The sequence below is a fragment of the Camarhynchus parvulus genome, chromosome 12 (assembly GCF_901933205.1).
Source record: "Camarhynchus parvulus chromosome 12, STF_HiC, whole genome shotgun sequence".
Taxonomy (NCBI): Eukaryota; Metazoa; Chordata; class Aves; order Passeriformes; family Thraupidae; genus Camarhynchus; species Camarhynchus parvulus.
The window spans coordinates 10,043,596-10,186,667 of record NC_044582.1 but is presented as its reverse complement, the minus strand read 5'-3'; the positions used below and the strand labels follow the sequence as shown (position 1 = coordinate 10,186,667).

The 143,072-nt window shown below is 46.8% G+C and overlaps 2 protein-coding genes across 5 annotated transcripts; one reads left to right on the top strand and one right to left on the bottom strand.

The window, feature by feature from the left end:
* The first annotated feature begins 43,892 nt into the window (after positions 1–43,892).
* On the top strand, positions 43,893–71,288 carry SLC41A3 (solute carrier family 41 member 3). Of its 4 annotated transcripts, none has more exons than XM_030956678.1 (11): positions 43,893–44,029; positions 45,762–46,078; positions 56,402–56,509; positions 57,322–57,393; positions 58,187–58,331; positions 60,710–60,856; positions 63,441–63,585; positions 65,079–65,158; positions 66,800–66,934; positions 67,772–67,920; positions 70,428–71,288. In XM_030956678.1, exons 2-11 carry the CDS (start codon positions 45,788–45,790, stop codon positions 70,611–70,613), a joined length of 1,458 nt encoding a protein of 485 aa, XP_030812538.1. In that variant the 5' UTR covers positions 43,893–44,029; positions 45,762–45,787; the 3' UTR covers positions 70,614–71,288. The 4 variants fall into 4 exon arrangements, with proteins under 4 accessions (XP_030812538.1, XP_030812537.1, XP_030812540.1 ...); XM_030956677.1 differs by lacking the exon at positions 43,893–44,029 and adding an exon at positions 44,665–44,724; XM_030956680.1 differs by lacking the exons at positions 43,893–44,029; positions 45,762–46,078 and adding an exon at positions 47,776–47,905.
* Positions 71,289–78,426: 7,138 nt separating this feature from the next.
* Positions 78,427–106,631, bottom strand: CHST13 (carbohydrate sulfotransferase 13). The gene is made up of 3 exons (XM_030956755.1): positions 106,510–106,631; positions 83,200–83,276; positions 78,427–79,954 (listed from the first exon to the last, which is right to left on the bottom strand). Exons 1-3 carry the CDS (start codon positions 106,601–106,603, stop codon positions 79,109–79,111), a joined length of 1,017 nt encoding a protein of 338 aa, XP_030812615.1. The 5' UTR covers positions 106,604–106,631; the 3' UTR covers positions 78,427–79,108.
* Between the last annotated feature and the right edge of the window lie 36,441 nt (positions 106,632–143,072).

Genomic DNA, 143,072 nt, shown 5'->3' with positions numbered 1-143,072 from the left:
TTAAGTAGATCATCCTAATTTTAAAAGTCATAAAAATAACTATGCTGAGAACATGCCAAAGGGCCTCCAGCTTAATACCCCATCTCTAGTGGTGTCCAAGTGCATACTCAGGGAAGATCAGGAACAGGACAAACACACATGATATTCTGCCCAAGGCAGTCTTTTAACACACAACTATTTTCCCTGAGACATGAGCCTTCTGTGGATAGTCTAATTACTAATCCTGAATGGATCTTTCCCAAGTAAATTATTTCCATTGAGCCTCTGGAAACTTCTTGCATTGCCAGGGAATCGCACAGATCAGTTACCTGTTGTGTCAGCAAACACACCCCCTGAATTGTCTGTCTTCCTCAGAGAGAACAGACATCTGTTATGGCAGGTCAGGGTGGTATTTTGGGAGGTGTTGTTAGGAAAACAGTCTGAAACTCACTGATTGCACTTTCACAGATGAAGGAAAGAGTGGATGTAGCTCCACACTCAAGAGCACTCTCAGTTCAGAGGGCTTACACCAGTGGGACATTGCAGCATGCATGGAAATTGAGTCTGTTACACATAATGGATGATGTGTGAAATGAAAGGAATTGGAGGGGATGGGTTCTGGCAATACAAAAAGTTTGCATTAGGTTTTTAATTGCTTTCCTTGTGTTATCCAACTCTTTTTCCATTTCGATTCACAAGACTCCTTAAAAATGAAATCATAATTTTCTGCTTGTCCTAGCCAATATCATATGTGTTCAATGGCACTGAAGGCTGGACCCAAACCTACTGGTAGATAATTAGATGCTAATAAGAAAGTGACTTTTACCAACCTTGGCAGCTTCAATTTTATAATTGCTGGTTGGAGAAGCTGACACAGCAGAGCTCAGAAAACAATAAACCATGTGTCCTCCTAGCAGGAAGGAGTGTTCTTATTTTTACAGTGCATCTAAATTGCCAGTTTTAATACCCTACAAAGCTTAGGAGGAAAAGTGAGACGTGCATAAGTGAGGGTGGAAAGAAACTAAAGCCAGGAGAAGATGATGTCTGAGAGAGACAGAGGTGAGGTATGCAAAGACTTACGCTGTGAAATTAAACACAGGTAGATTTAAGTGAGAAATTTTGAAAAGCTTTTAACTCTGTGATCATTTAAAAATCAGAATTGTTTACCAAGGAGGTCACTGAGGACTTGTCAGAGAAGTGTTCAGGTAAAAAAGATTAAACACTGAAGCCTGCTTGAAGCAGACAATGAAAGGTGTAAAAAACCACCTCTGCTCACCTGCACCCTCTTGGCATGCTGTTGTTAAGAAGCTGCTTTCTGCAAGTAAAAGAGAGCATGGAATATCTAAAGAAGATTACACAAAGCTCTTTTAAGCTACCTGAGTAATTCCCTGACACCTTATCCTGCTAAGGGCCCCTTCAAAGAGAGGACTAGAATCTATTTGTAGAATTGGTGTGCTTTCAGTGTTGGGTGATGATCCCATATGGGAAGGGGCATGTTGTTATTCTTGATGGTTGTGCTCTCATCTGTAGAAGGTGTCTTTCATCTCCAGGGACTCAGAGGTTAACCCTTCTCTAAGGGTTCTAGGTTAATGATGGACATTTTTGAAATACTGGGCTGGATTTTTGCTGGTGTGAATCGCCAGTGCTCAACAAAGTCAGGAGGGTTTCCTGCAGATTGACAGCAGATTTGACACTTGTCCCCAGCAACTGCCTCGGGGCTCAGTTCTGAGCTTGACAGATTGAGTGGTGACTCTTGGGCCCCTCTGTGACAAAGTATTTTAAATTCTCCCAATCCATCATTCTCCCTAGAGCTAGACAAAAGCGAAAGGCTGACTTTCAGCCAGGAGGCTGACTGAAGCTACAGCACTTGTAAGCCAGAAACGAAAAAAAGTGAAGAACAATCAAATCAGGCTTCTGGTTAATGTAGAGAAAGATTAAATGTGAAAACTGAAAACTTGTGTAATAAAATGTGTTTGAGCACTGAAGTTTTTTCATCTGAACAGTGAAGTATTTTCCCAGCACACAGCTGTCCATATCCCCAGGAAGATGTGAAAATCAGAAGGGCTGAAGTCAACAGTTACCATATGCTTTATGTAAATAGAACAGAGGAGAATTGGGCCTTTTCAGTTAAAGTATTTCTCTGGCCGAAATCATGAGAGTTGCCAGGACTTGGTGCCAAATTCAGTAAGCCTCTCTAAGAATGTGATGACTGTACTCTTCAACCACTTGCACTCCTGTAAATCAGCAATATCTGATTAAAAGACAATTAAATTACTGAAGTACCAGCTCAATTAAAATAAGATAACTAAAATATTTTTTCAGTATTCATGAGTATCATTTCTGCAAAGAAAATTTTGAAATAGGTGATGAAGAGGAGTAGGACACTTGCAGACAAGAAAAAGCTCTGATTGCAGTCCCTTTATTATTGTTATTATTAATTGCATCTTATCTAGCCTGCATGAAATTTTAATTTATTAACACCAGTCAATCTTCAATTACATTTTTATTATTAGAATGCATTTCAAAACTGTCCTGTATGTAATTGTGTGTTTGGTTTGAATCAGCAGTTTACAGTTTGTACAGAAGTAACATTTGCAATACCAGGTCCTAGAGGAATTTTTCAAGAAAACAAGGTTATTTTCACTTGAGCAGTCAAAAAAAAAATCAAAAAAATTACAAACATCTGTATTTTCTCAAGGGAGACATAGATTATTGCTTACAATGGTGTGGGCCGGAATGTGCCTCTTTCAGCTGGATGAATCCATGTGCCTTTGCCAAGAGAGTTTTACATTTCCCATTTTTCCTCAGCTGCTGTATCCAGCCTTGGCACTGTATCTACTTATTATATTTATTTCTTGGATGTGCTGGTTCCAGCTTTGTCATTTACCACATTTCTGTATTTGTCTCCCTTCTTCCCTGTCTGACATCACTCAAGTGAGATCAGGGTGGGAAAAAACCCACAACTTGGAGAGTCAAGTCAGGTATAATGGTAAAAATAAGAGCTTACGTAGTGAGAAAAATTATAGACACTTGGCTAGCTCTGATCTGGATTGTTCTCCAGGAGTTTTGCCATTGTTTTCAGTGAGATCAGGACTGGGCACTTGGCTGCAGTGAGAAGTGGACCTGAGCCATGTGATTTTTCATCCAAACTTTTCCAAAACTCAGGAGTGTTTAAATCTGGCGTCCCCTCGAATGGAACATGCAATTCTCGTTTGTACGTGCACATGAGTTGATTTTGAACATCCCATGTAGGCAGAGCCCTTGCTTTAACACTCCTCAGCAGAAGAATTGTGATCATCTTTAGATTTTGAACAAGATGCACAATGCTGCCACCTCCTTGTGTCTTCCTTTTCCAGCTGTGCCTGTCCCATGCAAGGCCCAGAGACAGTGTGGTGTTTTTATAAAGCTGTAAATATCCAGCTGTTATATTAAAAAGATGGTGCTTAATATATTTTCAGGAAGATAATTCCCTGCTTGAGCTAATTACTTGAAGCTGCTCCTGTATAGCTTCGTATTCAAAGGAAAGAGTGAAGACCCAAGGCTGTTCTGTTAGTTGCTTCAGATTCAGAGCAATGCTCTCTAATGCAACAGTTATTCTTGATCTTGGCCCTTTCATAATAGTGATTTGATTTATTCAAATCACTGTGAAAAATCTGCAAGGCTGGCAAATTGCATTTCCTTATTCCCTGGTTAATTTTCTTTAATTTTTTTAATAGAGAAAATGAAAAGAAAACAAGCCTGAGAATTGATCTATGGTGTATGCCACAGCCTCGTTGGGCTGGCAACATGAATCAGGCACACACGCCTCAGATATAAATCACTCTGCACCACGGGGATATTAAGGTTCTTGGTACAAATGTACGTGTTGGGAAATTGTTCTGCAAATGCTACATGTACGTGTGCAGTAGCTAATTTGCAAATCTGAAAAACTTGGCTTGTTTACATCGTCTCTGAAGTAACCCAGGGTGCCTGGGCTGTGTTGGGAAATAAACTGCTCTGCCAAATGAAGCTTTTAAGAAAATAAATTTTAAAAAATGTCTGTTGTAGCACAAAATGTCCCAACCTGATAAACTGTTTATTTAATTTGCAGTTTATTTTTAGCACTCATGAATTATTGAGACATCTTTTTCTCTCTCAGGGTGGAGCAGGGGATTCTCTGTGTGGGCAAGAGGGGCTGAGCCCTGGCACCCGTTCAGTGCCCAGTGCAGGGCACTGGGGAGCGTTTCCATGTGCTGAGTGTGCAGAACAGAGATTTTCCTCAGTCTCTACAGGCTCTTAAGCTCAAAGAAACTGAGCTTCCAGCTCGAGTTCTAGCGACAAATCACTTAAGCTCCAATGATCTTGCTTTGATCCCTCATATGTTGGTCAAACTGAATGTTTTACCAGTCTTTTCACTGAAGATTTCTGCAGAAATGTCTGCTTGTGTGGGGGTCAAATCTGCTTCCAGCCTAAAGCCCTGATTGCTAACCTTTATTTGGATGTGATTGTGTTTTTTCTCCCCACAAAACTAGGATTAAATCAAACAGTTTCATTAGAGAAAAGAATAGGAGGAGGATGATTTTGCAGGGCTTTCCATGCTGAGGTACCTGTAACCAGTGGCTCATAAATTATGGTGCCTGTGGGCCAGGTAAAATCCTGGTTTGTAACTTCTGAGGGAGCTGCTAAGGCCAAAGGCAGTCTCTGGGTAGACTTTCTGGGATATGAATTTATGTTTATTTGATAAATTGAACAGTTGAACATCCTATCTGCAAAGAAGAATGGCATATCTAATAATTACAGGGGGACATGACTAGAAAAGGACTCCAAATTCAAGGATGCAAAGAATGAATCAGTGGTTAATTAAAATGCAGTATTTGGATGATTTAAGGAAGCAATAGTTTAAAAATGCTCTTGTCTGGTCATTTCTATCTGCTTGTTTACCTGGAAAACAAATAAGTACCACGTGGTAATGAGAGATGATTGCTTACATGGTACCCTCATGCTCAGCTAACGTGCCTGTGGGTTGCACTGCTCAGCTCTTCCCAAATCACAGGGAAGACAGAGGGTTTAAATTAATGTCTTGAATTTAACCTCTCGTGTGGTTGCAGGCAAGGGCAAGGAAGCCAAACTGGGATGTGAGTATCAAAGGTGTCATGTGGTTTTTAAACACAGTCCAAAGCCATATTTTCTGTTTTATGGGTAAGTGAGGACTCTGTTGGTGGCCTGAAGTTTCTAGAAGTTGGTAAGTTCAGCCAACAAATAATATTCTACATGGAAATAACCCTCTTATGTGGTCATACATGTTTGTAAGTTGATCAGAGCTGTACTTGATATGACTTAAAATTCAAGCCTAACATGTCTGTAGGCTGAAGTAGTGTGTAATGTGATATTGGGAGGGAAAAAAGGGAGGTTTGAGAGAGGTTACACTTCAGTGAGATTTAAAATACTTCATCAAGTGATTTTGGCTGATTTAGGCACCAAAGCTTTTGAATACACTTCAGCATGCTTTAATCTTGAGTGATGCACATAGCCTGTAGTGTTTGCATGATAAAATATTGTGAGCAGTTGAAATAGTTCCCCATTTGGATGTGCAGTCATAAAGACTTATTCTGTTTGATGATGGAAGTTTAATAATAACCAAGCATGAATGACAAGCAATTATGTTTCTGCTGTATTATTTGCACAGAGGGACTCTCATAAAATTACTATTCAGTACCTGTCATTTGCAAAGAGAGAGCATGAAGCAAACTTGTAATAATCAAAGGACAATAAATATCCTGATTTCAGCAGGAATGTGGCAAATTCTGGCAGGCAGTGTTGTTTCTAGAATGGTCATGTCATAAGAGAGCAGTGTCCTTTCTCTGAGTTAGTACTGCCTTGTTCTATCAATCTACTTAAATGCCTACTTGCTAAAAAATCAAAGCAATTTTGTTCTTGCCCGTGAATATCAGGGAATCACATAGACATGGCATCGAAATTGTGGTTATTCAAAATGTTAATAATTCCCCAGTGGGGGTCTGTGCGATGAGTTGAACTTTAAACCAAAAGAAAATGTGGAAGGTGGGGAAGAAACGTGCTGCTTTTGAGTGAAGCAGGGAGAGGAATGGAACTGCACAGGGGCTGCTGGTTCAAGGTTTCCTTACACCCTTGCCCACAGAGCAGTCCCACAGTTCCTGCACAACCCAGCTCTTGTCCCTGCACAGCCATGGTGACTCCAAGCTGTTAATTACGTCTCTCACACCCAGTAAAGCCCAGCTGAGCTCCCATCCATCCCCAGCCCTGCAGATCTGGCCTCGTGTCCTTCGTGCTCCCCACACCACCTCACCCTGGTTGCACAAGGCAGCCGGCGAGCCAAGAGAAACCTCTGGCTGGAGCAGAGCTTGGAGGGAGCCAGGTTTGGCTGTATCATCCCTCCCAGGGGCTGCAGGAAGGGCCAGGCTTGGGGCTCAGGGGGCTGCTGGTTTCCTGGAGCTGAGAGGGACTCAGCCCTGTCCCCAAATCCTGCCCTGGCAGCCTCTGCAGCACGGGGCCTCGTGCTCTGAGCAGGATCTGTCACCTGGGACCCCTCTGGAGGGGACTGGGGGGGTGAGAGGGGAGGACTGAGGGGTTTGGACGCGTGTGATGTGTTCACCAGCCTGGGGCTGATCTGTCTCTCTGTTTGGCTGGTTTGTGTCTCCAGGTTTTCCATCACGCTCCAAGGCACCGTGACAAGTGTTTGTTTATTGCTCTAGGGCCTATTCCCGACCAGCAAAGCATAACACACAATATCTAAACAAAGAGAGTAATGTGGGCTAATTGATTCCTGATTCGGGGAAACAAAAGATAAAATCCTAAGTAAACTAAATTTCCCTAAAGCTAAATAAATAACACTTCCCACCTACTTCCTCCCCTCTTGTGCTCCTCCCCGTGTACAATAAAATGGCCACTCATGAAACACACAGCTGAATTAAAAACATACTGGGCTCAGCTGGGGTTTGGAGGAACATCAAGAGATGATCTCCAGGTTGTGCTGAGGAGGATTTTGCTGGACACTGTGGTAGCACAATGTCTGAATGGGAGTGCTCCAGTGACACAGGCCAGCTTGGCCACCCTCCCCTGGGAGATGGGGCTTGGCTTGTCCAGGTTCTGAGCTGTGGCATTTGGGCTGGTGTGTTCCCAGAGGAGAGCTCAGCTCCTGGGACCCAGCTCTGCCTGGTTTCTCTGAGGCTTCTGCTCTCAGTGGCTGGAGAGCCTGATTCAGTGCACAGTTCAGACTGTATAAATCTGTGTAATAAATCCTATACTGACTTTACTATCAGAAGGGCTTCTGGATTGAAGTTTTCTTAAATGCCTCAGTGGACATCTTCCCTTCTTCAGGATCACTCATTGCTGTTGTAGGAGCCCAGGACAGGGGATGCCATAAATTACAGACATTATACAATATGCGCTGTGTGTCAGACCTCTGTCCATACTCCATAAAGGAATGCCTATGACTCTAAACTCTTCTTCCAGCAGCTACTGGCACCAGGGCTTCCAAGAGAGGATTTTGCCTGGTACTACCCCTGGAGTAGAAAGATGGCTGCTCACATCACGTTTCATGTCTTCAGTGTGGGGTGGAGTACATGCCTCTTCCCTCTGCTCTGCTCCACAGTTCCCCTTAACTCTGTGCTTGAGCATGGATTTGTATCCCCAAAATATTTCTCCATCTCCTTCAGAGAGTCCCATTGGGTAATCTTTATTGGTGACTGTAAACTGACTGTGAAAACCTGGGCCTCCTGGGCTCTTTCCATTTCATTCTCTATGGAGCAAATCCTGAAGGCCTTTCTTCCAGTTCCTGTAAGTCCCATAACTGGGATTTATCTTTCCCAGATTTGCTAATATCACTGTTGCTGGAGGGTGTTCATGAGCTGAGCACAAGGTATTGGTGCTGGTCCAGGGATGGCTGGGTGATATTACATGGGCTGTTTTATACTGGGCTCAGAAAAGATAATTTGTTTTTTAAAACTTGGGTTCAGTGGGAATATCACCTGTCAGCATTTGGCACTGTGAATTGCCGTGTCAGTTTGTTGGCAGAAGCTACGAATGGGACTAAAAGTGCCCCTGATTTACACCACTCAAAGCTGATACTGTTTTTTGTTAGCATCACAGGGTACACAGGAACAGCTAAAAAACTATTCTGGAAAAAAGTTGAAGTTAGACATTTTCTTCCTACTCATGGGAGCTGAAAACTCAAACTTACTGTAAACAGCCTTGGAAAACATTTTATGTTTCCAGAGTTCTGAATCCAAACATTTACATGAGGCAGTGACACAGTTTGAGAGTAACACACTTTTATTTTTGTTAGTATATTTCTTGCAGTAGGTGTACAAGTATTTTAAATACACTTCTTGCTTTTTGGGATAAACATCTCTCTTCTCAGAGCAGATTTCGGTCAGAGGTGGGGAAAGGGAAATGTGTACTTCCTTAAATAAATACCTATATGTGGTTTTAGTGTTCCTGAGCATTTCATTTTTCAAGCAGAAGCTTTCCTTTTTTTTTTTAATAGCCATCATTTAGTGCTATGGAAAAATGTACAAGGTTGTTTTGGCTGGAGGGAGCAAAGCAGTGGGTTAAATTTTAGCACATTGAGTAGCACAGAGATCTCTCTCCTGTGAAAGACAGGATTGTATTATGTAACAGCCAGGCTGCCAAATACTTGTGCTGGCAGTGGTCAGCCTTCTATGCACCATTGACATCAAAACCCAATGAGGTTTGATCCAAAGGAGGGATTTGAAAGGACGTCTTGTTTTCCTTCAATCTTTACAAACTCAACTTGTTTAAGAAGAGGGTGAAAAAAAATAGATACAGAGTCTTGCTTGATAAATGAGGAAAAGCAGTGTTTTTTCTCCAAAGTTTTCGATGTTTATTGGTTTAACAGCTATTGCTCAGAACAAGTGGTTTCTATTTACGTTGTTTATCATATCAGCTAACCTGGGGTGATGGATGGAGGGGGCTGGAGGTTGGGCCTGTATGTGTTTGCTCCACAGGGGCTCTCTGACAGCTCACCTTAGGGTCTAATATTTACACAGAGTCATCCTGAGCATTCAATAAACAGGACTGAACAAATGTCCTGCTCCCTATAATGTTCCTGCTAAATAAAATGTATCAGCAAGGACAATAAACAGCGTGCAGGGGTGCTGAGCTTGCTGAAAGCTGCCACTGAGCTAGAAGAAATATACCATGGTATTGTCCCAGTAGGAATAATCTTTTGCCAAAAAACAATTCTTACTAGCTTACCTAAAAATGTAAGGGTGGGCTACTGGATGAGAGCACAGGTTTGTCTAAACTGATGTTCTCTCTGGAAGTGACTGGAGACAAGGGCTGGAGGGAAGGGAGCAGGGCATGTGTTCAGTGGTCTGTCCCTGACAGAACACTGACTGGCAGGTTAGCCCATTTCTGAGCTGGTGGGTTTAATAGCCTGTGACCCTGTGAAAGTGTTTAATCCCATTTTGAGCTCATGTGGTCACAAGCTCCACAGCTGGCATTGTGTGGAAAACTTCTTCCTCTGGTTTGTCTCAAACTTGCTCTCAGCTTACCCTTACTGAGGCTGCTTTTTGCTGATGGTTTTGTGCAGAAACCCCCTGGCTCCCACATGTGTGGGGAGTGCTGCTTCAGACACCTCCTGCTCGTGATTTCATTGCAGTGCAGTCACAGCTGGTTTTGGCACAGCACAGGGACGTGTCAGCTTATGAGCTTGCCTCCTCATCATCATGTTTTAGGGTGGCAGAATTGCTGTGATGTAAGGATTTAAATCAAGAATGAGATGGATTTTTAGGCGTTTATTAGAAGCAGCTTCCCATGAGGTGTAATATAGTTTGGGCACCCGTGGAAAAAGGAGTATGAAGTTTCTCAATTAAAATAAATAGCAGAGTTGCTGGCACTAGCAAAATGGAGACAGGAATTCACATGTGGGTAACATATTGATTATTTTACACAAGTGTGGTACTTGCCTTGGGAACAGATGTCAGAACACATGTGCTTGCCTTAGCCTCACCCAGGAAGTTCAGTATCCTCATTTTCATTTACCAGTAGGGAAACCAGGGGATAAATACCTCAAATAAAATCACTGAAAAAGTCAGTGGCAGAGCTGGGGTTACAGTCCAGGAGCAATGTCTTTCAGTTATGTATTTAGTCTCATGCCTGCATTTCTGGAAAAGTATTTCTGGTCACAATATTTATTAGAGGTGTTAACTCAAATGAAGTTTGACAGTTTTGCTTGTATTTCTGCTTTCATCTTGAAAGTTTCAGGGCTCTCTTGTCTGTTCAACAAGTCCTGTCAAAGCTGCTTAAGGGAAAACTACAGAGGCTGGGATTATTGGTAGTTTATTCTTGTTCATTGCTTTAGCTGCTGGCAGAGCTCTTTGATGATGGTCACATGCAGGAACAGAAACAAGCTGATAAAGTGCAACTTCAGTGTCTGTAGGCTTTACTAACCATACAGGAGTAGAATATGAATGACAAACAGCATTTCCATGTGATGGACTGCATTTCATGTGCAGGTCTCAGCATCCCCTTCTCTCCCCTAGAAGAGGATCTGCCAGGATCCTGGAAGTTGGTTGTTGTAAGGTAACTTGTTAGAGGGATGAGGTTGTTTTCCCCTCTCTTTTTCTCTCTTTATCTCTATTTTCCTTCCAAAGGGTTAGCATATTTCAGATCAATGCTGTGCCAATGAAAACTTCTGCATTTAAATGTGGCATATGGTAAATACAGTCTGATATCACAACACTGCAGATTTCTCCTGTTAAGAAGGAGTAATTCTGCTGGAAGCTCTCTGGTCTAACACTGAGATGTGCAGAGATGTCAGGACAGACTCAGAAAGCACCAAGTAAGAGCTTGACACCTTGACCTGATTTTGATTTTTTTGAAGTCACAAGTTCATGTGGCTTTCAGGAACTCTGTATCTCAGCATCTTTAAAGGCAAAGTAAATTACTGAAAGATTCTGCAGACACCACCTTGGAGGAGGGACTCTAATGATGGGCCACAGAGCAAAGACTGATGGGGGCAAGACTAATAGAGACCCTTGGAAAAGGGTGTGAAATTCTATCCATTTTGCTATCACATGCCTTTCTACTTTTCTATTCCAATCAAGATGGGGATAAACAGAAGGATTAGCAAGTTATGCTTGTATATCCTGAAAATAGCAACTGTACCCCTATTTTGACAGCTCCTGCATTTCTAGGAATGAGTAGTTCAGACAGATATGACTGAAACTGAGCCAAATTTATTTATCTGAGGATCAAATTTCAAAGTTGTTTTGTCCCTTGAGAAAGCTGGTTGGGGACATGATTCTTAAACTCATCTTCATTTTCCTGCTGCATTCACAGCTGAAGATCTTGGGATATGGAGACTTGGCTAACCTTCATGCCCTGTTTGTGGTTAGATTAGGTTTGTGTGTGGGTTTAGTTCAATCTCAAGGAATCCACCCTTGGATTGTGAGATTTTTGATAATAAGCATCATGGAACGGAAAAATTTTGTAGTTCAGTCTTCTCCTCTTAGTGAAAGTAGAAACTGGTTAGAGATGGACTTAGAAAAAAGAGAGTTTCCTAAAAGCCTGGTTTAGCACCCCAGTTTGGTCTGGCTCCACTGATTGTGGAGGAGTTGTATTCATGTCAAAATACAGTGACAAGAGGATGAATTATGTTCTGGAATTTTTAATGCAGAAAATAAAATCATCATTTCCGTTGGAGTAATTTATAAGTATGAACCTATTGCACCAGTGAAATTTGAAGAAATAAGGGTGTCCTCTTTCTAACAGTACATGGGCCAAAACCAGAGAGCACGGTGTCCAAATAGTTTTTTAGAAACCTGGCTCAATGTCCTATTTTTGGTGCTGCTTGACAACTAGACTCTGCTGATTGGTTATATCAATGTATATTAAAACAGGAAAATGTTTGGGTTTTGCTTGGTAATTAATCCAGAAACACTGATGTCTGTAAAACCTTTCCAAGATGTTATTCAATACAGGTATTGCAGCAGGACATAACAGAGGATATTAGCATAACACCTCAAATGCACTCACACTTTTCCCAAATCCATCTACATGTGGCTACCATGGGCTTGGGAGAGTGCAGGAAAAGCCCCAGACTTGGCAAACCCCAGAATGCAGGTTTGGCTTCCAGCATCTGCAAAGCAGCTTTGGTCAGTGCCCAATTTGCAAGCCAGGCAATGTGCCTAGACCCCAATATTTTGTTCTGCCCTCGTTCTGGGAACATGGAATGTCCAGGAAGCCAAGGCAAACATGGTGTTTGCTTTTGCAGGGTTATGTTTGGCTGACATTTCCTGAAGGAAAGAGTTCAGGAAAATAAATCCTAATTTTTATTGAGCATCAAAATAAGAATAATAGCAGCTCATTAAACAGAGCAGTTGCATTTACCTTATTTCTGAGAGGCAGTGTGGATTATAGTGGAGAGCAGAGATTAAATCTTCATGGATCAGGCAGAAAGTTACAGTTCACACAGAACTGTTTTGGGAATTAGATATACTTTTGTATCTAAAAGCTGGGCTAGGTACCCCAGATTTTGTATGGCTTTTACAGGAAAAAAACCTTTCTGTTACTTAGTTCTGCTCTAAAGCCATTTGAAATGGCCACATCTCAGCATCTGTCTTACACAGGGAGCCAAATGCAAGCAGGGTCCTTTCCAGTACCCAGGGAAGTCAATAGAAGAACATAATTTGTTTTTGATTTGAACCTCAGCCAAATCAAATGAGGGGGTACATTATGTGGCACTGTGGCATCTACATTCCATGGTGATTTGTTTATTGTAAATACTGCAGAATAAAAAAAAAATGCCTGCAGGCAAATTTTGTAATAGCTGTAAATTCATCTCTTTCAACCACACAGATGCAATAGAACATCTGAAAAGAACAAAGTGTTCCACAAACAAGAACTGCCTACCTAAATCAGAGGTGTAGCATGAGTCAGCCTCCATATTATCAGTTGAATTCTCAAGATCAGTTCAGTGGCTGGAATTATCTGCCTCTTCTCCTGGATGTAATCTCTGTGTTTGCTTTTGCTGTGCCATCTCTGCCATTTAGAAGCCAGTTTTTACTCAGAAGTCTTACCTCTCTGAGATTTTTGTATTCACTATATTAGGGACCCTGAATGCAAAACAGTTAAAAAAATAAAAGAAAACTGTTTTTTTATAATTAAGGACTGTTTGGGGATAATTAGTGCTATTGTGGCTCTAGAAGGTTTGCCCAGAAAAGGGATCAGATATCAAATCCAGTAAAATATGCAAACACCTTTGCCTTGTGTAATTGCCTTTGCAGCTATTTAAATCCAGTAGCAACAGCTCCATATGGGACAAAAATGAAGCATTTATGATTTCATATGGGGTAGCAAAGGCAATTCTGCACTGCATATTGGCTCTCATGAATTTCACTGTTGTACATGAACCCATCTAACATCTAGCTAACAGCACTGCAGAGCTGGCCTTTGCTGTTGGGAAACAAAAGGTAAAATCTTCATGTTTATCAAATGTATAAACAGGCAGGATAGGAAAACTGCATTGTGGCACTGTGTGTCCTGAAAGGAATCACAAATTGATTAGGAAATCTGGATTTTAAATTATTATTCAGGGAATCTGCCTTTAACTATGCATTTATTCTTGGAAGGTTTGCCCTCTTAGGAGGTTTCAGGACAGACACACTGAAATTAAGTCCCACTCCCCTCAGCCATATATTGTGATTTTCAAATGAAATCTTGATGTATTCACAACTGGGGGAGGGGGAGCCCAAACCCAGCTGCAACAAATTGTTCATTCATGATACAAGGAAAGATAAACTTCTATTGGTTTATGGGTTTGCTTCCCCCTTGTCACTTGGCTGCTTCTCAGGGTCATAATCAGTACCTTTTAACACCAGAATGAAGCAGATTTGGTCCATATGTTTCATCCTGAATATTGCTCCACTATCTGCTCTAGCTGTGCCCATAGCTCAGTGACTCCCATGTCAGTGCTGCAGGAGCCAGCAAACTGCAAGCTCTTGGCAATAGCAGTGACTATTCCCCCTGAAAATATTGCATTATATTCCCTGGCAGAGGAGAACATCTAATGGAGTACAGATGATGTAAATTAATCTTTGAATAAGCATTTAATTTGTTGGCCAGAATCTGATTGCCTTTTTTTTTTTTTGTAGTGTCCTCATAATGAACATAAAAAGATTACAAGATTTGTGAATGTAGTCAGTCCTCTAGAAGCTCTGGCAAGCTGGCTAAGCTTTGACTTCTTTTTTTTCTTCTTTTAGTAATTAAAAACACTTCTACAAACTCAGAGCCTAACCATCATTAAGGACACTTCCAGAGCAAGTTATAAGATCCATAACTAAATCACCTCAGATCCTGCTTTGCCAGAGATGCTAAAGAAAAGTATCCTACTGAGAATTTGTTTGAAAAATGTATTTCTTGCACAGGTCATTAGAATTGAACAGGTTGGCTTGTCTACAAACATATGAATTAAAAGTATTGCTATAGCTGAGATACAGGACACTTAAATTAATCCTTCCTCTTGGGTAAACCCTGCTTTCATTAGGCTCAACAAAGAGCACACTGCCAGGGCCTAGAATCAATGTCACTCCCAAACCATCTCCAGAATGATGTGCAGGATAGTGAGAATAGATGCTAGTAATTACACAAAGGTTTGGTTAAAAATACTTGGAATGTATTTAAGTATTCACAAACTCATCCCCAGGGCAGAAAAGGAGGACCCTGTGGCTTTCTGTACAACAGAAAGGTCTTGCACCAGCTGAGGTTTATATCTGATTCCATTTGTGTCATGATGGAGAGCATGAGGGAATAGAGGGAGCAGTGAGAGAGAGAAGCAGAAAATCCAAAAGGATTATTTTGAGCTGGATCCCAGAACCAATGGGATATAGGCAATACATTACAGGCAAGACTTGTCTCAAAGCCTTACTGGTGAAATCAGAGGGCTGTGGGTGCTCCCAGTAGCACTGCACCAGCCTCCATCCTGTTACATGTGGGATCTCATATTCCTGATGCAATCCCCAAGGCTCTGCTGGGCTGGGACTGGCTCTCCTCTCCCCTTTCCATGTAGGGCAAGGGGCTGGAACATCACACACTGCACCTGGTACGGTCAGTGCCATGGGCAACTGGGGAGGCTCCATGGGACAAGCGGAGTTTGCTCTTCCCCACGGCCAGGAGTGACCAAGGGCTGAAGGAATGGGGATGCAATCCAGATCTTGGCATTTAAAAAAGGAGGTGGTGACAGGAAGATTTGCAGGCAACAGATGTGGAAGGAGAAGGAGAGTTCAGGGACAAGGAAGATGGTGCAGTTGGTTCAGGTGCAAAAAGAAGGTGGCTGGAGACAGCGTGGTGGGATCTGGGCCACTTTTGGGAGTGTCGTCTCAAAGGCTGTGGAGTTTTATTTTTTTTGTTCATTGTCAGTGCATGTGGCTGGTTGGCAGAGCTCAGAGCTATGATTACAGCCCGAGGGCTCTTGTTTGCAGAGGAAGTTTCTCTTGAGCACGTCTGCAGGACTTGTTTTAAGAGGTGAAAAAATATGGCCTTGGGCTAAAGCCAAGGAGTGGAGCAAAGATAGCTGGGGTTTATATCTGATTCCAACACAAGTGTAAAGTTTGCAGGAGTCATTTAATCTTCTGTTTCCCTTAATGTATTATAGAATATCTAAAAGGATATTTTAAGGCTAAATTTTTTAGTGAAGCACTTCTAAGGTAAAAGCTGCTGGTGAGAGGTGAAAAGCTTTGAAAGCAGTGTTAACACACCCAGGAGTCCTGTCTTGGACTTTTAACTCTACTCCAAAGGACATCCACGTTTTGACATCTGTCCTCCTGTTTTACAATGTCTGTGCAAGTGTGTTTGCCGTTTTCCTTGGTGTCAAGGTCAGGTAACTTCTTGTCTGATCCAGAAATGTCAGACTGACTTTGACAGCAAGCTGCAGCAGGGCCCAGCCATGGACATCAGGTGCCTTCTGCAGATCTCCCCACTCTGCAGCAGAGTGGTTGGTATGACACAGCTAGGTCTGGTTTTGGCACAATTTAGCTGACAATTAACTGAAAACATTGAGGGAAAGGAAAACTGAGCAACTCTTTTACAGCAGGTAACAGTGACAATTTACCTATTTCTCCTGTGAATCTCTCAGGACAAAAAAATTCCCAGACCATGCATTGTTTTCAGGGATGCTGAGCACTCCTGTTTCCTTTTCCTTCCAACAGAGAATCGAGACATTATTTTTTTTTTTTACTGATGGACTGATTTCTAGCAAGAAACTACAAGGATGAGAAATGGAATGGCACCATGGCTTTCACATATTGACATGATGCAGGGAAATCTGGAACCTTTTGGAGTCCTCTTGTTCTGTCAAAATTAGCAATTTTTGTGTTCACCAGAGTACAATCCAATTTGCATTATGCACTTTGCTTTGTGTACCTTGCGTCTCTCAGATGTCTGTCCTCTCCCAAATATGAAAATGGCTTCAACTACTGACCCAGGATTGTCTGTCAGGAGCGGTCAGTGTCCTGCTGGGCTGAAAACCTCAATAGATCAGAGAAGAAACCCGAGCCAGAATGGAGCACTTTTGTTCCTGGTGTATAAATGGGAGAGAAAGGCCCCAAAATTGTGTGGCTTTCTTGGGATTGTGCTGGATGTGTGTGGCAGAGCTGCACTATAACCTCCAGCAGTGGGACACAGCATTTTAGCTCAGCCACTGAACCACACTTGGTCTCCCCTGAGGCCTCAGGGGTACTTTCAATCTTCACTCAAACAGGTTGATTAAATTCCAGCTATCAGGATCTATTTGGCTATTAGTAGAGCTGCTAAGTGTTTCTGTGGGATTTCTCTCCTCTCTGCACTCCCCCCACCCCGAATTTGCTGTGTGCAGTTATGTATCCCTGAAGTTTTCCTTGAAAACTCTGATTCATTCAGTTCCATGAATGCACGATTCACAGAGGAGCTGACACATTTCATTAAGCTCAGCACATTGCGTAGAAGTTTGGCAAAGGGTCCCTGGGCTTTATTCAACCCAGACACACTGTGTGACCAGCTGTCACAGACTGGTTGTAAAATTAGAATAAAACCATAAAACGCAGTTGAGGGAAAGGAAAAAATTGCCCCTCTCTGGGGGACAGCACTTTGAGCTGTGACAAAAGATTCACAGAGCACATCAGACACAGACACACACAAAAGCTCTGTGCAGAACTCAGCTGGTTTCATTTTTCATGCTTGCACATTGCACCATGAGTAGGTGCCATGGTGTAAAGGATTCACCTTGTTCCAGCTTCAGCACGAAGCTCTGCTTTTAGCTCAGCTGCCCAGAGCACATTCCGTCTTCAGAGGAACAGTGTTTCCTTTTAACCAGGCTGCAGGGCTGGTTGAAAGAAAACAAGGGCTAAAAACTTGCTGTGCTACATGAGAGCAGCACAGGAATGGAGAGCTGTGCAGCACTTCTCCCACAAATGAACTGAACTGTGTTTCCTCAGGTCTGCCACAGCCTGTGCGAGGCAGGCACTCACACTGTCCCGGTTCTGAGAGGTCCTTCCCCCATTCCAGGAGGCAGCACACTGTGAGGGTCCTCACCCCACAGATGTTTGGGGATGTTTGTTCTTGCAGCTCCTCAGTGGCACAACCCCAAGCAAAGACACGAGCCCGTGTTTTGTCTCCATGTAAGAAACCAAGCTGGGAGGCTGCTGCAGTGCATTTAATGCATGGGATGCTGCAGCAGGACAGAGGGATCTGCACTGCAGCTGCTCCAGGCACCTTTGGGGGGAACATCAGGTAGGAATCAGCTGGTGCATGAGGCTTGTTATAGCTGATTAAATGGCTAAGGAATCATTACAGAGTCGAATTGTAGGACTCTCCTCTGCATTTGGGAGCTCACTTGGAGGCAGTGAGAGATTGATTTGTTGAGTATCTATATTTTCTTTTCATAGAGATCTTGATTGTCTGAAGCAGGAATTCCCAGATTAGTGGATATGAAGAAACCGTGGCCTGAGCTGGCCACAAAAAGCAAGTGAGTAACAGAGCTGGGGCAAAATTTCCATTTCCTGACTTTCACTCTTGCAGTTTAACTACAAGGTGTGATTTTTATTGTCACTGTTAGGTAATTGGATGATGTATAAGTAGGTCATAACTTTGGCAAAGAAATAATTGGAGACCTCAAGGCCCTGATAGTTGACTACTCTAGATGCTAACAAAATTAGTTAATCAACAGTGTTGAAATTATATCATGATAGAGTAAGTGAAGCACGCAAGCAGCATGACTGGAGCCTGTTTAACACCTGCTGTTTACCTTGATTCATGCCAATTTACAAAATGGGTTAAGCTATTTCCATTCCAGCATCCTGTTCTCCATATGGGAGAAATTTTGTCTAATGAAATGTGTTCAACTGAAAAATCATTTTTTGAGGCTCTTCAATCTCTTTCCTCTGTGATAAGGAGGTGCAGTTCCATGTCCATGCTGAATTCTGACCCCTCTGGAGCAGAGAAGGTGGCAAAGCATACAGTATGGAAATTATTTTCTTATGTTTCTTTGTGCTTCATGGTAGGACTGCTTCTGCTCTGGGATGGATGGATGGATGGATGGATGGATGGATGGATGGATGGATGGATGGATGGATGGATGGATGGATGGATGGATGGATGGGGATGGATGGATGGATGGATGGATGGATGGATGGATGGATGGATGGATGGATGGATGGATGGATGGATGGATTTGGGCCCGAGAAAGGCCAGGCAGCTCTATTTCAGCAGGTACACTGAATTTTTCTCTTCCTAGGTTTACTAAGATGCTATGAATCTAATTTACAGCAGAATTTATTAGGCCAATCCTGTGTGGTTCACTCTGTGGGAACAGATATGGCTTTTTGCAATCTATAGACAAAGGTTCCACTTATGGCATTATTTTATTCATAAATGTATTTTTAAATCCCCATAAACAAAAAAACCCACTTCTGATAATGGGAAGCAGAAGGCTGGTACCTGATTCCAAAGTGAGCATCTTGATTGAGAGTGTGGGGCTGATAATATGAGGAAAACTAAATTATGATCTGGGGGTTTAAATTGCCTTATTCAGAAGGAGGTGACTATGTTCAGCATCTCACAAGATTTAACCCTGCAAGGGATATTTGGCATTTCTCAACACTTCTACTGTGTTTCTACAAATCCTCAACATAAGTTTTTTTTAATAAAACTTTTTTTAAATTGCTTTTTTAAGAACAAATATCAGGTACAGACACACTGACACACACAGAGACACTTTTCCCTGAGGAGATCTGGGATTTCGTGGCCTTTTTTTTTTCCTTTCCTTTTTCTATTTTCCCCCTTTTTTTTTCTTTCCTTATTCCAGCCAGGGATCTGAGGAACAAGGCTGTTTGTCAGGCAGGGTTTTTGTCTGAAGTGGAATGTGCCTGGCCTTCCCAATGAAAGGCTTTGAAATGGGCTGCCCGAGGGATCTCCCAGCCAACTCGCCCTGCTGCAGGAGTGAGAGTGGCTCTGCTGTGGCTGGCCTGGCAGGATGGACACACAGCAGTGCAGGGTTCTGAGGCAGTGGAGCCAGCTGGAGAGTCCTCTTGACTGAGCAAATCCTAAAGGGACTCCTTATTCTGCTGGGAAGAAACGTGGGACTGGCTTCACTGCCAGCCTCTGGCAAGAGGGACCTGCTGGTGGCAGGGAGAGCTTTGTCCCCAAGCACTTGTGATGTGGCTCTGCTCTGTGTCTGGGACAGAGCTGTCCTGTTAGGGATGGGGGAGACACTCTTGAAGTGAGAGTGATCCTAAAATTGCTCCAGTGGCAACATGAGTTGGACCAGATCCCAAATCTGAGGAGCATGGTTATAACTTTGTGTCACTTGTTCTTCTCCTCTTTGCTTGTTCTTTGCTCCCTCAGCATTACCAGAAATCCCTTCAGGCTTTGTGTCTCACTGTCCATTTGCTGCTGTTTATTTTTCCTGACAGGTGTTTGTATGGGTTCTGACATGATCAAGTGCTTGGTGTCATTCCCACTCCTGTTATTAGGCATTTTTAATTGCATAAAACTGCCTGGCTGGCACATGCAGTATTGCATTGCCTGGAGATTCAGATGGGCTTTTTGCATCCTCTGAAGCATCTTCCCCAAGCAGGTAATAGATGCATTTTTCCCTTTAAACAAATAATACCCCCAGGAAATAAAGGAAAATGCTAATGCTGCTGTTCCCTTGGGATTTTATATCCTGAAGGGCCCCTAAAAAAAAAAAAAACTACTGCCAGGCTGGGCAGGAGGGTTGGACTTTCAGAAATGTGATGGCTTAGGGCTTTTAAATGCAAATCCATGTTTCTGGGATCCCATTTAACAGAAAGAGCTGGTGTGAAAGCACCACCTTTAAGTACGTGCAATTTTTAAAATCTCTTCACTTGAAGAATAATTTAGCTTTGGCAATTTCCTGTTCATATGACAATTAATACATTTTTCATGGTAATGGCTATTTTCTTAAGGCTGGGGAAAAAAATCATACTTCTGTTAATCAGGGATACCACAGCCTCAGCCTAGTGTATGTAAACTTGCTGATTTCTCAGAGACTTTAGCAAAGGACTGCTTTCTGGAGTGAGAATTATCACTAGCATTAAAGAATACTTGAGATTAAATTCTGCTCCAAGCAAATTCATGTCTTGACTATAGAGAGTGACAGACAGCACTTGACTTACTAATTGCTGTCTGAATAATAATCCACACTGGGCAAAATGCACAGGCACACAACCATTTGCACAGGTCTGCAGTGAGGTATCCCTGGGTGTGCAAATTGCCCTAAGCAAGAACACAGATCAAGGCTGGGCAAATGCACAGGAAGCCAGGAGCTGCACCTTCATTCAGCTTTCTGTTTCTATACCTCTGTCTTTCAGTTTGTGATCTGGGAACAAGGAAACTCTTAAAACTCTTGTGAAACTTCATGGATGAGAATTTCTGGAATGATTTGAGGTCCTCTCCAGTGGGGTGGCATATTATTAGGATTGGAACAGCACCAGATACTGAGTTCATGCATGGGCCCTGGGGACCATTGCTTGACTCAGATGCTGTAGGTAAATTTAAATCTATGCCACAGTTGCTACGTCTGCAGAGAATGGCTGTTTTCCTTTTAATCTGCTGTTCTTCAATGGGTTTCCAGCCTTTGCTAGCCTGTCTTTGTGAAATGAATTTTCACCATTCAAAAGCAGCAGTGTTTTATTTTTGTTTTAGCTGTGCTTGGGAATGCAGAGCAATTCAATCAAGAGGAAAATACACCATGAAAAGCTCTGAAAGCCCTGAGGTCAAGGATCTGAAGTTACCCACAATATTAATGACAAACCAGTGGCTGCACCATGGCAACGGACAGAAGAATACGTGGCGTGGAAACCATAAGTAGTTTGGGGCTTTGAAAGAGCACAAACGGGAGAAAAATGGAAATTACATCATGTTCTCTCTGTTCTGTGCTAGGACAGCCATGTACAGTCTAATTCCCAGTGCTGGTGAGTCCAAGACTTTCACAAGGGCCCCATAAGAGAGAGGCTTTGGAGCTAGAATTGGACCAGTGAAAAGTTTTGTTGAAAGGGGAAAAGGTTTGGATGGAAGCAAGTTAGATGAAGTTACTTGAAAAAAAAAGGATGCTGATGCTATGGGATCTCCATTCTTGGGTTCTCCTCTGGGATTCCCTGCTGGGTCCAAGTGAGTCACTGAAAAATCAAACATTGGTGGTGGAGCTGATTAGAAATATGAACCTCAGCTCCTTTGCCTGAGCTGGGAATTAGTGGCAATAAGTTGTGCTGTTGACTTCAGAGGGTGTTGTTTCCTGATTAAGTGAAGGGATTGTTTCCAAAAACTCCTCTAGATAGCATGGCTTGTTATTCTTTATTTTTAATAAAAGATTATGTTTCTGTAACCATCCCTGCTGGCTGACAGTACATGAGATAATAAAGAGTAGAAGATATGGAGATATATATGAACTGTCCAGCTCTGGCATCTCATGACAGTGCTATTGAGCAGGGATGGGGGAGAGAGAATTGGAAGAGTTAAAGTGAGAAAACTCATGAACTGAGATAAAGGTGATTTAGTAAGTAACCCAAAAGCTGTGCACACAAACAAAGCAGAACAAGGCATTCATTCAGCCCTTCCCATGGGCAGGCAGATGCTCAGCCAGCCCCAGGAAAGCAAGGCTCCATCATGTATGTGATGGGGAAGACAAGCACCATCACTCCATTGTCCCCTGTCCCTTTTTCTTCCTTGAGCTTTGTGAGTAGAGCAGGATGCCATGTGGTGTGGGACATCCCTCGGGCCACCTGGGGTCAGCTGTCCCCTCCCACATTGCTGTGTACCCCCAGCTGACTTGCTGGTGGGGTGGAGTGTGAGGGAAAAGGACTTGACTCATGTGCAAACTCTGCTCAGCATTAATGAAACACCCCGGTATTATCCACACAGTTTTCAGCACAAATCCAAAACACAGCCCCATACCAGCTACTGTGAGGAAAATTAACCCTATGCCAGCCGAAACCAGCACACAGTGGTAGAACCGAGCTCTACAAAGCAGTGATGATCCCCATTGCCATACTTGGCTAGCCCAGTCTTGAGTTAAGTGTGGATTTTTGCTGTGGTGCAGCACGTGCTGAGGCTTTGCCCAACCCTCACGTGGCAAACATTAATATCATGGCTTGGACAATGCTGGCAGCTGCATCTTATTTTGCACAAATGCCTTTTTTTTCATCTCTTTTCTTCAGCTGCATGAGCACTTCAGCCATAGAACCATCCACAGAGCTCTCTATGGAATGAATGTGAATTTTTCTTTTTTTAAGTCAAGATCCTACATTTTGGGACACCAGTGGTACAGATCCAAAACTGGGTCATGGTAAATGCGTCACTGAACAGCCCAGAGTTCCACAACATCTGTTGCTGCAGCATTTGTTGTGTACACTTGCAACCAATGACCTAATTCTCCTTGTGTGAGCAGGGAGTGCACTTGGGCAGGGAGAGGGCTGAGAACATCTTGAGGAGAGCCCTGTGCAGGAATCTGTCCATTCAGTCTAGCTGGGGAGATTGCAACAGCTCAGTTGCAACAATGGAATGAGAAGAGAGGCCTGCAAGGCAGCATGACTTTATGGAAGAACAAAAAACATCCTTGAGGGAGTGGGCAAAAAAGCCATTTAAAATCAGAACAGGAAGATTTTAAAATAAACACCAAACTTCCCCCGATAAAGGCAAGAAAGGAAGAGTGAGCTTGTTGCAGTAAATGCTGCAAATGATCACTTAGTGACTAAAATATACCATAAGGCCTTTTAATGGTATGAAAGGCAGTAGCTCAAGAGGTGTTAAATTTGAGACAGGAGGGCTGTGCAGGGCACTCTGGTGAAGAGTTTCCTTTGAAGCACTCTGATGACTTGGGAAAAGCTGGGATTAAATGACAGAAGGGGACAGAAAGTTCAGCTGCTGGGACATGAGGCTGAGCAATGTGACTGTGTTTCTTCTTTCTCTTGGTTGGCATTTCTTGAATACCTTTTAATTTCTTGTTCATTGCATTGTTCAGTGTCTATCCAGATGACTTTGAGTGTTTTACTTCTGAACATGAGTTGCTTCTTTCCATATTTCTAACTGCTTGTGGTGGCGTAACCCCACAACAAAGAGAAATGAGATGAAACTGCACAGTCATGAGTACTCTTATTTCCTGAGGGCATTCTGCTTTCCAAAATAATCCTAATTATACCAGTTTACCTCTTTTTTAACTGCCTTCTTTTCTTCTCATACTTGTTGAAACGCCTAGCATGGTTGTGAATAGATAGGAATGGAGATGAAGAGCAAGTGGAGGAGTGATGGTGAAATGTGCATGTGAGCAGCCAGGGTGATCCAAACTTCAGTTTCTGTGGGATTGTTTTCCTGCCTAGTGTCCCCAGGGCAGGGCCATGCTGTGGATTCCTGCTCCCTCTCCATGACTGGCCAGAACTGGCTGGCAGCAGAGTTTGGTCCCATGGAAGATCTGCAGGAATTTGGCATCTGCCTTAGAGGGAATGAGGAGGAGGAGACTGATGGCCAGGTCTGGGGCAGAAAAGAAATGTTGTTTGTGCTGTCTGATGGTGAAGGAACCTGCGTGGGTTTTGGACTTCTGTTGCTTCCAAAAATTTTTAACGGAAGGATCTTCTAGGAGGGAGAAAGGTAAAAATAGTGGGTGCCCCATCCTAAGTGACTCTTTAGAAAGTTGTAACAGGGAAACCTGGGAGGAGTTTTTGTAGCATCCTTGTTCTCTTTTGCTTTTGCTTTCTGTTTCGCTGGTCAAGCCAGATATTGAACACTCCAAGCTACTCTCCCCTCAAAAATAGCCCAGATGTTCCACTTGGACTAAGAACTACAAACCTGCCTCTCTCTGGCTGTTTACTTGACTCCCCTCATTAAAGCCTTGATCTTTCTCAAGATGGTTGTGTGGCTCTGGAGCCAGAGCTGCCTCCCAAGTGCAGCTCCTCGTGTGCTGTCTGTGTCACAGAGCCACCAGTGGGGGCTCTGGGGGCTTCTCTGGGACTTCAGATCTCTGCAAGTCAGCCAGGAGGGGGCTGAACTTGCTATTGACAGCGTGTTCAGCCTGGTGCCAGCACTCACCAGAGCAGTGAGACCCCAGGGGAGCTGCTGTCCTTGCCTTCTGAGATATTCCCAGCCTTGCAGAATGTGTCTTGTGGCTGTTGGCTGAGCAAGAATATCAGTATGCAAAGGAGGGTTGGCCACTGCTCCTCCAGCTGTTCCTGAAGTGTTCCATGTCAGTGGTAACCCTTTGTATAATATCAGAAACAGCAGCTAGAGATGGAAAATCACCAAAGTGCAAGGCGTGCTGACATGCCCAACGCTTGACATCAGATTCCTCGGAAAGGATCCTGAGGAATCTGGGAACTGTGGCACATGATGGATTATTTCTGGTTTGGCCTGTCTCCCCTGTGCAGCTTATTTCTGTCAGTCTCTGCTCCTCTTGACAGCTGGAGGGTTGTGGAAATGCAGCTTGTCTCTGGCTGCCTTTACTATTCCAGCTCTGCTAACAGGCTGGCGTGAGTCTGAGGGTGACACACACGAATGGTGATCATATGTCCTGAGGTGACAAAGTCCTGGAGTACAGTCTGCTCTGTTCTCTCCAGCAAGGATGCAAAAATAATCGTGCCTGTTTGCTGGAAGCAAAAGACATGATAAAACTCCAGCCCCTGTGTCCCTTCACTGCTTGTAAGCAATTAGGGACCAAGAAAAAGAGCTTACATGGGTTGTAGAAAAAAGGCAGATTTAAAGTGCACTGCTATCTTCTGATCCCTTCAAGCTGATCCCAGGCCCTTCTAGCTCACTGTGGGGCATGTTCCAAGCTCTCCCAGCCCGGCTCTTTCCCTGACCTTGTTGTTGCAGTCTGCCCGGGCAGCATTGGGCGCAGCTTGCAAATTGTGGAGCACGATGTCCCCTGCCTGCCAAGCCCTCTGCAAGGCTCTGAGCTCTGTGCAAGCGTGGGGTGAGACTCAGGGAAAGATGTTCTGTGTAAGCACAAACTTAGGGCCCAGCCTGTCAAAGGCTGAAAGGTCCCAGCTCCTCAGTGATGCCACTGGGGCTCAGGATATTCAGTGCCTGGTGCATGGAGTGGCTTGCTCAGATGTAACAAAAATGGTTTTTATTTCAGGCTTGAGTGATCCTACTTTAGTGTGGGAGACATGGCTTAGGCAGCTTCTTTTGTTCCGGCCTGTTTTCAAAAGACTCAAAGAACAGTGCTACGACTCTGTGAAGTTCTTGATAGTTCAGCTTTCACCCTCTAAGAGTGTCTAACAGCAGGAAATAATCTGTCCAAATCTTACCCTGAAGCATGCAGATTCAAAAAAAAAAAAAAATCAGAGAACAAGCAATGCTGCTGGATGATCCCAGATCTGTAGCGAGTCTAAACCCAGGGCTGAAGTCGAGTTTGCAGCAGCATCTTCACTCTGGATCCAAGTTTTCTTTTAGAGTCATATGTTTATATATTGTGAGTATGGTGGTGGCTGGACTCACAAAAGGTTACCAAGTAGCTATTTTGTATGGTTAATGCTGGGGTCAATATTAAACGGCCGGTCCCTTTTAGTAACATTGAATTTTCATTTCACTCTGCACAGAAATTTATCTCCCACCCCAGGGCTTAGTGAAGGGATCAACCTATCTTTGAGCTCATTCTCTACAGGGTGGAGCAGAGAATCTGTTCTAGTAGAGATCACAGGAAAATACTGACATTTGTGGGGAGGGTGATCTCACCCCAAGGATTGTTTGACTCCTTTCACACAGGTAGAAGCAGGGGCTCGCTGCAGAGAACAGTCTTTTCTGGGCACTGGGGCCAAATTTGTTCTGTCAGCAAATACACTCTGGTAGCACATGACACCTTCTAGGTATGCAAAGGGGGCAAGATGAGCCAGAAGCTCCTGCAAGAGCTCCAAAAAAAGAGTGAAACTCCTGCACTGCTTGTTCATGGCCTCCCTGGAGTCAGCGCAGGGGGAATTTAGAGCCTTCCCCTGCCATCTTGCTTCCCATGAGTACCTGGCAAAGAATGCCTGATGCAAAAAATAAACCATGGCAAATGCTCTGTTTCCATTACTGTATGGGGAATGCGTGGCTTATGTAATGTGCAGTGTGAAACCACTGCAGGGATCAAATATAAATATTGCCCTATTGTGGAATGTACTGGGGGCACAGCTGATATTTTTGCGGCCGATGAAAAATCAAAGCTCATTATCACTCCTGAGGTTTGCCCTCTCTGTCTGTGTTGGTGTGTGGGTCTGTCTATTTCTGTGTATTAAAGGCTCTGGGTCAAATGCTGATAATTCTATTTTTATTTTGTCACTACTCAGGCAAAGCTTTCATTGACACTGATTGGAAAGCTACCTAAGGAAGGGTGTTGAGGGAGTTGAGAAGCTGGCTGTAACTTGGCTTAATTTTGGTTTCTGAAAATCCCTTTCTTGGGATTTGCTTTATATAACATGTACTTCTTAATGCAGGTTTAAAGTTGGTGCAAATTTACACTGCACCACTGGAGCCACACCTGGATTTATTTCAGCTGGGGTCTGTTTTGCTCTGCATTTAGGATAGAGGTGTCCTGTGTGCCTGTGGATCTGCACTTTGTAGGACTTTCCCCAGGGAAGGGCTGAGGGAGGGTCTGTGTTTGAAGTCACCCAATGGCAGTGGAGCAGTGCTGACTTTCACTGTAGTTCTGGCATGCAGAGCATTTATCTTTTTCATTTTTTCCCCTTTCGTCACTGAAGGCATTTGGAGTTTGAAGGAGGGATTCAAACGAGTCCCCTTCAATCTCAAAGCTTTTCCTGCTCTTTTCCTTCTAACCTGCTGCTTCCAAGCTTGTTCTCTCTGAGCTGCTGCCGCTATCTGACACAAAGGTGGCACTTTGTCACTTGGCAGGGAAGACCCCACGTGAAAGACACCTGGGGAAGAACTGGCTTGTGGAGTGAGAGCCTTATCCAGCAGGAGAAACATGAGGTGCATAGCCAGCAGATGAAACAATCATCTGGCAATGAGCTGGAAATGTTTGCCAGATGGGAGCTCTGAGTGAGGGACAGTCAGAAAGATGTGTCTTCTCTCATCATTAGCCTGGTTTTTGATTTTGGACTCGCTCAAATTGCGTACTTGCTTCTCAGGAAGAACTTGGTTTGAGGAAAAACAGACAAATCCATTCTGGACAGATGGTGCTGCAAAAAAGAGTGGCAGAGAGGTGGCAGGAAAGCAAAGGGAGGAGTGGGTGTGAAAGGAGGATGGAGAGAGGGAATGTCTGATACAGGCCCAGGCAAGTCTGTGAGCAATGATGTGCGCCAGCCCCTGAAGGGAGCCAGGAAAATCGTGTCAACAGGAGGGAACTGGTGTGAGGGCACAGGGGCTTTCCTTTCCCTTCAGTGGCACTAATGAGAGCTGTCAGGCTGCAGCCACTTACTGGACACAGTCACAGGCTTTGTTCTTGTCTTTCTCTCCACATCCTGAGCTTCTCTTTTTTGGTGCTACCACTCAAACTGGTTCCCAAACTCCCCTGGGAACTCAGGAACAACCTATCCAATTCCTTTCTCACCACCCTTTCCTATCACCAGCCTGTTTTAGCCAATTGGGTTATTTTCTAGCTATTCCTAGAGAGTGTGGATGAGACCATGCTTTGGGCCACAGTGGTGTCATGGAAAAAAGCATGGGAAATATTCTGATTAATGTTATGTTTTGCTATTAGGCAAGAAGCAGTGAAAGAGCTGCCAAGAGCTCATTGCTGTCCCTGCAGAGAAGAGGTTCCCAAACTGCACAGTGGCATTTAGTGATACCCAAAGTCCTCTTTGCTGTCATCAGGCCTCTGAATCTCTCCAGAAAAGGGGTATATCCAGCCAGGTGCTCCCACATCTACAGAAAGGTGCCGTCCTGCCAGAGCAACCTTTGAGAAGAGGTGGTGAATAGATCAGAAAATAAACAGGCTGGTTATTCCCAGTGGCACATGAAGAACTCTGGAGACAGCAGAAGGAACATCTCACCAAAAGCAGAGATGCTTTTACTCTGGCAATATCCACAGAACAAGGAATTTCTTCTTTGTCAATCAGCTTTACCATCAGGTAAAACTTCAGGTTTATTACTGTTTGATATGACATATTGGCCCAGACTGCTAATTCAGGTGCAAGAAGGTAAATTAGGCTTCAGATGCAGCCCTGGACTTCTGGGGAAACCATGCTGCTTTTCCTGGGATATCTGTAGAAACAATAAAATGTAGAAATCTCTTTTATTACAAGCCTTTTTCATGAGGTTGCTGACTGACTATTTGGAAAACAGAAAGGACTGTGTAATTTGGATAATTTTGCATATGAAGACTCTCATGTTTCTCATCTTCATTCATTACTATACTTAATATGTAATTACAGTCATCTATTAGCCATTAGCAGTTAATTCCCTGTTACTGATGAAGATGGAATTGAGTTGCCACTTCCAAGGGTCTTATTTCATGCTTCTTAGTGTCTGAGCCTCCAAGAGAAACATCTCTGAGACACCTCTGTAGAGCAGGCAAAGCATGACCTTCCTAGAGCTGGGCTGGAATTGTGTTGCAACCTGAACAATAAGCATTCAGGATTTTCATTCAGTTTTTCATTCCACAACATTTGAAAAAGTTTTGGAGCCCTCCAGGAGGCTTCCAGGGTTAAATGAGCTCCACAGGCAGGTGGTTTTCCTGGTGTGGGGATGGTCAGCGAGTGGATCTCTGCATCCCCCCTGGATCCCAGGGGCTGTGGGTGGATCTCTGCATCCCCCATGGGTCCCCAGGGGCTGTGGGTTGATCTCTGCATCCCCCCTGGATCCCAGGGGCTGTGGGTGGATCTCTGCATCCCCCATGGATCCCCAGGGGCTGTGGGTGGATCTCTGCATCCCCCCTGGATCCCAGGGGCTGTGGGTGGATCTCTGCATCCCCATGGATCCCCAGGGGCTGTGGGTGGATCTCTGCATCCCCCTGGATCCCAGGGGCTGTGGGTGGATCTCTGCATCCCTGTGGATCCCCAGGGGCTGTGGGTGGATCTCTGCATCCCCCATGGATCCCCAGGGGCTGTGGGTGGATCTCTGCATCCCTGTGGATCCCCATGGGCTGTGGGTTTTGCCAGCCCACAGTGTGTGTGTGATCCACAGGAGTGCACTGAAGAGTAAACACACAGCACAGCTCTCTGCACTGAGAAAAGCCCTAAGGGTGCTGTGCCCTGGAGTGAGCTTGATCCTTTTTTAAGCAGATATGTGACATGTTTAAGAGCAAAGAAAGGACTGGACATCAAACACTTTAGAGCCTGTGCCTGCCATGGAATAGATCCCTGAGAAATACTGGGTGACCTCCAGTCACTGATGAGTGTGAAAGCCAATAATTTTAGCACATAGCAGGATCAGCTTCTTAATAAATGTAGTGTGATATGGGTTGAGCAAAATTCCCCTTCCTGAACCAAGAAAGAAAAGAAACATCTTCTCCAGGCATCTCTTCCACTCTGAGACACTCATTCTGTGTTTCTTTATGCACCTACTTTGATCCTCTGGACAAGAAATTTCCGTCTTAAAAATCCTGAGCCTCTGTTCCCAGTCTGGTGGCTTCCAAAATGCTCCTTCCTCTCAGGCTGCTCAGTGGAGTGGCTTTTCTGATCACTCATTCCCTGGGATCGTGCCAGCCCTTTAAAGAGTCCACGTTCAATTGCTCCTCTGTGCCACTTTCTGGTCACCAAGGAAATGCCTCCAGCCATCAAGGAGGCAGTGCAGCTGGGGAGGATGGTTCCAGCCAAATCCCTCAGCAGGAGGGTAAAAAGACACACAGGAACTGCTCAGAAAGCCATGCTCAAAGTAAGAAGTGATCACTTTAGGAGTATCCATTCACAGCTCCTCTCCAGCTTGCCTCTAGATCATAACATTCTTTAAAATAAATTATTGCTGCTACTATGCTTTGGGGAATCTAGAAATAGGGGAAACTCCAGAGAAAAAATAAATCTAAATATACCTGTGAACCCCACAGGATATTTTCATATGTAGCTTGCAAAGATGTTGTATGAATAATAGATGGCATGGTTGATATTGTGCCATTGATTAGCTAGGCACTGACTGAGCCATCCACCCCACCCTATGGGGATGAAGGGCTGAATATTTTTGTTGTCATTATCATAATTCTGGCTTTCAGTTCCATGGACAAGCGCCAGAACTGGAACTCCAGCTCCAGTCACCCCAAACATGGATGGTGTTAGGAAGCTGACCCACAACTGAGTTCCAAGGTTAACAAATCTTCATCATGGCAGAAAACCCCAGGTGTGACCAGCCTGGGGTTGGTCTCTGGCCTCACTTGAATCAGTGGGGTTTTGGCAGTGGCTAGATTTGGAGACAGGAGTGCTGGCTTCTGAATTTCAAACCAGGATTTTATTTACAACTTGATTGTACCTTAAACTGGATACTTCAGTGTTCCTCAGTTTGTACCCTCTCCTAAGGACCTAGGTAGAAATCAGCTAATTAAAAATGTTGTCTTAAGTGTCTTGTTCTCAGGCATTGGGGAAAAGTTTATGATCTTGTGCCCCATCTTCCACCTCTGTGGGATACACAACTCCATTATTAGATGTTCTCACTGAAAATGGTTTGGCAGGTTAGCCCATCACTTCTGGAAGAATGTAATGAATTTTATGCTGTGAAGGATATTTATCCCTTTAGCCATCAGTGTCCCTCTCACAGCAGGCTTTTACTCATTGGGAAATGAGTGAGATGAGGGTGGAAGTCCTTAATGGGAATGATATGAGGACCTCTGCCAGAGCCAGTGTTGTCTGCAGCTGGTTGTAGTCAATCTAATCTGGCAATGTTGAGCTCCCCAGGGACAGCTGAGGTTTCTCTGTCTGAAGAAGACCCTTCTATTAAGGTGATGATTTTATTCTTTGTGTCAGTACACAGAGGTTGGAGGTGGAAAGAAAAAAGAGCTGCTTCTTGCAACCACCTCTGTTCCTTTTGCACTTGCACTGTGGCCAAGCTTGAGTGGCTGTCAGCCACACACATGCCAAAACACACTGAGTGCTGTGCTGGGGAGGGAAGGGAGCCAGAGCCGGCCCCGGGCCAGCTGTGCAGCAGCTGCTGCCCTGGGGTGGGCTGTGTGCCTGCTGTGTGACACTGCTCGGTGTGTGACACTGCTTGGTGTGTGACACTGCCTGCTGTGTGCCTGCTGTGTGACACTGCTTGGTGTGTGACACTGCTCGGTGTGTGTGACACTGCCTGCTGTGTGACACTGCTCAGTGTGTGCCTGCTGTGTGACACTGCTCGGTGTGTGACACTGCCTGCTGTGTGTCACTGCTTGGTGTGTGACACTGCTTGGTGTGTGACACTGCCTGCTGTGTGACACTGCTTGGTGTGTGACACTGCTCAGTGTGTGACACTGCCTGCTGTGTGACACTGCTTGGTGTGTGACACTGCTCAGTGTGTGACACTGCCTGCTGTGTGACACTGCCTGCTGTGTGACACTGCTCAGTGTGTGCCTGGTGTGTGACACTGCTTGGTGTGTGACACTGCCTGCTGTGTGTCACTGCTTGGTGTGTGACACTGCTCAGTGTGTGACACTGCCTGCTGTGTGACACTGCCTGCTGTGTGACACTGCTCAGTGTGTGCCTGGTGTGTGTGACACTGCTTGGTGTGTGACACTGCTTGGTGTGTGTGACACTGCCTGCTGTGTGACACTGCTCGGTGTGTGACACTGCCAGTGTGTGACTGCTGTGTGACATGCTGTGTACAGCCAGTGGCTGTGTGACACTGCTCAGTGTGTGCCTGCTGTGTGACACTGCTCGGTGTGTGACACTGCTCAGTGTGTGACACTGCCTGCTGTGTGACACTGCCTGCTGTGTGACACTGCTCAGTGTGTGCCTGCTGTGTGACACTGCTCAGTGTGTTGCTGTGTGACACTGCTCGGTGTGTGACACTGCTCAGTGTGTGACACTGCCTGCTGTGTGACACTGCCTGCTGTGTGACACTGCTCAGTGTGTGCCTGCTGTGTGACACTGCTCAGTGTGTGCCTGCTGTGTGACACTGCTCGGTGTGTGACACTGCTCAGTGTGTGCCTGCTGTGTGACACTGCCCAGTGACACCACTGGCTGTGACCCCAGCCCAGGGCTGTGACACCCAGCCTGCTCTCTGCAACACTGAGCCACGTTACTCTGCCCCAATCCAGCTTTGCTCTCCATTTCCAAAGGCTTTAATCTTCTGATGAGTTTTGAGCTTGAGGATTCATTTCTTCGGGCACAGGCAGAGGAGAAGTAGCACCCTGAAAAATGAACGTGTTATGAAGGTGTCTGAAGGTGTCTCTGCTCGTGCAGAGGATGGATTGTCAGTAGGCAGAGGTAGACATTAGTGAACTTTCTGCTGCCTGGGACAGGGCAGGATATTGGGCAGATCCTGGCAAGTGAAACAGCTGTGTGACAAGGAAGAGTAAGTGATGTATATTTTACTCTGGGGAACTCACCACGCCATGTCAGTATATTCATCATGGGCTTTACTTTTTCCTTGCTCTAAAAGGATCACATTGTCAGCATCAGGAAAGGAATGCTAAACACTTGTATTCCCGTGTCTCCTTGCACAGAACCCATTGCCATGTGCAAAAGATGCAGTGAGCTGAGGCACTTAGCGTGAACTTTGAGGATTTAGGCTGTAATGTGGGAAAATGTTGGGCAGGTTTCCCTTGAGAGGCTCTCACAGTGTTCCTGCAATGCAAACCTCCTGCATAGCTGCAGGGCTGAGATAAGCAGCTCTGCCAAAAGAGTAGCTAACCAGATGAGAAGAAATCCACCTCAGTCTACAGGCATGAGCCCCAAAGCCACTTGGATCTTGTGTTCACTGTGTTCTGAGCAAAAAGCCTTCCTCCTTGTCCTTGTTTAGCCAAAACCAGCACATCCATGTTCAAGCAGAGAGGTGGGCAGTGTTACTAGGCTTTGTTTACTGCTGAAGATTTCTTCCAAGACTCATGTTGTCTGTTTACTTTAAAATTCAGTGTTTAAGGCAGATTCCTGCTGTAGCCAGCAGAGAACAATGAGCACTTTTACTGGGTCCCATCTGAAGAGATGTGTTTAAGATGGATTTGATGATTTTCTCCCTGGCTCTGTAGCCTTCCTAGTGTTTAATGGGTATGATCCAGCCTGTTTCAATTTTGACATATTCAGTCAGGGGGTTTAGGCATTACTCATCTGGGTTAACAGTGCTCACAGCTTACATTTCCACCCTTATCTATGAAAAGCAAAGATTTATGTAGCTCAGCTGATGCGCAGTAGCTGAGTAAACCAGAGCAACTCAGCTGAGTGTCTGAGAATGAGACACATTTAACTGCAATTTATAAAATACCAAAGGATGTACCTCTAGTTGCTTACACTTCACTCCCTTCAGGAAGTGGGTAGTTGATGTTTATCATAGTTAATTAACAAACTGTGAAGTGGGAAGGCAACTCTAAAAGCCTTCTCATCCATCCTTTGCTGCAGTTACCTGTGCATAGATGTTTATGCCTGTAAAGATATCAATTATTGGAGACCTGCTGGTCCAATTCTTCATTATCTCAGTAGTCTGAAAGCTCTTCCTAAGCTGAAGCCCAATTTACCATGTGTTTGTGGGTGCCTGTCAGCATTTCAACATAGGTAATTAAACGAATGTATTAATGAACAACCAAATAAAGCAAAATATCCCAAGGGATGTTTAAGCGGACAAGGGAGGAGAAGGGAGGTTGCAGTACAGCTGCAGACATAACTAGATTCTGACTGTGAGAAGATAGTGACTGCCTATGGTGTTAAAGAGATGTTTCAGGAAGTGCTCTGTTTGTGGAAGGTTGGAACATTTACCTTTTTTAAAGTCACTTTCCTTGGAAAAACTGCAAGTGACTTTGAGGGCTCTTCCAGCTCAAGTTAATGAGTATTTAATTATAGAGCAATTTGAAGAGTAAAGGAGAGCTTCAGCAAGGTCCTTTTTGCACCTGTACCCCAGACTCCCTCTGGTCCTTGTGATGTGGTATTTGTTCAGACACAGTGATAGTCCCTTGGTGTTATAGATGGGAAGGAAGTTGCTTTAAAGCTCATTCCCAGGCAGAGCTTGCTGGAAGGGTGCAAATTCTTCAGAAGCTCATTAAATTATTACCTTCATCCTGGAGTGCACACTGCAAAACATTTACCCCTGGTCCTTAATGCCACCATCCATTCAGACTTATTATTCCAGGGCAGGTCACGGGATGTAATGTACTGCTGACAGTGCTGCCACAGGCTCCACACACCCCACAAATGTGGGAAGCTCAGGGCTCAAATTCTTGTGGCTCCCATTACTCCAAACCACTTTGCTGCCAGGTCAGAGCTTCCAGGCAGGGCAAGGCAGTGTCCATTCACCCGTGTGTGTCTCCTGAGGCACAGCAGAACATTAAACACGTGGTGCTCAGCAGATTGGTTCTCCTCAGCAGCTTGGCTCTCCACACAGAGAAACCTGTTTGTCTGTCATTTCAAGGACTCTGGTTTTTTTGCTTAGCACACAGAGACATAAATAGATCTTGTCTTAAGATATCAAAGCTGCTTTGGGTCCTATTTGTGACAGAAGCTATCTGCTAATGGGATGAAAATCCATAAATGTTGTGGGCAGCTTTTATCACCCAAACGTTTAAGGAAGCTGTACCACAGGCTGTGCTCAGTTGTTAACTGTAATTATCCTGGTAGCAGACATGAGAAGACTGAGAACAGGAGACTAAAATGCTGCTCAAACCAGCAGCACATGCAGGTGTAAGTTTTGCTTTGCCTCCTCCAAAGCTGCTTTTTCAGCAGCTGGGCTGTGCTGCCTCTGAAATGCCCAGCACTGCCAGAATCCTTCAGAATCATATCAAAGCTTTTGGTAAACAGATTGAAGAGCTACTTAGCACATATCATGTGCTATGGCTGCTCATTGTTTCTGATCAGAAGGGCTCTGCATTGAATATAAACCTCTCATTGCTGATAAAGGCAAGCAATGGTTCTCCCTATGGCCAGGAGTGTGTAGGGGATTGAGTAATATTGTAGGTACAGGTTCTTGAGAAGCCAAGGCATGTGATGGCTGCTCCCAGCATGCTGGAGGCAGCATGGGGGCTGTACACCCTCTCTGACCATGCACTTCTTGCATTCAGGAACTGAGAATCTCCCTGCACCAAATGACTGGTGGCATGCAAGCAAGAACATGAGGCCTTTTCCCTTTGCCCAGGCTGCAAATGTAAGGAAAAAACCAAGATTTCCTAGAATTATGTTTGTGTCTGGTGATTACATACACACTTGCATGTAATCAGAATTCTAAGCTACTTTGACAGAGTATCTGGGCTTGCCATATCAGGATGAGATCTCTCTGCATGGTGGGGTATATGAACACTCCAGATTAGAGTCTGAGTCTGGAGAGATGTTCCTCATTATTAGGGAGAAGGGGTTAGAGAACAATAAAAGTGATACAATCTAGAGGTTACAGAGTCTTTTTGTACTTGGAGTCTTCTCCAGATACGTCTGTAGCTTTGTGTGAGTTAATTAGAGCTCCTTGTGTCTGAGTTCCCCTAATGCACCACAAGAGAAATGCAGCCTAAGCTGGAAAGGGAGATCTATGTGAATGTTTTAGCCAAGTATCTCCAAAGTCTCTCACTCAAATAGAAAGTCAGTTTCAAAACAAGCTCAGCTGGACAGGGTAGAATGAAAAGCACAGAAATAGTGTCTCTGCTCCTGGAATGTACCCATGTCTGGGACTGAATGTTACAGCAGGGCTTTTTCACAGCCTGGCACAGCAGTTCACAGCAGGGTAGAGGGATCATGCACTGCATACCTTTGAAGAAGAAATGATGATGCAAATTTGAAGAATGTAATCTACCCATGCTGGAACTCAGAGATTATCTTTGTAAGGAACTTCTTTCCTTCAGTTTGCACCCATGTTTCGCAGCCTTTCTCAAGTGCCTTTTGCCTCTGTGCTATGGTGGCAGGAGACTGATTGCAGAGAGCTGTGAGGTGTTGGCAGGGCAGCTCCAGAAGCATCTGTGGGTGAGTGTCTGCCTGCATGCAGCTGTGTTCTGCACATGGGCACTGCAGCTACTGCATCACCTCACTGCATGGAGGCATGCAGAGATACATACTCACGCTTCCTTTGAAGTGGGCATCCCCCCAGAAGATCTTATGCAGTGTTTCTAAACTTGCTGTTTAGATGGCAACATGCCCTTGAATTTGGCCTCAAAAGGCAGAAGTGATCTTACTACAAGATCACAGGACAGGGGCTCATGTGGCACCAATGGCTGCAGCACAAAGCATCAAGTGTATTCAAACACCAACTCTCTTTTTCAATACAAAATAAGAACTCAGAAAAACCTTGAAAATGACTGTCTTCCTTTCCTCCTGACAGTACAATTCTAAGTCTGGATTTTCTGACTGGTTGAGAATAAGCTATTCCCTCTCTAAGCAGTAAACAATTATGCTATGGGACTGGAAATATGATAAGTATAGTAGCTAATGGTCAAATAGAACCAAACAAGTCCCCAAACCTAATACTACCAGGGTTAATCAGCTGGGAACACTTTCTATTAAATATAGAAACCACTTTTCCATCTCACAAGCTGGTTATAAATAAATACCTTTTCCCTTGTCTTTTTTTTCTTTCAGGAGAGCCTGGCACAGCCCCAGTGAGCCTGATCAGCCTCTGCTGTGGAGCTGAGTATCAGGCAGCTGCAAACTTACTAAATCCATGAGCAGGCTGCCATGCTGCAGGGCAGGGACACAAGTTTTCCCCCTCATTTCTCTCTGCCTAGGGGTGACATGCCCTGAACAGGGCTGCAGTGGCTAAGGGTGAGCAACATCCCTTTGTCCTGCCTGTGGAGAGCACATCGATGGGGAAAAGAAACTGGGTGCTTTGCTTGGTGTTTGGGAGAAAAAGGAGAAAAGTCATGACTGAAACAGAACTGAAAAAGTTGTTGCTGTTGGTTTTCAGTGAGGAGAGTTTGTTAGATTAGGACTGGCACAAATAAATGATACCATGAGTAAGAGTTTGCAGGTGTGCAGCCCTACAGCCAGGGAAGCACCGTGTGAGTGCATGGTAACTGATGGGGAGACACCCTCAGGATCTGCACTTTGAAGGGGAGTTTAGGTTCCATAATCTGCCTTTTTGTGCCTAATAACAGCAGCATCGTGACATTTATGTTACATCTATCAGCTTTCAGAATACTACCTAAATAAATCTTCCCGAGGAAGCTCGTAAATTGCTCAAGGATCCTCGGAGGAAATCTGACTCTGTTATTTTCATGCTGCTAAAATGTCTTCCCTGGCACCCAGGCCACAGGCAGGTCCTGCTCTCAGAAGGGGATCTGTGACATTTGTGCGTGTCTGTTCCACGACAGGGGTGGGACACTGGGCCCCCAGTGACCAAGGGCTGGCTGAGCAAGGAGCAGAGCCTGAGGGTGCTGGCAGAGGTGTGTGCCCAGACCTTGGTGCCCCCCATGGTTCCCAAAAGGTCTCACTGCTGTCCTGTGGGAGTTTTGCATTGAGATGTCTGGGGATTAAAATACATTTGTATAATAACTATGTGCAAGTCTTGAGACAGGGTACACAAAATGCACCTGCCTTGTTAGACAATTCCTTTGAAAAGGTGTCCCTGAAATCCTCTAACTATGTTTTTTAAAAGCCTATTTCTGGTAATGAATGTGTCCACACTCAGACTCTATAGTCTTCTTTAAACCCTGAGTTTTCTGCTAAGACTGCCAAGCTTGAGGCCATTTCTTACAGTGACCATTGGGACACTTTGAGGGCATATTTTGTTTTGCTAAACAATATTGTTTGGTCTTTCCAGATCCTTTCTCAAGACAGCTTCAGCTTTTCTGGAAAGAGTTCAGAGAGGAAAGTTTGTTGCTATTTGCAGCAGCAAACAGCTAAGAAATCGAAGGCAACAATTCATAACACAGATCAGCAAAAGGTAAGAATGAAACTGTTTCCTGAGGAAATATCCTGACAAACCAGAACGACATTTCAAAATGATATTTTTTAAGTCACTTAATAATATTCATTTCAGTACAGCTGTGCCCTAAGGAATAAGTGTCTATATTTAATTCCTCTTAAGCAAGAGGCATTTGTCTGTAGGGAAAGGTTGCTTTGTTCATCTTCCTTGGGGGCAGTGACACAGCTCCAAAAACATTCAGTAGTATCCAAGTTTCTGCAAAACTGAGTGGTTTTGAAAGATGGTTTATTTTAAGAGCTATTAAAAAAAATGAGTAGAAGGATCACTGGCTTACTTTGAGTATCAGTTCCAGGCAGAACTGAATGGAAGAAATTATTTTCTTATTATCTACATTTGGAGTGCTGCATCCCAGCAAAAAGATTTCCTACTGCCACCTCCATCATACACAAGCACCTAAAAAACCTATTATGAGTCTGTGTCCTATAGCAGGGCACTGCAAGTGTAAGTATTCTTGAATGGTTCTGCAAGGTATCTTGAAGTGATCACTGCAAACTGGGAAACAGAGAAATACTGAGTACAGCTTTTACCTCACACTCTGATGTGAGCTATAGAGAATTAATTGTAGGGCTTAGCATAAATCCAGCCATCTTGTTTCTTAGCAAAGGTGCAGTTATGCTAAATTAAACATGCTGAGATGACTAAGAATAATTATTCATCATGATATCTTACTGAATTTTCAGGGGTCAGGAAGATGACTCCCTTTTTAATACTAAAAATAGCATTAGCTGAACAGAGCATGTTTGATGTAGTCATGAGTAAACTTGGGAGACGAAGCAGACTGAGTAACTGCCTGTTGGTAACCAGAAAAAAACTCTGCCCATGGCAAGGGTGTTGGAAATAGATGATCTTAATAATTCCTTCCAACTGTGATTCTGTGAAAACACTGATTTTGGTTTTTTTTCTCCTTCTTACTCAGTAGCCTGAGCTGTTGGTGGTGGTGAGAAATGTACCCTGCAGAGGCAGCAAGGCACAGGTATGTTCCAGGAGAATGGAAAAAAGGCTGTGTGTCACTGCTTGTGACAGTGTTATTTGTCAAAATAATGGAAGAGCTCAGAGGTGACTCATGAATGAAAATAACTGGGTAATTAACGCCAGAGAACATTTATTTGGGAAAAAACAGGCCCCTTCAAATTAATCCAGTTAGGCTGACAGGTTACAGGCAGAGATCTATTACTGATGGGCTGAAGTGGCACTGTAACACACTGACAGCCTCCTGCTGCACAGGCAAACCACCAGCACTCCAGGTATGAAAATCCACGGGCCAATGTGCCTGTCTTTAAAGGTCTAGCAGGGCTAAAATGGTCACTGGTTTGACAAAAAAAGTGTGATGCTAGAGGGCAGATGGTTTGGTTCTCTCTGGATTCAGCGCTGGGCTCTGTGATCTTGCACACTATTTGGAAAGCTGGTTAAGTGGGAAGTGCTGGGGAGACCCACACAAAGGAGCGGAAGATAATCTGCTTGTCCTAATGTGAGGGACTCGAGGAGAATGACAAGAAGGGAAAGGGCAGCTTGGAAATGAGCTCATATAGTCATAAAGATGTAACTACTTTCAGGGGCTGAAAGCTGAAATGGGTAGAATTAAGCTTCATAAAGACATTCTAACAGAATTTCTAACAGAAAAGCTCCACTTCAACCAGGAGCTAATCTGAAGACGTGTTGTGTGCTTTGAGTCACACAGGACAAGGGTCCTCTCTTGCCTTGCATGATATCAACCATGGATGTGCTGAAACCACAGGGTTCCAGTCTGGGATCTGAGCCTTGTAATCAGATTGGTGAGGTTTGAGTTAAACAAAATACAAAATGAATACATTATAATCTGTTTCCTCCCGTTTTGCTTCAGGGGCACGAACTGTGGGAAAATCACAAAGTGCTTGAATTCTTCCCGAGCTTGGGCAGTAGGCCACATCTCAGAGGCAAGATGGCACATGAAACATTTCCTGATTCCAAGCATTTCCTATGGGGCCGCCAGGTGCCTCTTTCCTGCAGTCCTGAGAGCTCTGCTGCTAATTCAGCATGGAGCTGGGTGAGGAAGGACAGATTCCCTAATGCATTTCTGTGTTTTTACTGTACTGCTCATGATACTTGAGAGAGCCCAGCGATGTAAACACACCCAGATGTGTGAAACTTGCCCTTGGCCTCTCTGCCATGCTGCTATGGGAGTGCTGTGGAGCATTTCCATTCTGGGTTACCAGTTTCAGTGGGAAAGGGGCTGTTTGGACAATAATACCCACGTGTGCAGCAGGCCTGGCTGTGTGTCCTTAAAATAAAACAGCTGGATCCCATCCCTGGCTCACACTGGCATTTTCTGTTGTGTGGTGGCACTGGCACCATGAAATGTCAGCTCTCAAAATGGAAATGGCTGACATTGTTTAGGACTGATTCCAGCAAGTGCCTTTTGGGTAGAAGCACTCTTTTGCTGCCCCTTCTCCGTTACCTCGTGAGGAGAAGTATCTCAAATAGGTCATTGTTATGCATGGAGAGAGCCCTGTTCCCTAAGCTCCCTCGGTTTCCAAGTAAACGAGCTTTGGAGGTAAGTTAGCAAAAGAGGCTGATTCATTAGCAGCAGGGGAAATCTGTGTGCTGGAGGGGAGCCCAGCTGCCCAGAGGGATTTACGTAGTGACATGCTTCTCAAATCTTCATAGAACAAGCTGAGTGATACACACACGGGCTTGAACTGTATCACAATCACATGCTTGCTAGGCTCAGTTCTTATCTCATGGGTTTCTCTGGAGAGTATCAGTTGCTCCAGTCCTTCACAGGGCTTTAAATTGTAAGGGAAGAAGTCACAGTGAGGTGTCCTTTAATGTGAGAAAATTCTGTATCTGTTTTCTTTTCCAAATTAGGTCACCTTGTAAGGCAGTTCTGGATGGAGTTTGTCCCTGCAGTTATAGAGGCTGTAAATAACATAGGTATTACAACACGCTTGACAGGATTTCATTGCGCCATCACTACTCTGTCCGAATATCATATCTCAAATTAATAACAAATTAATTTTATCTGCTGAAAGACCCCAACTGTCACCCTCCTGCCCGGAATGAGATAATTCTGGGCAGTTACTCCCTTAGAGGAGGAATGGGGCCAGCACATTCTTCTGGCATCATTACCGAGGGCAGCACAGGGATGAGTGCTCCCCTTTGTCCAATCATCCGGAGCTCAGGGAGGACAATTCATCTCTTTGGAGCATCTTCCACCTCTTTTTTGGCATGTCAAGCACTGGTGCCAATTGGTGCCAGTGATGAGAAGGGCACTCCTCCACGAGACCAGAGGCAGAAATGCACAAACTGCTCTCACAGGGGACGCTGAGCAGCTGTCGGATTACAAAGATCTCTGGCCCCTCCTGACCCGGGCCAGATTTGAACCATTGACCTAGAAGTGAAAAGCTTGAAATCCCTGCACAAGCCACGGGATAAACAGGACTTGCAGAGCCCCATTCGCATTCAGTTGCTGCCATCTAATGGCAGATGGAGAGTGGAAAGGCCTCAAGCAGTAGAAAGCAACATGAATATCATCCTTGGGACTCTGGTAGGTGGTAAAACCTGCACAGATGGTTCTCATCAGAGTGCTGGGGAAGGGAGGGGATTTAGGCTGGTTTTATTCCTCTGAAGAATGGTTTGACAAAGGACTGCTGTGCTGCAACTCAACACAGAAGTGTCCCACTATAAACACCAGGTCTTCACATGGCTTGTGCTCTTCTCTGCTGGGTTGTTTCCATACAGGAAACCTGAGAGAAAGTCTGTTATCGTAGCCTGGCTTAACAACTGCCCCAAAGGTGATGGCAACTGAGTGTTGAGTGCCTATAACAAGGGGAGGTGAGGCAAAAAGAAAGTAGGAGATGGCACTTAATTTTTCTTAGTAACACTGGTGCACACAAAACATCCGGACTTTCCAGAACTTTGTATCAGAAGGAGAAGGAGGTGGAGATTAGAACAAAATTAACACAAGTATCTAAAATTTTTTTGGCCTGGCCTAGCAGACAATAAAGCTTACTTTCCTTCAAATATTACATAAAGGAATACCAAAGAGAAGAGATGTCTGCTTCTCCCCCTTTACCAGCTCCTGGAAGTTCCTGCTGTTTTCTGCCTCTAAACCCCTCAGATTTAAAATGTAAAAAGCGTTGATCATGTATCAGTTTTGCACTGCCTGTGTCTGTCTGTGCACATATCTCCAAATAATTCTTTTAAGCCATGCTAGCTAACACTGTCTCACAGAGGAGAAAGGCTGGAGAATGCACATTCCTCTATGCATCCCTGAGCTGTAGCAGGTGAATATCCAGAGGGATGTTCCATGATGGGAATGCAGCCTGATGAGCCATGCAGCAGTCTCCAGCAGCCTCAACACAGCCCCACTGGTGACATGGGAGCTTGCAAGGCCCAGGAGTCCAACTAAGTCTGTGACCAGGACTAACTGAAGTCATAAATCAAGATTTATATTTGAGAAATGTCTCCAGTAGTCCCTGGTCACCCAAGAAATGCTATGATATAGGAGAAAAGTGGGAAGGAAATAAAGAGACAGAATACTGAAGAAAGCTGTAAAATTCCACTCTTCTTGGCTGAGGGAGTAATTGCTGGAGAGAAAGTCCAGTTGTGAAGCAACATGGAGGTGACAAAGGGAATACTAATCTTATTCTTCTTTTCCCTGCTGAAGGGAACAGTCTTCAAACGCCTTGTGGGGAGAAACAGAAATGAGTGTATTGAGCCCTCACCTTGTGACTGCTCGTGCTACCTGCAGCTCTGTGAGAGAGCAGAGGAAAGCAGCACATGTGAATTGCAGCTCAGGGGGGAGATGATAAAACATTTTAGCATGAGGTGGCTCAGCTTTATGCCAACAGGCACTTCGCAGGCTGCAAGGAGCAGCTGAGCTGTCCTATCTAAAGGGTCACTGCAGCTCTGTTTGCAAGCAAGGTCCAGCCACTGCTCCCTTACGTCAAAGCCAGGATCTATCCAAACAGCGTTGCTGCACTTCCGAGAAAGCGCAGCTTTGTGCTGCTGCTGAAAGGCAGCCTGCCCAAATACACCCCTGGGGATGCTCCAGGGACTGCAGCCTGGGACACCAGGTCATGGCACACGGGCAGACAGCTCTGGCAGGGCTGGGAGCTCTCCTGGTGGCTGCAGCTCAGACCCAGGTGTGAGACCCGTGTAGAACAGTCACTTTCCTGAGCTGGAAGCCTCACCCAAGGGCCCTGGTCAATTAAGTTCCACCAGGAGACTTTGTGCTTGCTCTGTAGATATTTTACTTCGGAGCTCATTGGTAAAATGATAGGAGAATACGCTTAACAGGTCTAAAACTGTCTTGGCAACGTTGTTACTTTTTTAAAACCGCGTTCCTTCCCCTCTTGTTTCTCGCACCAAGACGCCGTCTTCTGACCACTCTCGGGGAAGCATCAGTTGCAAAGTAAAGACGTAAAATTACACCAAGTGAGCTGAAATTTAAAGCCTTGCCCTTACAGAGTGACGTTCAGCAGGCACCGTGCGCCCTCGACACGGAGCAGCTGCAGGGCTTCGTTACTGCCACTTACAAAAACCTTCAACTCCTTTTGGTGCGCCCTGCTTTGAGCCAGGGACACCATTTCATCTGTAAGAACCCTTTAGCATAGCATGACATCTGAGAGACTTCAGCAGGATATAAGTTTGCTCTGGTACTGAGGTATGATCTAATATCCTCAATTGTTCTGGAAATTTGAGCTGCATGATTCAGGAGACTTGCATGGGTATGGTCACTCCAGTGCTTAATGAGATTTATGTGCTTAAACGTGATGGACGCTGTAATCACATTTCTAACGCGCTGATTCAGACCGGGAGGGGGAGAAAACCCGAACCAAGGGGAGCCGTGCCCTGCCGGTGTCGGGGGCAGGCTTTAGCACAGGAAGCTCGCAACACGAGCTCTGGTAAATGCCAAAACGAGGAGGGAAAAAACCCAACAAAAAACACCCCGAAGAACCCAAACAGAGGAAACGTCTTTCCGCAGCTCTGAATTGCAGCCTCCTGTTTACGCCGCCCACGCTGGAAGCTGTCACCCTTCCGCTACCACCCTCGCCGGGCTGCGGGGGGAGAGCGGGGGTGCTCCGGGAGCGACACCCGTCCCTGCCGGGGGGCACTGGGGACACCGGGGCTGCTGCCGGCGTGGCGGGCCGTGCGGCAGCGGCGCTGCGGGCTCGGCGCCGGGGCAGGACCGGCTGCTGCCACTCACGGCGCCGCCTCCGCCTCCCTCCGCGGGCGGGGGCCGGGCTCGAACCCGCGGCCGCCGCGCCCCGATGTGGCGGGAGCCGCCCGCGCTCGCAGCGCCCCGGCCCGGCGGGGACAGCCCCGGCCCCGGCAGCGCCCCCGCAGCACAGGCAGCCGGTAAGCGCACGGACGGACGGGCCGCGGATCCTCCGCCCGCAGAGCCGCACTTTCCTCCCCATCTTCCTGCCCATCCTCCCTCCACGCCCCAGCGGGTGTTGGGGCCTCCCAGCTGTTCCCTCCGCTCTCCAGATGTTGGGGCAAGAAGAGGGCTGGTCCTGCCTGGGATAGCGCGGGGCCTCGGGGTGTTCCATCATGAAAATGAGAGCATCAGGGAACATCTGGCAGAGGTTAATCCTGATGAGGGCTGGCCGGAGGTGATGGGTGAAAGACTTGGGGCACTGCCTGGGCCAGCAGTATGAGTGACAGTTCCATCAAGAAAGGAGATTTGATGGCAGCAAAAGGGCTACTGGTTAGGATTTTGCATGTTTATTTTTTCTTGTGAGATGCTTTGGGTCATGGCAACTTCTCTGGAGTAGATGGATGAGTCATGTAGTGCATGTGTGTCAGCTAAGGCACAAAAGGGAGGAAAAGTATCCAGATTAGCATGAAGGTCAAAGAATTGTCTTGTTACTGAGGAGTGGTGGGCAGCTATGCTAGGAAGTAAGCACAGTCACTAGTCACACAGTCACACAGCTGGATGCTAGTCCTTTGCTGGGCTGTGGGATGCTAGGATAGAAGGAAGTCAGCTGCTCCCATTTCTTGGCTAGGGGTCAGGTCCTGAAAAGGGTTGGATTCTGCTGGGCTCACAAGTTCTTTGTGACTGCCAGTGTGAGAGCTGGTGGGTCAAGAGTTCAGGCCATGTGCAGCACTGTTCTTCTGGGCATTCTCAGGGGAACAGCCAGGATACACAGCAAGCACTGCAGTGTGAACACAGGCCGAGGGAGAGATGCTACTACAGAAAGGGAGATTGGTTCCACACTATACAAGGTTGATGGTAAACTAAGTACTAGTATTGGGGCCAGCAGAGTATCCTGGGTTTTGGGAGTAAGTGATAGTTTGCCTTCAGGTTAATGGAGTGCACACAATGCCAAATTTCTTGTCTCTCACCTGATACTTCTTTTTCTTATCTCATTGTTTCTGACTTTATTTTTCAGAAAAACTGTGATCCAAGAAAGCCACCATGAAAGGTGAGGAAGCTCGGCCGAGGAGGAAAGAGGGCAGGTCCAGGAATGGAGAGCGACCCCGGCACAGAGGAAAGGGCAAGGGTAAACACAGGGAGAGCAGGCTTGGCAGCCAGGAGCCAGAGGATGTCTCTCTGCATGCACAGCAGAAGCTGCTGGCTGAGGAGAAAGCAGCCATGGCAAAGTCACAAGAAGAGTCAGCAATCTCAATTTGCCTGCAAGTGCTCCTGCCATACCTCCTGGCTGGGCTTGGCATGGTCTTGGCAGGCATGGTTTTGGATTATGTTCAGGTAAGGGGGAGAAACTCATCTGACATACCTGCTGTGGGATGAGTGGGGGACTTTTCTTCACAGACAGGGGATTTGCTCTGGGAGTGGCACAGTAAGGGAGGATTTGCAGCAGTTTGCTATGCCAGCATGTCCCTCAAAGTCAGCTGTTATGTACTGTGCAGCTCTCAAGAGACATGTGGTGCTTTTCTGGTGCCTTTCCTCCTTTGGATAAAAAAAGAGAGCACGGTGCTAAAGAGTACATAAGGATGATTAGGAATGTGGACTCCTAATTGCTTAGTGATTGGGAACATGCAGAGATGTCCCCTTGGTCCTGGGAAGAGGGTGGGTGAGCACAGCCTGGGGTGGCACAGTGCTTTCCTGCAGCAGACAGAGGGGTCACATCACTCAGGGATGTAGCTCTGGACAGTCCTGTACCTGCTGCTTCCTTGCACAAGGCATGAGCAGCCCAGCACTGTTAACATTTCCTACAACAGCTCAGCCTGCCTGTGCACCACGTCCTTTTCTAAGGCCTCACAGCAGAAGACTTGAATTCTTTAAGTCCCATTTCTGACTCTGTGGGGATGAGGATGAGACCTTTCCTCCTATGGTGCAGCAATACAGACCTTCAAGGTGATGATCGGCACCTAATTTTAGACAGTTTAAAGCTGATTATGAATTGCCATGCCTTTGCACTCTGGGTTCCTCTAACAGCCTGCCTTTTTGTTAACCTTGTTATCTGACCAACTAGCTGTGAGGTCAAACTACCCTGACCTATGTGACACAGGGACACAGAAGCTACAGTGCTTACATTGACAACTTTCACAAATGTGGAGCTGTGTCCCTCTGTCATTAACCCAGGGTTGATCTCCCTGAGCTAGAAGAGCTGTAAAGGCTTAGGAGTGACACAGTATCCTTAACTGACCTCAGCATGTACTTGATACCCAGCAGAATGTCTAGTCAGATCACAGAACACTAGGCAAATGCACAACCCACTGTCAAACTACTTTTTGTCTCCTTAGACATTATTCTCAAGAGCCTTGAACACTGAGCAGCCACTTCTGTTTTTATTTTTTTGGACTTTCTAGAGCTGACTGTTCCAAAGGATCTCTGACATTAAATGTATGTTTCTTCCTACTGTGAGTAATTAAAGTGTGAAATGGATTGCAGATGGGTTTGGGATGTTGGAAGAGGACTTTTCCTTCAATGTTTCTTCCCTGAGAGTTTTGTTGTTTTTTTTTTTCCTAGAGGGAACTGAGCCACTAATATGAACAGAATGTGAGGCAGACCTCATTCTCCTCTGAAACTGCAAAAGTCTGTTTTCTGTTTTTGCAAATACAGAGCTCACTAAAAGCCACCATAGCAGTGCCTAAAGTATGGGAAATCAACCCATGCAACATGTCATAGGAAACGTGGCTTTTGGCAATGAGCACAGTGGCTGTTTGTGCATGACATGGGCTGCCTGAGCACATCTCAGCCAGAACTTGCTGCCCTTCCTTCCTTCCTGAGCCAGTCCTGGCCTTTGCCTGGCTGCTGCTGTTGTTTCTGAGAGTCCCTGGGCCCCAGGCACTCTCCATCTGCCGCCTTCCATCTCTCCACAAAAGTTCTCTTCTCTGTCCTTTCCTAAAGTGGAGAGGAGGAGAGCAAGGTTAGAAGCAAAAATTCACTGCTTGGTGTAACAAAGAGTTCCCAAAGTCAGGAGTGGTAGTGCTGGAGCAGCTGGGATGTGCAGTCCCAGGAAAGCACCATCAGGTTCTCCTGTGAGCCCGTGGTGCTGGGACAGTGCTGCCAGCACTGCCACGTTGTGAGAGCATCCTGGCATTTCTGTGTCTCCTTTGCAGGGATGACAAGGTAGGTATGAAACTGTGCTCTCAGACACTTGCTGTCTTTCTGTTCTGATTTTTGTACTGTGCCAGTGGTGGGGGATCTAGATCAGGGTCGGGACTCACCCAAGAGGCTGTTTCTGCTTTGGCTCTTCCAGGGCAGTGCTGCTGGTTGACTAGCTGGCAACATGAGGATGTATCTGTGTGCAGAGCAGGGCAGCAGTGCACGTCTCCAGGTTTTGCCATCTTGAGTGGCACAGCCATGAGCTGTTGGGTTTTTTTTTAAAGTTTTTTCACTAGCTAGTTACAATCCTTTTCCCACTGTTGAGCAATGCTCTCTTTCTTCGCAAACCTGAGGTATGTTGTCTGGACAAATAAGGTATATTTCTTTGCCAGGAAAATGTGATGCATCTCTCTGCTGATAAATATGGTGTGGCTCTTTATCAGAGGCTCCTTAAATGCATAATAAAATGGCCCAGTGTACACCCATGGGTCACCTGAACCAATTACCTCTCTGCATACTGATTTATCGGTTGAGGGCTTTTTATGGTGCTTACTTAGAAGGAGAGAGCTGGAGCGTGATAAACTTATAAACCCTGTCAAGCTGATGCTTTAGTACAGGATGTGTTGCTGCTGTGTTTTTTAATGTCATTTGAGTCATTCAGTCTCATTGATATTTCCTTTACATTAATGCTTCTGCCTGTCATCCATCCAGTTAGCTGATACAGTGACATATGGGACGAGGTAGGCACATTATTAGAACTGGAAAGCTCATTTTTTTGTCCAGAAATTTTGTCCAGAAATTGTCTTTTATTTCCTTGAAGCCTCTGTGAATGACTAACTAGAACTGGGCCTCCATACTGTCATTTCTCTCTTCCCAGCTGGTATAAAGAGGTTGGGTCATGTGTGGTTATTACAGGATTTTTATTAACCTGACTTTTCCAGATATTGTGGAACTTTTTTTTCCAGTTAGATTAGCTGAAATGTGCTCTCCTGTTAGCTTTCAGCTAACTGGACCATTGTTAGGTGGTGGAGACACTGTACACACCAAGGCAGCTGGGAGTGGAGAACGTTTTAGGGGCCGTACCAAAATAACAGCCTAGAAAGCAGCGAAGGACAGAGCCTCTGCAGCTCCATTTGTTTTCTGCCTTGCTTCCAGGGAGATCTGCTCTGTCACCCCAGCTGGTGTGAGCTCAGACCGAAGAAACACTGCCTGAATGGCCGAGAGCTTCCTCAGTTCCCAATTTAGCTGCAAGCATGTCATGTTCTCTCCAACTCCCCCGCAGTGCTGGGGACCCTGGCACAAGGACAGAGTCCACGAGCCATTAGCCTTTTCCTCTCTGCAGGGAATGTCAGGGAAGGGGTTGATCCATCCTAAAAGGTGTTTTTTTAAAGCTTTTTGACCCTTTGATTCAATTAGTTTGCCCAAAATAATTATTAGAAAGGAGCCCATGACTCTTTTCCCTACATGCCTGACTTTGAGCTGAACCATTTACGGAGCAGGATACAAATTCTTTTGGCCATATGTAGCCATGGTGCAGCTCTGATTTTTGACCTTGTATTGGCTCCTTAACCGTGAAGCTCTGGGGTGAGACCCCCTCTCTCAAAGGCAGTACTTCCCAGGAGCATGCAGGAGCAGCATGTTTCACTTCAGAGCAGGAAGGGTGACCAGCTCACAGCGTGCCCTTTCTCTCCCTTGCCTGTCGTGCAGAGAGATTATGGAGCTACCTTAAATGAGCTCCAGCTAGGACTCTTATCTCGGCCTTTGCAAACTAGCAGAAAGTTGAAGTGATGACAGCAGATAAGGGTGCTCGCTTTTGAAGCTTATTGGCTGGTTCTCTGAACTTTTTTTCCCCCTGAGAGCCAGTCATTCAGAGGTACAGCTGGCACAGCCGGATTGTTCTGTCCCACGGAGGCCATGGAGCGGACACGAGGGGCCGGGGTCTAGAAGGGCAGATCCTGTGTCACCAGCTGCCTCAGCTGTGTCACCTGCCTGGGGTTGGGGTCTAGAAGGACAGATCCTGTGTCACCAGCCGGCTCAGCTGTGTCACCTGCCTGGGGACTGGACCTGCGTAACGCCGCTGTCAGCTGAGAGAAACGTGGGCTCCTGCTCTGCTTGACCTTTCTTCACCTTGGAGAAGTGCAGAATGGATCGTGGTTGGTCATTCCCCACCTCCTCGGCCTCGGGACAGTGAGGAGAGTTCAGCAGTGCCTGTGGTGGGAGCGAGGGAGCCGGGCTGGTTGGCAGCAGCTTACACATTAAACCCTCGTAGCAAACGCGCGCCGCGCTCTGACAAGCAATGTAACCCGAGGAGAAAGGACACCAGTGTGTTGGAGCACGCTGAGGGATTCTTGTGTGACTTGTTACTCTTTCAGTGCTGTAGCCTGAGCAGGTCTTACTGTTTTTACTGAAGTAGTGGGAGCTGAATGGGGTGTGGGCTCGTTTCTATTCGTCCACAAGCATCTCTACAATCTTCTCTTCTCTTTTTTAATTCCCCCCTGGATATAAATCAGAGAAATTGTGTCCATCGAGTTTGCTGCCACCTGGGCTCAACCCAGCTGAACCAATTTTGGAGGATACCCTTGCTGCAATCGTCTGGACGTGCTCCTAGGAGGAGAAGAAACTAAAGGAATTTGGCATCGTTGCTGTAGTTTGAGGAAAAACATTCCTTCTGGCTTTGGAGAGAGCTACAAAGAGGATCTGTGTCATGCCCTGATCTCCCTCCATTTTCCTGCTGAGCATGGGGTAACAGTGTGTGACCATGGTGGTCACCCAGTTACAGCTGGAACTGTGCTTCCATGGCAAGAAGCTGAGAGGTTTCACCTGCAAGCTGACCAGGTCAGCCAGTGGATTTCTCCCAGAGACTTCCTTCTCCATTGCCTCCCAGATTTTTGTGCCATTCCTCTTGGCTGGCTTGGGAATGGTAGCTGCTGGCCTCTTGATGGATGTTGTTCAAGTAGGTACCTGTGATTAGGCAACTTGTAGTGAGAGGGTGGGCTAGGGCTCTGACCTTGAGCATTTGAGTTATTTGTTTTTAATGAGTGTGGCCCTAGCAGCCAGTCAGCAGTGTGGCTGTAGGCTTTTTCTGTGCTGGAGGGACACCATCCATCTCCTTTAGATCAGTAGCTGGGTTCCTTGTGGTGTGGGTTGTCAGAGGGCTGCCTAGCACTGTGCTGGGTGTGTTAGACTGGGTGCTCCCTTTTCTCTATGAGGCTGAGCACTTTGGTGGAGACTCCTGTGAAGCAACTGGATCAGGCTGCAGCGTATTCCCCTGTTGCATGATATCATTTCTTTCCTTCAAAAAGTGCTGATAAGGAGATCTAGGTCAGGGTTGTTATTAACTACCTGTTTTACTTAGAGGCAAGTTCATGCTTTCAGTTCTTTGCAAACAACCTAATATAATCTTTGGTCTAGAAAGCATTTAGATAGTGCGATGAGAGGCACGCCACCATAAAATGATTAGCCTTGCCTACAAACTGAGTGCTTCTTGGGCAGTTCCTGAGGTGGCTATAAATTTAGAATGACTTCCCCTGACTGCCAGGGAGTGCTGCAGCATTTACACCATTGTGCCCCCAACCAGGATCTGTCCCCTCCGTCTTTCCTTTGTGCCGGTGGCACAAATAGAAATGCAAAATTTGATCTCGTTTGGGCATTTAATGCTGGTGGATTTACAAATCAAAAGGCTGGCAGAGTTTCCCAAGGATATATCCTACACTCTGAGCTCACTGGAGTACATTGGATTCTCTGGCATTAATACCACAGGAGGAGCTAAATATGGATACTTGAATGTTTGGAAAGACAATACCTTGCTTGGTTTTTTTCTTGCACTGGAAGAAACAAAGAAGGCAGAGAGGTTGAACTAAAGGGAGCACAAGGAATATCATAAAGGGTTAACTGGAGTGGCACAGGCTCTTTCTGGGCTGTGTTTGTCATCTCCACCTTGTGCTGTGCTGAGGCACAGACCTGTCTTGCAGCATTACAGAAGTTCTCAAACTACCCAAGATATGTTGATAGTTAGCATTTGTCTCAAAGATGGAGAAAGACACAGCACATACCCACTCTGTACCTTGGAGAGAACAGGTCTTTGTCTAGAAGGAATCAATTTACTTGCTAAGAACTGAGCTGTGTTCAAAAATGTAACTGTATCCAGACTGATGGGAAACACAGGCCATGTATGCCTGCCTTGCGCCTGTCCTTTAAATGACAATGTGCAATCTAGTTTGTGTATTTGCTCGCTTGACTCATAGAAATGGGGTCAGGTGTAAACCACAACCACAGGAAGTGAATATTTTGGTGAAGTATGTTGAAATAGAAATGGTCAGTCCATGGGTTCAGCTCCCAGAGGAGGGAGCCCAGTGCATTGATGGCACAGGAGAGATGTTAGTGAGGTGAGCTGCCATGGTAGCAACAACCCCACAGCTAAAAACAAAACAAATAGCTGGGAAAATGCAGAGATCTCAGCCTTTAAAGGTTTGGGATTTGTTCTGTGCTTCTTTGTCTTTGAGCTGTTGATTTTCAACTTCCTGCAAGTGTGAGAGATAGAAACTCACAGTCCTGTCCAACTAAAACCTGACACTAAGTGAGGCCAGGTACCATGAGACTCATATTGCCAGGCATGAGGGCTCACATACTGAAACTACAGGTTTTTCAAGTCCAGGAGTCCGTGGTTTGCCCATTTTCTAGTGGTTCTTTTGGCTAAGGAATGTTTTACCCTAGTGACTGCAAAACATTCTTAGGAAACTCTGTGTCTGCCTTGGACAGGGAGATATATGGGCAAGCTTAAGGATGGTATCTAGAGCTTAGATAATATTGAGTTTAATCCTGCTGCCCTTCTTTTATTACATTCAAAATATCTTGAAATAACTTGCTTCTGTGTTGTGAGTCCAGCTGATGCTGTCTTCTGCAGGGCTCATATTGCTGTAAAGAGAACAAAGTGTAAATTTCTCATTTGTGTCCTACCAAACTTCTCAGGATTTTAGCAGTTTCTGATCTGCTCTGGGATGAAACCAAGAACTGTTCCTATTAGTGTTTGAGAGAAAAATCAACAGACGAGATTTATCTAGCCCTATTTATCTATTTGACTCTAAGGCTCAGACCTGGGTCTCCCATGCTGTAGGAAAAGGATGCCCAAAGAAGAAGATGTTTGCCATTTTCCCTTCCTGTGTGTGCAGGTGATCCAGTCTCTCTGCAGGGCTGATAGCAAGGCACAGGTTTTTTCCTTCTGGACATTTCTGCCTCTGTTCCAGTGGTCCTTGGCTGCTGGTCCATCTGGATTCTGGGCTGGCTGGCACTGCTGCAGACCTTGCAGGGCCCTGCCAGAGTTTGGCCCACTTTTTTACAGTAAGGTGAAGAATCATATTGAAGCTGGCTGATCAGATTTCCAACCAGAGAATTCAGGAGGAAAGCTTCCCTTTCATTTTCCCTTTCCACGACACTGGAGTGGGACACAGTCCAAATAAAAGTCACAGATACAAGATATCTCTGTCCTTTGTTGACAAAAGCCCATGATATGATTAGCTTTGAAAAGGATTTTGCATTGGCTTGCATTTTGTACGCTAGGATATTTTGATCTTTCTGTTGACTTGTTCAGAGCCATGGAAAACCTCTGAGGCTTCTGAGCTGCTGCCATGGGGGATGGATGTCCTGGGGAGCTAACAGGAGAGGCTGGGTCTGTGAGGACAGAGTGGGGAGCTGCTGGGGGGCTGCACTGGGGCTGGGGGCTGGCTCAGTGCATCCATGGTAAATAACCTGTCTTCCTCTGAGGGACCCCATGAGCAGATCCAGCTGCTTTGGTTAGAACATGGAATTTTTTATTGACCAATTATTAACCAAGCTTCTTCAGAGCTGAGTTTTAGGGCTGAAACTCCATTATGAAAATGTGAAATGGGAAAGAGTCTCTTTCTGGCTCTGTGTCTGCCTGTGTGGGTTTCCATGGAATGTTTTTGTTCTTTCTAGGCCAGTTTTTGTCTCAAAGGACAGATATTTCCTAGGCTTTGTCCAGGTGTCTTCATTCAGGTAGTTCCCTGCCTGCATGGCTCCAAACTGCCCCCCTCAGCCACTCCTCCAGCTGACAGTCCTGCCAGCTGATGGCACAGGCATCATCTGTTTGTTCTGTATTTCTGCAGTCACTAACACAATGGAGCCCTGGCTGTTGTGGTATAATTCATTAAGAATCTTTCCTTAGGCTCTCAGTGAGTCACTAATGAGACTCAAATAGAGGCAATTAAGTCAGCTTTTTTTTTATTAGTACAGTCATGTGATTATTAATTGTTCAGAGCTTTCAGGTGTAATTATATGTAAGGCAGAGTCCCAAAAAGTCATACCTCATATGCTGGAACTTCTGTTCTGATGGCTTGAGATCTGCAAAATCTATTATGTCACAAGGATTGGAGCTTACCTAGATATACCCAAGTCATATTTCCCAAAGGTGGCATGCACAGAAAATACAAACAGTTGAGTTTTTCTGTTGCTTTCTATTTATGTCTTTTTATGTGCAAAATATGCAAGGTCTTAAGTATGAATTTCTGCATGCCTCTGTGCTTTAAATGATTGGGAGTTCTACATTGTGACTGTGGAGTCTGTGTTCTCTTTCTTTTGAATGTGTCAAAGATGTGTTTGGATCTTTATTCTTAATTAAAGAGAGAGGAGGGAGGGGGATATGAATCTCTAAAAGAGAAGTCCACCCCTAGTTTTTCTCAGGTATTTAAGTTCCATGTTAACAAATTTAAACAAAACTGCAGTGTGTCAGATAAGGGGACAATTTTTGTGTTGTTGGTTGTTTATGCAACAGTAACATACCTTGCTCGTTTTGAAACGTGCCTGTTCCACCACTGCCAGGAAAAGTGCCTTTTTTATATTGATAATAATGTTTTGCCTGTTATCTGCACTTCTGAGGTGCCTTGCACCACATGCTCAGGACTGGCTCAGCCCCAGTTTCATCCATCCTGACTGAGAAGGAAGCTGTGAGGTCTTCCCAGCAGAGAGACACCACCACCTCCCCACAGCTTCCCATGGCACAGCCAGAGAAAAACACCTCTATACAGCTGTTTAATATTACATCCTGTATATATTTCCTAAGAGGCTGGCAGCTGAATGTGTCACCATTTGTTGAGTCTGTCCAACCACCTGGATATTCAGGTTTATAGAATCCCAGTGGATGTGAAAAAGGTGGGTAGGGATGTGCTGGTTTGTTTTGTCCTCCAGTGCCAGAACTCAGCACCACCATGGGTTCAAACCAGTGACAAGTTGGAAAGAATGAACAAATTGATCTTCATGTGATGTGCAGCTAAACTATGGAAATCTGTGCCACGGGATGGCACATGGGTTGCAGGGGGGAGTTGGGATGGGGACCTGAAAGAGAAAGCCTTTCAGCACTGGGAAATGTGCAGAAAACCCCCAGCAGCTCAGTACCCTGTGGAGATAGTCAGAGTCTGGAAAATACACAGGAGAGTTATCCCATTTATTGTTGTTTTTGTAGATTCTTGTTTTATACACCCAGACTGGATTATTGGCAGAGCTAAGGACGGGTTAGATGGACCTTTGATCTGGCTCATTGCAGCCACCCGTTTTTCCTTGTATTCTGCTCTTAGATGTTGGGCTTGTTACTTTTCCTTCATGCTGAGTGGCCCCATTTTGGGATTTCATCCTGGTTTAAACCTCTCTGCCCACAGCAGGGCTTTGCCAACACCCTTGAATGCACAGAGGAGGGATGAATTCTATTCCAAGGCACTGTATGGTACAAAAACCTAGAGAAGACATGTCAGTCAACAAAGTTTGTTATGTTTTCAGATTGTCTCTGGTGTTGCAGCTGATTCAAGAGCTTTGTGCAGTTCAGCTTCAGAGGAGCAACAACAGTCAAGATATTGGCCCAGCAGTCTGGCTTATGAGATATCTTAATTCAAAACCTTTTTCCAGCTGCACCAAGGATGTGCTTGGTAATAGGGAGATTTAGGAACTGTCTGTGGAGAAGAGATGCAAAAATCTCTTTCCCTCCCCCCACCAGTCTTAGATGCTTGACTTGAAGTTTGGTAAGAAAAGACAGACACAACTTCTTGTAAGGTTATTTTCCAGATCTTTGGTTTTGTTCTTATGAGTTTGGATGGCAGTAGAGGTTGCTGTTTCTAGTGTCAGTGCAAGGGATGGAGAACATGCTCTATCTAATTTGGCTTTTGAACCTTAATTACTTTTAATGTTGGTCTTGGCTGATGTTAAAGAGGTTTTAATTTACGAGTTTCCAAAATTTAAGGGTTTTAATTTACGGGTTTCCAAATTCTTCTGTTGCCCCCAGAAGGAAAGATCCTTCCCCGTTAGGGCAGTGCTTTGTTGTGCGCGAGATGAGAAAGAATACTGCAAGCTGAAAATCCCTTCCTTCCCTCCCAAAATGCAAAACATGAAATGCATCAGGGCAGCATCTCTCCCTTTGTGCACAGGACACCTGGAGGTGCTGAGACAAGACCCTGGGCTGCAGCAGCCCTGGGCTGGGCAGCACCACAGGCTGAGGTCGCTGCCTCTGTTTCCTTGCAGCACTGGGACGTGTTCCGGACCATTACAGAAGTTTTCATCCTGGTTCCTGCCCTGGTTGGCCTGAAGGGAAATCTGGAGATGACACTGGCATCCAGGCTCTCCACTGCTGTGAGTGTTAACGGGCTGGTTAATTTTGGGAGGGGGGTGATTAGCAGGAGACATCAGGAGATCCTTCATTTATATAATCACGCTGTGTGTGAGAGATGCCCTTTTCTGCTAACTAGAAACTAGTGGGATGTGAGCATTAAAATAATGTGTTTGCCCTCATTTTGTAACTGGAACAGAGAATTTCCATCTGCACTTTGAAGGTGAATTAATCCCTGGGTGGCCACTTGCTGATATTTGGGGCCCTGTGACACATGAAGGAGACAAAGCCAGAGCTCCACAGCTGTCAGCTCCAGTGCTGGATTGCTTTTCTGTGGGTATTGATCCTTGAGGGCTTCCCAGCAATCCTACCTTGGGGGAAGCAGACTGAGCTTCTTGGAACCTGCAGCAGCTTTTGCTGCTCTGTATTTGATCTCTTCTATCTCCCTGAGCAATTTTGTTTACTTTGGGTTTTTTTTCTTTATTATGCCTCAGGAGAAATTGTAGCTTACCAGAGCAATTTAGGGGGAGCAAAGGACAAAAAATAGTTTAATTTTTTCAGCTTTTTATCTGTGTGGGCTGTGGTGGATATGCCCACTTCACTTTTAGCTGGGTGCCCTGCAACACCTCTGCACCTCAGTGTGAGCCTCTGATGCCCCTGGGATGCTGGGCTGGTAGAAAAGTGTCAAGAAGGAAGTGCAGGGAAGGCTGGGAGATGTTGACCTGTGTTTGCCTCTCTCTGACAGCCCTTTTCCCCCAGGGAGCAGGTGAAACTGCCTTCAGCAGCCACCTGTACCACAGGAACAGCTTTTCAGGGTATCTCTCTTGACTCCTAGGCTAACACTGGACAGATGGATGATGCCCAGAAGCAATGGAAAATGGCCACCTGCAATTTAGCCCTTATCCAGGTGAGTCACTTCAGCTGGGAGATGCAGAAGTCCCTTTTCTCTTGCTCTGTTGCAGCCCAGCAGCACCTGTTCCAGCAGTGCTGAATGCAGAGCTGGTGATTTGGGGCAGGAATCCTCAACACAGCCAGGCAGAGCCAGGACTTGACCTCCAGTAAAGCTCTGTGTGGCCCCAGAGCTTGTAGTTTAGCTGTAAAACACATCTGGACATTCACTGCCTTTGTGGACAAACTGAACTAATAAAAACTCCTTTTGCAGCAGGAGCTGTGGCACAATCCCTGTTTCACAGCTGCCCCTGGATAAAGCCTGTCATTTACTGGCACTGTTTGGGAATCAGCCTTGGGCAGGAGGGGAGAGATGGGAGAAATTGCCTCCTGCAAAGGCAATTCTTCTGCTTGTTAAAATCCAGGAGCCAGCCTAGAGTTTGCACATGGCAAGCCCTCAGGGCTGGCAGCATGTGTCTGTGTGCTTTCCCTTATCTCCCTGCACAGCTCCAAGCCTCCCAGGAGCGCAGAGCTGTTGGGGAGCCCATTTTTGTCTTGACCAGAGCTGGACTCTGTGTTCTTTGCTGAAGTTTTATCTGCCCTTTGCAGGCCCCCAGAGATTTTCTGCAAACTTTGTCAGGATTTCTGGTTTTGATCTAGTGGAGCCTTGCAGGGATGCTGTTTAAATACTCAAACAATCAGCATCAGCGCCAGGCTTTGCCCTCCAGGCTGTGGCAGTGCTGCAGTCGTGGAGCCAGGGCTGCCAGGGCCAGATGTGGGTGAGGGCTCACCAGCTGTCCTTCGGTCCCCAGGTCCAGGCCACTGTGGTGGGGCTGCTGGCTGCTGTGGCTGCTGTGATCCTGGGAGCCATCTCCAAGGGCTCTGTGGAGCTGAGCCAGGCTGCTGTGCTGTGTGCCAGCAGCGTCACCACGGCCTTCATAGCGGCACTTTCCCTTGGTGAGTGCTTCTGCTTCCTCAGATGCCCCGTGCAGCACCCAGCTGGCATCCCTCTGGCGTGGCAGGGAGCTGTGGCTGCTGCTTTCATCCTCTCTGCATGCTGCCTTTGCTTCTCTTCCCCCATGATCTGTTGCTCTCACAGGCAGCAATCAAAATGTGCTTCACCTGACACGTGAAAAGTGCCCCAGGCTGTGCATGGCTGTACAAACAGCCCCGCTCCGTGTCCCTGGGGTGTCACACGAGCCATCTACACTGTCCCTTTCCCAGGGGAGGGTGAAAAGATGTCACCCAGGCACTGAGGGTCTGTTAGCTGACAAATCCAGACCACGCTCGAGATGGGTCACCCCACACCTGTGGCCAGCCCTGCAGTTTGCCTGCTGTGAGCTGGGAACCAGGCAGTCCCCTCCCCTGCTCTTCCTCCTCCAGGGCGATGTGGTGGGCTGGGCACAGGAGCTGTTCTGGGTGGCCTGGAGAGCTCCAGTTTGTGGGTCTGCCATACGAGGGCAGCATGGTACCCTGAATAGAGCAGCTGGCACAAAGGATGCTGCAAGTTCTCTAAATGAAAGGGACAAGTTAGAACAACTGCATATCCTGAAGCTGGAGTCAAAGGGTGATTGGAGATGCCTTTGATGGAAAATGTGGGATGAGGCAGTTGTTAAAAACCAGCAGCTCAGCTTTCATTACTCTTCCCTACAATCTCCCTGCTTGGTGGGGTACAGAGAGGCTTTGCTGCTGTGCTGTCTCAGGTTTGGCATCAAATTTTTCCCTGGACATGTCACAGGCAGCCTGTGTGTGGAAGCTGCTGCTTTTATGGCCAGGGAGGGGAGCAGCATGAGCTGTGCTGAGGGGAGGGGAGTGTGGGTGTCTGGGAGGGCTGCTATGGAAATGTCAGGTTGTGTCAGGATGTGTTTTTGTGTTAGGGATGTTACATCAGGGTAGATGCACATGTGGCATTTTTGGGGGGAGAACTGATGCTCCTGTGCATGCTCAGCTTTGGAGGGGCTGTGTAGACAGGCACAGAGAGGTTGTGAGCTGGAGGGAATCACCATTTCCTGGGCTGGAGGGAATCACCATTTCTTGGGCTTCCTTTGGTGCAGCCTGTCAGCCACAGAGGGGCTTTGAAGGGATGTCTTATGTCTTGTCTCAAAGCTGCCTTTGCTAGTTAGCAGTGGAGCCTGACCAGGGGTTATCCCAGGTGCTTCTTCCACAGCCCTGAGAGAGATCTGGTAGCTGAGGTGTAGCCACGATATTTTCTGAAAAATCCTTTCCTTAGGATTTTTTCCTCCTGAGAAGCTGAGAGGCCTCAGGAACAAAATGTAAACAATGATTATCTGCTGCTGTGGAATGCAACAGGTGCATCTGTGATTGGTCTCATGTGGTTGTTTCTAATTAATGGCCAATCACAGTCAGCTGGCTCAGACTCTGTCCGAGACACAAGCTTTTGTTATTCATTCTTTTTTTTTCTATTCTTAGCTAGCCTTCTGATAAAATCCTTTCATTCAGTATAGTTTTAATATAATATCTATCATAAAATAATAAATCAAGCCTTCTGAAACATGGAGTCAGATCCTCATCTCTTCCCTCATCCTCAGACCCCTGTGAACAGGGTCACACTGAGGGATTCCCACATGTTCACCAGGCTTTGTTTGGGGTTTGTGCTCCTAAACTTGGGCAAGCAAAACCTCTCTTCTCCCCAGCAATGCTGAAAAGCAGCTCAATATTCCAGCTGCACCTCAGAGGAGAAGGGAAGAGATGTGGGCCACCACCATAACCCCTTGAGTCTGGAGCTGCTCACAGCATCAATGTCCCCCCAGAGCAAATTAAAGCAGCCCCAAAGGCTCTGGGACATGAGGGCTCAGTCTGATGCCTGGGCTGAAAGGCTAATGCAGGCTACTGTAAGGAAGCTCATTGCTCCTTGGTGGTTCAAACTTTGAGAAATTTCAGTCTAATATGGAAAATGTCTTTGTGCTGTGGAATCCAGAGGAGGGGATGGCACCAAGAGGCTGCTGCATGCCTGCTGTGTGCTTATCTATGAGTGTGCTTCGTGCCTGCTCCTGCTTCAAGGCAGCAAAGATTAGGCTGCTCAGGAGGGGAGCTTCTACATTTGGGCTGCCTGCTGGTATCTGCTTTGATCCCTGGAATTTGCTTGTGTGCCTCTGGGCCCTTGGTGCAGTTTATAAGGACAGAGTCATGCACTTCAGGTTGGTGAAAACAAAAGGACAAATTCCTGGGGGTGCCCAATCTCCAGCTGCATGGTGCTGTTGTGGGTATCGTGCTTCTTGCTTCTCTTAGACCCCCACATCCTGAACCAGGGCAGCAGCTCTGGGGTAAAACACAGCCAAATGCTCTCTCTGATGCCTGCTCTGTGTCTTCTCTAGGTCTGGTGATGATTGGTGTGATCATTGGAGCCAGGAAAGTTGGGATCAACCCAGACAATGTCGCCACACCCATAGCAGCGAGCCTGGGAGATTTGATAACCCTTTCCCTCCTGGCAGGAATCAGCAGCACACTCTTCAAATACATAGGTACAGTGTTCAGCAGGGAGCTGCAGCTCAGCGAGGGAGCTCACAAATCCTTGGGAAATTACTGCAGGCTGCCTCAGCATTTCTGGCATGATTCAGAATGGAGGCTGTCATGCCACTGGGGTAGGAAAATGACCAAAGAGGCTTTTTCCAGACTGTCTTTTAGTAACAAACTGGAAGGCAGAGCCTAGTAAACACAACTGGGATTTGTCAAAGAAATGACCAACATGTATTGTGCAGCTTTGGAACAGGAGGCTGGCATATGTGACACTGACTCTGTTCCTCGATGTGTCACTAGCCAGGCAAAACTCCTTCCTGTGCAGGGCTAACAGCAGCTCCTTCTTCACAAGGCAATTCCAGGGGTTTGGCACTAGTAAAATATTCTTGTATCCTCTCACATGGAGAGCCATGGATGAACAAGATATTCAGTTGGAGGGAGGTAGTCTGCAGTGTTTTGTGCCTGCAGGAGCTGTGGTCTGGGTTAGCTGTGCTGCTGGTTGCCAAAGGCTTGGGCACCCAATGGCCCTCAGAAGCTCAAAACATTGGTGACATGTGTCTGTTGCTTTTAAAGTGTTGGGCTATTTACTGTGAGCCTAAGCTGGAACAGAAATGGGAAAATAAAAAGATGCAGCAAACTCAATTCCACTTGAAACCCAAACTGTTGCTCCAGACTGAGCAGAAGCAGCGAGGCAGCTGTTCTCAGTTTGCATAACTCATTCCATGTGCAAGCACAAGTGAGGGAGTGAAGGAGCCCACCCTGCAGGGAGAGGCCTATGAATTGCTTCCATCCTGTCCTCCTTGAGCTTCAGAGGTGGCTTTTTTTTGTAATAGGATTTTCCATGATGCCATTGCACCTGCCTCTATAAAGCTAATCTATCTTTCAGTTGCTGAGCCTCAGATAATATCTTCCAGGGAGCACAGGGCAGAACAACATGATAACCTCTGTGGCTGTGACCAGAGAGCATTTCTGGGGTTGCCAGAGTAGTTTAAAGAGCCTCCTGAGATGGAAAATAGTCAGCACCCAGACACCAAGTCATTGGGAGCATGAAGTGAAGCAGGTAGAAGGATGGCACTGCTGATGGTGCTTGAACAAATCCATTTCCCTGCCCAGTGTGTAATAAGGTGCAGGTCACACTCTAAAAACTTCTGGGTCCTACCAAAATGTGTATGTATCCTTCAAAAATACTGATGAGCCTGTGAAGTTTGAAGTACTGTGTGCCACCTGATGCAGCACCTTCTCCTTCTGCAGAATATCCTCTTGCGAGAGAAGATTTTAATTTTTTTTTTTCATTGGCTCTGGTTCTTCTCAGTCCTGCATAAAGGAGATACAAACTGTGCCAAAGGGTTTCAGCTTATGGGCTGCCTGTGAGAGAATGTAGCAGAACTGGAATGTGGAGCCTGAAGACCATTCATCCCACCAGGAGCCTTTCTGTGGGCTCTGATAAGGTTTGATCAACTCCAGTGCTGTGCCTGCATTATTTGAGGGGGAATTAATTGCTCAAAACAACACGTGGTGTGGGTAAGAGACCCAGTTCAGCAGCTGAGTCTGTCATACAACCCAGCTGTCCTGGATGACTGTAGGGGGTGAAGTGCACTGACCAAACTCTAAACTCCCAGGAGGAGATGCATTTCAGTGCCCACTGAAGCCTCTCATGAGGAGTTGCACCTCTTTGTGTGAGAGCCTTTCACTCCCAGGAGATGCCATCGCGTCAGTGCTGTCTCACCCAGGTAGCCCAAGGCCCTGGCAGTGGTGTTGTTAAAAATGCACACTTGGAGCTGCTTCATCTCCCAGATCACCTGCAAAGCCAGCATTACATCCCACTGCCTTTGGCCCCAGCTCAGAGACCAGATGGAGAGCTTTGTTGAAGAAGCATTTTTGTATCAAAAGGGCTGGCATCGGCCCCATTGCTCGAAGGTGTTTCTCATGCTTCTGAGTCATGTTTATTTTCTTTTAGTGCTGAACCTCTTATTTTTTAATTTCTTTGTTTCTAAAGATCCAAGGCTATGCCTCTGCTGAATGGAAAAAGCACCCAATGGAAACACATGCAAGCTAGCACAAAAGAAACCCCAGATCTGAACTGGCTGATGTGTGCCAGAGAACATTTGTTCCTATTGAGCAGACCAGCTGCTCAGCAATTCTGCTAGCTTGCCTCCTAAAGTGCTTCTTACCTCTTGTTTTAGGTGAAGGCATGAGGTGTCTGCCCTGAGTGGGATGCAGCTTCCACACAGGAGTTTCCCCCTTGCCCTGCTGTTTGATTTGCACCCTGAAGCCAGAAATTTTGTAACTTTTTATCTTTCTTAGTTGGAGATGAAATTGGAGAGCTGTTCATCTTCAAATATAACTTGCTTTGAATCCTGCTGATTTTCAAACAGCATCCTCCAGCAGTGAATTTCAGGGATTAATTATGGATTTCTGTGGTGGAATGAGGTGGTTTTGTGGGGACTATCATGCTTCATGTGATTTTTCCTCTAGCATATCTCAGTTGGAGCAAGAGTCCTGCTGCATTTCTTCCCATCTCTGTGCATTACGATTTTGGCAACCAGTGAAGCTACAGATATTTAATTCAAAATTTCTTCTCCTTGCCAGATGTGAAGTACCTCTCTCCTCTGATCTGTGCTGTGTTCATTGTCATGATCCCTCTCTGGGTTGCTATTGCCAAGCAAAGCCCTTCCCTGGCTGAAGTCCTGAAGTCCGGGTGGCAGCCGGTCATTGTTGCCATGAGCATCAGCAGGTAAAGGAGGCACAGCCAGCCCTGGGTGTGCCCTGCACACACAGCCTGGGCTCACTGAGGGGCACCAAGGGGGACCCTGCCAGGGACAGCCGCAGGGGATTTGCCCTGATCTTCTCAGCCATTGGTGACTCTCCAACAGACTGTCTTCTGAGTCTGTAAAGTTGCAAGTACAGTGTGCCACCTGCAGCCCCTTCTCCTGCTGCAGAATATCCTCTTTGTGGCATTACCAGTTGTCAGTTTCTCTGGGTCTGGATTGAAGGCACTTGAGACAGTAATTCGTGTTGGGACTCAGGTGTTTATTATTTCCTATCAGTAAAACTCTCACTACTGTGAGTTCAGCAGCTTTTCATTAGAAGACACACAAAATGGCCAACAATCTCTAGATACGAGGTCTTTTAAGACTGAACTATCCAATTAAGAACTGACACCTAGATTATTTTCCCTTTTAATCCAATAACTGATCCCAAAGAGCTGCAATGCAGAATTTTCTGCCCAATTACAAAATGCCACCCAAACCCATGAAGAAGAAGGAAGAAGAAGCATGAAGAAGAAACCCAGGATGACACCCTGTGCCCTCCATCTTGATTCCATCCACAACATACTAAAAATCCCAAAACCTAAATTTCTCATCAAGTGATACACCTACACCACTCTCTATAATCTATTGCACACTTTTGTGGATTCTGGTCTATCTTCAAATCTAAGAAACTTTCTCCATGAATGAGGGTCACAGTCAGTGCTCCCCTGGGGGTCAGGACACACCAGAGCAGACAGAGAAATATTCCCAGTGCTTTGGGTTTCCACACCTCTTGCCAGAGAAGATTCTCAATTTTTTTTTTCTAATTGCCTCTGGTCCTTCTCAGTCCTGCAAAAAGGAGATACAAACTGTGCCAAAGGGTTTCAGTCTGTCTCTCGTATTTGTGAGACAGCTGATAAGGAGCCCCCAAAGGACTGGGAAAAGCAAATCATTCTGAGTCTCACTTGCACATCCAGGCACCACATGGGTGGAAGCCAGGAAACTGAAAGCACAGATGATGATCATCACAAATTGTCAGGCTTTGATCATCACAGATTGTCGGGCTTCAACCTCATTCTTATCCAGCTGTAAAGAGAAAATACTGGTAAATGTAGAGCCACGTAGTTCCTTCTTCCCGTGCTACATCTTTCAGCTGAGATCTGGAAGAGAATTAAAAAAAACCTGCTAAGTCCGGTATAGAAGTGTAACAAAACTTTGTGGGAAGATGATAATGCTTTCCTAACCACTACCAGTTTTGCTTGAGGGTGGGCAAGGAGGTCCTTCTGAACTCATTATGCCATTAACAAGATCTGTAAGGCTTTCTGTTGGTGGAAGCTGAGCTGTAAAGGAGTGCATGGTGAGCAGTCCAATCTGGCAGTGGGGAATGCAGGAACCCATGGCAGGGTGCTATTTTCAGTGTAGGAATTGTCCTGGGAAAAGACTGCTCCAACCTCATTTGCTGTCCTTTTCTTAACAGCATTGGTGGGCTCATCCTGGACAAAACTGTAACTGACCCAAACTTTGAAGGCATGGCAGTTTTCACACCTGTGATTAATGGTAGGTTGGACATGGGGGTTCAATGCGTGCTTTTATTTATACCTCCCCTTCCTCCCAAGGCTTCTGGCATCCACCATTGCCCCTACACAGGGATCAGTGTTCAATTCCCTGCTCCCATCATGAGTGGAAGAGAAGTTACTGGTCCCCATCACATTTCTGCTTATGTTTTGAAATGTCTCTGGAGCAAAACAGCAGCGAGGACAGAGCTGTACAAAAAGGTTAACAGCATCTCTGAGAGCTACATTGACACTTTTCATAAAATCAAACCTACTGGGATGTCACAATAAATCCATTTATCCTTGTTTCCTTCTCTCCACTCAGTAATTTGTGTGGTGCAATCATCCCCTGTACAGAATGTTGATAACTAGTAATATAATTAGATTATACATGTGAATGTATCTGAGGGATTATATGCATGGATTGGATATAATGGGATTTATATATATCTAAACATTTTGTGTGTATATTTATATTTATATTTATATTTATATTTATATTTATATTTATATTTATATTTTATATTTATATTTATATTTATATTTATATGAGATAAATGTATATCTTTATATATAAAAAGATTATATGTATGGGTTGGATATAATTGGATTTTTATGTATATATATCTCAACATATTTTGTGTGTGTTTATATTTATATTTATATTTATTTATTTGCAGTACTTTTGTGCACACACCTATCAGCACAAACTGCTGGGGATCCTGGTATCACTGAAGATCCACTAGCTTATTTTTCTGCTATTATAATGTTCTTGTAGGACAGGCCCATTCCAAGGGAAACCATGGTTCCTAGGGCCTCATGCCACCCTCAAAGCTCCTCACTTTGCCTGTGCAAAGCGTGGCAGTGCATGGCTCAGACAGGTCCATCTTCAGCTACAATGCGACAGCCTGAATATTTTCACTTTGATTCCCATCTGGGAAATCTCACATTTAATGATGATTTCTTCTCCAAGGAAGGGAAGGCACGAGAAGCCTGTAGCATCTGGCTCACCCTTATCTTTTCTGTGGCATTTCCACCCTGAAAATACTTAGGGTGGTGGAAGTTTGTTCCATAGATCATTATCCTTCTATTGCTGCTTTTTCATGTTTGCTACAAATAATCAATCTGGAATGAATTAATTTAATTAGGTGACATTTTTGGCTTCTAATTCATCCTCATGATTCCTTGTCATTGAACAAGTGTGTTAGGTACCTTCAGACAGACATATAATCACTCTCTGTGATGTTTTGTTGTCTTTCAAACAATAATGGTTCTCTGAGTGAGTAAATCCAAAAAGTGGCCATGAGCAGCATCTGCACAGCTTTCCCCAGGTGTTTCTCACAGACTGTGTCCAACCAGGTGCAATTACATCATTTGCAGAGGCCACCTCCAGTGCTGGGGAGAAAGGGAAAATGTTTTCAGCCAGCAGTCAGAAGATCACAATAACTGGAGCCTTCCTGATTTTCAGGAGCTGTTCCTGCCAAGTGAATAGTGTAGCACCCCTAGAGATGCAGGGGTCAGGTTTCTCTTTCTCTCCTGCTGCTCTCAGTGAGTGCAGATTGACTCACCTTAGGCTGGGTTTTGCACGGATGTTTCCTGCTGTGGTGAAGGTGGTTTTCAGGTTTTCTGTGTTTTGTCCTCACAGGTGTTGGGGGGAATCTGGTTGCCATCCAAGCCAGCCGAATTTCTACATTCCTGCACTTCTGGAGCATGCCTGGAGTTTTGCCATACAAGATGAGGCAGAACTGGCCCAACCCATGCACCACATTCTTCTCATCAGGTAGACCCTGAGCCCCTGGTGTCCTTGTCTGTCTGTCCTCACAGGTGGCTCCTTTCCCAAGCCTGGCTGGTGAAGGACTGGCTGGGTTTCAAAGGCAGAGCTTTCCCCTTCCTCAGAGAAAACTCAGATCAGACAGGAAGCATCCTTGCAGTGGGTAGCATGAAAAAAAAAGGCTTAAGGCATATTTGCTCACTGGCATGCAAAGAAAGTGGCCTTCAGGGAGCACTAAAGAAAGTAATTGAAAAGGAATCTTAGATTTGATCTAACAGAAAGTCATTTTAATGGCCAGCCTACAGCCATCACCTGTGGACAGAGCAGTGAATAGACCATAATCTTGCTGAAAATCAGCAATTCCTCCACCTTCAGCACTGGAAATACTTAAGCATCAGCAAAACTCAATTTTGGGTCTGTTGTCTTTATAGAGTTCCTCTTGATTTTCCCTGTTAGGTTGAGAGTTAGTGCCAGATCAAACTATAAACTGGGAAAATCTGTTGCAGTGAGGCAGAGCAGAAGTTGTGGGAGGCAGAGAACAGCTGAGAGGAGTGTTTGCAAGAATCACAGTGGAGTGTTTGCAAGAATCACAGTGGAGTGTTTGCAAGAATCACAGCGGAGCAGCACGGAGCACAAAGCCTTTGGCATGCAGTTCCAGTGCTAGACAAAGCTGCTGGGCTGATCCTGCAGATGCTTCCTATGTTTGTGTGATCTAGGGAAGGCGTTAGCAATGGGGCTGGTGGGAGGGGGCAGCCCCAGGTTTATACATTAAAATATTCACTGTGTCCTGTCCTCCCCTGACCCTCCCCTGCTGCTGTTACCCCCGTTTCTGTCTCTGCTCTGCAGGGGTGAACTCCAAGTCAGCCCGGGTGCTGTTCCTGCTGGTCATCCCAGGGCACCTGGTGTTCCTCTACACCATCCACCTGCTGCAGGGGGGCCACACATCCCTGTCCTTCACCTTTGTGATGTTCTATCTGGCTGCTGCTTTGCTGCAGGTAAACCCCAAACTCCCACCCAAAAGGAATCTATCAGATAACATAAAACCAGCATCCTCCAGGGTAAAAAGGAGTCACAGTAAAACATTCAGCAGCAGCCTCTGTTCCCTGTCACATCAGGTGTGCTTCTGCCAAGAATATGTACATTCTGTAGCTCCAGTAATTCTTCACCCAAATTGCCAGGCTCTAGGTTTCCCACATGAGCACAGCTGTGCTTTAGGGTGAGAGGAGGAAAGAGTTCTCAACATCCACTGGGCTGCAGTAAGTGCGCAGAGACACACTCAGCAAGAAGTACCTTGCTTTAAAATGTTCACTCCTTGGGTGTGAACTCCAAATATTTCCAGGCTGCCACTAGTTACCCCAGCACAGTGAGAAGAGTGAACAGCAGCCAGCAGGTTTCCCCACCCATTTTGGAAACCACTGTCACATTTTATGGTGAAAATCTAGGGAATCCCTCTGGGCAGGCCCATGTGGGCAAAAAACAAAGGGGAAGGCCAGGCCCTGAGCAGTTATCTTCAAAAGTAAAAGCTCCTGGTAGGCAATGAGCAGATCATCTGATTTGTTTTGCTTTTTCTGCTCTGTAAACTTTATTTTTCTCACTCAGAAATGCATGTGGCTGTTGCCTGAACTCACAGAGGCTCTGACTTCACTTGCCCTTTTAAATGAGTGATTCATTGATTTGCATGATGAGGTGGCTGACTCTCACTTTGCCTTACAAGCAGCCTTGTGTCCGAGGGTGAATTCCTTGTGTGTGTAAACAATCAGTTTTCCTCGACCTTTGCACAGCCCTAAGCCCAGAATCACAGCCACAGTTTAAAGGAAAATATTTATTCTTCTCTTTATGCATCGAGGTAACTCCTCAACCAAAGCCAGGCATGGAAATGCAAGAATAAATGACAGCACAAAGAGCAGCATCCCAGCAACGCCACTGACCCCAAAAGATTCCCATGGAGGCCACTGGAGGAGGGTACACTCAGCCTGGCCCTTTTTTCCCCTCTGTTATACCTTATAAAGAAAGACAGAAGGAAAAAGGGTTGGGGGGAAAGTTTGGGTCACTTGGAGTAAGCCCAAGATCAGAGGCACAGAAAACACGACCTCAGAGGAATGATTGAATGGACTGGGGTTAACTGGTCCAAAGTAGAGAGACTTGGGAAAAGTCTGGTTAACAGCCTTTAAACTGCCAAATTTCTGTAGGAAGGGACAGAATAACATTTGCCATGTGGTCATTAGGGGAGGAAACATGAAATCATGGATTTCAAATGGAAAAAGGCAGATTTATGTTAGGCCTTGGGAAAAACAAAAACGGGGGTAAAAAGCATGGGGCTGATTGCTTAGAGTGTGGCATCTCCATCTGTGAGGGTTGTTTAGCGCAAGTTAAACAAATTTTCCATCAGGAAAGATGTGGATCTATTTGATCCTGAATTGAGGCAAACAAATGATCTATGTAAAACTGTCGAGTTTCCAGCCAGCTTTAGTTTCTGTGCTTCTGTTATTTAATTTACTTCCCCCATCTCTCCTCCTCCCTTTCTCCCAACCCAGCTTTCAGTTTTCACCTTTAGAAATGCTGCCTCAGGCTTTGGTTCATGATGTGCTGTGGTCTCCCATGGAGGGACCACAGATGTGGGGTGCAAATTCTCTCTCCCTTCTTAATTCAATTAACTAGACAGTCCTTAATCTTTAACCAAAATATTTTTTCTGCCATCTGTTTATCAGAATTGGGAATGAAATAAGAATTAAAAGAAATCACAACAAAGATTTTTAAACTGTCGAGATGAAAAAAAAAGATTTTTTTTTATCATGTCAGTTCTGCTTGGGATAGCTTTGATGTAAAAACTGCCTCAAACTCCAGTTGTCCACTGAGACTTTTAGGAAAAACAAAGTAGACATGATCTGAATTTCTAATGGAAAAAAAGAAGGATGAAGAGAAAGAAGTCTGGCTAGGAACTTGTCCTTTGGGGTTGCCTGCATATTCACAGAAACCTTAATCTGGTGGAGTGAGTGGGAGCGCTCCCTTTAAGGCACAGGGATAGGAACTGTACCTTTGGGAGATGCTTTTGGTGTGGCCAGGCTCTGGTTTGGGCAGGCAGTGCTGGTGAGCAGTTCAAGCAGGGTCTCTGCACTTGTGGCTGGCAGCAGAGGGCTGTGGGTTATGTGATAGGCTAAGAGCCAGCTACACCCATGCCATGCCATGCCATCCATGCCATGCCATGCCATGCCATCCCATCCCATCCATCCCATATCATCCCATCCCATCCCATCCCATCCCATCCCATCCCATCCCATCCCATCCCATCCCATCCCATCCCATCCCACCCCATCCCATCCATCCCATCCCATCCATCCCATCCCATCCCATCCATCCCATCCCACCCCATCCCAGAGAGGAACCCCAGCTCTCTGGGGAAGGTGTGCATGCTCAGTGACCCTGCTAGCTCTGGTTCCCTGGCCGTGGCCGCTTTGGCTCTGAGCCCAGGGTTTGTCTGTTTCCCTCTCTCTGCCCCTCCCAGGTGGGGATCCTGCTCTACGTGGCTGACCTGCTCGTGCGCCTGATGTGGAGGAAGGCTCTGGACCCAGACAATTTCTCCATCCCCTACCTCACTGCCCTGGGGGACCTGCTGGGCACTGGGTTCCTGGCCATCTGCTTCCGCCTGGTCTGGCTCATCCACGGCACGGACATGAACCTGGGCAACTGAGAGTGCCTGTGCTGCTCTTGTCCCTGCTGTGACACGGTGCTCCCCTCCAGTGGGTGCCTGGCACTCTGTGCTGGCTCACCTGGCTGGGCTGGGCCCCCCTGCCACCCCCTGCCCTCCCCACCGTGCCTTACAGCCCAGGAATCAGCACCCACAAACTCCTGCCCTTGGAGGGGAGCAAAGCAGATTGAAGGAGCACCCCCTGCTCACACCTGCAAACCAGGCAGCAAGGAGCAGTTGGGCCACTGGGGAGGGAGGCAGGAAGGAGCATTTGGGCCGTGGTGTCAATCCCCAGCACCGAGACAGCCCTGAGGCTGCTCCAGAGCCTGCCCAGGTCACTGTGTCTGATCCTGCCAGGGGATGCTGCTCCATCAGACTCTGACTTTCCATCAAGGGAAATTCTTTGTTCACCCCACTTTTCCCCTGCTCCTGGAGTAGCAGAGCAACCAGGTTTTTAAACTTGTCTCCATCGCTCAGAGGCTCAGGATCTGAGGCAGTGAGCTGCTGGCTCATGCCCAGTGGAGGTTATCTAGGGATACCACCTACCTGCCCTGCCAGCATCGCTGGTGTCTGACCAAAAAGCTGGTTAGGTTGCATTCTGGGGGCAGGAAGGTTTGTTTTTACGGTTTATTAAATGTCCAGTAGTTCAAATGTTTATAGAAACACACACATAAATAAAGTGGGTAAAAAAAAAGAGTAATGCTGTGCATTTGCGAGTTGATTTTTTCTTGCCACGACTGTGCCTGGTTTTAGCTCTTACTTGTCAGGCAGAACTTCTTGGTTTTTTTCTCATCCATTCAGGGTTGGACAACACAATTTTAATAGGGCTTCAGGAAAATCAGTGTTTCCTAACAACGAATGTTTTGACACCCATATGTTTCAGGTCAGAATTAAAGCCTCTCCCTCAGTCACCATCCACTCATTAACAGCTGCTCTGGAATGAGTCCAGGAGCTGCCTGTGTTGGTCTGGGTGATGATCAGGCACAAGGCTGTGGCCAGTGACTCCTCTGGTCCTTGCTCCAGGGTGGCAGTCTGAGAGAGGCTACCATCAGAGAGGCTTTTGGGGCTGGAAGCAGCCAATTCTCACTGAAATTGAAGAAGCACTAAAGTTCTCCAGATAATAAGATGCTGAAGAGTCAGGAGCTGAGGAGATAGATCAAACCTTTGAAAAATGTCACTGGGCCTCACCTTTATTAATTATCAACCTTCTTGTTGGAGAAAGGGAAAAGGGGAGGTCAAGTCCCCCATGATATTCAAGGACCTGGCCAGCTCTAAAACACCTGAACCTCAGCTGTGTTGAGTGCCTGCTGGCCCTGGGTGTTTCATTGCTCCCAGCTCTGCTCTGGTGTCCCTGCAGAGCTGAGGCCTCTGCATGGGTTCCACACATGGCTGAAGGTCCCTAACAGTGAAAGCTGAGCAGCTCTGGGCTGCCAGGCATGGGGAAAGCACTCCCTGACAAATAAAAGAGCTGTAGCCTCCCTTTCCCCAAGTTTCCTCTTCTTTTTTTTGTCATGAAGGACAAACTGGCTGGTGCTGCTGAGCTGGAGAGGCTGTGCACAGCAGGGAGGGTTCAGCACACACTGCCCTGCCTTGGGTGTCCCTGCTTTATCCCCTGCTGCAGCCTGTGGGGAAAGCAAAGCATCTGACTGCCAGTCCCACTTTGAGGGGCACCTTAGAGGATGTGTATGTGTATATTTTAATAATTTGAGCTTAGTGCTTTACTTTGTAAAGCTTTAATAGCTCAGATTTGGTACTGGCTTGAGCAGGTCTGGCGAGTAACTCCTCCTGCCTCAGCACCGTTTTCCTCCTCCTTGCTGCATCGTCCCCAGCAGCTCAGAGAGGTCCTCTCTGGAGCCTGGTGCTTGTGCTGGTCTTGTGAATCAGGTAAGGCTGGTGCTAAAGCCAAGCTGCTGGGGACACCCCAGTTCTTTACAGGATTCTGAACAGATGAAACTCCTCCTTTTCTCTTATTAACACAGAATTGGCCCTGCTTCCTCCAATCCTGCAAAAGACCTAGACTGGAGCCAGTGACTGATGCCAGGGACCCCATCACACTCCTCCAGCATCAAACCCCAGTGCCCAATGCACAGCTGCTTCTCTGCTGTGTGCTCTGTGTGCTTGCAGCAAAGCCCTGGCACTGGCATGTCCCTTCACTGGGGGATTTCTGGGCAGGGCTCAGCTTAATCTGGTTGTCACTGTTGGCAGAGGATGGGATGGGAACACGTAATGGATGCCATCTGTGTCCTACTTGTGGCACTCAGCTGTGCCAAGGTGACCCGTGCTGCACCTTGCCTGTGCTGGGGTTGGGGTTCCCCCCTGCAGGAGGCTCTGGGGCTCAGGGGTGCTGTGGGGCAATGACAGAGGGCACAGCAAGATGTGCTGCTCTCCAGGGCACCCCTTGGTGGGCAGCCAAGCTTCAGCCTTGGGCCTGTGGACTTAGAGCAGGGAAGGCACTTAAGACTTAAAATTGCTTCCAGCCTCAAGAGAAATGATATAACCAAAGGAAATGGTTTCAATAAAAAGGGATTTTTTCTTTTTTTTTTTTAATAAGGGCAGTGAAAGGCTAGTTATTTGGCTGCTCAGCTTGTTTACTCTTTCCTCTTTTTTTCTTGTCTGTGCAAATGAGAAAGGGTCTTTGCTAGCAAAGCTGATATATAACCCCAGAGCACAGCCTGGATCAGCATTCCTGTGACTCTGTCTCAACTTGCTCCTCTAAGAAAACACCCCCAGCCCCTCCAGTGAGTGGGCAGCACTGCTCTGTCCCCTGGCACCAGTTGCCCCAGCCATCCCAGCAGGGCCAGAAGCCCCTGAGTTGCCCAGGCATCCCCCTTCCCTTCCCTTCCCTTCCCTTCCCTTCCCTTCCCTTCCCTTCCCTTCCCTTCCCTTCCCTTCCCTTCCCTTCCCTTCCCTTCCCTTCCCTTCCCTTCCCTTCCCTTCCCTTCCCTTCCCTTCCCTTCCCTTCCCTTCCCTTCCCTTCCCTTCCCTTCCCACCCCACCCCACCCCAAGTTTGATGCTTAAATACCTGCAGGCTCCTCAGCTTCTAAGAATTTTCAGTACACCACAGCAGGCCCTACCTGGCTTTATGCTCTCTGTGGTGCTGTGTTGGAGCAATTTGGCCAGGGAGGAGATTTGGGGGTGGGGTTGTTTGACTCCCTTTTCCTCCACAAATTTCAGTTTCAGAGCAGACTTGTGTGGGTAGCAGAGCCCAGACAGGGTGGGGACATTTCACAGGGATTTCTGTCTAACCCAGCAGGGAAATCACTGCCAGCCTGGCTTCTCAGCTGCTGTGTCTGTGTCATTGCTGTGCCCAGCTTGTCACTGGGCTGCACCCACCCTGCCCGAGACACCAGCACCTCAGTTTCAGCCAACAGTGACTTTTATTTGTATTTAGTCCTCACAGCTCCCAAATAAGCAATAGCATTAAAAAAGGAGGAGGTGGAAGAAGAGAGTTTCTTTCTTGCTGCTCTTTAGTCCTTGGCTGCTGAGCTGCCCCTTTGGGCTCAGTGCTGGTCCTGGACTGAGAAACCCATCCAGTGCTGTGAGATGCTTGTGGAAGGCTTACCTTGCTGTCATCTTTAGAGGGAATAAAGGAAAATGTGGAGTGTGGGCAGAGAATGAGATTGGCTGGTTTTGAACCCTGTGCAGCCATCAGGCAGCTGATCTAGACTCCAGTAGTGGGCAGTGAAACAATAGATATAATTTTTTTAGTGTCCCACGGTTTTATTTCCCACTGTATTAGCAGTGCAGGCAGGCTCACTCCTGACCACTAGCTGTGCCCCAATTAAATCTCAGGTTCATGTCAGGGTTGTGGGATGGGGCTGAGGAAGAGCACTGGAGTTTGGGAGGGGGGTGGGTGCCTGCCCTGGAGCACCACCGGTGTTGGGGTGCTGGGGTGGCTGCTGGGACCCTGGGGAGATCCCAGATGAACACCCTGGGGAGGAAGGTCAGTCAGGGGTTCCCCCACTCCTGGGTGCATTCCTGGTTTCTCTTTGCAGGCAAAGAAGGGGCTGTCACCATCTGTAGATGCAGATGGGAACAGGGGGTTGTTTTCAGGGATAGTGAAATCATTTATTTTTCTCCCCCCACTGCTTCCACTCACTGCCTCCATCCTAACACAGTAATTTTCCAGAAACTCTCTGTGAGATGGAGCTTCCTTACCAGGGACAAGCAAAGTGCCAGCCAGCAAACACAGTAAGTCTGAAAAGCCTCCTTCAAGGGAGACACTGCGTCCAAGACATACTTGAATACAGTTGGTTTTTTTTCTCTTCAATGACAGTCTCTTTAATCCTCCAGCTAGTAAACAACCCAATCTGTGGTGCACAGGAAAGTCTGGAAGGAAACCTCCTGATCACTGAAGCTCCAGTTTGTTCCACTGGAAGGAGAAACTCAACAGCCTCACATGGGCCATGAGGGATGAGGCCAGGAGCTCCACAGCCCAGCACACCCAGAGCACAGGCACAGAGCTCAGCACACCCAGAGCACAGGCACAGAGCTCAGCACACTCACAGCTGCACAGCCCAGCACACCCAGAGCACAGGCACAGAGCTCAGCACACCCAGAGCACAGGCACAGAGCTCAGCACACTCACCAGGCTGGAGCTGCTGGAGGCACTGGGAGGAAGGGGCTGGCTCTTCATTAACTCCTGAGCCATGGTGGGATGTGGCAAAGCTCAACAGCGCAGCAAGAGAAGATAATCTCTCTTTTATGCTGGGGAGTACATGAGTATTTATATACTAAATGGGATGGTGCACAGACACAAGTATGTAGACAAACATAAGCCAAATGTCTATTAAGTATTGTAACCATATACAAATGTAATCAGTATATAATATGTAGATTGACCCAGCAGTAATTCTATTATACATTATAATATAATCATTATTTTCACTGTGTATTTGTGCACACATGAATGTATCAAAGGGAGGCTGTTCTTGTTTCTTGTGTCCCTGGTGCTCTGAGAGCTCCCCAGCAGCTCCCAAGCCTTGGGCCAGACTCCAGGACCAACCTGACTCATTTAGAGGCTCTGCAGCCTGAGGCCAGGATGGGAACCTCTCAGGGGGCTGGGGGGACACTACTGCCATGGTCCTCTCTTCAGTGCCACATCCCCACCTCCAAGTGGAGGAGAAAACCAAATCCAGTTACACTTTAGAGATGGCTCAGGTCTCCTTGATGCTTTCTCCTCTGAGAAGAAAAAGGGACACAGTGAAACAGTTTGAAAAGCCCAACCAACCAGGAGCCAACAGAGAAATGGTTCCCAGCACCCGTACGGGGAATTTCACCGCCTGTAGTTGGGATCTCCGGTCACACGGGGTCCTCCTCGCTCCGTCCTGCTCCCATCCTCCAGCGCTTTCCGTCAGACCGGGAAGGGTCGGACCGAGCCTGTGGCGAGGGGGCCGGCTGCTGGCCCCAGCCCCGCAGCATCCTGACCCTACAGCATCCCGACCCCATAGCATCTTAACCTCATAGCATCCCGACCCCGCAGCATCTTAACCTCATAGCATCCCGGCCCCACAGCATCCTGACCCTACACATCCCGACTACACCCCGACCCAGCATCTTAACCATAGCACCCCCCCGCAGCATCTTAACCTCATAGCATCCCGGCCCCACAGCATCCTGACCCTACAGCATCCCGACCCCATAGCATCTTAACCTCATAGCATCCCGGCCCCACAGCATCTTAACCTCATAGCATCCCGGCCCCACAGCATCCCGGCTCCGCAGCATCCCTGCCCTGCAGCATCCCAACCCTGCAGCATCCTGACCCCACAGCATTCTGAAACCACAGCATCCTGACCCCACAGCATCCCTACCCCACAGTATCCCTGCCCCACAGCATCCCGACCCCATCCTGCAGCATCCCAGTCCCGGCAATCCGGCTTTGGCATGGGCTGAGCGATTCCCATCCCAAAAAGCTCCAGCCCAGGCTGACAGTGTTTGTTTCAGAAATACAAAGTGCCAAAGTGCCCTTTTCTGTTTGCATGGTTAGGTTTTCCCTTTGGAAAGCTTTGGGTTTAGGCAGAGAGGAAGCCAAGGGTATGGCCTAAATGGTTTGGATTGTGGATGTTGTCTGTGGGGATTTTACAGAAACAGCCCAAAGGTGGGTATTTCCAAAGGTCCAATTTCTAAATGACTCAAACCACACCTTTACAGGGTCCTGCTCTCAGAAGCTCACAGCCAAGGCTGCAGGGCTGCATTTGGTCCATTGGCGTGTGGCTGGGCTGGTCAATGGGTCAGATCTGATGGGGATCCATCAGCCAGGACAGGCTGCCAGTCAAACAGCCACTCACGGCTGGGGACACCTCCCCATTGCCACAGTTGCAGGAAAGATTAGAAACCACCTGGCTGAAGAACAAAGCCCAGAGGCTTCTGTTCCCTCACTTTCACACCAAAGAAAGCCCAAAGCAGCTCCCAGCCAGCCAGATATTGTCAAAACACCCACAAACAGCACAGCTGGGAGAGAGCGTTTCTGTCCCTGCCACTCACTGTGCCATCAGCTCTTTAGAAGTACTGGCAGGGAACAGTATTTAGGAAAAATAAAAACAAAAAACCATCTAAAAATCCATCCATTTATGACCCTGCATCCGACCCCAAATTATGATTCATGACCAAAAGCGATTAGAAGATCTTGCAGTGACTTGAACAATGATCTTTCCAAGCAGAAGCAGCTCTAAGCAGGGAGCACAAGACTCCTGAGAAAGCAGGAGGAATGCACTCCAAGCCTGAACGCTGCAGATGAAATCTGTTGCATCATATAATCTGTTTTTGTGTTTTGTGTTTCAGCTAGACAGGGAGATACCAAGACAGCATGAGAAAGGCCATTTCTTCAAGATCTCCAGTGCAGATTGGGAGAATCAGTCACACTGCCAGCATCACCAGCAGCTTCATTTACTTTTCTTTTTCATTGCTTTGCTAAAGCCAATCTCCAATGGAGCAAGCAAGGAGGGAGTGTCAGCATACAGCTGCCAGTCAGAGGCAGAGAGGAAAAAGGTTAAGATATAACAGCTGAAAGTTGTTAGATGGAAACACCATTTTTTTTACAGATACTGAGAGCACTGTGATTTCATAAAACCTCCCATTGTATTGCACTAATAAGTCAAGTGTTTGCAGCCAAGCCAGCAGACACACTCCACAGCATCTATTACCAGTGTGTTTATTTACAAAGGCAGCCAGCAAGCCAAAGCCAAACAGAAAAGAGGAAAAACTGAAATATGGACTGGCTCTAATTTAAAATCCTAGGGCTTGGTTTGTCATTTTCTTTTGTGTTTCACTCCCTCCTCCCTGTTTTTTCTTCAAGGAATGATTATCCAAAGGCAACCAGGAAAAGGACTGTTTCCCTCTAGGTGTCTCTCTCCCTGTTTTTATTCTCAATTTTTCTCTCTCTCTCTCTCTCTCACACACACACACACACACACACAAACACACACAGACTTTTCTGGCCTCCCAGTCCAACATTACCTCTCCATTACCACAGCAATCTCCCACATCCCAGCCCAGTGTTCCCCCAAACACTTTGTAACTTTTTTAAAGGGGCTGCACACAGGAGCAGCCCCTTTATGCTCTCCTGGGAAGAGAAGCCAGCACTGCCAGTAGGGCCCTGCCTGACCAGCAGGGCCACGGGCAGGACACTGGGGATGGTGTGATTTCATCAGAGCACACACCTCCACCCAGACTGTCTGAATGGCTTCACAACTGTTGTCACCTGCTTCCAAAAATGGGAGGTGTGGGGCCTGGATTTAATGGATTTGACCAGAAATCCAGAGACATGCACACACAGGCACTCTGCTGTAATAGTTCAGGGGAAAGCACTGAGGACCTGCTGCAAGCCTTTCCTCTCTATCTTTGGAGTATTTTGCACCCCAAGTGAGAACACGTGGATGGAGAGGAACAAAAAGTCCCTCCAGGGATAAAAATGTGGCCAGAGTAACACACCTCTGTGTGTTATATCCTTCTCAGTAGGGATGGCATGAAGGACAAGAAGAGAACAAGACAAAAAGAAAAGGTGGGAGCAATTTTAAATAAAAGGAAAAAGTTACATTAAATTATTGCTTTATTTCTGGTTCTAGGCAAGTCTCTGATACACTCCCCTCTGACCCCTGAGACTCCATGTCTGCCCCCAAACAGCCCAGTAAGGAGGAGAAAGACCTGAAGGGATCCTGCCCGAAAAAGGAGCCTTCCCAAGATTTGGATCTACAAATCGAGGAGTCTCTTAGTTACAAGAAAGTCCCCAACCAAGGCAAGAAGTATCCAGTCCCACCACCATTCCCTGTAGATATTGAAGGCTGGGAGAGAAAGGGAAGGAAAAGTTCCAGCCCCAGGGTATTGAGAAGTGTTCTTCCTCCAGAGCATGCACTAACAAGGCATCAGGAGGTGGAGCAGACCCTAACAAAAGAGCACAGGGAAGAAGTTAACCAAGAGCTCAAGGCAGGAGGAGAGGAATCGTGGCAAGGTGAGAGTTATCCAGCTCTCCCTTATCTGTTCCGCCACAGCCCCCGCCTCACCGGAGGCGGAGATACGAGGGGATGGAGTAATTGAACAGCAAGTAGTCCATTTTGTATAAATTAAAGAGTCTCCTTTGGTAGAAGGGGCTAATGTCCTGGAAGAACTGGGCCGTCATGTCGTCTGTCGTCCTGGTGGTCTTGGACGAGGCCGGGAACTTGACGCTGGCGTCGGCCCCCACCAGCTGCAGGATGTACTTGGCATCTTCGGCCAAGGTCTCGTACTTGCCCACCACGTCGTAGTGGATGATGCAGGGGTGGCAGAGCGAGTGCACCCGCTCCCAGTGCTCGTTGAAGGGCTCCTCCTGCTGCGTGCGCGGGTCCAGCAGGTAGTAGACGAACTCCTCGAAGCGCACGTCGTCTCCGCGCTGCAGGGCGCGCTGGCTGGGCTGCGGCCGGTGCCGCCGCACGATCTTGGTGCCGTAGCGCTTGTGGAAGGCCGTGTTGTAGCTGAGCGTGAACTTGTTGCGGTAGGCCGAGACCAGGCGCTCCAAGGGCTCCCGCACGAAGACGAACTTGAGGTAGGTGCGCAGGCGGGCGTTGATCTCGGCGACGCTGTACTCGGACAGGGTGCGCAGGTTGGAGGGCACGTGGGCCTCGTGGGCGGGGATCTCCAGCGGGTCCCGGTACTTGCCTTGCCCCGTCAGGACCATCATCACCCGCTTCCAGTTGGTGCAGGCCACTTTGGGCACGTAGCAGTAGAGCAGCCCGTGGGTGTCGTCCACCACCAAGTGCCGCAAGTCGTCCGGCCGCAGGAGACGCCGCTTGCGGGTGTAACGGCTGCAGATGTTGCTCAACATCTCCCGTCTCTGCTGGTGAACTGCCTGCAGGGTCGACTGCTCAAACTGGGGAGGAAAAACCCAACAGAGATGGTCACTGGCTTGCCCAAGCTGATTGTGGCCTACACACAACACTCGGCCCACAATTGTCCCCACTGCCTCCCCTTCGCTGGGGTCACCCATGTGGGATTTTGGAGACAGCACTCACTTTGAACACATCTTGGTGTGGTGCACTTAATCCTTGGACAGGCTGGCATCAAAAGAAAGGACAAAATGTGATGAGGAGTTGGATGAGGAGAAAAATCGAAGGGGGTGAGGGAAGAAGGGGTGGTGCAGAGAGGGTCAATAACAGAGCGTTTTTTTAAAAGCAGACGCACACACTGGGCTAACGTGCTCTCCCTCACACCATTCTGGGGGGATGCACAGCCTCAGGGGCAGAAAGCACAGCCTGTTTGCTGGCACAGGGCCCTGCACACCTCCTGCTGCAATGGGGCATTGCTGCCTCACACTGACACCCACACACATGTGCTTGCTGTGAACACCCAGCCAAGGGCAGAAACGTGGCAGAACATTTGGGCATGCTGGAGGGAATTGGACTGGGTGTCCTGCCAAGGAAAGGCAAATGGAAATGGTCTCTAACGCTAATGATCACAGCCTGGTGAGCAGGAGGGGAGCTGGAGATGAGGTGGGGTGGCAGGTATGACGGAGAGGAGCAAGGGGATGAGTAGGTAGTGCTGGGGCCCTTCCTGAGGGCTTTGGGTTCCTTCTCCTGAGGGACTTCTTCCACACAGGCCAGTCCAACGCCTCAGCTCTGGTCACAGTTTCCTTTGGCCGCAGAGACAAGGAACCAACACATGGTCCTTTAACCCTTCTGACCCTCACATCAAGAGCTGGCAGCTGCTGCACTGGCTTACCAGAAGCCCAGAGTCCCTTAACCCCTGACCCAGCTGAAACCCCCTTACAGATCTGGGGACGTGACCTCTCCCGTCATGGTTTTCGTCAAAAATCCCAAAATGTCATTAGAACATCTGGGGAAGGAAACCATTTCCAGGAAGTCAGAAGGGGAAGATCCCCCTCCTCCTCCTGCCCACTCTGTCCCTGTTTTGCTCACAAGGGTTGGGAAATTTCGTGTTCCTCATTGCTGGGAACATCCAACAGCCTTGTCTGGGAACAGCAGCACCAAGCACTCGCCAGCCTGGGGTGGCCCTGACCCCACAGGGCTGTGGCTTTCATCCCATGCAGTGACCACCACCTCCCAACAACAGAGAGGCTCCCACTTTGGGGTTGTAAAGATAGCCCTGCCAGGGTCAGAGGGTGCCACAGCAAACAGCTCTGCATTGCACAGCTGTGGTAAGCTCCAGGTGAAGGGTGAGGGCAGCCCTTGCTGCCTGCATGGCTGTTGAGAGCTGCCACTGCCCAGGTAGGCTGAAGGACACCCTTGGCCAGGCTTCAGGTGCTCCCTCACTGCTCCCTGGGGGCTTACAAGGTGTCTGGAGGGACAGCTTGTAAAGGGCTTGTAAAGCTCCTGCCAGGAGTTGGGATACTAAGACAAACTGTGGGTGATCCAGCAGACCTGTCATCCTCAGAGAGACACTAACATCTGGGCAAACAGCTCCTCTGCAAGGGATGAACCACAGTCAGACTCTTTTGGATCTTATTTCCACAAAGGAAATCACCTTGTCCAGGTCACCTTAGTGACCACTTTCTCCAGGAACCTGTATGGGCAGTAATGTGAGACAGGGACAGGAGAAAGCATCCCATCCTTACTCCTTCCAACAGGGACATGATAAGGGAAAATGCCACAACGAAGGAAATTCAGGTGAACAGATGCCAACTGCCAGCAAGGTATCACTCTGACATTGTTGGCTACTAGGCTACAAATAAAATAGAGCACCTAGGGAGGTGATAACCACAGCTGAAGAAGCATTCTCATGCTGCCTTGCAACACAGCCAAACCTTTCAGTAGAAAATTCTTTTGTTTGGAGCTTCCCCGTCAGCTTTTAGAATTGGAAAACCTTTTTTGCAAGGGCTTAGAAAAAGAAGCATTTTAATAATGTGATTTTTTTCAGGTGTTGCATAATTCAAAATTATTGGACCAGAGAGACAGACAGACACTGTCTGCAGGCATGGCAACAAATAAATGTGACTACCTTTCAGCAGCCGCCCACTGGAATAAATGCATGTCTTGCAGTTATTTCAGAGCAAAATTGCTCCTTTCATTTCCTTCTCTTTAAAAGCCAGGGAAATTAAGTATCACTTTTAAGGAAATAACACCACAACATTCCAGCAGCGCCAGGCTTTGCCGGCATCATGGCCAAGGGAGTTCATATTTGTAATTTTTCAGAGAGCAAATGTGCTTTGGCTGCTTACAGACATAAGAGCATCAAACTAGACAGTGACACCAAGCAACACCTATGGGAAGAGCTGACTCTGGCTGCATGGGGCACTGGGGAGGCAGCAGGGATGGCAGCCCACATGGACATGGGGAGATGCAGGGCACGTTTGGTGGCTGGGCACGTGGCATGGCACCCGTTGGAGGGTGGTTTCCCACAGGGTTTCCTGCAGGGAAGTTGTGGGTGAAGATCCCTCTGCAAAGGGAAGTGGGGCTGAATTAGGGGAAAACTGCCTGCCCAGGGGAAAATGCAGCAGAAAGAAACAAAGGCTTTCTACAGCTCTGACCACAAGCCCCACTGTGAGGGGCAGGCAGGACACCTTCCCTGATTCCTGCACAGGGAGGGACCCACTAAGCCCACCTGGAGGGGAGTGATCCTTTGCCCAGGCTGTGCCTGGCTGCTCATTTCTCAGCAGGTGTAGCTGGCACAGCTCAGAGTGATGGAGAGGCCTGAGATATTCCAGGATTATAAATCCCCCATGGCTGAGTCCAGCTATATCTATGTAAACATACATAGGTGCAGATTCCTATGTGTGTGCATGTACACGTAGCAGCTAACACAGAAACATCTGTCAACTATTAGCTCAGGAAGGATAGCAATGAAGCTCTTGCCTGGCTATGATGGCACAGAGTTGGCTTTGAAATGTTCAGATGGCAAAGTCTCCCAGGTTTGCCCAGCTATGGCTCATCCCACTGGTAATTAAAACGTTTACCCAAGTACCATAAGCAGTGTTTATCAAGCTACACCCCCAAGCACTGTGGTCTTGTCTTTTAGACACAGCCAGAGGTTCAGCTGCAAGGACCCTGGGGGTGGCTGGACCTGGCACACTGCCCCACACACCAGAGGGGTGGAAGGAAGGGTCAGCACTCAGTGCCCCACTCGATCTTCTTCAGCACTTCTCTGTCCCTGTCCCCTTACCTGGTCACTCTCATACAGGGCCTGGAGTGGGCTGCGACCAGCCTTGCCTTGCCAGGTGGATCTCAGATCTTCAGAGGCTGAAAAAGGAGAGAGGAAAATCAGAGGGGTTGGAAGGGTCTGCTTCCCTCGCCTTCTCTTGAGATGCCCAAGATGGGATAAGACAACCCATGGATTTTGCTCTGGAAGTGGTGCTCAAGCAATGCTCTTCCATCCCCCTTACTCTGTAACAAAATCTGCAGCTAGGATTCAAGAGGTCCAGACCTATTTTTTATCAAATAAAACACCATAAATAAAGGTAATTGTTACAATTTCAAGAGCAACTAGGTAAAGTTTGGTCCACATGCTTTTGGGAAATGCCACTTTGTCCAGGCTGTATGTTTGAGGGAATGACCCAGCGGAGACAGGACCCTGCCAGCATTGCCACAGCCCTGTGAGGAGCGAGACAGCCTCTGTGCTTGGTAGAGATGAAGGGCAGATCCAGCACTGGCAGCCCTGTGCTGAGCCCCCACAGGCTCAGAGTTTGCAATTCCAGGCCCAAAGACACAAACTGGTCAGGTGCTTTGTCTGACCAGTAAATCTATTGAAGTTCTTATTTGCTATTTATATTTTTTTCCATCCCTTCTAATAAATCAGCAGCATCTCCTCTGTGTTTGAAGCTCCAGACAGTCACCCAGGCATCCTTGCCCCTCCCTGCCCTGCAGATCAGCTGTTTCATTTTGGAGGTCCATTTGCAGCAGCACCAAACCCAAGGCTGGATGTGGCCAGCCATAAGTGCAGCACCAGAAACCCAGTCAGTGACAGCTGCTCAAGTTCTTGTGCCCATAAATTATTTAGGGATGCAATCACCTTCCAGGCTAGGAAGCATCTGCTTCAGCTCAGCCTCTGAGGTCCCCTCAGGGACCTGTTTCCAGCAGAGTGGGGGCAGAACCATGTAGCCTGGATACTCCAAGCCCAACACATGGAGCCAGCCATGGCAGGGGCACAGGCTCTCACTTGCAGAAACACTTCCAAGCAGCTCTCCCACCACTCATGCACCCTCTGCTGCTTGGCTCTGGCTCTCTGCATTGGCAGAGGATGCCACGACGATTTCCACATGACAAGGTTTGTAACCATGGGGGTTGTGCAGCCCTGGAGTTGGCTTCCACAGAAGGAATCACACCATGAGTTTTAAAATGGAGAATTATGTTTTCTCTGAAGGGGAAGATAGGACACATTGTTCAGGAGACTGTGGCCTGGGAGGAGGATCTTCCAGTCCTCCAAGTTCCTGGAAAAAGCATCTGCCACAAGACATTTCTGCCAACGTGAAGGTTTCTAACAGAAGCTTTTTGCATGGCAGTTTGGGGTTCCGGATCTTTTCATTCACTGACCATCACCAAACAACCCCACATTTGTTATACAAGTCCCAGATGGCATCTGTACAACCAAAACAACCAGAAGGAAAAATCCAGATCCTCTGTTCATTTTGACATGCTTGCATTTTGCTTAAATGAAAACTGCACCAAAGCACAGAGTCACCAGGGTCTCAGCTAAACATTATTCATTCCTGGAGCTGTAATTAGGGAGGAAATGACTGCCTGACCTCACAAAATTTCATCAGCGGTGCCTGTACGCTTGCGCGTCGGTGGAAATGACACTTCCTGCAGCGCTGGATTGATGAAGATGTGACTCAACAGAAGAAGATACAGTTTCTTCCTCATTCCTCTGTATCAGTTACCCCACAGGAGGGTGAAATAGCATCTGTGTCAGTGGGAGATAAGCAGAAAGTCCAACGTACAGTGCTGGGCTGAGACACTCATCCCAGAGGAGCCCCGGTTCACATTTCCAGGCTCAGCCCTCTGCAAATGACAGGGAATGAGATCGACCTTGAAAACTGCACTCACTGCAGCTCACATCTGCAAACAGAGAGCTCTGAACTTGAGCCCCTTTCCCCTTGGGCTGATAAACTCCTGTTGGATGTGACCCTGCTGAGGGCTGCTGGCAGTGCCTTGCAGCAGACACTGCTCCTATATTTAGTACAAACAATGTGGAGGCGTTTGTTTTTGAGATTAACACGTGCATCAGCCAGAACCTTTCTCATGGGGACAGAAGCAAACCCTGGGTGGTTCAGGCTGACTTAAGGCTGTTAGAAATGCAAATAGCTTGTGCTGGTGCTGCACAGGGCAGCATGGAAACATCCCAGGGAAAGGCTTCAGTGCCTGCTGTAGTGTCAGGTCACGGCCCTGGAGGAGTGTTGGGTTGGCAGGAGGCTCTTTGGGCTCAACAAAAGGCAAATGTGCAGCAAAGAGGGGAGGGAGCAGAGGTCAGGCAGGTCACAGCCATGCTCTGACCTCTTCAGTCCTCTTTTTTTTCAGAGGGACCAGCCTGGCCAGTGGCTGCTGCACTTCGCAGGGCTCTTGCCAACAGCCCCAGTAGAAACGCTGCAGAATGGATTTCCTCCAGCCCTTCCCCAGAGCAAGATCTGGCAGAGAACAAGGCATCTTCTCTGGATAGCAGCAAACCCCCTGGGATCCCTGCTATGCTCGTGCTGTACAGTGTTCCAGAAAAAAAAGAGGAAGAGATAAAAAAAAATGGAAAAAAGAATTCCCTGCCAGGCTGCTCCCGTGCAGCTGGAGGAGGCTGGGAGTGCTGAGCTGGCAGGGGAAGGCACCAGCACTCAGCACTGGCTGCATCCTGAGGCTCTGAGCTCCAAAGTGGTGACACCATCCCTGCCCAGGCACTGCCAAACCCTCCAGAGCAAGGCCTGGCCTGGCAGCAGGTTTTGGGTTTTTACAGGGCTCCACTGCAGGAAGTCTCCCTGTTCAGAAACTGTCTGCTCACACTACACACAGCATCCCGAGGAGAAAAGCAGCTGGGATCCTGGCTGGGCCAGGATGGTGGCTCTGGAGCCAGGGTTAAGCCCTGGGGCAGATGCAGCATGAGGAGAGCAGCATCTGCTGTGTCCCATGGGGTAGATTCTCCACATGGTGTCCATGGCCCATTCTCCACAAGGCTGGGTCAGAGTGGGTGCAACTGTATGAACAGAGACAAGTCTGGGCTGTCTGTGCCCAAAGCATGCCCAAAACATCTGGGATCACAGTGGTAGGCAGGCCAGGGCTGCTGCAGGCTGCAGCAGGCTGGAGACAGTGATTTAATGGAGTCCACCCCACCAAGACCAGCCTCTGATACCCATCACAGCCCTGCCCCATGACCCCAAGCTGTGGCCACTCCTGCTCACCAGCCCCAGCACCTGCAGCATCACTGCTCACACAGCCCTCCCTGTAGCCAGATGCTGGCTGGAATCTACACACCCCTCCTATTCCACTCATTCACGCTGAGAGCAAGCCAGGCATCCCATTCCCTGTCCCATTTTTGGTTTACCAATCTCTGGAATGCCCCTGGGACTCCCAAAAAGTTTGGGAAGGCCAAGGAATACTGAAATAAATGAGACTGTTGAGGAGGGAATATCACATGAGTGAGTTAATGGTTTGTGTTGCATTTTGGCACCATGGCCCTGAGTACAGCAGGATATTCCATGGTGGAGGAGCTGCCAAGATCTTCGCATCTTGGATTTTCTCCTGACTTTATAACTTGTTACTGAGGTTCCCAGATTCCACCACATGCAGTGGTAATCCTTGGAAATTTAGCATTGCCACAATTGCATCTGAAAGCAGGGACATCACTCAGCCAAGGCATATCAACTTTCTAAAGGGGAAAAACACCAACCCTTGGCAACTGCAGGATCTCTGTTTGGGTGAGAAGTATCAACACAGCGCATGTCTGTGACCCAAATCTGAAGTGGTTTTCACTGACACAGGCAGAAGGAAATATCACATTTGTCCTTTAAATCTTCAAAGTATGAGGCAAGGGAATAGGAGTGATGTGGAGCAGGAGACCAAAACCTCTATGCTAAGGCAGAGACACTGAGCAGAAATCACTGAGTAAGATGAGCCTGAAAGGAAGCTCAGGCACACTTTTGAGTCCCCTGTGCTACAAGGGCTTTCAGACTTTCTTTTGGAGCTTAAAAAGATATCACACTTTTTCCTTTCTTTCCTCCTGTACCCCAGGTTTCAGTGCTGTCCCACCACAGCTGAAGACACTCTCTTGCAGTGTGACATCAACACCACAGCAGGATCTGGGGCTTCAGTGTCTTGCCAGCTGTCCTTGGAAAAGGGAATAGATTTTAAAGCTGCGAATATTTAGGTCTACTAGCTGATTGCAAAGACAGCCAGACATGTGTGAGGTGAGGGAAAGACTGGATCATGCCTATTCCAGACTTCTGGAAGCAGAAGTGAAAGAATATGCTGCTTTGGCTGCACAGACTCTTAAAAAGGGAGGGAGGTTCTCTGCAACCACAACAGCAAATCCAGTGTGTGAATTGAAGAGTTTGGCTTGGAGACAGGATTCAGGCAGCAACAAGCCTGCTAGGCTGACATCAGCATTACCCAGGCTTTAGAAAACAGTCTGAAGAAAAGAAAGCAATTAAAACATGTGGGTGCAAATGGATAATAAATAACTTAGAATGAAAATCAACATGGCACTAACCAGACACACAGCTCATACCCATGCAAACTTGTCTGTAAATAAGTTGTTTCTGTAGATCAAGCCTATGTGATAGATCCTCACCCAGACACACACAGTGCATGAGAGACAACACTGCACAGGAAACAAGGATTTCATCCTCTTCAGGCAGAGAGGATGAAATCTAGAAGGTGAACTGTAAAGGTCACGAGCAACAAGAAAGCAGGTGGCACTTAAAATGAGAAATACTGGGCAGAAGGCAGAATTCTAGAAAAATATCTCCCTGATTAGCTTTGGGATTAATACATTGAGAAGGAGTTGACATAAAACCAGAAAGATACTGATGATGGACAAAGACTTGAGAAAGGCTGCCGTGGCAGGGAAAGACAAACACCAACAGGGAAACTGAAGTTCATCCTGGATGAGGGGAGTGGAAACTTAATAGGATTTAATTTCACAATGTTGGAATTCAGCAGTTTCTGCTACTTTGCTGCTGGAAGGGGCAGGAGGTCCCAGATGCATTAGTTCTGGGCCATCAGCTGCCAGTGTGACAGTCATAAAAAAAGGCAAGTGAAGCCCTGAAACAAATCAGGTGAGATATTTGCCATCACAGCAAAAAAAGCATTATCCATATGCTGTTATCCATAGCATTGGTGACCCTCACCTGCAGCACTGACAGCTCTGCTCTCCTGGACCAAGGCAGATCCAGAGGTGCTGAGAAGGGCTGCCAGGTGAGCAGGTGACCCCAGGACTGGCTGAGCTGCATGGGCTGGATGTGTGCATGAGCAGAGCTGGGAGGCCATCACCCCTGGGAAGAGGCCAGCAGAGAGGATGGCAGGGGGTCCACATGCAGGACAGCATCACTCCCACCTGCTCAGGTGCCAGACTGGAAGAGGTCTGGAAGCCCCAGATCAGTGGGAGTGGGTGGCTGGGATGCAGCAGGAGAAATCCCAACTCATTTTGGGCTTGAGGATGAAGCTTTCAGGTATTTTCCAGGCTGGATCCTGAGGCCACAAGAAGCCAAAAACTCCACATGTGGTCTCCAGTATGAAACACTGGAGAGGGCTAACACCTGGAGAGGATCAGTGGTCTCCAGAGCAGGGAAGTGAAGAGACAGCACATGAGCAGGCACCCCAGGGACCCTGAGGAGCTAATCCTGACCCCACCACTGCCTCCCCACTGCTGTCTCACAGCCCCAGCCTTGCTTCCTGTTGTGTCTGTGCAAAACCTAAAAAAAGAGAAAAAAATAACTGCGGTGCCTGAAATGATCAGTGTAAATTACAGCTTGCAAATGCCAGCAGGGCAGTGGGAGAGGTGCTGCTTTGTTCTGTAGGAAGAGCCAGTTCTCAGGGGAGAACTCAAGTCCCTCTTGGAAGGGAATGCTCTCTCCCACACCAAAGCAAAAGTTCTGAAATTGAAGGTGATACTTTCAATGGACTCTGACTTGAACAAAGGAAAAAGGACTGGTGACAGGAGCTGTCTGCTTGGCACACATGGCATGTGAGCAGCTGAACTGCATTCATGGGAGAAGGAAGAGTGTACAGAGGGAAACAAATAACTGTATTACCAGAGGGGTTAACAACGCCCAGAGCTCTACAGTGCACAGAGATTAGCACCTGGTTTAAGTCATCACTGGAAGAGCCAGAAATTAGGACCTGGATCTCTTTGTGGGCACAGCAATGAGCTTCTCCAGACCTTGCTGAGTCCTCTCCAGGACGTGCCAGGGGCAATGAGTGAGTGCTTCAGCCTCAGCAGTGATGGCTCACTCACCCCTGACCACAAAGACAGGCTCCTCACTACTGAAATAATGCACCCAGAAGGATCCTGCCATAGAACTTCCAAGAGGATAATGTGACTGTGTTAGTCAAAGCCAAACCCTGGCTAAATCTGTCCAATTTTCGATTTTAACATCCAAGCAGGACAAAAAAAAAAAAAAAAAAAAAAAAAAAAAAAAAAAAAAAAAAAAAAAAAGAGAGAAAAAGAAAATAGAGCTTGGCAGCAACAGTGATGAATCCAGACAGTTATTGCAGTCAGAGCTCAGTTTTCCCTCCTGGTTTGATAGCAAAGACTGAGACATGCAACTAGACACACAGACTGCATGAGGATGGTCCAGGACATGGAGGCCAAGATATCCCACATGGAAGCACCAGCTGAACCCCTGGGCAGTGTTCAGTGGTCCATGTGAGAGCCCTGCCTGGAAGGATCAGAGCTACAGGGTCAAACAGTGCTGTCTCCAAAAAGAAATTTCATTCTAGGAAGCTCTGGCTTTTTGTTTGGACTCCTATTGGTGGAGAAAGCATTTCCTTAATTTCTGCCTAAACACAAAGGCTGATTGTTGTTTGTTGTTTTGGATTTTTTTAAAAGACAGATATTTTTCAAAACTACGGTGATGTGAGAATCCAGCACCAGAATCCCACAGAGAACTCCAGACTTAATGTTGTGGAAGGCAGTGACCTCTCTCTGATGGACAAGATGACCAAATAAGTGACTGTTTGCTTTCTCACATCATACTCCTGGCTGTGAAGAACTGTGTGGCAATTCTGGTGTGCACACAGGCTAAGGGAGGACCTTTGGGAATTACTCCTATTTTAATTCTTTCTGAAAGGTTTTGATTTGGGAATGGGAATTTTTTGGCTCCAAACGCAAATCAAATTTTTGGCTTCAAAGAGGCGATCAAATCTCAGATTCTTGTGACTGCTCGTTTTTACTGCATCTAGAAAGTCAAGGATATAGACAACAGAGGCTTAATTAAAAAGCTTAGGCAAAGAAATCTAATAGAGCCACACAACTGACTTGCTTAAACGCATCCTTCATCTTTGTGAATTCAGACACAGCCACCTCTGCTCGGGAGCTGCAGGTGTAAGGAGGTGTCAGTGGCTGGGCTCATCCAGGTGTCTGCACCCAGAACACTCAGAGGGAGTGGGCAGCATCCATGCCCCATTCTGGCAGCACAGCACATGCACAGGAAAGAATTTTGGGGAGAGAGAACATGTCACAGCAATATTCACACAAGCACAAGCAATGGCAAAAAGCAACCAGCCCTTTGGAGAGCAACCAGAAGAGATGATTTCTGGTCTTTTCCCTGGGTCTCTCCCAGGCACAGCACAGCTCCCCAAGCAGAGGAGAGCTCAGACATCAACCCACAACAGCTCACACCTTGCACAGCTTCCAGGGGGCAGTGAACAGATCCCTGTGGAGCAAATGCTGTACTTGACCTCTTTTGTTCCTCCTGGGGCTGTGCCAGTGAGTGCTGAGCAGGGGAGCTGGCATTGACTCGCCAACTCTGCAACTCTGATATTTACAATACAAACATCCATTTCTTGCTCCAGACCAACATCCTCTGTAGCTCAGGAAATGCCTCTGTGGCCTTTCCCACCATTGCTTCTCTTTCCATGGTGCTTTTCTCCCCAGTTATGCCTCGTTCAGCCTGTTCTGCCCCATGGCAGTGTCCCCTTGCAGGGGCTCAGCAGTGACACAGGTAAGAGACTGCCACCTAACCCAGCCCCACGCAGTGTGGGCACAGGCAGACCACCACTGGCCTCCCCCAGTGTTTTCCTTGCTGATGAACAAGCCAGCAATGTATAACCCAAGCTATTCCTGCCCTTTGCTGTGTGGGCCAAGCCCTGGGAAGGGCTGGCTGCCCTGCATGTCTTTCTGCTGAGGTACAGAGGGGAGTCTGCTGGAGATGTCTGTCTGAGCTCACTTGCTAGGGAACAGGAATAATTCTCCATCAGACCTTCCCCTGCCAGCTCCCCTCCTGCTCCCTACAGCAGACTGACAATCTGGAGCATCCTGGGGAGCAGCAGAGCCTTCCCCACGCTCGCTCCAGAGCATTTTCATACATGAGAGCAGAGCCAAGGGCCAGGCTGGTTGCACCCCTGCAGGGCTCCTGGAGCAGGTCCTTCCCAGATGAGCCAGCCAGGCTAATGTAGTGTATCAGAAGGGCAGGACCTCTGTGATTGTGCCTCCTGAGCAGATCAGCAGGCAGGCACGTCCCTGTGCCCTGCAAAGCCATCCCATGATTCACTCCTCTATGTCACCAGTTGAGCCACAACCCCCAGGCACTGGCATGGCACAAGTGTCCCTCTGAAACCATTGGGTAAGTGTCCTTCACCAGCACTGCACCCTAACTCAGGATCAGAAATTGCCTCAAGTAGCTTGGTTTTGGGCCATACAGTTCTATTTTGAAGCATAGCCAGTGCCTGGGTGTTGTCAGCCTGGTTATCCCCATGGCAAAGGGGCTCCATTTGGTGGCTCCTGACTTAATGATATCTAATTTAGCAGAAATTAAACCAAGTGACTTGAACTTGGCTGGAGCAGACAGAACTTAGCTCAGGCTTTTTTTCCCAGAGCTGCACATTTTCTCCCATCCCCCCACGTCCTCCTGAAACAGCCAAACCAAGTAATTAAACCCCCCCACCTCCCCTCACACCCAGCACTTGGAAATAAAGATACACTGGGAGGAGGTTACCCACAACACTGAGGGAATAACCACAAGGAAAGCAGCTCAGGGCCAAGCTGAGCAGGGCAAGACAGGACCTGTGCATGAGAGGTTTGCACAGAGAACAGCCCACGTGCACTGAGCTGCAGCAGGGGATGACAAATCTGCTCTCCCATCAGCCCGGATGGGAGAACCCAGTCGTGTTTGCATATGGAGAGGGTGGCTTTGCATCTCCACAGGGCTCACACAGAAGTGATGTTTTAGCCACAGTGACAAAGTACCATTCCAGGGCACTATCAGGGGTAGGGTGCACAATGGTCCATCATCTTCCTCTTCTCCAGTACCTGGCTATAATACATCACATTCCTGTGGGGCCAGTGGAGGGATCCTACCAGTCTCTCTCACACACACCTTCCTCCCCAGAATCTCCCCTTTTTGCGCAAATGACTCTCTTGTTTTCCTGGGAAGCTACTGAAGGCACACTCCCAGCAGTCACAGATAGCTCCTGAAGGGTGATGGGGCACCCCATCCCCAGGACTCATTTCCATCCCATGTCTCTGGTGCTGAAGCACCCCAGAACCCCCTTCCCATCCACAGCCTCAGAGGAGGCTCCACAGGCACAGCCTCAGAGGAGGTGACACAGGCACTTCTGAGGAGGCACAGCAGTACAAACCTCTTCGCCAAGAGGGAAAGGAGCGTTTTCCAAACTCCTTCCACCAACTGCATATATGCTCCACAGCCACCCCTCCCCAGGACAAACCCTGCTGCAGCATTTTCCACCCCAAACCACACAGTTCCTACACACATACACAGATGTGAAGGTATTGGGGATCCCTGGACCTCACCATAACCAGGTGTACATAGGCAAGATGTCCAAGATTGCTTCCTTTGGGAAGGGGGTGTCACCCCCTAAAAAGACCACCCTTGTTTTCAGCAATCCCCCCTTGCAGCCTCTCCAGAGTGCCAGGGCTGTGTGGCACAGCTGGGTGGCAATGGCAGCCAGGCTCCCTGGCACTGACAACAGCCTTCCTCCAGCCAAGAAACACTCTCCAAAGAAAGAGGGGACAATGAGTCACTGTTTTACATGCATAACTCAATGGACTGCTCTGCCTTCAGCAGGAAAAGTCATTCACTCCTCCAGGAATGTGGCTGCTGGCTGGAAGGCAGCAGCCCACGGGCAAGAGAGGGACAAGGGCTGTGCTGCCTTCAGAAGTGTTAATGAGGGTGTGGAAGAAGGTTCTGAGCTGTGATGGATGGGAAGAGCCATGCAGAGGGGTGAGTACATGTCCTGCTCTCATTCCAGCCAGACAGAGCAGCCAGGCCTGCCAGAAGCAGCAGTGGTTGTGGTGAATGTCTGAGGGTGGAAACACACAGCCTCAGGCAACTGAGGTGGGACCAAGAATCCAAGCACACCTGCCTCCACTTGTGCCCAAGATCTCTGATATCTGTGCACAGTCATCTGCAGGCAGCATCCCTGTAAATGGGGCTCATGGGACTGGGATGCCTCTGGCACGCTGCAGTGGGGGATGGAGAGGCAGCAGAGCTGCATCACCTCTGTCTGGTATTGGGGCACTTATCCCAGCCACACAGTGCAGACTGCTCACAGCACAGTGTCTCACACAGAAATCTGAGGGCTGACAGGCATAGGGACAGCACAGAAGCCCCAGACACATTAAATAAAAAAAACTCACACGGTTTCCAGCCTGCAAGAGGCAGATGGATGCTCCCTGCTTCCTCAGTCTGGGGTTGCAGTGACCCATGCTCATGACTGTCACCTACCCACGCCCATTTCCACACTCAGTGACTCATGCCAGACGCAATAAATCCACAGACAGCAAACACGGGGCAGGGGCCAGCAGCATAAGGTGCCACTGGCACCAAGTGCCACCAGACCTCAGGCTTCTCCATCTGGATCCAGTTCAATACAGACACATTAACTTTCATCAGAAAATGCCTCAGCCCAGCCTCTCAAGTGCTGCGGCAACCTTTCTGGGGCAGGCAGTGTCCCTGTGCCAAGAAGGACACAGACGGCTCCTGAGCGGGCGCTGCAGCTGACCTGACCCTGCCAGCCACAGGCTCCTCATGGCTGTCCCCTTTGCCACCAAAGGTCAGGATCTTTTCTTTTAGCTTGAACACATCCCAGGCATGCTCCTTGCCAGGAGTCACACCTGCACAGAGCCTTCTGACAGGTCACACATGGGGCTGGCACTGCCATCACTACAGAAACGTGATAACCAAACCTTATTTCACATCACCACTCCTTCCTCCACTGAGAGGATCCAGAAACTGCCTCTCCAAGGGGCAATTTCTCCATTCCCACTCTCCAGGATCTGCTGCGCCTTTGGCACAGCTCATGGCTGGAAACAGGACTCTGGGTTGCTGGGTGAGATCAGCCCCTGCCACACCACAGCCTGCGTGTCGCACTCTGCACCACATGGGATGTGGGATGGGGGGCAGGCAGAGAGGAAGGCAGCAGTCCAATGTTCTGAGCTACTTGGGTTTTGCTCCAAACCACTAAAAAAAGAGAGATCTCTGCTGAAAGTGCTCCAAAGAAACACAGCAAGCACTGCTGACAGTGTAATCTCCACTGTCCATTTCTATTAATGTTCTTGCAGGTTTAGCAGAAACTGGAAAGCCTGGAGCTGACTTTTCACTGCTCCAGGCATGCAAGAACTCCCAGATGAGCAAAGCCAGCGTGACCCTGAGTGCAGCCCCCATCAGTGCCCTTTGGAGGGGCATTTGCCTGGCAAGAGAGACAATGGATTTGTGCGTTTTGCTCCTCGTGCCTGGCTGACAAATCCAGCCCAGAGAGCTCCACATTTGCTGTGCACACTCAGCACTGTGCAGCTCAGCCAGGCTGAGGGGTGATCCGGCACTGAGGGGTTTGCAGCCAGCTCTGCGTCTCTGCCTTCCATCTGCTGTACACAAAGCCCAGGCAGCAGCCACAGAGGTGGCTCTGGGGTTTGAGGGGGTGTCATCTGATGGATGTTTTTTTAAGCTGCTACAAAAAGAACATTAAACTCCTGACGTGAGATGGGGTCAGAACATCCTGCACTAGTTTAGATTTCTACTGCATGTCACACACATCGGGCAGGAAAATAATTATCTTTCTAACTTTACTTTTTTGCCTTTCCTTTTTTATTTTTTTTTCCTTAACAGGATGCTTCTCAGCTTTTAACTGCCTGGAAGAGACCTCTTAAATCTGAAATCCCTGTCTGTCCAGGCTTCAGCCAGATGCCTGCTGTTAAGGGAGTGCTGGCTGTACCCAAGCCAGTGCAGGGACTGGCTGCACTCGTTCCAGAAGTGACTGTGATTCAGAGATCTGGCTTCTGGACATGCTTTAAAACCACTTGTGCATTATTCTTGATGCTCAAGATCCTGGAAAGTTTACTTAGGAAGAAGTTATTGCCATTGCCATTAGGAAGATATGAAAATTACATGAAGAGCCTCCTTGTTTTCTATAAAGCTTCATGAAAGCTCTTTCCTCTTTTGGCTCCCACTTTCTTGCACAGCTTACTTTGCCTTTATGTTTCTAAAGATTATTTTTCTTCATTTCTCACCGATGACACCTCTTGGACTATCACAGTGCCACCAGCCATACCCAGGCTCAGGGGCTGGCACAGCTGGGCCTTGGTTTTGTGGCTCACCCCTCCCCAGAGGTGGGGATGGCTCAGGCTCTGTTTTTCAAGAAAGGCCCTCTTATTCCCATTTAGTCAAGTTGAGTCAAGCATCAGCCAGGGAAACTCTAATCAAGTGATGGAAAATGGTGACAGTTATAGGGTTAGCTCACAATAAATCATGCAGAAAGGGAAAGAAGGAATCCAGCTGCTTCAAGGAGCCTGCCAAATGCCCCAGCATCGTCTGTGGGGATCATATTAGGAACAGAGCCAATGGCAGCTGGTCTGGACACTCTGCCCCATTCAGTGCAGGGGTTCTTCCTAAGCCTTCATGTCTCCTCAGCAGCAGGAGGCTCTGGTCACCTGGCACCAGCCTGAGGCAGATGCCAGGAAGGTTTATAGAAACATCACATGCATTTTAGCTGGAGGGATGTATTTTGTTGGGGCAGGGTCCCTAGGTCTCTACTGTCACAAGGACTGCAATTAAGACCTTTATAGGAACTAGAAAATTAACAATATCCAGCAGGAACACAGCCTCTGTGAGCAAATAAAGTATTTGTGTGTAAGTACCATGCAATCTTCTGTTTCCAAATGGTTAATTCCTCCCATAAGCCAAGCTAGAAGCTTTCCAAGAGCAATTTCTCTTCCCCATTACGCCTGTCATTCTCCTGGCCCCAGTTGGCTGCTTGCATTTATAATTCAAGCCTGAACTGCCAGCATTTCCATTCCTTGTCAATAAACTCCTCCTTTGCAGCCTGCTGCCCGAAGGAGCTGCAGAAGAAGGGCTTGCACCAGCAAACACCCCTTTGTCAGGATGGGCAGGGGCTGATTTTCCCTGGGCAAGGCTGCAGCAGAGATCCACTAAAACCCTGCTGGAGGGGTGTCCCTAGCCCTGCAGGCCCCTTCTCTGGGCAGGCTGGGGCAGCCCACAGCTGCTCACACAGCACCACGAGCTGCCAGCCAAGCCAAGGGACCATCTGCAGCAGCCTCTGCCTCCTGCTCAGCTGCTGGGGCCATGGCAGGCCAGCCTGCAGGGGACCAGGCTGGGCTTGCTCAGAACCTGCCTGCACTCAGCCCTGCTCTGGGCAGATGCTGTTTGTGCCCTCTGCACACAGGCCACCTGCACAGGTACAGCAATGTCAGATGGCTCAGCCTGCCAGCTGAACGTGTCTCAAGCCATCTTCTCAGCTCTGTGCATCTGGCATTGATGAAAGCCTCAACAAAATGATCTGAGAAAAAATGCCCACTCAGCAAACTCTTCCCAGGGCAGCACCTTGCACGCAGCCATCCCTCCCTGGCTTTGCTTCAGGGCTCTCATCCCTCTGCTCCCTGCAGAGCCACCTGGGGGGCTGTGTCCTGCCTTTCTAAATGACACAGCTCATTAGCTGGTGAGATTCTGTCACAAGATACACAACAAGAGGCTGTACAAAGAGTTAAAGAGATGCATGAGCTCACAGAGGAGGAGAGGAGTGAATCACAGCCTGCTGGAGACTTGGGAGAACCATCTCTGAGAACCACCTTCAGCACATACAGTCCCACCACATGGCCCCTTGTGCCTGCTTCTGCTGCATTTAGTAAAGACCACTGCCTGAGGCCACCAAAGAGCCCTGTCTGTTCAGCAGAGGACATAAACACCTCCAATGCCATCACAGCTCTGGGGGACAACAGATCCAGCATCACTGCTAGCTGCTTGTCTGAGCGGCTGTTGGATTTAACCCTTCCTGAGAGTGGCTGCTGGCTCTGGGGACATCCCTTTCTTTTTCACAGGGAGTGAGCAAGCTCTGATGGGGACCTCAGGAAGAAGGGAACTTGGAGGTTTGTGTCTACACCAACCAGCAGAAGGTGTGGGCTACTGATGCAAAACTCTACCAGCATCAGTTCAGCCTCGTTTGGGTCTCACAGTGCCTGTGTCTGCTGATCCTATTAAGCTAAAGGGAAATCAATCTCCCTGATACTGCCAGGAGAAAACTTGGAAGAGACCCAGCTATGAATATGCTACCCCTGCACCCTTGCCAAAAGGAAGGGCCTGGCTCTGTAGATATGTGCAGGACTGAACTCGCTGCCTTCTCCTGCCATGGGGAAATCTGCCTGCGCAGAGGCTCCCGTGGCAGGCAGAGCCCCAGTCTGCAGGGAAACACACAACAAATGGGGTGGGGAGCTGCTGAGGAGCTTCTGACCTCCAGCTAGTTTGTGCTGATTTCTCAGGTCCCTGCTTTGAAGAAAGCCCTCTAGAACAGGCAAGGCAGCCCCAGGGACACCCACACTCAGCAGCTCCAAGCAAACATCACCTTTGAACCTCACGTGATATTACCCATCTTCCTGCCAGGTCAGTGAGGCAACATCTGGCCAGAGAGCAGGCTTGGGTTGGGTTCCACATGAGCAGTGAAGCTGCAGACTCACAGGGAGACAGAGCACTGCAAGGGATGGCTCCAACCTGCTGCTGCTCCCTCCCTGGAGGAGCTGGGAAAGCAGCCAGGAGATGGAGGGCTATAAATCAAGTGGCATTTACATGGAGAAGGAAAAGCTCTGAGCACGTTGTGACTGGAGGCCAGGACTCATGGCCTCAGCATCCCTCTGTGCCATAGGTGACAAGCTGATGGGAAGGGACCTACAGGCCCTGTGCACTGCTGTGAAGATCCAAAACTTTGATGGCACTTCTCCTTGCACAAGTACTGTCACAGACATCTTTTATGAAAAATCCTTTCCTTAGGATTTTTCCTCCTGAGAAGCTGAGAGGCCTCAGGAACAAAATGTAAACAATGGTTATCTGCTGCTGTGGAATGCAACAGGTGGATCTTTGATTAGCCCATGTTAGTTGTTTCTAATTAATGGCCAATCACAGCCCAGCTTGCTCGGACAGAGAGCCGAGCCACAAGCCTTTGTTATCATTCTTTCCTATTCTATTCTTAGCTAGCCTTCTGATGAAATCCTTTCTTCTATTCTTTTAGCATAGTTTTAATATAATATATATCATAGAACAATAAATCAAGCCTTCTGAAACATGGAGTCAAATCCTTGCCTCTTCCCTCATCCTGGGACCCCTGTGAACATCATCACAGAGTACCATGAGTAGAGCCACCAGCACCTGCCCATCTGCCATGGCCAGGCTAGAGAATTCCTCATCTGTCACTCGAGCCACTGCAGAGGCAGCAACACCTTCAGAGACATTCTCTGGGGAGAAAACAGCTTCAAGTCCAGTTGGATCCTGCTGTGAGGGAGCCTATGAAAATTAAGTCCAACAGTGAAAAAGCTGGGTCTCACCAGAATGAGGTGCTTCCCCAGCACAGCAGGTCTCACTCTTGTGCTCAGCACGGTCTGTGTACACAGCCCTGTAACAGAGTCACACCACCACACACAAGCCTGGGGCACTGTGGTTTGCAGCATCTCACAGCTGCCAAAACAGCTCCACAGTGTGACAGCACCCCAGGGTTCAGTGACCAGCCTGCAGCACTGCTGGGAGCACTGAACATCTCTGCCACTCCTTGCTCCCACGGATCACTGGTAAGGTGAAGGGGACGTGGGACATGCAACAGACAGGGAGGCAAGCAGGACCCCAGAGAGCCAGGCCAGGGCTGCTGACAGGGCTGGGGATGGCTGGGCCTTGGAGAGCCCTGCTGCAGGTCAGGAAGTTCCCATCACAGCACAGGGAAGGACCTGAGGTGGCACGGGACAGCATGTTCAACTGGGACGGAAAAATCAGCAGACATGGAATCCACACACACTCACACCCTCAAAACCAGGTTCTCAACCATTTTCAACACCCAAGGGTGATTCTCCTCTCAGCAGAGCTGCCAGAGGATGTGGCTTGTGTGGCCAGGCTTTCCTGCACTGGCAGACAGTGAGGAGCCACCCCAGCTGAGGATGTAGCTGCAGAACCCAGGGGTGGTGGAGCTGCTACAGCCCTGACCAGAGAGGAGAAACCCTGCTTCCTTCTCCCAGGAAAAAACAACCCCAAGCCCCTCCCAGCCAGATTCCCATCAGTCTGCCTGCCCATAAATTTACAACTATTTATTTAGTCAAAACTCATCCACGTATTAAGAGCTCAGGGGCACTGTGGGAAAACAGAAGCAGCAGAGCAGGCAGGCTGCTCCTCCAGCAGGCTGCAGGAATTCCCCACTGGCTGGTTCAAGGCTGGACAACTCCATGCCCTGAAGCTAAATGTGTTCAGTGCCAGCAAGCTGAAGGGAGTGGACTTGTGCAAGGATCTCTAAGGCAAGGATCACCAAGTCTAGAAACAAACCTGAGGCAGATCTTTGCCTCTGAGACTTCCAGAGGTGGGAGGTGGAAAAGGTTACAAGGCAGGGACCTTCAAAAAGCCTACAGACCCCAGACATCCCAGTAAGGGCTGCTGCAAAGGGTCTGGGGAAAAATGACACTTGCTCAATAGCATTCAAAAGAAATGCCAGAAGAGAGCTCAGCTTCCCTCCCAGCTGCCCTCTCCCTGTCCACCAGAAGCCAGCATAAAGATGTCCCCACATCAACAAGTCAGAAGGACAGCACCAGGTCCAAGATGGAGCTCAGTGTCATGACTGTGGCCCTGATCCCATGTGGTGCCCTCACACAGCCTTTCATCAGCTTTTCAGACTGAAAACCCATCCTTTAGGCTGCCCAGGGTGAGTCACAGCAAGTGTGGGGATGATTCAGAGACCAATTGGCCCATGGCTGGGAGTGTGTGTGCACAGGGCAGTGTGTGTGTGTGTTTGCTTTTTGCAATCACTGTCCTGTCTGAGGGGCTCAGACTGAAAACTCACTCAGGGCACTGCTGAGCTCTGGCAGATTCAGCCCACCAAGAGGGGAGCAGAGATTTGTGGCTGTGAACTGGTGGGGTGACAGCTCAGGCTGTCAGCCACTGCAGGTTCCTCTGGCTACTGGGCGTCCTGGGCTTGCTCAGCTCCCTGCAGAGGGGAACTGGCACTGCTGGCTGATGCCTGTGTAATTCCTTGGCTTCTGATACAGAGTCCTGGGAAAGACAGCTGTGTTTGCACTGGAATTGTGATGGAGGGTTTGTCATGCTCTCTGTTCAGATGCTTGCAGGAACCAAGGACCAAAAAAGAAACCCAGCACATAAAAAATCCCAACACCCTCAGGAGAGCCCCGACCACTGCACCAGCACTCATCTCCCAGCCTTGGACCTCACAGCCCTGCTCCAACACAGGCAAAGCCCTCCTGCTGCTGTTTTTGTGGAGTTTTGTGTGTGGGGACAAAATGCAGGTGCATGGTGCTGCCAGACAGAAACAGCCAGAGATGCCAGAGGAATGTGGGGCCAGGAGAGGCTGGGCGCAGCCAACAGAGCCACCAGGACACTAATCTCTCCTGCAGGGACAGAGTTAACTCTGCGTGTGCTGAGCCACCTCTTGCACGTATCAGAGACTCTCAGGAAACTGTATAAAGCCAAGAAGGACCAGAGAAAGCATTCCTCATGGAAAGCCTGGCCCTCAGGAGCAGATGGGCTTCACTACTGCCCTGCTCTCAGCACCGGGCTGCGTGGATTCAGCTACCCCAACAGGTCACAGATGGAGTGCTTCATGTCTTTTCCAAAAACAGCAGATCTGAGGGCATCCAGCCTGTGTTTGCCAACATCTTGGCTGACAAATGTCACTGTACTTTGAGTACTGGCTCCTCAAAAGGAAGGGGCTGCATCCTGGGCATCACAATACTATGACTGGGAAAATGAGCTGGGCAAAACTGCCCCATGAAGAAATGAAATGAAATGAAATGAAATGAAATGAAATGAAATGAAATGAAATGAAATGAAATGAAACGAAACTAAATGAGAGAAGAGGAAGAGGAAGAGGAAGAGGAAGAGGAAGAGGAAGAGGAAGAGGAAGAGGAAGAGGAGAGGAGAGGAGAGGAGAGGAGAGGAGAGGAGAGGAGAGGAGAGGAGAGGAGAGGAGAGGAGAGGAGAGGAGAGGAGAGGAGAGGAGAGGAGAGGAGAGGAGAGGAGAGGAGAGGAGAGGAGAGGAGAGGAGAGGAGAGGAGAGAGAGAAAGAAAAGAAAAGAAAAGAAAAGAAAAGAAAAGAAAAGAAAAGAAAAGAAAAGAAAAGAAAAGAAAAGAAAAGAAAAGAAAAGAAAAGAAAAGAAAAGAAAAGAAAAGAAAAGAAAAGAAAAGAAAAGAAAAGAAAAGAAAAGAAAAGAAAAGAAAAGAAAAGAAAAGAAAAGAAAAGAAAAGAAAAGAAAAGAATCAACACCATCTGAGGATGGCTAGATTTGTCATCCCTGCCTGTGCTTGCAGCCTTAGCCAGGGTAAAAGCAGCATCTCCCTGGTTATCTGGAAGGCTGAGGACATGTGTCAGCCAGCTGCAGGCACGACCCAGGCTCGGAGCATTTGCTGGCCAAACCCCATGCACGTCCCAAGGCAGCGGCTGAATTTCAGCCTCCAAATACCTTCAAACAATGGGGAGGAACTGAGGACTAAAAGAGGCTCTTTCCTGTTCTGGAAAAAAAAAATCACTGGTTTTCAAAGGTCTGCTAATATTTAAGTGTGTATCCATTCATGCCAGGTCTAGGTGCAGTTGTAGGTTCAGGGACTAGAGCTCTGCGGGTCAAATCACCTACCATATTCTCTGTAATAATTTGTATCCCTCTGAAGGGACCAGTCTTTAGGCACAGAGATGGAGCTGACTGAGATCAATAAATTTGGAACAATGAGAAGCAAGAGTTTCTCCAAGATCCGCTGGTCCTGAGGGGTGTTGGGCTGGGCAATTGAAACCACCTGAGAACTGGCAGAGAGTGGTGGCAGTGGTGTCTTCCATATCCAGCTTGGCACATCAGAGAGCTACCAAACACAGAGATGGTGAGGCAGTTTCCTACCTGTGATATCTGCCACATGTGTTGATGTGGCTTCTGGCATTGCTGCTCATCCTCCTGCAGCACCCCAACCCTTCTCTCTCAGGCTGGTGAAGAGGTTGGAGAAGGCTTTGCTCTATCAGAGCTCAGAGAAGATCCAGCTGGTTGATACAGGAGCAGATAAGGATCAAGAGAGGCTTTCTCACTTGGAAAGCTTTCTGGAATAGGATCACAACCCTGGCACTTCTGGTATCTCTCATTGTGAGAGTCAGACCAAAGGCTGAGTACATCTCACCTGCAAGGCCCCGTGAGGTCCAGCAGCTCATGCTGACAGCAGGTTGTGAAACAACAGAAGCCAGCATAGAGCAAGTGCTGCTAAAAAGACCCATGAAACAACAGCAGGATGCTGCAAATGGACAGAACCAGAGCAGAAATAAAGGAAGGAGCATTTTGAGATTGAGAGCTTTTCCTTCTTTCTTATTGGAGAAAATTTGCCAGCTCTCCAGATGTCAGTACAGTCTGCCCCAAAGACATACCATTGGGGTAGCCCCACAGTACTGCCCTGCAGAAACCTCAGACCAGATGAACACAAGGCCTTAGGACCTGCCACTCTACCTCCCTCACATGTTCCCCCTTCCCTCTATCCCTCATCTGTACTACCAGAGTAATCCCACCTCCCCCCCACTGTTGCTAAAATCAATGTGGTCCCCCTGAGAACAGCAGTGACCAAAGCTCTGATGCAGACAAGGAATGGCAGCCTCCAGTATCTCCTGCTGTGCCAGCCTAGATGTGCTGCCAGCAGAGTGAGATGAAACACCAGCCTGGGAGCCCTGCTGTGCATCCTCACCTCCATGCAGAAATTGTACAGCGTGCACAAGTCAGCGCAGCTCACAGTGTGCTGCTCCTGCTGGGAACAGCAGAGGAACATCAGCTTAGACAAGGGATGATAATCATGCTGGGGCCAGACAGGATCTCCTGGATGGCTGTGGGGTGACTCCAGTAGAGCCAAGGACTCCTGGTGGCTCTCATCACCGCCAGAGCCCAGCTGAGATGGCCTGAGGCTTGCCTGGGAGCTGAGCGCACCTGCCCACGTCAGCCCAGGTGCAGGAGGTGCTGAAAAGTGACTGCTCCAGGTAAACCCCAGAACTACCCACTGCAGCATGGTGTGGAAGATCCAGGGCCAGTGTGCTCAGCACCACCTCAACACCTTCCTGCAATGCAGATGTCCTGCCCTCAGCCATGTCCCTGTGAGCCTGGAGCCACAGCTGATGGCCAACAGGACAGCCAGGTCACCACTGACCTGAAGCATGCAGGGGACAGCCCATGGCACAGCGCCACCCGAGGGCCAGGGCAGTGAGGGGCTATAGACCCTGTGTCTGCCCACCAGCACAGCCAGCAGGAAGGAAAGGCAGCAAAACCTACCAGGACCACGAGGTCAGGGCACACTGAGGCACACAAGGCCACCTCCCCGTGGAGCACCAAGACCTGTTCCACCCCTCTGGCAAAACACACTGAGCCCATTCCTGCCTGCAGGAGGGACAACAGGGAATTCTGCCACTGCCAGCACTACAGACGAACTCAGCCCACCACCAAAATAACCAACTCAGCAGCATTCAGGAGCAGAGTTATTTCAGCACAGGCTGGTGTGTGGGTGTTCCTGAGGCAGAACAAGAAAGCCTTATTGCAGCCCAGCCACAGAGCTCAGCACAAACCACTGCCTGCACAACTGTCCGGGTGGAGCTGTAAGTGGGCAAGACAACCAGAGTGGATAATTCCTGCTCCCTGAGCTGAGTGAGCCCGGAGCACTCTCAAGTTAAAGGTTTCTGGTTGTATCATCATTCTCCCCATTCCTTGTCCTGGTCACAGGAAGGTTTGGTCCCTATGTGCCATTAGCAAGGATTAATTCAGCAGGTTCCGTGTAATGGACTGTGGGTGGCCCAGGGAAGGCAACCTGCTCAATCCTGCTAATGATGGAGAAAGGATCTGACTGCTCCTGGGGGAAACTCATAGCATTGCTTCCTTTCTTTTGCTAGCATTTTTCTTCGTTATTATATAAAATCCAAATGACACCAGACAACCAGGACTCCAAATAACCCCCAGGCAGACATCACTTTAAATATGACATTTTCATTTGCAAATTGTTTACCTATTATTGTAACTTATAACTTCGAAAATTCAAGCAATTGGTCTCAGTTTGTTTTCTTTTGGGATAAAAAATGAAGTAATCTGTAGCTTGCTTCTTTTCTGTATATGGTAATGACCTTTCCTCTGCTACTGTTTCTCACTGATCTGAAGAGGAAAGGAAAAACTGTAAACTGAAAAATAATAAGGGAAAGAAATGGCACAAAAATGAAGGCTGGACCAAGGGAGACAACGGTGTGGCTAGAAAATAAGCTGGCATTAGAGAACATGAATATTGCTTTAACTCACCTCTTTATTGAACCTAAAGGGGCAAATCTGCAGAGGGCATCCACATCCTCACAAATGGGTTCCCACAGAGTGACAAACATTACTTGGTCCCAGCAGTTGGAGATCCCTGCCTCAGACCTATCAGCATCTATGGGAACTTTCAAAAACCACACTTGCCCCACATGAAAGAATAGATTTGCAGGGCATTGCATTAGCATTCCAGACCCAAATTCCCTCCAGTGCCTCGTGAGACACCATCACCATAACCATCACCTGGTTTGCTCTGACCTGACAGGAACTCTGTGTGAAACTGGGTTGAGATCAGGTGAGGAATTAAAGTCTACTAAGCACAGAAAGTTCTGCTGACTCAGACCAGCAGAATCTCTTTTTTTCAGAGCCCTGAAAAGAGATATGTTTTCCAGTCAGATGCTAGAAAGCATATCCAGTGTAAAACACAATCATCTCTTCATTAGCACCCCTGGAGATTAGAGCTGATTCAATGTTGTACTTTTTACTGAGCAGCCCCAATACTAAAATATGATGCATAAATAATTTCCTTAAGAAAAGAAAAAGTTACTAAGGAATACAATACTGATTATGGTCTTCTGGGATTTCTGAATTCATCTGACAAGCTTCACATGCTCGTCTAGAAATAACAAATGCTTGCTTGAAACCCAACTCCTTTTCAATCTTACTCAGCCAACAAGTTATGCCTTTTTTATTTTTAGGAAAAAAACACATTAAAGTGATGGAGCAGCCCCTCTAAAAAGAAAATCACATTTCATTTAGTCTACACTGATAAAATTCCATTAACGTTTCAGTCAAGTCAGTCTTCTGAATTTTAAGATGTACCTCTAAAGGCCCCATTGATGGGTTGCTGCTGTACTCAGAAAACATTAGTACATTGTTAAAACGGCAGCAATTACCCAAAAACATCTCGTAAAGAGGAAAAAGGAACTAATTTCCCCAAAGGAGCAGAAAAGGCAGGGAAATAAATTATCCCCCCAGCACAAAACGGTTCAGATTTTAGTTCAGAATTCCTTCCCAACTTGCGAGAAATTTCTAAGAGCACACACACGAGAAGTCCCTCGAGCCATTCAAAGTCTCTCGGGAACTTTAGTGACCGCGGCTCTGAATGGGCACAGGCGGGACGGAGCAGCTCCGCTCTCCCGCACCGACCCCGCTCAGCCTCGGCAGGGCTGCGAAGCTGCGCACAGCTCCGAGGTCGCACGGAGCTCACCGGGGCTTCGTGCCCCGCAGGGACAGCGAGCGGGACAGCGACCCGAGGGAAGGTGCCTTTGGCAAGGAGACACCGGCGTCAGTCACCGCGGGACTGGAGCGCCGCTCGCACCGCGCCGAACTTGGACGGGCTCAGCCGAGCGATGGGCAACGCCGGCGACTTCCCCGGCGGACACAACTTTAGCTCGCCGGGACCGGCCGGCACCCGAGGGGCTCCAGGAGCAGGGATGGGGCTGCCCGCCGTGCCCCGCTCCCCTCTCCGCCCGCCCGCCACCGCCACCGCCGGGGGACCCTCCCGGAGCGCGGCGCCCGCGGACCCACCTGGGCTGAGGCTGCTCTGGAAGTAGAAGAGGACGAGCAGGAGCGAGCCGAGGCCGGCGGCCAGCGCCAGGCGCGGAGCCCGGCTCCGCCGCATCCTCGGCCGCGGCTGGCGGCGCAGCGCAGCGCCCGCGGCCCCGGCCCCGGCCCCGGCCCGCCGAGCCCCGCCGGGCGCCGCCGCCGCCCCGCCCCGCGCCCGCGGCCCCGCGCCCGCCCGCAGGAAGTGACACGGGGCGGCTCAGCCGCCGCCACGGGAACTTCGCCCCCCGAGAGCCCCGCGGCGCCGGCAGCGGCTCGGCTCGGCCCGGCCGCGGGGGGCGGGCGGGGGCCGGCGGGGTTTCCGCGGCCGCTGCCGTGCCCGCGCCCCGGCGGCGCTCGGCGGTGCGCGCTGCCCTGCCCGGCTCTGTCACGGCTCCGGGACTCCCCGACGGGAAAAGGGAGTCGCTGGTGTGGTGGCAGGGTCGGGAGTTTCCTGGTGACTTTCCTCTGCACGGTCAGTACTTCGGAAGCATCGCAAAGTTTCGTGGCCTTAAAATACACATGGCCTTAAAATACACCTCTTTTTTTTTCTTTTTTTTTTTTTTTAATATTCTTTTGGTTAACCCCGGCCCTGCAGTCTTTTACTGAAAGCAATAATGCTTCTGACTAATTCCACCTCAAGCAATAAATTTCTGTAGAAGGAGGACACAATTTTCTATGATTCTCGGCATGCTTTTGGAAAGTGAGAGCACAAAGTTCTCTTACTGCATCCTCTATCCCCCAGGCTCCGCAATCACAGGCAGAACCAGCCCAGAGCTTTTGTTGCCCCAGTTTTGAAATAGCAGCAATGCTTTTCACCCAGCTCTCTAAAACACTTGAGATCTACTCAAAGGCCACCTGCCAAATTAGCCAGACCGAGAGCTGGATTCCACTGACAGCACCCATTCACTGCTTCTCCTCAGCCCAAGCACTATTAGTTTTAAGAAAAAGAGAACAGCTCAAGGAGGAGCCGCAGGGAATGACAATGCCTGGGTATGTGCACATGGTGGGCTTCATTTTACCCTCATTTAGGGCAGAGGAAACCAGGAGGAGAATCTCATTGTAGTGAAGGAAGCTGGAATGAAATAAGAACACACAGAGCACCTTGCAGGCCGTGTTGGGCTATACCCAAGGAATTAAACAGCTCTTTGATGTCCCTGCTGGATGGTCTAGAGAGGGGCAACAGGAATGAGGCCACAACTGGGACCCTAACACCCCTCCTTGCAAGGGCACCCCAGTGCGGAAGGAACCTCGGCAGCAGAGCGCTGCGGCTGTTTGATCCCTGCAGGGAGGGATCTGTGCAGGGAGGGATCTGTGATCTATTTCTGTGACCTGCAGGGAGGGATCTGTGATCTATTTCTGTGACTCCAAACACCAGGGAGCAAGAGACAGAGCTCAGGGAGCGCTGCTGGTGCCAATGGCTGTGCACATGCAGCCTGCTCTCTGTTGCAAATGGTGCAGTAATTCTGGCCCCTTGATGAGTGCAGAAAGACTTCGGGTTTGCCTCCCATGTAAAGATGGGCTGGTTGACCTCAGGGGCAGCAAAAGGGAAGTCTGGTACCGCTGCCCTTGGGGCCAGAGAGAGTTCAATGACTGAAGACATATCCAGCCTGTGGAGTGGGAACCCCGTTGGAGTAGCTTTTCAGGAGCTGGAATGTGAACTCAAGACTGTTGGTGAATTTTTCATTATTTGCATCTTCCAGTACTGAAACACCAGAAAATCTAGCCCAAGGCTCCCAGAGGAGCTAGGGAAAATAATCATCCCTTTAGCCCAGCTTCCCTGGGTTCAGCAGGAGGAATAAAAATGATGATAGAAACAAGCAAACTTCACCCATAGTTGGAAATTCCCATTAAAGAAAATACAGTAAATCATCCCAGTAGAAACTCATACCCTGAGCAGGTCCTGTTGTGTCCTGCTGCCTGCTGTCTGTATTTCATCCCTGGGGGCAGGGCCAGGGCCATCTGTGAGCACATCACATATGCAAGGCTGGTCCTCAGCAGCCTGAGGTGAACGTGCTGTTCAGATCCACGGGGCTAAACATGGAAGCACATCATGAGCATTTCCTAGGATTCCGATGTGGACTCACCAGCAAATGCTTCTTTTTTTAAAGGACAAACCCCTTTCAGACGGAGAAAATCCCTTTTAGAAGGACAAACCCATTTTCCAGGGGGGAGAGGTATATTTTGATAAGAGCTGACTGCTGGCAATGGCACCAGCTGCTGGGGGGTCAGGCCTTTGCTGTTGCCTGTTCCTGAGTGAGTGACAGAGCTCCCTGGTCACACAAGCTGCTCTCTTGTACCATCCCCCTTCCCCTGCAGCCCCACCATTCTGAAAGAGCAACCCCAGCCCGTTAAGGCAGACAACAGTGGCCAGTGCTTGCTTGAGAAGATCGCTGCAGATATAAGAAGGGCACAAGGTGAAGCTGTCAGAGTCTGAGATTATGATCCCAAGCCTGTTTCTAATGGAATCATCAGATTCAGTCTGCTTTGGAGAAGCCCTTCTCTCCCTCCCCAGGCCCCACCGGTGGCTGGAGAACAGCAGGTGCACAAAGCACACATGAAAATACAACTGCTCAGCAGCACACATGAAGTAAATGTGGCAAGCATTGATGCCTGGTGTCTTAATCTGTTGCTTTGCCAGGTCAATTGGAAGAACTGAGAAATGAGTATTTGCTGTAGAGTGGCAGTGGCTCCTTCCCTGACAGGCTGTGAACTCCTTGTGGAAGGGCCCCTCTGTTCCCTGTCCCCACAGTGCCTCCCACTGTGGGGTTCAGAGAATGGCTGGAGCTATTTATGACTATTAAAACAATACTGGTAACCAAAAATAATGATCAAAAGGTGCTAAAACCATGCTGTGGAGGGAAATTATTTATTACTGCCAAGGTCTGAGCTGCAGCTGGCTTGTAGGTGAAGAGGAAGTGATGTTTGCCTGCAGAATGATGCTGTGCCTTTGATGCAGTGCATGCTTGATTCCCTCCCTGCTCATTAGCAGTGCTCGTTACTGTCTTCTCAGCAGGTTTCTGCCACATGCTTTGCTTTTTCCCAGGACCTTGGTGCCACTGAGTGAGATTAACCCCGAGCTTTGGTCTGATGACCATGTTGAATAGAAATTAAACAGCGTCTAGTTGCTGCTGGAAACTGAGGAATCTGTTCTACTCCTCCCTGAGACCCAGCTGTCCAGCCACTGTGAAAAAGCCTTTCTGGAGGATATTTTGACTTTGCACCCAGTTGTTTAATTCTGGAGCTGCAGAAGCAGTTTTCCCTGGCCTCCTGACGGTGAGACTCCCATCTGCTGGTGGCCCTGGTGCACTGACAGTGCTGCTGGTGGCCCTGGTGCACTGGCAGTGCTGCTGCTGGACTTCTGTTCATTTACATTGACTCTTCGTGACCAGAATCCTGGGACCAAAGAATCTGCTCTTGGAATATTCTCCATCCAACCAGCCACAGCCAAGAAATAGTATGAGAGAGGCCTTAGTTTTAGTACCTCATTTGGAGAGTCTCCTTCTGAGTACAGCAGCATTGAGCACGAGATTGTGACCTGGGGTGTTGCATTCCGTAACTCCCCAGGTCTGAGCAAAGGCAGATTTATCCCTGAGAGTGGAGTGAGGGGTGTTTTGTGGGGATAAATGCTTGTGGCCAAGGGAAGCATCTTTCCAGCCTGGTGGGGCACTGCTAGCACTCACATTGCTGCTACAATGCACACATCCATCTGAACTGGCTCCAAAGGGAAGGGGAAAACACCCACACTGGAAATAGCAAGTGTAAATTGCCATCAGTGCTCAGAACAGCACTATAGAAATCTCCCCAACCACAGAATGAACCTGCTGAGAAACTTCTCTTTCTCCTTAAAACCCTCTGTTATAGGCAGGGACAGAGGTCCCATTTATTCTTGCCCCTCTCACATCAGGGAAGCTTGAGCAGGTCTGTCCTTTCTCCCCTCAGCACCCCATGTCCTGACAGCACAACCAGACCATCCTGAAATATTGACATTGTTGACTGTTTCTACAATGAAGCAAGCTGGCCCTGGGGAAAGAGAAAAATGAACAAAGATAACAGTATGGAATGACATTTTCAAAGAAACCTGTGTGACTTAGGTACTGTCCTCACTAACCATGCATGGCTGAGGTTGTAGGTTCCTAAATCCCTTTAGTACTGCTGATACATCCCCTCATGACTAAAAACAGGTCTTCTTGTTTACTGAAGGAGGTGCAGTAAAAATAATCATCATCATCAACTAAATACCGTTAGTGAGTACATACTGCCACAAAGTCAAACTCAGGTTTGTTGCTGCAATTTTAAGCATAGAGAAGTAATTGCATATGTCTGAACATGACTGGGCTGGGCAAATCCAATTCAAACAGCTTCTATTTCATGGAAACTCTGGCTCAAAAGGCATATAAGTATTCTTAGTCCAGCTCTTGTTCATGATACTCTGTGTTTTCACTATTCTAGGAAGCCTGAGATACTATTTTTATTTAGACTAAAAATAATAAAGGCTTTTCTCCAATCCTCTGGGTGCCCTATTTGAATTACGTCTGCATTAGAAAATTCCAGCACTGCTAAAATCAGACAGGCACTGACCCATAATGTCTAGGAGGTCTATCAAGGAACCATGGTGTCTGCCTCCACTAGAAACTATATCCAGAGGTGTCTTTTGCAAGAAGTTTCGTCCTGGAGAGGTACCAAATCAGCTCAGTGTGGTGTGGAGAAAGCCCATTCCAAGCCTCTGAGCCACTGCAGAGAAAGCCAAGCCAGCTGGCTTCTCTCTTTGCTAAAGAAATCTTCCAAACAAGCTCCTCATCCCAGTGTCCACAGACAGAAGGGAACAGGGATTTGCAGCTGGAGCTTTTATTACTACCACAATCAATTCAAGAGAAACAGCCCATGGAGCCCTGCAGATTGCAGGCCAAACCCCTCAGATCAAAGGTTTTCAGGGAGTGCCTTGGGCTCTTCTTGCAGAGATTGGCCATGGAAGGATGATTCATTAGCTTGCGTGTGTCATGGGCTTCCAGAAACTCAAGCTGGGAGTCCCAGCTCTCAGGTGCAGCCTGTCCCCAGCTTTGAGCTGTCCTGGAGAAGGCTCCAGCATCCAAGCAGAGACTGTGGCTGCCTGAGTTGCTGCTGCTCTGCACTGCCCAGGGCATGGCCAGACCTCCTCTCAAAGCACCTGGCTTGTGCTGGTACTGCTGACAGTGTTGGACAGTCTGGCTGCCACCAAATCTGTACATTGATGGCAGCTAAATCATGTCCTTTTTAAAGAGGTTGCTGTATTTCCAGCTGGTTTCAGTGAGACAGGCTCTACCCTTTTCAGTGTCATGAAAATAATCCACACAAACACCCATCAGCCTGACCTGCTCTGAAGTTTGCCATCAGTGAGAGGAGAAGAGAAAAAGTTACTTCATTTCTACAGATGTTCTCAGCAACAGAGTGATTTCAGCAAAGCCAGAGAGAATCCCAATTCCTCTCTCAGCTGAGGAAGACAGCACAGTCATATGCCTTGCCCAAATCCTCTTTCCAAAGAACAGTGCAGCCAGTGTCGTTGGGAAAAAAAAAAGAAGAAGGAAAAAAGTGAGCAGAGTGTTGGTGTTTTTTGGTTTTTTTTGGCTGCTATTTTGTGGTTACAGCTACAGCTAAAAGCAGCAGTAGCAGGTTACAGTAGAAACTGAATATGCTACTGTGCAGAGGTTCAGTTCAGTGAACTGTGCAGATATAAATGGGCTTTTAAACTTCAGAAATTAATTTAAACAAAACACAATTGTCTCTTTCAATGAGGGCATGTCCAGAAAGCACCAGCTGGACACAGTACAAGGTAGCTCAGGCATATGTTGTAGTGTTTAAACCCTGAAGCAATGAGAACTGCACTGACGCTAGCTCTATTTGCATTTGGCATCCTGGAGCTAATGGAGTGAGGGAGCTTGAACAAAGTGCCTCAGTCAGCCTCTCTGTGGCTTATGCCCTGAGATGCCCCTGGCCAACAATTCTGTGCTGCAGTCCTCTGGTTCATGAGGGCTCTCCCAAATGCAGGATGGGGGACTACAGCCACCCCCAACCTCCTGATTTGATCAAAGCAAGACAAGGAATACCTAATAATTAGTGAGGGATTAAAACCTCACTGCTCAAAGTGCAGGGGTGGCAGAGAGGGACATGCTCTGAATGAACTATGAATCCATACTGTACTGCACCATGGATCTCATCCAAGCTTGCATGGAGTGTGCAGGCTGAGGCTCCTGTGCAGAGCTGCTTGGTGCACCACAGGGCTGGGGAGAGCCAGGGGCTGCTGCTGTGCTCAGCCTGCTGCTGAAGGGCGGTCATGTCCCTCTGGGCTGAAAGCACCAGGCTCATGTCACGTTTTAATGATGTCCACAGACCATGTGGAAAAGTTTCCCGCTGCCCAGCAAAGCAGCTGAAACTGAGCTGTAAGATAATCAGTGAGGGAATCATGGTTAAACATTATCTAGAAATAGGGCTGGCCCGGACTATAAACTCTGGCTGCGTGCTAGGAAAAGATTAGGGATAAGGGGAAAAATGTAGTAAAGGTCTGCTGACAGTTACCATCCCCACTGCAGGTCAGTACATACGACTTTACTGCTGTCTTGTACTTTTTGTCCCCAGTTCTCTCCCAGTCATATGTGTGTCTGAGAGTCTGTCAGGCAGCTGTGGGGTGTTTCACTACCTGCTGGGTTAAAGCACGACTACTGTCTTCTATTCTGCTCCTGTAGCTGTACTTTCTCTGGTCTTTGGTTTGTAGCCAGCCAAACTATTCCTGCAGAGCCCAGCAGAGACTCATGGTGTTAAACCAGCCAAGCATGCAGACAAGGCAAGTGCTAACTTTCCAGAGTCTCCTCTCAGGGTGTCCAGAGCTTGACAAAGTGGGCATGACTCCATGGATCTCGTGAGCCCCTGTCTAGGTACACAGGAATTTATAGCTATGGGGTTGCTGCAGCTTCAGCTGAAGAAGAGATGTACTTAACTAGTTGTTTTCCGATGAAATCTTCATTGAACAATGCAGAAGCTGAGAAAACCATTCTCAGCTGAAGTCTCTCAAATGGATTCTTCAATCAACCAGGACTGCAGAGGGAAACTTAATCCTAGATCGCACTCTTTGTGACCACTGTTAGGAGCAGCAGTGAATGACACAAAGCAAAATCTCCTCCTTTTGATTGCAGTGCCTCCAACACCTGCCCTGGGTTCGAAGTCTGATCTGTGACTGCATGTTGCTGTTTGTGTGTGGCAATGAAACTTTAAAAATTGCTGTGAGAAGGCTATAAAGGAAAAGGGATCAATCAACAGCAGCATGGAACCTCTTCATGTCCTTCCTTAATATGTTAAATAATGATTGAATAAAGTAAAAATCCGTAACAGCTGAATGAAATATTAGACTGCACAGAAACACATGGCATTGCTCAAAATATCAGCTTTTCCTGCATGGAGAATTAGTGCTAGCTCTATATGGACTTAGCCATCACAACTTTCCATCCACTCCAGCTTTTGAAACAATTAATCTCATGGAAGCCAGAGCAGGAAATCCTGCTGGGGAACCAAATGCTTTTGGTGAGAGATCCAACAGCAATGAAAACAAATGCACCTGACTTTCTGGGCTGTGCTCAGAGAAAGTCCCCGTTAGTTACAGTGACAGATGTGAATGTTTCTGTTTTCCTGCACCAAGTCTTTCTTTCCAACTTTAAATCATACTGAGTGGTATTAAGTAAATATCATATTAACTATGTGGGGGCAGGAGGGGGAGGAATCTTTTCTTAACTTCCTTCAGGTATCTGGTTTTCTCCTGGTCCAAAAAACCTCGTCCACCCACCTGCCCATAAGAATATTGGCTGTAAAATCAATCAACTATCAAAAAACCAGAATAAACTCATGTAACACAAGCATTTCCCAGATGTTCAGTGTCCATACCCTCTCCAGACATAGAAAGTGCAGAGAGGTTTTATCAAGAGGGAAATGTTCACATTGTCCAGACTCACACAACCAATTAAAATCAGCCTATTCGCTGACTTCAGGGAGGGCAAAAATGTTCATCTGAGCACTGGGACAGATTTGTAAGGCATGAGGGGAAGGAGGCCTGAAACCCCAAGTGTATTTGATTGAAAGAGGGGACAGCAGAAAGCTACTCAGCTTGGATGGTGGGATTGAGGACAGGAGCAGGGAAAGCAAGGTTTCCAGGAGACAGAGTGTAACAGGAGGCAGTGAAATGGGCTGTGATCTTACCATTTGTTTCATAGAGGCTCTCAGGACAACCTGCTTTACACCAGAAATCCCATCCAAGACATGACAAGCTTAGAGTACAACAAATGTGGGTGGTAGAATTTCTTTGATGGAAAGGATAAAAAACCTCCACCATAACCAAAGTAGTAAGAACAACATCCAATATTTAATCCCTTTAACCTTGGCAACCTTTAACAGTTGAAACATTTTTGGTGATATTTAAAGCAAATTAATCAGTATGAAGCAGACATTCTCTGCTTAGGAAGTTTCAGCCCAAATAGTTGCAATTTGGCAAAACAATGGCAGCTGAAGTGAATTATTGTTGCTGGAAGTGCTGGTCCATTAGCAATAGGTGGTGTACCTGCATCACTTGCCACATGCACAAAATTCAGTATTGCAAAGACAGAAATGAAGGTTGACACTGTTAATCACTGAAACCTAAAGCATTGTAAGGAAATCAGGGAAAGCAGCTTTTTTCTTGGAGTTAAGAGGTGGTAATTTCACCCTCTCTTGCAGAAAAAACATTGGTTGCTGAATTTAAATTTTCACAGGTCAAAAAAAAATCCTAAAAAGCCCTCCAGGTGGTTTCTAGTCCATGCAGTTAACTGAGCCTGTGAATTTTGAGACCCCATCAGATAGAGATCTTATTTTCCAAAGCCTTTTGAAAAGCCTAATAAAGATGAAATGAGAGGCATTTTATTATCCATTCCAACACAGAGGCCAGGAGTGGGAACAACAGGGGACCTGCTGGACTCAGGGCCACAAGTGCTGTGTCTTCTCTGCAGTAGAAAATGGGGACATAGTTTGTATAAGATATGGACTGAGCTGTGTAGAAGAGTGAGGATGAAGAGGGAGGTGATGGTAAGAGGTGCAGAAGGAGCACACAGTGGGTGCACCAGTCTGTGAGCTGGATTAAGAGTTGCATAAGAAGAGATCAGTACAATGATAGCATCCTGGGTCTTGAATATAAATCCTTCAAGCAGATTCTAGGGGAATATTTTTGCTATTACCTAAGCAAGACAGGTGAATTGTCAAAGTAAATTCAAACACAAAGAACCCCAAAGACTCACTAGGATGAATGTTTGCTGAGCAATACCCTTTGGGATCAAAATTGTACTAAAGCACATAAAAAAGATGTGCAAAAGACCACAAGTGTGCCATTAAGTAGTCCTCAAAAGCCCCACCCAAAGACAAGCCCTGTTCCCAGTTTACCACCCTGCGTGTGTCCTGTGTAAAAGCAATGGGAAGCAGCTGGGGAATGCAGAGCTCTGCTCACAAGCTCTGCAGAACTTCCCACAGCTGGCACAGGCAGAAGGAAAGTCCACAGGCCCAGGGGTGTCAGCAGTTTCTTCCCCACATTTCTGCTCTGTAAAGGGGATACTCAGTGATTCACAGCAAGTGTTTGTGTGGTGCCACTATAGAAATACTTGGCTCAGAAGAGGCTGTGTTGCCAGACAAGTTAATGCCATGGGGAACATGACACATTTATAGCTCTCTGTGGCAAAAAGCGGGCAGCCAAGAGTACAGTGAATCTTGAAATCATTGTAGGAGCCCCATAATAGTTTTTGTGGGCTGATGGGGTGAGAACATGGAGCTCTATTGCCCTACCAGACACAGGTTCCTTTCCATTTAACTCACTCTTTAACCAATTACACCTTCACTACAATTTTAAACCATCTGTTGCATGTTTGGCTCTTTAACAAGGACTTCTAATCCATACTACCCTGTTCTAAACTTTAAAGGCCTGTCTCCAGATGAACTGAACGTGGACAAGTAGAAAGTGGACGTAGCCATTACCAGAAAAGCATGGAACAGACCTTCCCTGGACACATGTCCCTACAGTCCTTGTATCAAGATGAAGTGACTTGTCTGTGATGGGAGAACCGGTCAATAGCAGAGCAAAACAGAACTGAGGTAACTCAAATTGTAGTAGTTTACCCCAAAAGAGTTAATCCTTCCTAATGTACATCTAAAGGAGTTTCTGTGAGGGACATCCAGGTTTGTTACACACCACCCTCCCTCTCCTGCCTCTGTGAAGGCTGGTGGTGCAGCAAGCCATGTGCTCAGCGCTGAAGGTGTCTGAGGAAGAGCAGGCATCACTTCTTGAGACAGTTAAGTGTTGTCAGGTGATATTTGCCTTCCTGCACTGCTGGAGCACCAGTGGCCAGCTGCTGCAGGAGGATAAAAGGTTTCAAACACATGGTACAAAAGCAGCCCATGTTGTGACAGAGGATCCCCCCAAAATGGAACCCGTAGTGAAATCCCCATGCCACAAGCTGGAATGCTGCCATCAAAAGGAAAGGACTCTTGGCTTGTACTGAGCATCCACATTATGTGAGTATCAGTGACCTGTTGGGTTTTTCTGGCAGTTTTTCTGACCTTTCAGTATTAATACAATGTTTTCTTTGTTTGCTTACATTCACATTCAGCGTATAAATTCGCTTTCAGTTCATTTCCACAGTGAAGGGTAAACCTGTCACTTTGCTCCAGCTTGGCCCAGGAATTGTTATATTATCAGTGCAGCCAAACACCAGCACAGAGACATAGCCTGTGTTTTTATCATTTCAGCAGGTTCTCCCTTGTGCACATGCACAGTTCAGCCCAAACAAGCTCTCCTCTCCTCTCCCCTCCCCAGCAGTGCTGCTCTGCCAGGAGCCTCTCCCAGCCTCATGAGCAACCATCAGTGTCCTGTGCCTTGGGCTGGACTCAATCCCAGCCAGCTCAGAGGAGCCACATCCAAGGATGTGCAGCTGAAACCAGCCAGCAGTAACAATCATCCATGGGGAATGTTCCCTGGAGCTCATCAATCCCTGGGTCACAGAGCCTCTGACTGTCAGCCATGTTGGGCAGCCCAGCCTGGCTCGTGCAGGGCCCTTCCCCCTGCTTTTTGACCTGGCTGAGTGTTCACACAACATAAACAGTTTTGGTATTTATTTCCCAATGCTCTCTTGGGTATTTGAAAGTGTCCACTGTGCCTGTTTGGGTACTCTCCTTGCTGCGACAGAGGAAAGGCTGGCTCTCCTGGCAGAGACCACCATGGTGTCCAGATACTCTTCCAGCTTGGGCAATCCTCAGGGGCAGCCCATGGGTTTCTCAGGTATATCTGTTATTCACCAGGCCTTGCACAGAAACTGGTGGCTCTTGGCTCATTCTGATTCCCATCCCCTGTGCATTTCATGGACATGAAGGGGTTTTCTTGCTCTTCTGCTGACCTGCAAAAGAGCCTGGAGAGGGTGAGGAGTCCTCCTGCAGCACAATGCAAGGATGGGAAAGGCTGCAAGACTGCCTGGAGCAGCCAAGCAGGCTGCTCTTGCTGTCCCTGGTTGTTTTCAGAAGACAGCAGGTGTTGCTCTGAAGCAAAAGAAGAAAAAGAGGCATACAGAAGTCAGGTGTCTGACTGAACTTACACAGGCATATAAGGGTAACACTGATCTCCACGTCTCTGAGGGGAATGGAAAACATTGAGCCTTCTACTAAATTCTCTTTATTTGCAGATTTGTTTTATTTATTGAGGGTCTCTCACAGTTCAGGAGTATAAAGAAGAGTTTATTTAATTTACTGTCAAGTGCCACACTATGATATGAAGTGTTTCATGCACAGGCAGGATTAAAAGGTTTCGTTGAACTGAAAAGCAGAGTTGCATTTGATCACCTTCAAAGGGGCTAAAAAATAAGAGAATGGGAGGAAAATAATTTTCCATAGGTTGAAAGGAGATGGAAGTTAATGATCCCTCAAGGTTAACTTACAGCCTCCTATTCGTTCTGGGTGTTAATGTTAAGTCAGCTTCACTCCTGCCAATTTATCTCCTGCAAGACACCTTTAACAACTAATCCAATGTTTTCTTTGTTCCTTTCAAGTTCTTTTACTTTCACAGTCAGAGTATAAGTTCACTTTCAGTTCACTTCCACAGTAGAGGGTAAACCTGTCACTTTGCTCCAGCTTGCCCCAGGAATTGTTATATTATCAGCGCAGCCAAACACCAGCCAGGGACATAGCCTGGGTTTTTATCATTTCCGCAGCTTCTCCCTTGTGCACATGCACAATTCAGGCCAAACAAGCTCTCACAGGGATTTAGTTCCCCACTGCAGCACACGGGCCAGCCTCTGCAGATAGGATTTGGGCATCCCAAATGCAATGTGACTGAGAAACTGGCTGGATTTCAGCAGGTGAGGCATTTCTCCCTGGGGGCCACACCTTCACCAGGAGAGCTGGAGCATTTTGAAGGGGTGCACTGAGCTTTCTCCCCATCCTGGGAACGCTCAAAGCCCAAAAGGCACTCTTTCTCCAGGACGCCCACTGCAGCAGGGGGCCAAGCTGGGTGCAGGTCAAGGCCTGGCTGTTCAGCTGGGGTGTTTATATCCAAACCTGCTCAGGATGCTGCAGAAGGACAGAGGGAATAATGTCACTCCCAGTGCATTATTCCTCTCTGCAGAGAGAGGTTGCAGAGAGGTTTTGCTGCTCTTCCAAGAGCAGCCAAGAGCAGAGTGTGCTCTGCAGTGCCCGGCCCCAGGAGCAGCAGGAGCCTGTCCCAGGGAGTGCCTTGTGCCTGCGGAGGGGCTGAGCCCCAGCAGCTGTGCCTGTGGCACTGCCAAGGCTGCTCATATCCACAAAGGCCCCACTGCTCTGGGAGCAGCCCCTGCACGTGGCTCTGATTCTGTCTGCATTCACCCTTGAACCCTGGGGCCCTGCAGGCTCCCCCTGTCACCCCTCCACGGGGCTGTGCAGACAAACCCCTCTTCATTGCATTCAGGGCAGGGAATACAGAAATAAAAGCTGCAATACAGAGGAGCACACAGCCCTGGCTGTGCATGGGGAGCATCTGCTGGAGAGGAGCCAAGTGGCTACTGAGCCCTTGAAGTAAAAACAACAACCGGTTTTCATGAAGAATTACAAATCAAGACTGAAAGAGATTTGAATGAAATGAAATTCCAAAGAGAAGCAGCACAACTCCAGCACAGCCCCCATCCTTGGGAGGAAGAGGGTTTCTCCCCAGCAGTGCTGCTCTGCCAGGAGCTTCTCTCATCTTCCTCTTGGCTTTTTGACCTGTCTGAGCATTCACACAACCTAAATATTTATAGTATTTATTTCCCAGTGCTCTCTTGGATCTTTGGAAATGTGCAGTCTCTTGTTTGGGTCACCTCCTCAGTGCTGCTGCCACTGCAGAGGAAGGGCTGGCTCTCCCTGGCAGAGATTATTATGGTATCCAGATCCTCCCTTCCAGCCTGAGCAATCCTGGGGGCAGCCTATGGATTTCTCAAGTCTATCCCTTACACTTTCTGATAGAATTTTTGGTTTTGGCCTTTTCCCTTTCTCTGGACATGTTAGAAGAAGTCACTGGCAGAGCAGGCTGTCGCACAGCCTTTGGGCTGTCACTGTCCCTGTAAGTCCAGCAGACCCTTTTGTTCTGAGCCCTGTAAGTGGGAGAATAATGGCACAGCTTTGATGTAAAGTTGCTTGTTCTTTTGGGGCTTTTTTGTTTTTTCATCTTGCAAACACCAAATCTTCTGGACCAGACAGGCCTTGCTCAGGGCAGTGTTCCTAGAAACAAGACTGGTTTATCTTTAACCTCCAATTGCACCCTGAGCAGGAACAGGCCGTGGGTGCAGATGGACAGAAATTCCTCTGGCTCAGTTTTTTGCTGGCCAGATGCAGGTGGCTCCTGGCCAGGAGCCGTGGGGCTGCATGAGCAATGCCCTGAGCCTGGCATGGGGGGCAGAGGCCTCTACACTCAAACCCAGGGGTGGGAATTGACTGCCCACTGTCCATCTGAGACTCCCTGGGTAGGGCAGGGCAGGGCAGGGTGCCAACATCTGGCTGGGGTTTGTCTGCTTGGCACAGCTGCTTCTGACCCAGGCAGGAACGTCACGCCCGCCTGCGGACGCAGAGCTAGGCATTTTTATACTTCTTTTTTTTTTCTTTTAATTTGAATCTCTTGCAGTTTTACTTGCAAACCCTTGGCGACCAAGTGAATTGTGATTTACAGTGAGTTACTTGCAACACCATCCAATCAGGGGAAACCCCACCAAAAAAAGAAATCAGCAAAATTTGTGGGGTCTCTTGTAGCATCTGCCACATGACCCCAGCTGGGGAGGAGGTGGCTCACTCCTTTATCACCCTGCCTGGATGCCAGGAAAGAGCAGGGCAGCTGAGAAACTCCAAACACTGTGTGAAGCAGGGTTTCATTAAAACAAAACACACCCAGCACATTGCATTGTATTGATTTGTAATTCTCACCAGTGGTTGCTTTCACAAAGTAATTGCAGATGCTCACTCTTGTTGCTTGCAAAGAGAGCAGTCAAAATTTTTGTCTTGCTTAACAGCCTCTGCATCAAAGACCTCATGAGAGGCTGGGACACTTTAAAAGGATCAGCAATTATTTGTGGTGCTGGCTTTGCATTTAGTTTCCTTGCATATTCATGCCAGTGATATTTTAACATGCACATAACAGGAGGAAGCAAAGACTGACAGTAGGGGATCCAGCTGAAGTGAAGCAGATGTCTTTTAAATTCAGAACACATACAGCACAGAAACACTGAGTGATCGAACACAAACTAGAAGCGAAACCAGAAAAAACAGATTTTATACTTAAAACTGAGCACTGCAGAAAGAACAAAGAGCCTGAGTGATGCAAAACAAACTTATATTAAAAAACTCTTCACTCTGAACACTTTACTGCATTGCCAAGGAGCACAGGTTAGGAATTTCAATAAACGTAGTTTTATGTTGACTGTGTCCCTTTAATTATTACCTTTTGGCACAGCATGTAGGACACCTCCAGGCCAAAACACAAGCGATGTTGAAAGTGCAACTGTTCCTTCCCTTTGGGAATGGAAGTTTTCTGATTATTATATAAAAATATTTGGATGTATTTTTTAGAGATTCACCCTATTAGCAGCTATATTATTAACAGTGAGTCAGAGAACGTTTTGCTGATGTTTTAAAACATGTAACTCAGGGTCAGAACTTAACTACACCAAGCAAGCAGGCCTGGTGTGAGACAGCCTTATTCTCTCCAGTGGGATTGCTCTAATGAGCAAGGGTTGGCAGCATGTGATCTTAGATTGTGAACTCTACAGAGCAGCTTCGTTTTAATTGCAAGGCACTGGGCACATCCAGGCAGGAGCAAAGCGAAAGGATAAAAGAGCAAGTGTAGAGAGAGAGCAGATAATTATAAAATGAAAAAAGAACCAAGGGTGGAGGGTTTCTCTTTTTGCTGGTTAATCTGGGAAACTTATTCAACTGTGGCAACAACCAGTGGTCATTAGAGGAGCACTGTGACACCAGGCAGTAAAAAAAGCTCAAATCTAGGCTTTTACAGCAATCATAGGCCTGGAGACCGACGTTCAGCTTCCCTCTTCTAAAAGCAGACCTGAAATGTAACCCACACGCCTGAGGCTATCTTTGGTGCAGAAGCCCTTCTGGATAAACCAATGTGATGAGCCCTTGGCGGTGGAGCAGATTACTTATAGCTCTGCTTTGGTTTTCGCACAGCACAGTGAGGCCATGGTGAGACACTGGCAGGCTGGGGAGGCTCAGCTGCTTTGTTTTGCTGATACTCACTTAAGATTTTATGAAATTTTGATCCATACAGATTTGACAACTGCCTCCACTCCCACACTTTAATTTCACTTGGGTTTCAGGGAAGGTTAAAAAAATCCCCCAAAACCTCAGCTTAAAACACAGCTTCTGTGTGACGGTGGTCACAAGGGTTTTTGGGTGAAGGAAGAGACGAGATCCTTGACTCCATGATCAGAAGGCTTGATTTATTATTCTATGATATATACATATACTATAACTATACTAAAAAGAAAAAGAAAGGAGAGTTCCAGAAGCTGCTAAGCTAAGAAAGAAAAGTAAAGACTGATAACAAACGCCACTCTCCTGGACTGTGTCCGAGAGCCCTCAGTTCTGGATTGGCCATTATTTCTAAACATCCAAGATGGGCCAATCCAGACTGACCTGTTGCATTCCACAGCAGCAGATAACCTATTGTTTATGTCTATCTCTGAGGCCACAGATTTTCAGAAGGAAAAATCCTAAGGAAAGGATTTTTCACAAAGAGAATGTCTGCGACACTTCTGTTTTGGGCATGTGCCCACTGGCTTAAGTCACACTAGAGGGTTGGCTTCCCCTAGTATGGAGAGCATTCCAAAAGACTTTTCCCAAAAACCTTGTGTTTCCCTGGGCCCTTGCACAGCCATGGGCTGACTGTGAGGCAGAACCACACAGCATTCAAAAAGCATGTTTTGTTTTTTGCCTGGGTATGTTTCTATTAAATCTTCCCTGCCAGAACCACAAAGGATGAGGTGAAGAGGAAAGAAATACCAAGGCTGTCGGTGAACCCTTCCTGAATAAGGTGACATAAGTCTTGCATACAGGAGATTAAGCTTAATTTCTGAAAAGGGACAGCAGAAACGCTGGTGGACTTCAAAATGAGCTACAACAGCTGTGTTTTGATTGGCCAACAACAGCTCCTGCATTGGCTGGGGCTGGCTCGGCTCTGTGAACAAGGCAGATTATTAAAATACAGCGTTCAGCAATCCCATCCTTGGAGCACTTGACAGCGCTGCCTTCTCCTTTGTGTGTCGCTGCTTTGACTGAATGTGGTAACAAAGCAAAGTGGAGTAATAATGTGAGGTGCCCATGACAACAGAGTCAGTGATAATCCTATGGTGCTGTCCTTAGTTCAAAGCAAAAGATACCCTTTACTGGCTAAAAGCACTGTCTTTTTGTTTCAAAAGTACCTTTTGGGTAGGGAAATGCATGTCTTTGTCTGGCTTAACTGCTGGGCTTAATTGGCCTTATTTTAGAGCATAATAGATAAACCAGCAAGACATGGCAGAATTCAGAATAAATCAAGCTAAAAAGCTTTTCATAACTCACCACAGAAGGAGAGAAACTGCCCATTTTCTGCAGTAATAAGCTATGCTACCAACCTGAACAGCAGTTTAAAATAATTAACAATACCAAAAAAGAAAGGGTGTGTGTATGAGTGGTTCTGCAGAGCCACTCCACCCAGTACAATGGAAAAAAATTAGCTGGGTGGACCTGCATTCCCGTGCCAGTTCAGAATGACTGCACTTTATATTTCTGTGCCTGGAGATATACATTTCTTGCACGTGATCACAAGCATTGAGGCAAAAGAGCTTGAAAAGCAAAGCAGGACAAGAAAGCACACTCAAGAAAAGAAATGGAAACAATTTCTACAACGAGATAAAAAACAACTCACAGTGAATTTTCAGGAGTGCTGGTTTCCTTCTTCGCAGTAATTATATCATTTATTAGGCAATGTTTCCTGTATGATATTTAGAATTATTGTGGGTGGATGTCATAACATCTATGTTTATTAGATAACTTTGGGGACCTTGCTGTGGGAGACTATAGGAGAAAAGAATGAGAGGGATAAATTGTCTAAGAAAGATTGAGTGCTCTGTTTGAATGGGAAGGGCACCACAGACTTAAGGGAGATGGGAAATAACTGTGCAGTGCCCTTTCTTCTGCAGATGTAAAATGTCATCTGGTATTCAGCTTTAACCTTGTATTTAGGGCATCTCTCATGCTGACAGTAATCAGGAAGAAAAGGATGCAAGCCCTGCCAGTTGTGGCTGGGAAGGAAGGAGGCCAAAGGAGAAGTGTATGTGCAGAAAGGCTGGGAGATCTGGAACAGGAGAAGACTGAAGGAAGGCAGGGTGACAAAAAAAGCCTGTGCCACACACCAAAAAAGCCCACAGAGCAGCTAAGCGTACTTTTTACAGAGGGATTGCTCAAAAGGGCTTTCATTGACAATGAAGAGCTTCAGGATGATTCTATTCTGAGGCCTGGACACTTGAGGTTGATCAACAACTCTGCTGTTGATGGCAGCCTGGGGACCTCAGAGCTCTGTGCTACCACTTTGGGACAGGGCTGGACAGAAGGTCAGACAGAAAAGTGGGCTGGACTCTGACACAGATTCAAACAATGTTTGTTATAAGTTATGAGAGCTGTGTTCGTCTGGATCTGGTCACCATCACCTCTTTGTTGATAAGTTTTTTTCCTCAGGAGAGTCCAAGAATGAAAGCCAGCACCATTCACTCCACATTCATGACAAATATATTGGACTAGTACTCACTTTAAAAAAAGAAAAAAAAAAAGATGGAAGTGTAGTTTTTGTTTGGAAAAACAAGAGTAATTGTATCAGTTGTAGAAAGAAATATTCAAAGTATTCAGGTTTTGTCTCTGGAGTCAAATCAACTTGATTTCCTCTCCTTCAATAGATGTCCTTTGGTATTTGACATATTTTGTTTTTTGAAATTCCAATTTTATTGTTGTTAGTGAAATAGATTTTAAGGATCCTCCCAGAGTCCACTCATGAATAAATGTTGATTTATTAATATCCTAAAATCCATCATCTTGGCTGTGTAATCTTACTTGGGGCAACACAACTGCAGGATTGTGTGGGGGTCCCTGCTCTCAACCAGTACCTCTGTGGAGAACTGAAGATATTGCTGCTGTCAGCTCTGCCAGCAGATCTCAAACATCAGCATCACCGATCACTTGGCAGAAGTAGAATCTCCTTGGCAAACCTCAAGGAGGAGGAGGAGTAGGAGGAGGGGAGTTAAATCTAAACACCACAAGGAATGGAGGTACCAATCTTATCTGATGCCAAGAGCTTGGGCATTTTCATCTCTTGCTCCACTCTGCTCTTTCTTGTCCCTGTTGTGTCAGACTCAGGCAGAGGGAGCTTGGTGAGAAGAGCACAGACTCCTGTCCTCTGGAAGCTGAGCATGCAGGTCAGACAGTGGGAGTGGGGGGCAGGATACATCAGAGCACTTGGGGTGCTCAGGAGCATAAAAGCTGCACACAACTGGGTCTTTTATGTGCAATTGCTCTTCACAGCCATGTCCAGTTTATGGAGCTGGGAAGCTTTTTCCTTGTTTTAAAAGTAAGCGTTATGGATCAGCAACAAAATGGTAAGGTGAGTCTTCACTGTAAAGTTTTTTATTTATAGCAATGATGGAGCACAGAAAGAAAAACTTGAGGTTTAGCTCTTCACAGTTTGGAGTGACTGCAGTTAGAAATATCACCCTTTGACTTGTAGAAAGAGCACATTTGATCTGGGAATTCCTCAGACAAGGAAAATCAATATGGACTGGTATAATTTGTTTCTGACAAAAAGTTGTTCTACTCTTGACTGCTAAAGTCTTTACAGCATTTAGTAACAGACATTTTTCAAATAGATGGCACTGAAGACTAAAACCCACACACAGCTCTTCTCTTGGCTGCTGGTTGGAGTTTTAGGTTCAAGTAGGATGTAAAACCAGCCCAGAGGATGAGGCAGAACTCTGCAAAGGAAAGGCTGAATATGGACACTGTTGACATTAGCTCCTAGTTGGGGAAAGCTTTAAGTTCCACATGAAGGTCTGTGAATATCTGCCAGACTCTTCTGTCCAGGTGGGTTTTTCCATGGCAGCATCATGTCCCAGAGAGCACCACAGAGCAAAAGAGAATAGTGCCAGGCTCTGCTCTGCGGCAGCATTTTCAAGCTGAAGGGAACCAGCAAAACCATCCAGCTTTGTTCTTTCAGGGATAAGAAATTGCTCTTTTCAAATTCTGGGTTTGTTCTGCATTGCTGCTAAGCTGGGAGTTCTGCCTTTTTTTAAATTTTGTCATCTGATGAAATCTATATCTAGAGGAAAATAGCAAATTCATCTCACAAGATGAGTGCAAATGTAAACACATATCTAAGCAAGCTCTGTCTTAATGCACAATTTTATTATTTCCTTTTCTTCCATCTCCATCTGCTGTCTGCATATAGCTATTCTGGCATTTCCATTGTCCCAAATTAACACTTTCTGCTGGACTAATGCCTTCTGTCTTATCACCATGCTGTCCCCATCATCTGAGCTGCAGAGCAAGGGTGGCATCCCAGTAGTGCAGCCATACTGGCTCCTTCACTGGGGCTCTCTGAAACTGCAGGAGTAATTTGATCTGTGGTGGTTCAATTTTCAGATGGAGAATTGCACATGTGGATCTGGGGTCTTTGGGAACAACGCTTCTGTAATAAAAACAGGACAGGTGGTGGCACTTTTCATTATAGGAAAGCAGATGAGTTCTTAAAAATTCTTTTGTCAAAATTAAGCTCTTCCCCTTGGCCTAAAAAAGTACCCTTTGTCTGTTTGAAGTGTACATTTGATATTTTGCTTTTTGATTAAATATCTCTGCTTTCTTAGAGAGACTAGTGTTGTTACTCAATTTCATAGATGTAGCACATGGAGATAGGGAGGGACTTGTTTACTTCTCTTTTCCCTGAGGCTCTATTTAGGACCTGCAAAAATTAACCTATCAGTGAGTCTTATAGTGTAGCTGCTTTAGATGTGCTATGCCACCTCATCTGTAAATATTTTTTTTCATTTAAACAATTATATTAATGTCCATCGGTTCAGTCACTTTCATGGCCTTGGCAAGTCAATGTCCTCCTTGGTAACAACTTTCCTGTTTGTTTTCAGCTGCTTTCTCATGTACTCCTCTAAGTGACCCCAAACAGTACAACATGGGAACACATATGATCATCACTCAAACAAGCACACAAAGTTTCATTTTGGGTAAAAAACCCTGAACAGCATCCTTTTTAGAAGAAACCTTACCTTGGGGGATGGGTAGGACGCACTGTACATGCACCATAAGTGTCTTTCTGAGTCACTTCCTTCACCACCCACCCCAGGGCACATTTCCCTGGGAGATTCCCCACAGGCAGGAGGTGATTCCATGTGCAGCAGCCCACACTGCACCTTCTGACCTTACCCTGAACAACATTCAAGCAGTATTGAGCAACCAACTGTGTCAGGGATGCCAGAGCTGGGAGCTGTGCAGAGTTACAGGGGAGACATCTCAAACTGGAGATGCAGCAGGGATGAGGGATTAGTTACAAAATTAAGATGGAAGGGAGTGATTTGGAAACTTTACCCCTTCCCATAAGTACTGATTCAGTGAAGCGTTTTTATTCAGCACTGCAGTCATAGCCAGCAGCATATACAGAATAAGGATTGAAATATTTTGAAGTGCTGTCACAGTGTGAATGATTTTCTTTAGAGCATAAAATCAGACTGCAAAGTTATTTTCTCTCTGCAGCGACACAAGAAGAATATGAATGTCATCATCTCTGGCCCTGGGCATACAGGAATGCAGAACTGGCCTTAAACAGATGCTCTTTTTCATTCTGAGTCCTTCTAAGAAATGTAAAATCCAAAACAAGTTTTGAATCTGGCTAGATGTCTCATAAGAGGAACAGGATTTCTGCATAGCTGAAGCAGCATGACTTTGATTATTTGAAAACGCATGATTTAATCATTTCATTATGCATACCTTTCCTCAGCAGGCACCACAGCCTAAAACAGACAGGGACAAGCACTAGATAAAACAACATGCTTTGTAGCTGAAGAGATTGGAATCAAAGAGCTTAATCTTGCAAGGTGCTGGTATCCTCAATGCCTTTGGACTTGGCTGCAGACAGCAGGAGCACTGCACACAGCTGAATTGAGCCCTGGTAGAGTCCCCTGCTCAGAGGAAACATCCTGCAGCATGACTTTGATGTCTCCTTTCCCCAGTGCACATCTATCTACCCGTGTCCCACACTTCCCCCCTGGAGTGAGGAGGTGCTGTCAGCATCCCGGCACCCACCACCAGCTCAGGCTGCTCTGACTGCCCCCACCTCCCTGCCTGCACCCATGCAGATCTGTCCTGCCTGGGAAATCGTCATGGGAGAGACCTGGATCCTAGATCTGTCCCAAGGACCCTTTTTGCACCATATAGTCACTGTGCTCAGTGTCCCTGTCACAAGCCACAGGGAGCTGCTCACTCAGAGTGCACACGCCACACTCCAGTTAGCTGATAAGTCCATCCTGTGGGGCTAGAGTGCAGACACCCTATTTTCCCCACTCAGAACACCCCATGTGCCCCTCTCTACAGTGCCAGATCCTTTTTCTCTAGGAAAGTGGAAACAACAGGGCAAATGCTCTGCCTGATCCCAGAGGAAAGGCATTTCCCACTGCCCTACCCTGCCTCCCCAAACACCAGAGGATAGAGACGGGTTGCACAAAATAAAGTTTCTTCACAAATTAGGTTTTAACTCTTTAGAGCATCCCAGACAGAGAGCCACAACTGCTGACACAGCCAAGCACAAGTCTCTGAGGCCTCCTAAATGGCATGGGATGGGACCAGAGGCCATGCCCCACAGCTGGGGCTGGCTGAGGGTTCCTGAAGGGCAGAACAAGTTGATTATGATTGGGGAAACAGCCACCCATCGGTTATCACTGTCACCATGTCACTGTCTGGCTCAGTGGGGGCTGCCGGCTTCAACAGGGGCTGTGGGGCTGGGCCAAGGGCTCATGGTGGACAGAGGGGGCAGTGCTGGCCTCTCCCAGGCACACACCAGGATTCTGGGGCTCTGACAATGGTTTGGGGGTCCCCATCAGGGGATGGGACCATGCATGAGCAGGGTGAGCAGCAGGAGCCATCACCAAGTGCTGCCTCCCTGCCACAGACTCGTGGCTCGACCTTGGGCCTGCTGCGTCTGCTCCTCTCTGCTCCCCAGGGAATGGGGTTCTGTGGGGTTTGGGACAAGCCTTGTAAGCTCAGGGAGGCCAGCCAAACCTGCCTGAAATCTCTGCAGAGGGCACCAGGGGTGTCCCCACCCAGCAGTCCGTGCTGATGTGTCCCAGCCAAAGCGCAGAGCCCCACAAGGGAGAGCAGGGCCTGCAGACTCGGCGGTGAGGGAGCCATGGCACAGGGCCCTCTCCCTGCTAGAATCACTCTCCTGCAGACCTAAACTGGATTCATCCAGTGACCTTCAGAGGCAAAGCTCAGTCTCAGGTCCTAAAATGTGGTCTCATGGCCAATTAAATGCTGTTCAAAGGGCAGCAGAGCACCAGGGAGTGCTTTGATCTCAGAGATGCCAGCCAGATGTGTAATACCTGCTCAGGTGTTTGCCAGGTATCAGTTTACAGTCCATGCACATCAGACAGACAGGTTTCTTCCTGGCTTTGCTAACGGAAGCAGCAGTTCTCAGAAATCAGAGAGAACAGAAATAATCCCTACCTTTTTAAACATCAAAAACTGTAAAGCTTCACAGCTGCACAGCTCTGAAATTGAATGGAATTACTTGACTTGCCAAAACCAGAGATCAGAGTTCTAGGTCTTTCATGCCTCAGCTGAAAGCATCAATAGCAGTCAAAGGAGGGCACAGAGCTGCCTTTCAAATACCAATTGTGACTTTAGAAGCATAATTTGGTCTCACCCTTCAAACACAGTAACCTCAGTTCAAAATGGATGTGGGAATAAAAAAACTGATTTTCAACATGAACAGTTTATTATTTGAAGAACTGGTTTGCTTTTTTTTTTTTTTTCTGAATTTATATCTAAAATTAGCCAAGGAATCTAAATTTTGAATAGGTTTTGAATTTAAAGTAAAAGCATTTGAATCCATCTTTACATTGGAGGGCAGCAATGTGTTTTCTCTGCAAACAGTGCAACAATTCAAAAGCAATACGGGTGGAAGCACAGACTTGATCCCACAGGGATCCAGAGAAAAAGACTTTTGGGATGAAGCATTCAATTCCCAGAAATTACTTTTCCCACTGATCCATAAGAATTCCAGGTCTGTTGACTTCTCCACATGCTATAGGACCTCATTGCTCAGCCTGAATATCTTTCTGCTTAGCTACGAATACCTTGCCTTCATATATTGTCCCAGCACCTGAAATACCTGCACAACTCAATGTAAATAATATATTTATCCTCCTAATGCCCCTTTGAGTTCTGGCACTGCTGCTACTTACATTTTACAGCAGGGAAAACCAAGGCAGAGAGAATCTAAATACCTGGTCACCAGCAGGGGTTTTTACTTGTTGGTCACTGCATTATTCACTTAGGTTATTATAGAGAAACAAAATGTTATTAACAACTGAACAACTGATTCCAGCATTAAAACTAGAATTATTTTCTTTGCAAACACACAGAAGGGGATCAGCCATTGTTTTACTCATGACAATATCTCTTTTGATACTCTAAGGGAGGCATGAGGAGAAAACACTGTGATCATCATCTGGGGAAAACGCCTGTGGGGGCTCTGACAGACAAACACTAAATTCATACATATACACATGTACATATTTATATAATCCATACCTTTATTTTTATAGTATTATATTTACAAACCTTCTATGTTTATATAAGCATATATTTAGGTATGTAATTGGCAGAAAGATGTAAAAATGTAACATCCATAACTGCTGTAAAATTAACTATCTTCAAAGCAAAACATCCTGAAACCCCTGAAAACCTATTCTCTCTGACAAATACTTTCTCTTTTTTCCCTGTTTAGCACATCCCTAAGCTGCCAAACCCAGAACCACTTTCTGTCATGGCAGAGAAAAAAAAAAAGTCAGTAAAAGATTTAAAGTCAATGAGAAGTTTTAAAGCTACCTTTGCTAATGCTACCAGCACTTGGTGAACACTGGTGTGTGTGTTCCACCTAAAGCTCACCTAAAAAGCAGTGCTGACAATGCAAAACTCAGGGCCTGCTTAAAATGCTGAGTGGGACATCTACAGAAGGGCATGAGCTGGTTATGCTGACACTGAACAAGAAGCATCCCAAAGCCCTGAGCTGTGAGCTTCTTGAACCAAAGCCTTGTGTCAATTCTGCTGATGCCTGTCCTTGTGTTCATAATGCCCCAGGTGCGAAGCTGCATCTGAGCTTCCCTTCACCTTTACAGTGTTTGAAGAGCAGGATCCAAATTTTGCATCTTGGGACCCCCTAGTCAGTGAATGGTTTAAAAATAAACAAAAAAGAAGCCTCCTAAACCTGCTGCATATTTTACATTCTCAATCTTCTTTGAATCTGAATGTTAGGAACCAGTCAGACAACAGATACATCAGGAAATTAGCTCATCTCTTCCAAGAACACACATTAAAATGAAGAAAGAGATGAAGATCAGGGGATCTGATGCCCTCCAGGAGCTACTGCTGGAAGCTTTGCCTCTAGGTGACAAAGGGGGAGATGGTTAATCCAAGGCAGACTGAGGAAGATAACATTTCTGTACTTGTACAATTCTGTACAACATTAGTCCAGACAGGAGTCTATTAACAGTGTCTGATGGAAGCAATTGTATTATTTATTAAACTGACAAGATCAATTGGCTGCTTTGTACCCATATAAAGAGAACTATTGTACTTTCATGTCCTTTTAAACACAGAGAATAAAGCACTCCCCAGGGTGCTTTCATGGGCTGCCTTCGATTAAGAGTTCTGAGAACATCTGATATTGTCAGAGATGGCTCTCCAGATCCCAACTGGATTCACAGTCCTCACAAAGAAGGAAGATGGTAGCAATTATGATTATCAGTGCACTGAGAAGGAAGGACCTTACCTGACTTAGAGGAGTGCTTTTACTCTGTCTTCCCAAAGATTAGGCTCTCAAAGCTGAGGGAGACTGACCTGCTTTGATAGCACCAGCAACAAAGTCAGGACTAGTGCCATGGAACAGATAACTGCACATGGGATGATCATTGTCTTCTTCACCAGAAAAATAGGAGGAGTGAAGGAAGATACAGTTTCTATGGCACGAGTAATTTTTAATAGGACCTAATTATGGCAAGCAAAAGTGTTGTGTAAATTATCAGCAGGTTATGAGTTGTGCATTATATTTATATATTAACCCCATGCAGCACTACAGGCTTGGGAAAGAGTGGCTGGAAAGCTGTCTGGTGGCAAAGGACCTGGGAATGTTTGTTGACAGCAGCTGAATACAAGCCCAGGTGAGCCCAGGTGGCCAAGAAGGCCAGTGGCAGCCTGGCTGTATCAGTGATAGTGTGGCCAGCAGGACCAGGGCAGTGACTGTCCCCCTGTACTGGGCACTGCTGAGGCCACAGCTCAAATCCTGGGTTCAGTTTTGGGCCCCTCACTACACAAAGACATTGAGGGGCTGGAGTGTGTCCAGAGAAGGGCAAGGGAGCTGGGGAAGGGGATGGAGCACAAACCTCCTTGGGACTGGCTGGGGGTGTTTAGCCAGAGAAAAGAGGCTCAAAGGGGATGTTAGGGCTCCTAGAAGTTCCTGGGAGGAGGCTGTAGCCAGGTGAGAGTCAAGTTCTTCCTCTGGGGAAGAGCCCAGGTCCACTCTTATTTAGGACTTGGTACTAACATGTGTTAACACACACCTTTACCTGCAGAGTGGTTTGAGGTGCTCATCCAGAGGATGCAACTCTATAAACTACAAGATAAGCACTTTCAGTCCATTCAGAGTGGTTAAATATGCTTGATACATTAATAGCCATGCTGTCTCAGAGCAGCTGTTTCTGGGCAGCTATGGAATTTTCCAAACATCTGAATGCACCTTTTACAATGTGCTCCTAAACAGGGATGTGCACTGACTGCTCCAAAGCTGGAAGCAGCTTAGAGAAGGAAAAAACTCTTTGTGGGTATCAATGCAGTGTTGTTCTGAGTTTAGTTGAATCACAATTATGTGCTTATCAACCTAGAACTAAAGGCTCCTGCAAGCTGCCAAGTACTGCTGTGACTCCTGGATGTGATGGAGCTCAGGCTGAGCTTCTCACAGCTTGTCCAGAGACTGGAGATGTCTCTGCTCACAATTACAGCAGAATAAACTCCTAACAACCCTGCTAGAGGACTTCTGTGGGTTTGATCTAAATTTACCTCAATGTAAATGAACAAGTTTTGCCTTATATTCAAACTCAGCTTTTATACTGGATTTTGCCTGGTCCTTGCTGTGAACATGGAAAATATATATATTTTAAACTGGAATCTGTACAGTCATTGTTCTCAGTTAGTTACTGCCCCAAAGAGTTTCAGAAACAGTGCCAAATAGAGCTACATCATATTCCCCTTAGTTTAATTCCCCACTCTTCTATTTTTCCCTGTTCCCTAGCTCTGCCACCTGGATTTGACAGCATTTTCAGCAGTGCTAAGAGACCTCATGGCCAACCAGCTTCAGTTTTGAGAGTGGTATGAAAAATTCTCACTTTCTACTGTTTCACTAATGCAATTTTAATCAGCAATCTGTTGCTCCTTTATCTCTTCTGAACCTTACAAGTCTCAGGATCTGTGTTCAGCCTCAGTCCTGCCACCATCACCAGCAGGAAGCAGCAAAGCCCGTGCCCCATCTCCCGGCTGCTGGGCAGCACTGCGGGGATCCAGCTGCCAGAGCCCCTGCAAAAATCGGCACCTCAGCTACAGGCTCTCAGCTGCTCTGACTTCACAAAATACTGACCTTTCTTGCGTGGGGAAGTACAAAGTGGCTAAAGAGAATATATATTTATGCATATAAATATAAACAATACGTTATATATTTATTTATATAAATTTATAACATAGAAATATAATACTATGTATATAAAAGATATAAAATTAATAGAAATAATAATTGTAATCATGATAAATAATAAAAATATATGAATATAATTATTGTATTATATATTATATTAATTCTATATAGAATTATGTTTATTCTAATTATATAATAAATATAATTAATAATAATTAGTATAAATAATATTAATATAAGATATTGAAAAAATATATATATGCAAACACATATCTACATCTATATCTATATCTCTATCTCTATATCTATCTATATCTATATCTCTATATATATATACACACACACACAGAGCAGCATCCTCTGCAAAGATCAGTATTACAGGAAATTGTTTATTGTTCCAAAATTTAACAAATCTGCAGCACTATTTATTTCTTCATTTTATTTATAAGCTGGTTTTCAAGATACCCCAGTATGATGCTGTCATCAGAAAGTGTCACAAGTGGAGAGGAAGTTCGAATTCTCCTGATGTGGGGAACCTGCTCCTCTCAGCATGAGGTGACATTGGGAAAGAGCTCTGTAAAGAAACTGGCAGTGGAAGGAGATGGCAAAGAATTACCCATGGAAATGAAGGAAGGAAGAGTAAGGTAAATATTCATGGCAGGGGAAGAGAACAAGGAACACAAGTGATGTAATACACAAGCAAATATTCAGGCTTGCCCATCACACAGTACCAGCCAGTGCCCATCTTCTCAGGTCTACAGCTTTCCTGGGTTTTAGGACCTTTAGTGTAGACAGGTTCATAGTGAGTTAATTACAAAATGTTTCTTGTTCACATTTAAAATACCTACCAAGAGATGATTCATTAATTTTCTCACAAATTGCAATGAGAAAATGAATCCTTAACTCTACTAATTTGTGTGTAAATTTGACAAAGACAGCTGACCTTGCCTGCAGGAATAGCTGAATATGCTCACAAGACAGTCTTGGTGCCTGAACCATCCTGTGATCCCAGACTGTACTTACAGAAAAATAAACATATTTCAAGGAAACAATTGTGTGAGCACACAGCATAATTTATCCTGCTATGGGTCATTAGAGTCCCAGCACAGTGACTAATGTGTCATTCCCTGTAAATTATACTGAGTGAGTAACAATTGTGGAAAGTACCTATTCTAGGATAGAATAGTCCATCTGGATCACAGGAACTTTCTTCTTATCCAAGCATTTCTCAAGAGTTTCCTATTTTCTGTACTCTTTCATTATAGACAATTTCAGGAAGTCTGTAGGACTTGCTTTTAACTTTAAAACACCAAACCTACAATACACAAAAAACTCCCAAAACATACGCAAACACCATTTTTTTCAAGAGCTATAAAATCAAAGCTCTCAAAGTCCTTTGCAGTGTAACTTCATTCCAAGAGACACATCCCAGGAAAGGAGCAGCTCAAGGTGAGTTTCTCTGTTGCATCATAATTCAGGAGCTTTCTTCAGCAATAACAGTCTTTCATTGTCCTGCTGTGGTCTGAGGGCATCAGGGGCTTTTTCACATCCTACACAAAAGCAAACAGAGAACACTGCTGTGGAAAACACCTTCAGTTACAGCAGTGAGTGTCTGGTGTCTGCCATTTGTGTCTTTCTAGGACCTTGTTTAGTAAACTTCCCTGAAATAATTTTCTAAGCCATAATTAAAAGACAAGTTTAAGCATTTATTGTATAATGAAATGACATTGTGAGCACAGCAACAGCCGGCTTAACAATAGGAATACAACTCTAGAGTACACATTTATAGAATCCTATCTAACTTACTCACTGTTATAAAAGAGACCAAACAGAATCTAAGAGGTCTTTACATCCTGTGGGGTCTCAAAAATCCAAATCTGTGCTGATTTTTATGTCTGCTCATTGTAACGTCTTCAGTCAAGTACCTTGATGTCAGCAGTAAAATGCTTTCCCTTCCTCAAGGATCTCTAAACCACTGACTGAGCCATACAGTAACTTGAGGAAGTTTACATGGGAAAGATGAGAAATGGACAAGCAGAGCACTTCATCCTGGTAAAGCCAAATCAGTTGCAGGAAAGTGAAGGGAATTCAACCCCCCAAAGAGAAACCATTGTAGTTACAGTTAATTTTGCTTCTGAATTCATAGACCAAAGTAAATATATTTACACTAATTATGTGGACAGGGGTATCATCTTCAAAGCCTTGTTTCTATTTTTTATGAACTCTGTGCCTTTTCCAAATAGCATTTTCTGTCTGCCAAAAGGGCTTTAAAAAACCAAAAAAATCTGTTTTGGCTCTTTCTTCACTTCTAATTTCTTGTTCTTTGCATGATGTATTCTGAAGGTGTCTCTAACAGGGGATTAATTTTCAGTGTCAGTAACCTAAAAAAAACCCATATAAGACAAGCCACTAGCAGAAAGAAAAGCCTGCTTTACACTTGTTTCCTAAACCAACAGCCTGTGACATGCCAGGACCAGAAAGCATTGATTATAAACAAAAAGGTGCCATCTCAGATTCCCACAGTGAACCTGGCTTTCAGAATCGTCTGACAGTGTGACACTTCCTACCCACAGCTCCTTTGTATAGGGAGAGCAGAGCAAGCAAACTGCACAAAACCACAGAAAAGCCTTGGAGGCAGCGACAGCATAATCCCACTTATTCATAGCTCAGCTGAAGTGCTGCCTGTAAAACCCTCTGCAGCGATTTATTTTGCGCTCATTTCAATATTGCCAAGAACCCTGCCTTCCTGCCACAAATCTGCCTCCCTTTGCCCACAGAATAACCCAAACAAATACAGAAACGTTTACACTAATAAATTCTGCGTTGGATTTAGGTGCCTGTGTTAAATTTGGTGTATATTTCCAAGCTCCCTCCTGCAAACACAGAGATCCTTCTACCAGTAGATGTCACCCGGAGCAGGGAAATGTCTGTGGCAGCCCGGGAGAATCCCGGCTATTCCCGCATGTGTGTCAAAAGGCGCCCAGCCAGGTTTGGGAAGGAACCTCAGGAGGAGGTGGCCAAAGCACGGACGGTTCATCAGCATCTCTGCCTTCTGCCCCAGTGGCACAGGGCTGGGGGGACACGGTGACACAGGGTGACACATAGTGACACACAGTGACACACGGTGACAGTGACACACGGTGCACTCTGTACAGCCATCACAATGGTTTCATGCAAACCTGTTCCTCAGGCTGCGGCTCCAAGCAGAGCCTGCTGAAGGAAGAGCACATGGAGATTCCAAAGGTAGGAGTTCCCAGATCCCTGGCACCTGCAGCCCTTGGCCCCGGTGATTATTCAAATTTGTCTGTCACAATCACTCCTTTGGATAAGGAAAGGTAATCCCCGAGCTGATTTCACTCCTTGCTGCTGTGAGCTGAGCCCAGGATCACCATGGTGGTGTTTCTGACAAAGCACTGATAAGGCTGTGCGGTGACAATATGGAATTTCAGGATGATTAAAAATTCCTACAAGAATGGTGGCTATAAAACAACTCTAAATGCCTCTAAAACTCACCCCCACCTGACCCAGAAACATGAGAATCCAGCCCACACACCTTCACCTCTGTGGTGTACGTACCAAAAACCAGTTAATGGCAGCAGAAATCTCACTGGAAAAAATATTTTCTCCACCAGTGAGTAAAATTCAAATAAGAAGTTTAGGTGAGAAATAAATGCTACGCAAGAAAGACCATCAGCTCTACCAAATAGTCTAATGAATATGTTGTGTTATGCCTCTTTACATCAGAAAGAGGAAAAAAAATCAGACTAAAAATGCAAAGGTAAATCTCCAGGCTTTCAAGCTCCCTACCTACAAGAAGAAATGCATATTTCATCTTGACTACTGCTTTCACCCAAAGCATCCTTCTGAAAAAGTATTCTGAATCTTTTATTTTTGTAGATCATGGTTATTTGTAGCTGGTACTATGTAAGGTTTTCCTCCTGTAATTCTTGGGGAAAAAAATCAGAGGCAGTGACAGGTAAGTGAAACCTCAAAGATATAATTGATCAAAAGATATTTGCTTCCACAAAAATGTCTCTTTAATATCTTCATCAAAATTTAAGCTTCAATGAACAACTTCAAATATGGATTCCTTTTTAAAAATGAAAGACCTATGACAAATACAGAAACAAGCAGTGAACTTTCACAAAAACACCAACAAATTTGGGTTTGTGTGTTTAGTGAGTGAATGTAGAAGGAGCAGAGTACCAGGGAAATAGCTGGAAGGAGAATGGGGGAGAAATAGGTAAGGGCTACTGTGTCTAGTCTTTGTAAAAAATTCTTTTCAGAAACCCAGCCTGCATCACATAAAGAAAGCCCCTATTCAAAAGCCAGTTTGTTTGCACAGTCTAATTTGGTAGAAGCATTTTGTGTGCATTTTTATTATGAAAGGTTTGCTTTTTTTCAATGGGCAGCAATCTCTGCTTTGGAAGCAACTCCTGACTAAAGCAGGATGGGAAATCTTCCAGGTTTTGTCCAGAAAAATAGCAGTTCTTGCAGGACTTGTGCCCTGGCTCTGGATTTCACAAAAGGTTCCTTTCTTCCTTCCTTTCATTCCCAACAATGCACCTCCAGAGATCTGCCACAAAGGATTGTTCTAAAATATATTTAGCACATGGTGGCAGGCTTGGCTGCTGGGATCAGATCTTCTTCACTCTGAGCTGATTCTTACATTCCTGAATGCAGCAGCTCATTCAGAATTCAATTCCTCGTTTTTCACAGCAGTGCAAGTTCAACTAAATTTTTTACAGGTTCAAAAATCAATCAGGCAAACCCAAGACAGAAAAATCCATGAGATGTCCCAGTTAAAGCTCAAGTAGCAGCAATACTACAGTGCACTGGATGCTGTGAAGATGTACTGGAGGGCTGTCATGGGATGTTTTCCTGTTCTTTTAATTTCCTTTATACTGGGCTCTGTATTGGGCTCTGTAGACCTCTGGTCTGGCTCATTATGGCTGCTCATACTTTACATTCTCATCAAGAAACCTTCCAGGTGGGAATCAATGGCAGTGACCCCAGGAAGAGCAGCTTTTTCTCCCTTTTGGTGTTTAAAGATGGATTTTCAAAGATGGATGAATGTGGTAAGGGTATAAAAAGAACAATATTTTATGAACATAATAAAACTGGACATCATTAAGTTTAAAACCTCATTTATCTACATATGAATATGCTTGCAGAGTTCCAAATCAAGGTTCCCCACTAGGAACCCCATCCCATTCCTGCTTGATTTTTTTCTCCAAATGATGCTGTTATTTTCTTTTTTCAGCAGCTCATTCAACGCAGAAGTCAAAGGAGTGTGATTTATTCTGGGTTCTCCACACTTAATAGCCCAGTGCTATTGTGTATGGACAGCAAGCCCTTCAGAGAAGTAAAAACTTTTTTTTTTTGTCTAAATAGAAGTAACCCAATAAAACATTTAAATATATATAAGAATTAGAAGGGTTTTATTCCAGCTGCTGTTTGGATCTAAATTATGAGCCCTGCTTTTTTGCCTTTTTACACAGAATTAACCTTGCATATTTATATTTTTGAGGCACTTATTCTAATTAACAGGACACTGTGAAATGGCCAAAATTAAGGGATTCAAAAATCCAGGCTTGGATCTTATTGAAATTCAGGTTGTCCAAATTTCCTTCGAGCAATACATTTTGTTCCAGTCCTGCTTTCTGATGGAACAGTGCAGCTTATTTTGCAGGTGATGGAAACAGAGAAAAAAATAGCTGAAGAAAAGGGAAGATCCATGATGTTAAGGATTTTTTTTTACACATTCCCACTTTCCAGCAGTTACCAATATCCAAGAAACATCTGTACATACCAGTGAGAAACTTAGAGCATTAACTGCACAGCAAGATATAAAGATCATTTTAAAAAGCTTCTAAGATACCTTCAAAAGCAGTGAGGAAACAGCGCTGGAGTGTTATCAAGAAGGCTCTCAGACAGCAAATTCTGCTAAATATCCTAGAGCTTTATTGAACAGCTTGCACTGGAAGATAAAGGAATCAAGACCATCTATGAAACAATCTTAAAACTGATTTAGTAATTGCCTGTGAATACAACTCAGCCCAGGCTAGATGAGGCTCAGGAGACCTGAGACCCATCAGCTCCCCAAAACAGGTCATGAACAGAGCTTTAAATGATGCAGACACTGCCTGGGGATTCCTCTCTGGGGAATAATTTTTTGCCACGTTGCCACAGGATGAATCCATCGCCTGGTAATTTTGTTCCATTTGTCAGGCACTGAGCAACTTCAGCCGGCAAAAACCAAATTAACCTTAGGAAAGCAAAGCCCATCTCAGTTGAGATGGGGCAACACGTGCACAGCCAGCTAAGCCTACTGACAAACACCAGTGTGGGGCATCCTGAGCCAGCACAAGCCTGTCTGAAACACCCCAGGCTGGGCTCTGACTCTCTGGAAACACTAAACTTGAGCTGAGCTCTTACCATTTCCAGCAGAAGGTGTGTCTATTTTAACACTTAGGGTCCTGTGTATCAACACCTCCCAGACTGCTGCTTTCTGGTCCAAAGCCAGAAGTGTCCAAATGGACTTTTTACATCCTTACTCAGTGGCCTTGTCCCAGAAAGGCTCCAGTCTCCCCATTTGCTACTGCAGATATTTCTGAATTCTTCTGTTTCTTTTGATCTGCTCCTCTCTGGGTTTCTATTGCCAAGTATTTTCTCTTCATCTCTGTGTTCAAAGCCCAGAGCTGCAAATCCAGAAATTAATCACTTTGAGGCTTCTCTGTGTGGATGAGCACAGCCTGTGAGGACAAGCAGCCTGTGGTTCATTTCAGCACCATGGGCAGGCTAATCTGCTGAGCTGTGACCAGGGAAACTGGGAGCCTGCCCTCCACAAAGTGCCTGGAGCACCTGCCAGAGGCACAGAGTGTTCCCTGGTGCCAATGGTGTATCTCCAGCTGCAGCACAGTCCCAAACATGTGACCAAGGGGAAGGAAGAAAAGATATAATCTCCACATAAATTCAACCACATAAATTTAACCAGCACATTCACAGATCTCACTGCTTTGACTGCCTGGCAGAGCTGACAGAATCCAGCTGATGTGGAGCCCTATTCCCAGCCTCCTCACAGACATTTTTCGAACTGTGCTTGCTGATTAGGGACAAAAAAATGTCATGAGTCCAAAATCACCTGGCGTTTGCATGGGCTGAACATCTTCTGGTGAGGTCATGAAGCAAGAGACTTGAAGATCAGAGGACAAACTGGCATCTACATGGCACAGTCTAACCCCAGTAACAGTACCCTAGAGTACTGAATCTTCAGCAATGAAAAGCAGAAAACAAAACTTTTCTCAATTCTGTGAATGCCTTCTCATGAATTTTTATCAGATATCAATTTTTTTTTTTTAAAAAGTAGATTTTAACACTCCTAAAGTCAAGATCCACATCTTCTTATCTACCCAGCTGCACTGCTGTGAATCTGCCAGCACAGCCAGGCCAGGGAGGCAAGGGACACACATCATCTATACAGAACAGGCAGAGCCTTGTTTTGGGAGTATTCCCTAATTCCCCCAAATCTGTGACGTAGCATTACTGCTCTAAAAACCCACAATATGCTTGAGATTGGATCAAGATTGAACAAACCAACATGTTAGAACATATTTTGGAGGTAGGAGAGGAAGGGAAATGAGCATTGTTTAAGGAGTTGCCTTCCATCCCCTTTTCAGATAAAGCTGGAACGCTGACTGGCCCAGCCCATGTAATTGTGTCTAAACCACGACATGCACACTCCCTTCACACATTTCTCAGGAAAACAAAAAACAAACAGAAAACCCAACCTTCCAAAACAGAAAGGGAAACTTGGGGTTTTACCTAACACTAAACACCAGACCATTACTATGATTTCAACGGAATTGTTCATCAGAATATTCGTTCACTTTTAAATGCAAGACAACCAACCAAGAAGACCTCAGCAAAGGTCAAATATTTGCTGATACACCTTGTACATAACACAGCTCTGACCATGGAAAATTGAATCTAATCAGAGATATTGGTTAAACTACATGTGGGTGGATTTTAGGTGGGATGTAAGCAAATCAGATTAAGCCTGGGAGAAACTGCAGCATGTGATTATCATGTAATAATTACTCAACGTTTTGACAGAGCTCAAGACTGGGCTCAGCCCAGCCCTTGACAATGAGGAGGCAGCATAAACATCAGGGTATGAAACTCCATCATTTCTGCTAATCTGCCAGCATTTCCTCTGTGGGAAGTCCATGAGCTTCTGATGAAAGCCCAGAGCTGCAAAAAAGAGAACCCCTGGGGTTCAGAGACAAGGTCAAGACCCCTGGAGAAGTCAGCTGCAGTAGAAATCTGTGAGGGTAACCTTTTGGAATTGGGTCACCACCAACTGTCCGTGTGTGTGGAGCTCTTAGAGAAACCCATCTGGTCCTGGCATCCATCTGATCTGCTCTTCATGCTGTTACCACAGCAACTGACACTTAAATGAAAGATCTTTGAGCAAGCTGGATCTATAGACAGCTCTACCAAATCACAAGGCAGCAAAAGTGGATGCTTGAGGCGGGTCTGAGAGACATTTAGCTCTGTATTTACCAAAAGGGGTTTCAGCCTTGTTTTCTGTTTGTTCTTTATCATTTGACAGCACAAGTATCAGCACACCAATTTTTCTTTATCAACAAGTCCTCTGTAGGTCAGTCACAGCAGTGATATCTTTCCATTTGGCCTGCTTTGCAGTCTAAATAGATCTTAAATATTTTGATTTCTTCATTGTTTCCATATCACACACAAATTGAAGATTTTTTTTTGCTGTAAACACAACTGTTGAGAGAAGTAATAATAGCAATGTGCTTTTTCAGAATTAAAAGATGATTTACGAAAGTATAAATTCTAAACAGATCTTCCCAATGGCATTTAGATTTATCATGTTGGATTTGACCCAAATTTCTTCAATACTTTACGGACACAGACCTGACATTCAAGTTCTTCGCAGGATATTTTAATGTTTGGCAATACAGATGTTAAGACTCATTTTGTTTTGAGGGAGGGA

Coding starts and splice junctions, on each gene's coding strand:
- SLC41A3 (XM_030956678.1), top strand. CDS start 45,788: ATGAAAGGTGAGGAAGCTCGGCCGAGGAGGAAAGAGGGCAGGTCCAGG. Junction 60,857..63,440: donor CACACTCTTCAAATACATAG/GTACAGTGTTCA, acceptor TCTCCTTGCCAG/ATGTGAAGTACCTCTCTCCT. Junction 67,921..70,427: donor TGGCTGCTGCTTTGCTGCAG/GTAAACCCCAAA, acceptor TGCCCCTCCCAG/GTGGGGATCCTGCTCTACGT.
- CHST13 (XM_030956755.1), bottom strand. CDS start 106,603: ATGCGGCGGAGCCGGGCTCCGCGCCTGGCGCTGGCCGCCGGCCTCGGC. Junction 83,277..106,509: donor CCAGAGCAGCCTCAGCCCAG/GTGGGTCCGCGG, acceptor CTCCTTTTTCAG/CCTCTGAAGATCTGAGATCC. Junction 79,955..83,199: donor CCCTGTATGAGAGTGACCAG/GTAAGGGGACAG, acceptor TTTCCTCCCCAG/TTTGAGCAGTCGACCCTGCA.